This window comes from Haliotis cracherodii, unplaced genomic scaffold (genome assembly GCF_022045235.1).
Source record: "Haliotis cracherodii isolate W230 unplaced genomic scaffold, xgHalCrac1.p SCAF_7, whole genome shotgun sequence".
NCBI classification, from domain to species: domain Eukaryota; kingdom Metazoa; phylum Mollusca; class Gastropoda; order Lepetellida; family Haliotidae; genus Haliotis; species Haliotis cracherodii.
Window position 1 is genome coordinate 12,235,194 of NW_027266330.1, and position 144,179 is coordinate 12,379,372.

General features: G+C 40.9%; 3 protein-coding genes and 2 pseudogenes across 3 annotated transcripts; all 5 read left to right on the forward strand.

The window, feature by feature from the left end:
* Positions 1-36,764: 36,764 nt before the first annotated feature.
* LOC139447736 (centromere-associated protein E-like) lies at positions 36,765-111,884 on the forward strand (annotated as a pseudogene).
* On the forward strand, positions 48,776-51,638 carry LOC139447787 (uncharacterized). Its single transcript, XM_071229279.1, has 2 exons — positions 48,776-48,896; positions 50,941-51,638. The coding sequence occupies exons 1-2, from the start codon at positions 48,776-48,778 to the stop codon at positions 51,636-51,638; spliced, it is 819 nt and encodes a 272-aa protein (XP_071085380.1).
* On the forward strand, positions 71,039-72,659 carry LOC139447788 (uncharacterized; annotated as a pseudogene).
* An 8,289-nt stretch (positions 111,885-120,173) lies between the features above and the next one.
* On the forward strand, positions 120,174-132,652 carry LOC139448667 (ankyrin-3-like; the record flags this gene model as incomplete). Its single annotated transcript, XM_071230221.1, has 3 exons — positions 120,174-120,236; positions 129,203-129,588; positions 130,113-132,652. Coding segments are annotated over exons 2-3 (2,877 nt in total), but the record flags the coding sequence as incomplete, so codon positions are not given.
* Positions 132,653-132,657: 5 nt separating this feature from the next.
* Positions 132,658-139,013, forward strand: LOC139447687 (putative ankyrin repeat protein RF_0381). Its single transcript, XM_071229123.1, has 6 exons — positions 132,658-134,541; positions 135,099-135,409; positions 135,619-135,690; positions 136,061-136,132; positions 136,487-136,558; positions 137,613-139,013. Exons 1-6 carry the CDS (start codon positions 132,662-132,664, stop codon positions 138,230-138,232), a joined length of 3,027 nt encoding a protein of 1,008 aa, XP_071085224.1. The 5' UTR covers positions 132,658-132,661; the 3' UTR covers positions 138,233-139,013.
* The last annotated feature ends 5,166 nt before the right edge of the window (positions 139,014-144,179 follow it).

Genomic DNA, 144,179 nt, shown 5'->3' on the forward strand with positions numbered 1-144,179 from the left:
CCAAGGGAAAGTAATCACTATGGATACTGGTGAAGAAAGAAAATCAACTGATGTTTTATATTATGAAACTGCAAATATGCATTGGAGAACACGAATAATAAGATGCAGCGATAATCGTTTTACCCCGCTTCTACCACCGGGAATTTGTTTCACACGTTGTGCCCATGTGGGGAATGGAACCCAATCTTAGGTGCGGCGAGTGAACAATTGAACCACTTGGCCACCAACGAGCATATTTGAGTCTCGAAACAAATAGAATATCTCACTTCGGGCATACTGAATCGCCATCATTCTTGAAATCACTGGAGCTTGCTAAACTGTCATTTTTCTACACTTTAGTAATCGATCTTTCATTCTGTGAAGACAAGCCCTGCATGAAGACAGCAGACAGCCTGCTATTTCCTCTAATTTGTCGTTTTGTTTCAAAGCGTTGTTGCCGGATTGTTTCTCACATGAAGTAATGACAGGACATTTTTTGCATACAAATTACTTGTCAACATGTTGTTCCAGATGTATGATCTAGGTACACTCCGCACCGTACCGTACACCTTCTTGTGATGGTTCTAGAATCTTGGGATTCCTGGTAAGTATATAGGACCAAAGCAACACATGCTTGTCATAAGAGGCGACTAAATGAATCGTCTGGCCAGGCACGGTTGCTTGACTGATTGAAAGTCACCCGTATCCGAATTGCATGGATCGGTGTTAATAATATCAATCACTGGATTGTCTGCTTCAGAAAACACAACAAACAGAACAAACGATTTTGAGGTGCCAGTGACATGCTTTTAATGGGTACTGAAGGTAGACACCGTTAAACTGACGATTGCTGCAACTTCAAAAATAGTCATAATTTGTTGGTTTTGAACCCACAAGTTCGCGTGTAAAGTGCAGGAAATAAGTGCAGAAATAAGTCCTGGTGGGAGTAACGTCCCCTTGATATGCCCTTGACATTAATTATCATTAAGCTTTGAGTATATGAAATAACGGTTATTAGGGTTTTTCTACCTCTTTAAATCCATTATTTTAATACAATAGGCGTAAATTATCATCAAATTATTTTCATTTCATAAAGATTTGTGAAATTAGTTTTGGGACTTTTTAATATCTTTTAAATAGATCAATAATTCATTTTAAGGTACCAATAAATGAATTACTGATGTATTAAATTTTATTTTTTGAGTATAAAAATAAAGTTGGATTATCATAGGCTGAGAAAGAAAATGATATAGGGGAGTTTCATGGAGGACTTTTTTCAGGGGGTGTTTTTCCATTTACCACTGTTATAAACAGGACACATTAGTAGAGACAAGGCCCTTACCCAGATATAGGGAAGTTTGGTGGAGGACCTTTTTCAGGGGGTGTTTTTTCCATTTACCACTGTTATAAACAGGACACATTAGTAGAGACAAGGCCCTTACCCAGATATAGGGAAGTTTGGTGGAGGACCTTTTTCAGGGGGTGTTTTTCCATTTACCACTGTTATAAACAGGACACATTAGTAGAGACAAGGCCCTTACCCAGATATAGGGAAGTTTGGTGGAGGACCTTTTTCAGGGGGTGTTTTTCCATTTACCACTGTTATAAGTAGGACCTATTAGTAGAGACAAGGCCCTTAACCAGATTCTCGAGAGGTGAATACGATTGTATGATGATATTGTACCACGTAATGCATTTGTTGAGTATATGTATCATGTATCATGTATCATGTTTAAAACTCGTAGGATAAGGCAGGAATAACGTTGCAAAAATTCGTTACAAAAATTCAATCTTTAAACACGTTTTGTAAATATTGTGAACAAGGTCTAGTCCGTATGGGTATTTGTGTTCGTTTACAGAACCAGAAACCAACATGGCCATAAAGTGGACATTAAACTACGTTCAATGGTATTATCACTTTATGGATGTGGATTATTGTTACTTGACATGACGAAAACAAACTTCTGTAAAGTAAGATAACGAATGCAATATTAAATAATGAACTGTTTTCTGAGTTCAGCATACAACGGACGCACCAGAAGACATGATATTAACTTTCAACAGTGTTTGAATCACAGAACAGACAAACTCTATATTCCCTTGAGGTACCCATATATCTTCCCGTCTCGATGAAGAGTTCGTGCGAGCTACTTCTGAATCTTGCAAGTGCTATTCTAAATGTTTAGTGTTACATTAAATAAATATTGCTCTCTACAGAAAATGTTTTTAAAGAGGGAATAACTTGATAGTTTATTGGATAATGATCGAGAACAATGCCAAGTTTGAAGGTACATATCTTTCAAGGTCTGAGTAAAAGCACCTATGAAATGATCTGGTATACCCGTGTCCTGTTTTAGGGGAGTGACCGTAGTCTGTACTCAAAGCTCAAGTGACAATTTGAGCCTTCTATCCTGGCTGATTGTGTGCCAACCGCACTGACGGCGTGAACCAGCCATGGGTCTGGATTGTCCAGTGTCGAACGTTTACAGGACGCTTAGCATTGCTGGCTACGGCATGAAGAACATTTAATCACTCACTCAGCAACATTTGCATGAAACGTTCGTTAACCACATCCATTTGAGACAAGAAACAATAGTACCATCCGTGTCTGTGTGCGTGCGTGCGTGCGTGCGAGCGTGCGTGCGTAGTAAAACGTTCTTAATAATACTCGTCTGGGACGTGAGATGTTCGTTGTGACGAGGTGTCACTTTACACGTAGTCAGCAGTGCTATTTCCCCTCTATATTCCAGAAGTTATTTGACAGTTTACTAAACCAGTTGGCGGGCACGGGTGGCCGAGTCGTCTAAGGCGCCGCGATTCGATGTGCAGAGTTGCGTCCACGCCAGAAGCCTATGATTGTGGGTTCGAATCCTGGTTCGCCCCGTTTATGTCTCTAGGTTTGTCAGCAACATACCCGTGCTCGTGGGATTCACCGAAGTGTTAAACGTCTGAAACCTGCATCACTTCGGGCTTTCCTCCCACATTAAGCTGACACGCCCTGATTTAACTGGAATACTGTTAAAAGCGGCGTTAAATCCAACTCGCGCACTCACTCACTCACTACTAAACCAGTTATCCAGTTATCTAATCCTTAAGTCGTCCGAACGGCGAGGCATAAATTATTTCCGAAACAGTAGTCATTCATTTAGTTACGTGCGGTAGGAATAGACCCCCACAAACAGTACAGGTTAAACGCTGTAGGCGACCCAGCCCGCCCTGTTTTTATTCATTTACTGTTCCACGTTCTAAAGACGGCAGGTTAATATCTAGTCGTAGACAATTGGTTACCTGTTGATTGGCGGTGTCTTTGAAGATTTCTACCTGTCTTAATGAGTCATAACGAGGTGTAGCCAGGTGTCCTTGTTGTATCTTACAGCCTACCGCGCAGCAGGGCGTTCTATGACGCCAACAGCAACCCTATCATCATAGCGGTGAGACCGTAAGTCGCGTCAGAAATTCCTTCCCGTTCTGCTTGTCTGTAGTGAAAGTCAGTAAGTCTCGACGAATACATATACAACCCTCAATGTATTGCGAAGAAGATTGTATGCATTAACTCTTAAAGAAAACCACCGTTTTATTTGGGTTACATTTCGGCTTGATTCAGAAGTAATTTGATTCAAGCCTGTATGTATCACGTAGACGTTTATATGTTAACACCCAAGCGAACGCATTACTTCTAACGTAAACTTGATCATATTTTTATATCAGAATGCTTTGAGGCAATAGCAATACGTTCCATTTGCTCACAGGTAAACATAAGTGTTATATATCGGATCTAGGATCAATCAAATAATATTTCTCAATCGGTTAATTCGTTCTCTATATGTTTATCAATTAATACGAATCATTGAAAAAACTAAAATTGAAAATTTACAATTTAAGTTTCAGCTTCTAAATAGATCGTATACAGACGTGTGCCACCTCCATAAAACCCACGAGCACAGGCATGGAGCTGACAAACATTGAAACATAATCAGGGTGAACCGGGTTTCGAACCCACGATCATAGGTTTCTGGCACGTACCTGGTACGTATAATGGTCTTATACCAATATTACAATATCCAGGAGGAATAACAAGGGAGGGATCCACAGTTGAAGCACTGGTGCTAGAGAAAAACTAGATGTGTGTTGGTATGTATTTCCGAAGCATTTTATGTTGTTTAACATTAACATCATTTGAAGCATTAACCACAGTATTGACCTAAAACTTACATATCACACAGTATTGATCTGGAGCTTACATATCACACAGTATTGATCTGGAGGTTACATATCACACTGTATTGATCTGGAACTTACATATTACACAGTATTGACCTAAAACTTACATACCATACAGTATTGACCTAAAACTTACATATCACACAGTATTGATCTGGAGGTTACATATCACACAGTATTGATCTGGAGCTTACATATCACACAGCATTGACTTAAAACTTATATATCACACAGTATTGATCTGGAGCTTACATATCACACAGTAATGATCTGGAGCTTACATATCACACATTATTGACCTAAAACTTACATATCACACAGTATTGATCTGGAACTTACATATCACACAGTATTGATCTGGAGCTTACATATCACACAGTATTGATCTGGAACTTACATATCACACAGTATTGATCTGGAGCTTACATATCACACAGTATTGATCTGGAACTTACATATCACACAGTATTGATCTGGAACTTACATATCACACAGTATTGATCTGGAACTTACATATCACACAGTATTGATCTGGAGCTTACATATCACACAGTATTGATCTGGAGGTTACATATCACACAGTGGCGTCACGAGGATTTCGTGACTATAAAGTATATTTACTACGTTGTAAAGAAAATTGTATTTGTTTGTGTGTGTGAGTGTGTGTACATGTGTGTGTGAGATGGTGTGAATGTGAGTGTGTTCTTGTGTGTGTGTGTGGGGGGGGGGCGGGGGGGGGGGGGGGGGGCGAGTGTGCGTGTGAGTGTGTGTATGTATGCAAGTGTGTGCGTGATTATTTGTGCGCGCGTGAGTGTGTGGGAGTCCGTGTGGGTGTGAGTGTGCGTGCGTGTGGGTGTGAGTGTGTGTGAATGAGAGCGTGTGTGTGAGTGTTTGCTGCCGTGTGGGTGTGAACGCGCGTGTGTTTGTGCGCACGTGAGTGTGTGGGTGTGCGCGTGTGTGGGTGTGTTTTTGAATGTGTGTGAATTTGCGTGTGAGTGAGTGAGTGAGTGCGCGTTTGTGTGGTTCATGATACTTAGTCTTCACATGTAGAATATAATACCCTATATTTTTGCTCCTTTCCTTCTGTTGACGTACAGTAATACTGTAAAGTTTATATTACGTTACGTATATATTTGAAATTCACACCCAAAAATGAATTGTGTGCACCAACCCTTCAAACCAGATTGGATTAAGTATTACCACTATTTATGGCATGTTTTGAACTCACATGAACTTACTTGAACTCAAATAGCTTTTGGCACATCTTTGAGTCACAATCAGAACGACGGTTCAATAGACAGGGAGTAGACAGAAAGTAGACAGACAGTAGACATGGAAAAGTCCGGGGTGGGCGGGGAATAGTTTATTGAAAGGAAATTAAAATATAAAGTCGCGCCATCTCTTAAATTATTCAGAAACACACCAAACAATGTTCGTCTCCCAAAATATGCATCCATGAATATACTTTGGGGGTTCCCGGGTGCAAGATCGGAATGCACCAGGTTGGATCAGACCAGTTTGTATATAAACTACAGCCTGGAGGAGACTGACGGGTTAGTTGATCGATTGTGCGTTGTTTAACGCTGCACTCAGCTATATTCCAGTATATGACAGCGGCTTGTAAAATAATCGAGTCTGGCCCAGACAATCCAGTGATTGACACCATGAGCATCGATGTATGCAATTTGGATACGATGACATGCATCAACCAGGTTGGAGAACTTGAACACCCTATTCTGTGAGTCGTCTCTCACGACAAGCATGGGTTGCTGATGGCCAAGTCTCATCCGGATTTCACGGGGGGATTAAGTACCAAACGGTTTTAGGCCTGGGTGGGATATGGACCAGTTGATACCAGGACGCTGGCTTCTCATTCACGTATGATAACATGGTTTACCTGAAATAAATCAGTTATAGGCTTGCCCTGTGTTGTAGAGAATTTGGAGGGTATGCACATTTTAGATTTCTTGGGGGCAATTTCTCATAACCTCTAGTTTTAAACTGTGAAGTCAAGTATCATTGACAAAGTATCAATTGTTATCAGATTAAATTGTGAAATATAAAATGTAAAAACGTTTACACAAAGGCTATGTTTGTTGCCCTCGGCCTGTCGACTACCGGCATTAGACCGCTGACACGCTCCTAGTGTCTCAGAGGGTAACATACTGGACTATCTGACCACAACACTAACACCCCCCTAGTGTCTCCGAGGGTAACATACTGGACTATCTGACCACAACACTAACACCCTCCTAGTGTCTCCGAGGGTAACATACTGGACTATGTTACCACAACACTAACACCCTCCTAGTGTCTCCGAGAGTAACATACTGGACCATCTGACCACAACACTAACACCCTCCTAGTGTCTCCGAGGGTGACATACTGGACTATCTGACAACAACACTAACACCCTCCTAGTGTCTCCGAGGGTAACATACTGGACTATCTGACCACAACACTAACACCCTCCTAGTGTCTCCGAGGGTAACATACTGGACTATCTGACCACAACACTAACACCCTCCTAGTGTCTCCGAGGGTAACACACTGGACCATCTGACCGCAACACTAACTCCCCCTAGTGTCTCCGAGGGTAACAAACTGGACTATGTTACCACAACACTAACTCCTCCTAGTGTCTCCGAGGGTAACATACTGGACTATCTGACCACAACACTTACACCCTACTAGTGTCTCAGAGGGTAACATACTGGACTATCTTACCACAACACTAACACCCTCCTAGTGTCTCCGAGGGTAACATACTGGACTGTCTGACCACAACACTAACACCCTCCTAGTGTCTCCGAGGGTAACATACTGGACTATCTGACCACAACACTAACACCCTCCTAGTGTCTCCGAGGGTAACATACTGGACTGTCTGACCACAACACTAACACCCTCCTAGTGTCTCCGAGGGTAACATACTGGACTATCTGACTACAACACTAACACCCTCCTAGTGTCTCCGAGGGTAACATACTGGACTATCTGACCACAACACTAACACCCTCCTAGTGTCTCCGAGGGTAACATACTGGACTGTCTGACCACAACACTAACACCCTCCTAGTGTCTCCGAGGGTAACATACTGGACTATCTGACCACAACACTAACACCCTCCTAGTGTCTCCGAGGGTAACATACTGGACTATCTGACCACAACACTAACTCCCCCTAGTGTCTCCGAGGGTAACATACTGGACTATCTGACCACAACACTAACACCCTCCTAGTGTCTCCGAGGGTAACATACTGGACCATCTGACCACAACACTAACACCCTCCTAGTGTCTCCGAGGGTAACATACTGGACTATCTGACCACAACACTAACACCCTCCTAGTGTCTCCGAGGGTAACACACTGGACCATCTGACCACAACACTAACTCCCCCTAGTGTCTCCGAGGGTGACATACTGGACTATCTGACCACAACACTAACTCCCCCTAGTGTCTCCGAGGGTAACATACTGGACCATCTGTCCACAACACTAACACCCTCCTAGTGTCTCAGTGGGTAACATTCCCTCCGCGACCAAATGCCCGACCTATTGAAAGTTGTCCCTGCTTGACTTAATTACAAAAGTCGCAACTGATCAATTTACAACAAACTTTCCCAACCAAAGTCAACACGGCTAAAGCCTCGCTGCGCCTTCAAACTGACACTGGTTATCTCTGATCTAGTTGTCGCTGTTTGACGTGGAAATGTCGTTGCGAGGTAGTCGGCGACAGCATAGTGACCCATGCCGTACACGAATTGCCAACTTCATTCAAACTAATGAGTATCCAGCAAACGCCCCTCCTTCAGCGAACGGAGCTAGTCGAGCGTGGACGAAACAGGGCCCGTGTCGTCTGCCCGTTGAGACAGTCCTGCCTGTATATCGCACGTCATCAGGTAAACTGGCATTAAAAACGAAATGACTGTAATATGAAAGTATCAAAGGGAGGTAATTGTAGGCGAAGTTGAATCATCCTAATTTCCTCAAGCTGTGAGTGGATTTGTCAGACGTGGGGAGACAACTGACCAATCACGGCTCGACTTTCTCGCCGACTTCATTAACGTGGGGCAGTCGTCAGCTGTGACACGTCACCGACAGTAAATTATGACTCTCCGAAACCAACGCCACTCCAATGTCGGGCACAGCCCATTAAGGGTTTTTATCTGACAACCGTAGGTAAACGTGACAGGTTTTGTGTGAAGTCGGGAAGAGCGGCGTCCTTGCATCGTTATGCGATCACTGACGAGATTCGCTGGAGTTGGTCAATGGCGCGACTGTTTCTGGACCCAGCAAACAGTGCCTGTACATCGGGTGTAACGCAATCTGCCGATTGGTGCGATATGTACTACTCCGGCGACTACCGAGGGGCATTATCATGGCTGCCCAGACACTAGGGTTCCCGGATGACAATGAATTTACCTTCGATACAAAAGAGTCGGTTTCCGTTACAACGCGTGTCAAGGCTAAGTCTCGGATAGTCTCGTTGAGGCAGTTTCGAGACTCCAGTGTGGAGACATAACTCTCTACCTGAGAGACGCTGTGTCGGGGTATATGAAGTTATCATAATAAGTTTTATTGGGATCCACGTCCAAACTAGACTCTCGGTTATGCTCGTTGCCTCAAGGGACTATACGTCAAATTACGATGTTTGATGTTATGTATTAATTGTCTGGCTTATACAGCCTACTGTATGACCCTTCTTGGGTACTATAACTCAAACGAAATGAATGTAGTCGACCCGTACGTCTAAGCATAATAATAGAATCATCACCACTGCTTTTTTTCGGGACGTATTTACAAGTTTGATGTAATAAATAAGTGCAGTTAACCCTTATTAACTCGAACTCCTTTAACTCGATAATACGTTCGGGAGACCCATCATTTAAGTCTGGGGTGTGGACTGTGATTTTTGCTCGAAACAATATTTCTTCTGTCACTTCTACATCACACGCAATTTTTTCCAGTGAAAGGAGACGCTTAATTGTTTTTTCGTAACACATTCTTGTTCAGGACATTCGGCATGTCTAGCGAATAAAATATTTGTCCATTTGTTCCTGGAACATATGCTATTTTTTCAAAACCATCCCAGCCCAAAATGTAACGGTCGGTCCCTGAGACGATGAAAGTTTTAGTCTCAACAGAATCCTTATCGGCGCCATGGTCGAAACAGGAACTCCGCTTGTCTCGAACTCCGGATTACTCGATATGTGGGTACGGTCCCCGGAATTTCGGTTTAGAGAGGTTTGGAAATTGAATATGAGTGAATATTTTGACAGTGCTCAAACGCTTTAATATCTCGTTATGCCTGTTTTAAAAATAAATTTAAGACATTTGGATATACAGCGATGTGTGTGTGCGTGCTTTTACTTGTCTAGACCAATACCGGTTTCATAGTGCTAGCCCACAGAGATACCATGCCGCAGTCTGACACTGATACCCCACTCAGACAAAGTATACTGAGTCCGAGCCGACCACTACTTGTCTTATCACCGTAATACCTAGTGCCAGGCAGGGTAACAAAAAGTAACATATTCTAACGCGTTTTGGTATGACGTGGCCGGGGATCGAACCACCGAACGCCCACTCTCCGTGCAGACGCTCTATTCACTAGACCACTAAGGTATTTGATGCCAGTAGATTTATCTTCCCCCAATATATGTTCCTTTTCTTGTGTACTCACAATATATATGTGGGGGCACGGGTGGTCGAGTCGTCTAAGGCGCCGCGATTTGCTGTGCAGAGTTGCGTCCCTTGAGCACGCCAGAAACCTATGATTGTGGGTTCGAATCCCGGTTCACCCCGATTATGTTTCTAGGTTTGTCAGCACCATACCCGTGCTCGTGGGTCTCACCGAAGTGGTAAACGTCTTAGACCTGCATCACTTCGGGCTTTCCTCCCACATTAAGCTGACACGCCGTGATATAAATGGAATACTGTTAAAAGCGGCGTTAAACCCAATTCGCTCACTCAATGTATGTATTCATTCTGCACAAGAGTAATACGATAAAAGGTGAGTCCGGCCTTACGCGCTTTTAATAGTCCAGAAATGTCACGGCGTGGGCACCAGACATTGGCCTCAAAAAGATGCGTACGTTGCCACTGACTGACTCACTCTCTGACTTTGTGCCAAGCATATCCGTAATAAACAGTGAGTAATATAGATCGCCTATTACTTTGTTTCAGAAGGTGTTTCACGTGGTGGGTCGCTTTGAACTCGTTGAATATCTTAGAATTTGCTGAAATGTAAAAATTATACACCGTCAAAGTCAATAATGATGATGATGGTGATAATACCCACTGTTGAATATAGTACTGTTTTCAAAAACAAATAATTTAAGACATTTGCCCAAATATTTAAGTTATTTAAAACATGCCCTCAGTTGCATTCCTTTTCGCAGATCCCAAATCCTCATGTAACGGGTCAAAGGTAAATCCGTTTTCCACCTTTTTTAAATGTCATGTGTCGTCTCCAGTCCCACTTTTGGAGCCGACCAGAATTGTTGATAAGATCTGTAGATTGCATTGCCTGTCAACACAATTTAAAAATCATTGTTCGCTGTCAGTTGAAAGAAGCTAACAATTCCTATCAACTACTTAATCTTTCCATGCCACAAGTCTACAGCTATTCTGTAACTTAATCTATGTAATGGCCGTTTTTTCGTTGTCGTCACGTGGTCAGACCGCGAAGGGCGTTTCAGTGAAGACATTCTTTGTGGGTGTCATTTGATCGGTAAAATACAGAATCGGGATCTAGAAGTTTATCAGCACCCAAAATCAAATAAGAAGCTCAAAAAGATAACGTGATAGGCAAAGGATACATGGATGTTATTTTACGCCATTGAGCTGTATGAGGCTGACAATTCCCTTTTGGTACGCGGTACTCGGGAGTCTGTTAAGAGTGAGTGAGTGAGTTTGGCTTTACGCCGCTTTTAGCAATATACTGGAATAATGTTAAAAAAGCGGCGTTAAACCCAACTCACTCACTCCAGCCACAGTGATCACTAAATAATCGAGCAGGAACCAGGTAACCCAGTGATTGATAGCAAGAGCAACGCTCCGCGCCGAGAGAGTATGATGACGGTCAATCAGGTCATACATTGCAACCACCGAATCCTCATTAGTCGGATCTTACGACAAGCACAATTCCTACGGGAAGGAAAAATATACACACTATAATTATAATATTTTCATAATCTGACAAGGGATTAAAATTAGGAGACACCAGCAGAACATGCCTTACGCGCAAACTTAGTAACCATGACGACAGAACTAACTTGTGACATGTCACTGCACGCACCAGTCGCCTGTGACCTCGTTTTGCACGTGCAAATCATGCATTTCTCGAGCATTTCATGTTCCAACGTTCAAACAAGCCTGAGATTTGTTCACGAGAGCAGTAGATGCGATATTCGCATCTCACAATAATATAATTTCATGTATAGATGTATCATGTGTGATCTATTCTAAAGTTGGACAAAGAATATATGTGATGTTGTAATTATTCCTCGTCATGTTTATAAGAAAGAATCGCCTACAAAAAGATGATTTTTTCGGAAAACCTAACCTGATCAACACTTGTTTTATTTCGTGTGTATTTACACGTGACGATGAAACACTGACCCCGCCCCTGTTTCTGCTGATGGCATTTCATATTTCATCTGAAATTGGTTCGGACTGCGTGGAAATAAACAAGCACATTTGGCTTGTATAATATATAAGACCCACCCACGCCCACGGATAGTTTGTTTCACTTAACACACCACAAGAATAGATTCCGTGATGAAGCAACAACTTTATTTACGACACGTAATGCATTTTCACCGGCATGCAAATGACGAGACTTCTGGCTCTGTCTGGATCTTGGAAAAAAATTAACCTTTTTTCATTGACAATCATAAAATGGACATCGAAAAGCCATCGCCGGCTCAGTGGGGATTGCTGTGGATCCCAGAGATCCCCAAAAGTTAGTATTGGGTGGTTACAGAGCTTGACCTGCATGGTTTGGGGTTATCGTGACCCGATTGCGTGGGTCGTGGTTCATGCTGTCAATCACTAGTTTGCCTGTCTCGCATAAGATCATTCCAGCCGTGGGGTAAACACTCACTCACTTACTCGCTCTCTCACAAGTGACGTCATTCATTGGATGTAGCATCCCTCATCTCCCTGAATGTGTGTGTCATCGCAATCCGACGGCGGATTCGATGCTCACACTATCGATCACTTGTTATAGAGTGAATATTGTTTTACGCCGCTTTTTAGCACTATTCCAGTAAAGTCCCGGCGGAGGGAATGTGTAAATGAGCTTCAGTCATGTGGGGAATCGACACGTTAGGAGTGAACGCTTTAACCAGTAATCCACCAAACGTCTTTTCGTTTTACTTCGAGTCTGACCCTTGAAGATACGGGGTAGAATAGGTCTTCAGCAACCCATGCTTGCCCTAAAAGGCGACTATGCTTGTCGTAAAAAGCTACAAATGGGATCGAGTGGTCAGGCTCACTGACTTTGCTAATGCATGTCATCGTATGCGTGGATGATGACAATCACTGGATTGTCTGGTCCAGACTCGGTTATTTACAGACCGCCGCCATACAGCTGTAATATTGCTGAGTGCGGCGTTAAACAACAGACAAACAAACAAACAAAACTTCGTGTCTGTTTATCACGATCGGGCTTACGATGGCGACAGTGCTACTTCATCCCTGTTATTGTTGGTGCTGGGTTGAGGGACTTCCTTGGGAAATCTTCAAATATGCCTCTCCTACTCGACGATCTAGGTATGTATGAGATGGTTAGAACGGCTGCTGTGTGTATGGTGCTGGACGGGGTGAGGTGAAAAGGAGTTTGCATTTTAGCGACATACATAACACATGCCCCTGTTGAACATGGAAACCCTGCTCTGTGACTATACTGACCCGAGACGACCAGTCCTTGTTTTATGCCCTTAATGTCGAGTACCAGGCAGGGTAACAACAAGTATGACCTCACCGGGGCAACGAACCACCGACCATTTACCTTCCGGGCAGACGCTCTACCACTAGGCCACGAAGGCGAACCGTACAGTGATTGGGTGGTAATGTCGCGACCAAACTACGTCTGTGACTGAAGCTAGTGTCATCGCACCACACGGCGTTGAACGTTGCCCACACCATCAACTGTTTTCATATAAGCACCATCGCCTCATCGACCACCTTCTCATTTAAGGAGGGCATAGCAGCGACATTGAAGTTTGAATTCCCCGGTGAAATGGCTAGATTTTATGTCTGCTTCACTTACCCCAATTTGACTTAAAATTATCGTTTACATAATAAACTGTAGATTGCATTACCTAGCAACAGAATTTAAACATCATTGTTCGCCGTAAGAAGCTTACAATTCCTATCAACTACTTAATTTCTACAGTCTACAGCTATTCTCCAACATAATCTATGGCCGTTTGTTCGTTGTTGTCGCGTGGCAAGGTGGAGAATTGTGGACAAATGGGGTCGGGTGTGTGTTGGGAGATATTCTTGTGGCTACCTTTTTGAACGGATAAATAAATAATTCAATAGGAATCTCGAAGTTTATCTGGACCTAAATTCAAAGAACGCTCTCAAAAAGATACCTTGATACCAAAAACATATGTTGTTTTATGCTGCTTTCAGCTATATTCCAGCTACAACGACCACTAAATAATCGAGCCTGGCGACATTGTAGTATAGTAGCTACATTAGTCAGATGACAATATGTCTTCTGACATATACCGCATAAACTGCTGCGTTACAAGAAAAATGGCTAGATTTTATATCTGCTTCGTTTACCCAAATCTGACTTATAATTATTCGATGGGGCGGTGGGGTCGCCTGGTGGTTAAAGCGCTCACACGTCACGTCGAAGACCCGGTTCGATTTCCCACATGGGTACAATGTGTGAAGCCCATTTTTGCTGTCCCCCGCCGTGATATTGCTGTAATATTGCCAAAAGCGGTGTAAGACCATACCTAGTTACTCACTATAATTATTCTGCACCATCTTCCCGAGGCAAGAGAGTTTACTGAAAAGTCCAGTTTACACCCTTGCCGAACTTGGCTGGTATTATGGAGCTATTCATGTTGGCTGGACTGACGAGTCTATGCATAGTCCAATCAAAATCGCGCACCGAAATCGAAATCCGGTTCGTAAACTGTCGTGCATATTTCGGACGATTGCTGGTTTTTCAAACCATGTGCACCGCCAACTTGTGGTCAGCAGATATTTTCCAAATCTTTTCATGTTTTTAATCAAGGTGCTCACGTAATTTGATGCATTTCGCGATGTAAGATCCCCTTTATCACAATATAGATCTTGATTATCGATCAGATCGTCCTGACTGGGCGCCATCATTTTGTGTGAAGCAGACGCAAGTGATAGAGAGGTGGAATCTGATTGGTCCATAGTAGAGGCTTAGAAGGGACATAACTGGTAATAGCCACTGTTTGCGCTACGATCCAGCCCAGTTATTCCTGCCTAGTTCGGCAAGGGTGGAAACTGGACTTTAAAAGTCAGTTAACTCTCTTGCCTCGGGAAGATGATTCTGTACTTGCTAAACTGAATGTTCCATTGATGAATTTAGTAAACACCCCTCATGGAATGACATCCTGCTTACGTGTTTAGCAATAAACTGAGTATTGAACAGTTCCTTATAATGACTTAAATACAATAAATGTAACCGTTATGCAATTGAAGATAAATACCCTTTCCTGTTAGTTTATTTAGTTTACGGAAACCAGAAGATTGTCATCCTTTGTTGCTATTAGCAACAAATAATGTTAAGCCCATTAAAAAAATGGCTATATACTAGTATTTGTAAAGATATATGCCTGTACCATGCAATATAAATGCTTTATTGAGATTGTATAATATTTGTATCACCCGTCCATGTGGAAAATCTTTGTCTTGTTTATTGAACTCTTGGCCATTGATAACGGATTAACTTCTTCCTCTGTTTCTTCTTCTTTTTGTTCTTCTTCGATAAAGGCACTATGAAAACACTCAAGGTGTTGACGGCGAGGCTGCTTGACACGACTAATGCGTGGCGAAAGGGACAATTTGGAATATTTTAAGACCGCTTCGATTAATTTTGAACTCATGTGTATTAACGTTATTTGTCTGGCAGTTTAGATATTGTTTTTTTTTGTCCTGTGGTGTGGACACATGTAAAGTCAGTTCAAGAAGATTACAGATTCAACCAGCTGTGTTACAACATGGAGATATAACCTGGTTTTAGGCGGTGGGGTAGTCTGGTGGTTGAATCGTTCACTTGTTAATAATAATAATAATAATAATAATAATAGTAATGTGCACTTATATTGTGCTAGCCTCCATGTAGAGTTTATGATCAAAGCGCTTCATTCAAATGTCACCCTGGAAAGCTTTTTTGAACAAATGTGTTTTTAGTTTTGCTTTGAATGTCTGAAATGTTGGGGAAAGTCTAATCTCAAGTGGAAGATCATTCCATAACTTTGGGGCAGCCACACTGAAAGTCTTTAGTCCATAGCTGGAAAGTCTATACTGAGGAACAGATAGCAGGTGTTGATTTGCTGATCGAAGAGTTCTTGGTGGATTATGAAGTTGGAGCAGAGTGGAGAGATAAGCTGGAGCCTGGATGTTGACACTTGTAAGTCAACGACAGCATTTTGTACATGATCCTTGTCTCAACCGTAAGCCAGTGCAGATGCTTGCGTACAGGGGTGATGTGTGACGTACGTTATGTACCTGTTCCACTGAAGACACGGGTAGTATGTGTGAAGCTTACTCACTGACTCACTCACTCCATCACTCACTCACTCACTCACTCACTCACTCATCACACACTCACTCACTCACTCCATCACACACTCACTCACTCAATCGCTCACTCGCTCCATCACACACTCACTCACTCACTCACTCAATCGCTCACTCACTCCATCACACACTCACTCCATCACTCACTCACTCATCACACACTCACTCACTCACTCACTCCATCACACACTCACTCACTCACTCACTCAATCGCTCACTCACCATTCAGTCGCCTTGTACATCGAGCATCAGTTGCTTCGAACCTATTTTCTTATCTGGACTAACAATGAACCTCATGGTGTCATTAATACACTGATTGAATTAAACTAACATGTTGAACATTTTTTTCCCATATCCTAGCAATCATAAATAATATGCAAAGGACAACATTCGTATGTCATCCGTGAAGATCCGGGTTAGAATTGAAGAATGCTTGTCGGCGACTAACGGAATTGGGTGGTCAGGCTCGCTGACTTTGTTCATGCATGTCATCGTATCCCAGATGCGTAGATCGATTCTCATAATGTCAAACACTTGATTGTCTGGTCACGGCTCGACTAGTTACCGCCACCAAACAGCTGGAATACTGCAGAGTACGGCGTTAAACACCAAACATGGTATGTTTTTTTCTTATTCAGTTCACATGAATACACGAGTCTGGATAATGGTAAAGGTACCCTGTTCCACGTTACATGTTCAGAATGACGCCATACAAATCATGACAAGAATGAACGGTACTACTGGGTTAGCGAAGTCCTCTAGAATACACACACTGTGCAATGTGTTAACTGTTACGGTGGCTCGCAGATATCTTAACATGACCAGCTCTTGAAGGTACACACAGTCTGCTGTTGCGTGCTTGACAGCGATGTGTTTGATTCTACTCCTCAATACAACCCGCCATTAGACTGGGGTAGTGACGCTGTGTTAGCACCATCCGGATACTCTTGTGTTCTTCGATCTCACCCAGCTGAGGCACGTGTTGCCTCTTCCCCAATTACATACGGTGCAAGGTCATGTGGTGTCTTTTTTCTTTCTTTCTTTCTTTATTTAATGTTATCATCAACCAGACGTTTAGCGTCAGACTCAACGCTAAGGATGCTTGAAGAAGTGAGTGAGTGAGTGAGCGAGCGCTAGGTATGCTTGAGTGAGTGAGTGAGTGAGTGAGTGAGTGAGTGAGTGGGTGAGTGAGTGAGTGAGTGAACGCTAGGGATGCTTGAGTGAGTGAGTGAGAGTGAGTGAGTGCTAACTTCGAAGTCAGTTATGGTACATCTCCACTTTAACATAGACTTCGAACACGTGGTATCATCACATTTTTATAATGATTGATAAACACATGCTTTTTAATTCGTACAATAGACTGCTTTCTTATGATTATGGACATGTTTTTTAGATAGTATCGGGGCTACAATTGCGTTGTGAAACGCGCTCGAGGGATACCAGGGATCATTCGTGTTGTTGATCCGACGTGACACACGTTTTTAACTACATGTCAACCATGCAATCTTCATACTCGGCTACCCTTGCAGGAAATGTGTGATGTGCCCGGTGTCGATATCAGTGCTGGTTCACTATTAAAGTGTCGTCATATACACTGTCTTCCTCTCATACTGCAATAACAGACCTGTGAAGATCCGGTGTAGAATAGGTCTTCAGCAACCCATGCTTGTCATAAGAGGCGACTAACAGGGTTGGGTGGACAGGCTCCCTGACTTGGTTGATTCATGTCATCGTATCCCAGTTGCGTGGATCGACGCTCGTGATGTCAATCACTGGATTGTCTGGTCCAAACTCGATTGTTTACAGACCGCCGCCATAGCTAGAATATTACTGTGTGCGGCGTTAAACAACAAACATTATCATTATCCGTATATATCTATAAATCACCTTTCGGAACAAATTGTTTTAATGTGATATATTTCACAAATATTGTAAGATTAAAATGATAATGATATAAAATACTTGGTGTTTGTGATTGCTGTCCAAGTGAAGGTGAAAATATTTATTCCTTTTGAAAATATTGTAGCAACAATGTTAAATATAGACAATGTTAAATATAGACATTGAAATTCAACGTGTCACTCTGTATATTAATATATTTTAAGAAATATGGGGCGGTGGGGCAGCTCAGCTGTTAAAGCATTCGCTCGTCGCACCAAACACCCGGGTTTGATCACCCACATGGGTTCACTGTGTGGAGCCATGTCTGGTGTTCCCAGCCGTGTTATTGCTGGAATAACTCTAAGCGGTGTATAACCACCGCTTAAAGAAATAGACTCCAAGCATACAATTAAATCGTTATGAGCATATTCAGACTCGATTATCTATAGAAACATATTCTATATGGCGGTAAAGGCAAAATAGTGGGGAAAAAGTATGTGACCGAATCACTGAAAATTCGTAATGACACCAGGTTTTCGCGAAAATGGACGTCCTGCTCTACCAGTGGCACCCGGCACTTTTTACAAGAATTACATGTTCTTGTGTTTTTCCTAACGCCGCACCCAACAATACTCCTCCCATACGAATGCGGCCTGTAAACAATCGAGTCCTGCCCAGACAATCCAGTGATCAGTATCATGAACAATGGCCCACGCTATCGGGGTACGACGTCCACGTCCCCAAGCATGACCAACCTATCTAGTCAGGTGAATGTCAGTGTGTGGGGATGTGTGAACACTCCCTATAGAGGTCACAGTAGGAAACAGCGTCGCGCATCTTTCGACACTTAGCGTGTCATATTTGGTAAATTCCTCTGAACGTCTATCATAGGATATCTGGATTGTCTTGAGGGTTAGTCCTTGATTAAAAAGATTAGATGTCAATAATATGTGCATCTTCTCTTTAGTACCCAAACAACCGGGAAATGTAGACGTCATAAGCTGGAGCTGATCTATCATGACCTCGACATTATCGGGGAAATTAAGATGTCAAGACAAAGGCTAAAAAATCATATAATTGACAAAGCATTATTTCCCATTTCCGTAACACATGTATGTTTCTCAAAGCAATTTCTAGTAACGACGGTACCGTGTTAGCCAACCAGTCAAACCAGCCAACTTAAACTTTGCACTTCTTTGATTTTTTAAATGATTTTTTATTGTTTTGAGGTGCTACAACACATGTGTGACAACACAATAAGCAGTGTCCTAGCTAGTTTGCGTTTACTCCTTGTGTGTGTTTGTTTTTATTATGTTTATTATTTTTTAGTCTACCACCACATATGTAACACTTGTAAAAGTTCATTTTTTTCATATAATCGCCTCATAAGCGATGGGGTAGGCCAGTCTGATCGTCACGTCAAAGACCAGGGTTCGATACCCCACATGTGTACAATGTGTGTGCGAATTCCATTTCTGGAGTCCCCCACCGTGATATTGCTGGAATATTGCTAAAAGTGGCGTATTTACAATATTCACTCATGTGAATCACATTACCTATGTACATATACAAATATACATGTGACGTTGATGGTGATTTCTTGGGTGGTGAAACGTACAATGTAACACATGTGTAAGTGCTCTTTTCTCTGTTAACATAGTAAGCGTCTGTTTCTTAATTACACCTGTGTTTACGGCCGAAATAAGAATGATAATTCATAAATAAAAGTTTCAGAATCGTGTCCATGTTTACTGAGGAATTTTGACAAGAATTGTCATTTTGGTTATCAATAATGAAAAAGGTTACCGACTTTGAATTCCATTAACTACATTATTTAAACACATTCGGTGGGGGAATATGGAGTAGCCTGTATTAAAATTTTATTCTGTTTCATATTTTGTGAAACTTTGGGCCGGGTTTGATGACTTTTCCTTCATCAGCAGGATGAGGTAGGTTTCAGATGAATGTAAGTCACCATTATCATATACCAGATGGAATAAGTGTGAATTAGTCCTGGATTGTCCGTCAACAGTGGGTACGTTATGCGATGATACAGGGTCAGGCTACAGAAGTATTTGTATCGTTTACCTCCACCCCCATCCCACTTGATCCACCCTCCTCTGGTGTCACCCCTGCCCCCAACACACCACGATACTGGGAAACCCGCTCCAGGATGGGTGTGATGAGTGCACAAATTGGGTTCCCTACCCTGGAGATGGGTATAGTGGAGGAGAGCCAGGTGGACAGTGGGGGGTATGTTTGTGAACAGCGGCGCTCCTGGTGTGTCAGTGTAAGGAGCTGCACCACACACTTGATGAGTTTCTGTACCAGGGTGTGGCAGGAGGGGCGACAGGGAGGTTGTTCTAGCAAATGCTAATGTAGAGTTTCGTGAGGCTCTTCTCCCTGTGTTAGGTGTTGGGCGGCCAGATCTCTTCACAATAAACATGAAGTTGATCAGCGGGGAGGATATCGTCATGACTGACACAAAAAGATCACTCATTAATAAAGCCCTGGCCTAAGGAATGAACTGAACATGGCACTGTGTAAACTTGTAAATGTGACATATCTACCTAAACTGTCAAATACAACACAACAATAGTGAACTGGAGGTCGTAGAATTAACCTGTTTATGTGTTGTTTGTTGTGTACGACCATGTAACAAGGTTAGCTAAAGGTGTTGTTTTCCTACATAACTGGTTTCTGCTGTGTATTAGAAACATTTTACATCCACACATGAGTATTGTTATGATTATTAACATGTAGTACCTGATCAGTTTATGAACGTTTCACACATTTCTGGAAAATGTCACAACAAGCAACTGAGTAAAACGATTTTCAATCATGAATATATGGACATATTTCGCTTCCAATCTGTTAAATAACAATTTTAAATACCCACATGAATAGTGTTGATTTGAAATTGACAGATGTATCTAAATATATTCCACTTTTGATGTAAGTGATGAAAATGATTGAAGCGGACATATAATATATCAGTTTATACATGGTGGTCCTGGTGTACAGCTGGGTAGCTAAGTTCACAGAATTGTCTGTTTCTTTATGACAATGTGTCCTGCTGTTTGTGAGAAGAATTTTGAATCCCCATACAAGTGTTTTTTATAGTATTTACATTTGATCTGCACGAATAGTTTCAAACGTACATTCCTACAGTGCCCATACAATCCGAACACAGCTCTACTTTCAGTAACATAATTGGTTTTAACAACTTAGCTCTCGATGCACATTGATGTGAGTTCTTAAAAATGAAGGGTATCTAAGAATTGCCGTAGTGCAGCACTTGGTCTACATCCAACAATGAAGTTTGCAGAAATGCACAATACAAAACGTCACTCTTAGAATACCGCGCCATTTTAAACTCAATGCCATCATCCCGCATGTATTCAGCACACGGTGGTGCCAAGTCCCAAGTCGACTGGTCGAGTGTTGTGTATGTTGATAAATGTACGTATTTATTTACCGTTATTATTTCATCATGTCATGATATTCCAGTGATGTAAATAAAATGTATGTAGATGCGTAAATGTAATTATTACCTAGGAGGGCAAACATATCGAGGTTCATAAAAATCAAATGTGCCCTAGGGTCGTATGACGTCACGAGACAACAGTGTATTGTTTTTGCCATCCGGGCGGCATTGTTGATGTCAGTCAAATCTTATTGTGACTTGAGTGAGTGAGTGAGTGAGTGAGTGAATGAGTGAGTTGGGTTTAACACCGCTTTTAACTAACTGTATTCCAGTTTCATCGCAGCGTGTCAACTTAATGTGGGAGGAAAGCCTGAAGTGATGCAGGTCTCAGACGTTTACCACTTCGGTGAAACCCACGAGCATGGGTATGGTGCTGACAAACCTAGAAACATAATCGGGGCGAACCGGGATTCGAACCCACAATCATAGGTTTCCCGCGTGCCAAAGGGACGCAACTCTGCACAGCGAATCGCGGCGCCTTATCTCCCCTTTTCAATACGACCACGAATATCCCGAATCACTCCGAATCGGAAACATTCGAAATTCGTGATGATTCGGCCAATAATGCAAACTTTCGTGGCTAATTGGGTTGAAAAATATGGAGAATCCCGGGAACGGGTTAAGAAACATGTATGAATTACAAGTTTCATGTTGTTACGGAACATAAGAATTGATTAAGAATGGATTACGATACAGCCACGAAATTGCATTTCGGGGACTCTTCCACGAAAGATTTTGACAAACAACAACTTTCTCGGCGATTCGACGAACTCCCGCGAACTGTACGAATGTTTGGGAATCAAATAAGATTCATTTAAGAACTTCCAAGAAATGATTGAGATTTATTGGGGTGATTTGGGATATTCGTGGTCGTAGTAAAATGGGGCATTTGACGACTGGGCCACTCGTGCCACCTATTGTGACTTGAGGTTGGAATGACGTCACACTAGAAACGACGTCATAACTGAAGATTGTTGACGTCAGTGGTTCTGCTGCTGTTGCGACATCCTGCGATGTAGTCCCGTCTCTGTACGTGGACATCTTTGGTATTAAAGAGAACATTTCATTCATGTTCATGTCATGTTTACGACTCTCATGTTGTAAACAGTATGACATGAACTCATATACTATCCTCTATCTATGACACATGCTTCTGATTTTATTGCTTATTTCTTTACAAATATTGCACAATACAGCACAACATATTTGCATGTGTCCATGTGTCGAACCCTGGATAGGTTGAACTATTTCTCTGGTCAGTAAGGGTTCGAGACAATGGGGTTCAAATGTTGTGATTATACCAGGTGTTCGCGAAATGATGAGCGTATCCTGCAACACCGATGGCACCCGTCACAAATACATGCAAGTGCAAGTCAACTGTTCACCTGAAAACATGGGAACATGTGGGTATAAGTTAAAAAAGGGAATTCCACTGGACATTTGTTTTGTCACTGATTGTCATGCTTGGAAATATCCTCACATGTCTACCATGACTGAATCACTCTCCAGCACTAAAGTTCTAACATAATGTCATAAACAGGATTTGTATTGATTTGTATGCTATACCGGGTGAAAAAACCGAGACATTTACCATGAAACACTTTTAATCAGACTCTTTCCTAAGAAATTGCCTGGATAATCAAATATCCACATCAAGTTAGTACCCGATACGAATTCTATCTGCTTAACTGCATGATGATGTTCCTGAATCCTAACTTCAAGCACATTGGGATTGCAAGCTTGTTAAGAGTTTGGGGCAGTAGAATATTCCAAAATACTCTGTTTTACTTGGGTACAACTCTGATGTTCTTCTAAATCCCATCATATTGGCATGCAAAATATATATTGTATAAATTAATAAGAAAAACAAATTGCCATTTGAAATCTTTATGGAGAGTTTAATCAATATGTACTCTGAAAAGAAACCCGCAAAAGTGATTGCAGATGTATATCATATTTACATATATATATTACATAAATAATCAACAGATGGTAATCGATTGTTCTAAATTAGAACACATCATTGTCATTGACACATGGTCCACATGGAACAGTAGAGTTCAAGGTGAAGGTCATCTCAGCTCAATATCCTGTATGACCACCATAAGGGTCCCAAACAGACTAGCCCCATGGAAGCCATCAGATCCCGAATCGTGGCCTGGGGATTGCAGTGCTCTTCCTGCTGGTCAGTTGGCCACCAGCGGAAAAGAGGCTTAGTTTAGATTTTCGTTCCCACATTTTCCTGTATACCTTAAACCTTTTCTATTGCATAAAGGAGGTATCTGTACACAATTTTCATTGGGTAGTAAGCTTGCAAGTGTGTGCAGGAATTTTCAGGGGGTCAAAATTGCATAAATTGAAGGAAAAATGCATAATTTGACAAAATTGGCTGTATCAATTTTATTAAGTCATTTAACTATCCAAATTATGTCTTTGATTACAGGTAATATGTTCGGTTATCTGAATTTGGCACACATTTTGTTTCATTTTACTGTTATTTTAATTCTCAGGGGAAACATTGGTAATAATCATGTTTTTTTACTTCATTTTCAAATCTTGTGAGTAGGTAAAACACTAATTCCATTGAATTGTGACAATAAAACCACTACAACTGGGTATTAAAATCTGCCTTAACCATTGTGCTATCCTATACAAAAATGAAAATGAAAATATATTAGATAGGGGTTGAGATATTGTATACAATGTTACCCCACCCCCCAAAAACCAATTTTGACGAAAATTACTTATTGAGATATGGTGGTAGATGTTTTTGCTGTAGTTGATGAGTGGGATAATTGCAACAATGCTTAATAACACCAAAATAGTAAACTCATAAAGAAAAAAGATGTTTCAAGTTTTTCTGTGAGTATTTATGGTGGCCATCTTGAATTTCAAGATGGCCGCCATTTTGACCTGTTTTCAAAATCAAGATCTTATATAGTTCTTCAACATGGTCATGTAATATATCATATGAAAGCCTTTTACATTGCCTTTTCAATGATGTACATTATTCACTGACTTCTGTGGTAAATTGACACCCAACAATGAAAAAAGGAAATATTGAAATCTAATTTCTCTCGCAACTTTTCACTCAAAATTGTAGATATACTGCACTTTATCTCTTCAACATGGTCATGTAATATATCATACGAAAGCTTTTTCACATTGTCTTTTCAATGATGTACCTTATTCACTGACTTCTGTTGTTATCTTATCCCCGATTAATACAACAAATGATATATCGAAAGCTAATTTCTCTAGCAACACCAACCAACCTCCAAAGTCGTATTTTAATAAAATGGACATTGTTTCACTCAAAATTGTAGATATACTGCACTTTTGTCTGAGCATTTCACTAGTTTATACTTGGAGTGAAGAAACAAACATGAGAATACTTGTAGTATTTTGAAGTATTAAAATTAAAATGTGAAATAATGTCATCTCTAGTCACCGTCAGAGTCTGTCTCATCTGGAGAGGCAGGTAAGTTGTTTCTGTTTAGGCATGACATACCACAATTGCATCCAAGGGAACATCCCATGATGTTCTTGGCGCAGCTACACCTGGATGAGGTGCATCTGCCTGTTGACATTGACAGGTGAGCAATTCTAGACACAGTGCTGGCATTCGTTTCTGGGTCATTGGGATGGGTACTATGAAATCCTCAGTAGACGACCACCTTTACTCTTCTGGTGGGTGGAATGTCATCCTTTCCTTTTTGTGCAGAACACCTTGTGATGCACTGGTGCTGACATCTGAGTAGAGGTTGTGTGGTGGGAGTTCCTCTAGGTCTCAAACTCTTTTTTCTTTATGAGTTTACTATTTTGGTGTTTTTAAGCATTGTTGCAATTATCCCACTCATCCACTACAGCAAAAACATCTACCACCATATCTCAATAAGCAATTTTCGTCAAAATTGGTTTTTGGGGGGTGGGGTAACATTGTATACAATATCTCAACCCCTATCTAATATATTTTCATTTTCATTTTTGTATAGGATAGCACAATGGTTAAGGCAGATTTTAATACCCAGTTGTAGTGGTTTTATTGTCACAATTCAATGGAATTAGTGTTTTACCTACTCACAAGATTTGAAAATGAAGTAAAAAAAACATGATTATTACCAATGTTTCCCCTGAGAATTAAAATAACAGTAAAATGAAACAAAATGTGTGCCAAATTCAGATAACCGAACATATTACCTGTAATCAAAGACATAATTTGGATAGTTAAATGATTTAATAAAAATGTTACAGCCAATTTTGTCAAATTATGCATTTTTCCTTCAATTTATGCAATTTTGACCCCCTGAAAATTCCTGCACACACTTGCAAGCTTACTACCCAATGAAAATTGTGTACAGATACCTCCTTTATGCAATAGAAAAGGTTTAAGGTATACAGGAAAATGTGGGAACGAAAATCTTGTTTTTCACCCCTGGCCAACTGACTATGCAGTGCTTGTGCCAACTGTCAGAGGTTCTGTGGATGTTGCTGACGTGCTCGCAGTCGTTGACCCAGTGCATCACATACATGTTCAATTGGGTTTACATCTGGAGACCTGCAGCTGGAAGGCCATGGAGGCCAGGAGCTGGATGTTGTGCTTCCTCAAAAAGTCTTGCCGTATGAGGTCGGGCGTCTTCTTGTTTGAAAATGACGTTCGCTTTTTGCCTGATGGAAGGGACGTGTGGCCGAAGAATCTCATCCCTTGAGCTTGCACTGAGTCTGTTCTACCATTGTAGATGTCTGCAGGATAGAGTGAATGAGAGGGGCAGCAGAGACTGGGGTGAATGAGAGGGGCAGCAGAGGGTGGAGTAAATGAGAGGGACAGCACAGACTGGAGTGAATGAGAGGGGCAGCATACAGGAGTGAATGAGAGGGGCAGCACATACTGGAGTAAATGAGAGGGACAGCACATACTGGAGTGAATGAGAGGGGCAGCACAGACTGGAGTGAATGAGAGGGGCAGCACAGACTGGTGTGAATGAGAGGGACAGCACAGACTGGAGTGAATGAGAGGGGCAGCATACAGGAGTGAATGAGAGGGACAGCACATACTGGAGTGAATGAGAGGGACAGCACAGACTGGAGTGAATGAGAGGGGCAGCACAGACTGGTGTGAATGAGAGGGACAGCACAGACTGGAGTGAATGAGAGGGGCAGCACATACTGGAGTAAATGAGAGGGGCAGCACAGACTGGAGTGAATGAGAGGGGCAGCACAGACTGGAGTGAATGAGAGGGGCAGCACAGACTGGAGTAAATGAGGGGGGCAGCACAGACTGGAGTGAATGAGGGGGGCAGCACAGACTGGAGTAAATGAGAGGGGCAGCACATACTGGAGTGAATGAGAGGGGCAGCACAGACTGGAGTAAATGAGAGGGGCAGCATACAGGAGTGAATGAGAGGGGCAGCACAGACTGGAGTAAATGAGGGGGGCAGCACAGACTGGAGTGAATGAGGGGGGCAGCACAGACTGGAGTGAATGAGAGGGGCAGCATACAGGAGTGAATGAGAGGGACAGCACAGACTGGAGTGAATGAGAGGGGCAGCATACAGGAGTGAATGAGAGGGGCAGCATACAGGAGTGAATGAGGGGGGCAGCACAGACTGGAGTGAATGAGAGGGACAGCACAGGCTGGAGTGAATGAGAGGGGCAGCACAGACTGGAGTGAATGAGAGGGGCAGCACAGACTGGAGTGAATGAGAGGGGCAGCACAGACTGGAGTAAATGAGAGGGGCAGCATACAGGAGTGAATGAGAGGGGCAGCACAGACTGGAGTAAATGAGGGGGGCAGCACAGACTGGAGTGAATGAGGGGGGCAGCACAGACTGGAGTAAATGAGAGGGGCAGCATACAGGAGTGAATGAGAGGGGCAGCACATACTGGAGTAAATGAGAGGGACAGCACATACTGGAGTGAATGAGAGGGGCAGCACAGACTGGAGTGAATGAGAGGGGCAGCATACAGGAGTGAATGAGAGGGGCAGCACAGACTGGAGTGAATGAGGGGGGCAGCACAGACTGAAGTGAATGAGAGGGGCAGCACAGACTGGAGTAAATGAGAGGGGCAGCACATACTGGAGTGAATGAGAGGGGCAGCACAGACTGGAGTGAATGAGAGGGACAGCACATACTGGAGTGAATGAGAGGGGCAGCACAGACTGGAGTAAATGAGAGGGGCAGCATACAGGAGTGAATGAAAGGGGCAGCACAGACTGGAGTGAATGAGAGGGACAGCACATACTGGAGTGAATGAGAGGGGCAGCACAGACTGGAGTAAATGAGAGGGGCAGCACATACTGGAGTGAATGAGAGAGGCAGCACAGACTGGAGTAAATGAGAGGGGCAGCATACAGGAGTGAATGAGAGGGACAGCACAGACTGGAGTAAATGAGAGGGACAGCACAGACTGGAGTGAATGAGAGGGACAGCACAGGATGGAGTGAATGAGAGGGACAGAACAGGACGGAGTGAATGAGAGGGACAGCACAGACTGGAGTGAATGAGAGGGACAGCACAGGCTGGAGTAAATGAGAGGGACAGCACAGACTGGAGTGAATGAGAGGGGCAGCACAGACTGGAGTGAATGAGAGGGGCAGCAGAGGGTGGAGTGAATAAGAGGGACAGCACAGACTGGAGTGAATGAGAGGGGCAGCACAGACTGGAGTGAATGAGAGGGGCAGCACAGGCTGGAGTGAATGAGAGGGACAGCACAGACTGGAGTGAATGAGAGGGACAGAACAGACTGGAGTAAATGAGAGGGACAGCACAGACTGGAGTGAATGAGAGGGGCAGCATACAGGAGTGAATGAGAGGGACAGCACAGACTGGAGTAAATGAGAGGGACAGCACAGACTGGAGTGAATGAGAGGGACAGCACAGGATGGAGTGAATGAGAGGGACAGAACAGGACGGAGTGAATGAGAGGGACAGCACAGACTGGAGTGAATGAGAGGGACAGCACAGGCTGGAGTAAATGAGAGGGACAGCACAGACTGGAGTGAATGAGAGGGGCAGCACAGACTGGAGTGAATGAGAGGGGCAGCAGAGGGTGGAGTGAATAAGAGGGACAGCACAGACTGGAGTAAATGAGAGGGGCAGCACAGACTGGAGTGAATGAGAGGGGCAGCATACAGGAGTGAATGAGAGGGACAGCACAGACTGGAGTGAATGAGTGGGGCAGCACAGACTGGAGTAAATGAGAGGGACAGCACAGACCGGATCGAATGAGAGGGGCAGCACAGACTGGAGTGAATGAGAGGGACAGCACAGACTGGAGTGAATGAGAGGGACAGCACAGACTGGAGTAAATGAGAGGGACAGCACAGACTGGAGTGAATGAGAAGGACAGCACAGGCTGGAGTGAATGAGAGGGGCAGTACAGACTGGAGTGAATGAGAGGGACAGCACAGGCTGGAGTGAATGAGAGGGACAGCACAGACTGGAGTGAATGAGAAGGACAGCACAGGCTGGAGTGAATGAGAGGGGCAGCACAGACTGGAGTGAATGAGAGGGACAGCACAGACTGGAGTGAATGAGAAGGACAGCACAGGCTGGAGTAAATGAGAGGGGCAGTACAGACTGGAGTGAATGAGAGGGACAGCACAGGCTGGAGTGAATGAGAGGGACAGCACAGACTGGAGTGAATGAGAGGGACAGCACAGGCTGGAGTGAATGAGAGGGACAGCACAGACTGGAGTGAATGAGAAGGACAGCACAGGCTGGAGTGAATGAGAGGGGCAGCACAGACTGGAGTGAAAGAGAGGGGCAGCACAGACTGGACTGAAAGAGAGGGGCAGCACAGGCTGGAGTGAAAGAGAGGGACAGCACAGACTGGAGTGAATGAGAGGGACAGCACAGACTGGGGTGAATGAGAGGGGCAGCAGAGGGTGGAGTGAATGAGAGGGGCAGCAGAGGGTGGAGTGAATGAGAAGGACAGCACAGACTGGAGTAAATGAGAGGGGCAGCATACAGGAGTGAATGAGAGGGACAGCACAGACTGGAATAAATGAGAGGGACAGCACAGACTGGAGTGAATGAGAGGGACAGCACAGACTGGAGTAAATGAGAGGGACAGCACAGACTGGAGTGAATGAGAGGGACAGAACAGACTGGAGTAAATGAGAGGGACAGCACAGGCTGGAGTGAATGAGAGGGGCAGCACAGGCTGGAGTGAATGAGAGAGGCAGCACAGACTGGTGTGAATGAGAGGGACAGCACAGACTGGAGTGAATGAGTGGGGTAGCACAGACTGAAGTGAATGAGAGGGGCAGCACAGACTGGAGTGAATGAGAGGGACAGCACAGACTGGAGTGAATGAGAGGGGTAGCACAGACTGAAGTGAATGAGAGGGGCAGCACAGACTGGAGTGAATGAGAAGGACAGCACAGACTGGAGTGAATGAGAAGGACAGCACAGGCTGGAGTGAATGAGAGGGACAGCACAGACTGGAGTGAATGAGAGGGGCAGCACAGACTGGAGTGAATGAGAGGGGCAGCACAGACTGGAGTGAATGAGAAGGACAGCACAGACTGGAGTGAATGAGTGGGGCAGCACAGACTGGAGTGAATGAGAGGGACAGCACAGACTGAAGTGAATGAGAGGGACAGCACAGACTGGAGTGAATGAGTGGGGCAGCACAGACTGGAGTGAATGAGAGGGACAGCACAGGCTGGAGTGAATGAGAGGGACAGCACAGACTGGAGTGAATGAGAGGGGCAGCACAGACTGGAGTGAATGAGAGGGGCAGCACAGACTGGAGTGAATGAGAGGGGCAGCACAGACTGGAGTGAATGAGAAGGACAGCACAGGCTGGAGTGAATGAGAGGGGCAGCACAGACTGGAGTGAATGAGAGGGACAGCACAGACTGGAGTGAATGAGTGGGGCAGCACAGACTGGAGTGAATGAGAGGGACAGCACAGACTGGAGTGAATGAGAGGGGCAGTAGAGGGTGGAGTGAATGAGAGGGGCAGCACAGACTGGAGTGAATGAGAGGGGCAGCACAGACTGGAGTGAATGAGAGGGGCAGCACAGACTGGACTGAAAGAGAGGGACAGCACAGACTGGAGTGAATGAGAGGGGCAGCACAGACTGGACTGAAAGAGAGGGACAGCATAGGCTGGACTGAAAGAGAGGGACAGCACAGACTGGAGTGAATGAGAGGGGCAGCACAGACTGGAGTGAATGAGAGGGGCAGCACAGACTGGACTGAAAGAGAGGGGCAGCACAGACTGGAGTGAATGAGAGGGGCAGCACAGACTGGACTGAAAGAGAGGGGCAGCACAGACTGGACTGAAAGAGAGGGGCAGCACAGGCTGAAGTGAATGAGAGGGGCAGCACAGACTGGAGTGAATGAGAGGGGCAGCACAGACTGGACTGAAAGAGAGGGGCAGCACAGACTGGAGTGAATGAGAGGGGCAGCACAGACTGGACTGAAAGAGAGGGACAGCACAGGCTGAAGTGAATGAGAGGGGCAGCACAGACTGGAGTGAATGAGAGGGGCAGCACAGACTGGACTGAAAGAGAGGGGCAGGACAGACTGGAGTGAATGAGAGGGGCAGCACAGACTGGGTGTACAGTCACAACTAGTTTAGGAACAACTGCCATTGATTATTTCGCAAGGAATACAAGGGATAAAGCTGTTACTTTCAAACGTAAAATAAAATCGTGTTTTCGGGACGGATGAAGACAAAAAAAACCATTGCCCTTGCAAAACGTCTCTTATTTAAATTGACTTTGGTCATCATTTGTGATGACCTTTGCAATCATTATCAAAAATACGTAAAATAACTAAGATTAACTAAGGCCAAAAGTATTATGTTTTGGTCTTTTGGTTTGACTTTTACAAATAAAAAACATATTTTGACAAGCTCATCAGTATGGAGGTGAAAGTAGCTGTATCCAGGTATTAACATGACCTTTGTTAAGTGATTCACTCAACTTCAGGAGGGTGGTGGCTAAACTACACTTGATAAGATCAAAAGACACACAACCTGCACAGACAGTATGGGAATCGGGTCAGGGAAACCTGCTCTTAATTAAAATTCCGGAACATAAAAACAACTTGACACACAGAGGTGAAAATGACACCATTATGAAAGATGAATGTTAATTATGAATGAGTGTATTACAAGCCAATGTGATTGACATCATGAGCTTCGATCCACGCATTTGGGATACGATGACATGCCTCAACGAAATCATTGAACCTGACCGCCCGATCCGGTTAGTCGTCTCTTTCGACAAGCATGGTCGCTTCTTACTGCAAGCATGGGTTGCTGAAATCCTATTCTAACCCGGATCTTCACGGTGCGTATGGCAATTGAAGACAAACCGGTTTCAATAAGGGATGTAACTCTTACGTGTTATACAATCTATGTTTTGTCAACGCACCCGGCGCTACACCCTGTCAGTCACGTGTTTATATATACGGACCCTGTCATACCACTGTGCACATACCGATCTAGGTCAGCATGTCACGTCCTTATTGCTTCACAATGAGCAACACATTTAGACACACAACGTCACACCTGAGTTGCCATTTCGTAGTTCTGGATCATTTCCAACAGGTTAAGAGGAATGACTCAATGTGTTGATGTCTGTTTTCTCTATTAATGAAAAGTGTCCATGGGGTAGCCTTGCCGTTAAAGATTTGATTCACCAAATGATCAAATGTGTGAAGCCAATTTCAGATTTTCAAGACGTGATATTACTGGAATATTACAAAGTTGCGTAAATATCTACGCACCTACGCACACACGCACACATGCACCTACGCACCCACGCACAAACGCACTCCCGCACTAAACAAACAACCCCACACAGATCTAATACACGAACACACCTTTCCACCCGCCCGCAAATCACCCACTGATGATTATAATGAAGTCATTGAAAAACACAATATACACGTCAGTTGATACTACTACTACTACAAAGGGGGCGGTCACTCACTACTACTACTACAAAGACTCAGAGTCTGTTCCCTTTGTTGTTTTAACGCCGCACTCGGCAATATTCCAACTTCTTGACGGCGGTCTGTAAATAATCGAATCGGACCGCGAGCATCAACGCAATTGGGATACAATGACATGCAGGATGTTAACAATATACCAGAGAGACATGTGACGGACTTTCAGCAAAATGGCCAACGTTTAATTGAGTTTTTGATTGATTCTGTGTTTTTTGTATTTTAAATCGTAACGAGTTTAGAGTCGTTACATGTGACGTGAGGTGAAATGGAGTTTAACATCGAATTCAAGATTAAAGCACTTGTACAGTGACGTTCATAGGCCACTTTACTATGAGTCTGTTTGTTTGTCAGTTCGTGTCTGTTTGCACTAGTGCGGATTATACCAGCTTTATATTTATGAGATACATTACAACCTTGTAACATTGATACCCCACTCTGACATATATACTCCGAGCCGACCAGTCCTTGTTTTAAAATCCATCTGTGACGTCATTCTATTGTTTCAATGCTGCATTATGTTTTTAGGAATGGATAAATGTCAGTTATACATTATCTTGAACCATCATTTCAATTAATTTACACTTTGATTAGAAGGAACTATTTTATATATATTGTTACCTGTCGATTCCAATATTGAAACAATATGTTAACCCAGAAATATATACGTAAATACCTACTGTGAAACCAACAAACAACCAACAAATGGTATACAATTAACAATTGTATTACAACATGAACCAGGTTTACAAATCAACACGTCACACAATCGAGCGCTAGTGTAATATTCAATGACAGTGTATAATATGATGGCAGTGGCCAGTATCAAATACAAAAACATATTTGTGACAGCAAAAGTCAGTGAAAATACTAAATATTCACCAAGCGGCGATGGACAAGGCGGTGAATCAGGAATGATGAGCGATCCTCACATGAAACAATAAAATACACTGCCATATAACATTCTCCCTTTGGATAAAGAGTGTTCGAACTCGAGACCACGCATCAGCAATAACATTGACTTTGCCTTTGCTATGCTTGATGTATAATTAAAATTCTTGCAAAGAGGCTCCAGCACATTGGGCGTTTTATGAAGAACAGTCAGTGGATTGTGATCAGTGTACACTTGAATAGGAGTGAGTGAGTGAGTGAGTTGGGTTTAACGCCATTCTTAACAGTATTCCAGTTATATCGCGGCGTGTCAGCTTAATGCGGGAGGAAAGCCCGAAGTGATGCAGGTCTCAGACGTTTACCTTTTCGGTGAAATCCACGAACACTGGTATGGTGCCGACAAACCTAGAAACATAATCGCGGCAAACCGGGATTCGAACCAACAATCAAAGGTTTCTGGCGTGCGAATCGCACGGCGAATCGCGGCGCCTTAGACGACTGGGCCACCCATGCCCCACTTGAATAGAAAACATAGTTGTACCCTAGTACACTTCAAATTGTTGCGAAGCTAACAATAGAGCAAGAGTTTTTGAAGGGGACAGACTGGAGTGAATGAGAGGGACAGCACAGACTGGAGTGAATGAGAGGGGCAGCACAGACTGGAGTGAATGAGGGGGACAGCACCGACTAGAGTAAATGAGAGGGACAGCACAGGCTGGAGTGAAGGAGAGGGGCAGCACAGAATTCAACCATTTCTCTGATGTTTGTAAAATTTTCGTGAATAATAAAAAACAGGATGATCAAAGCCTGATGCATCTTCCCGCAACAGGACAGCTCCAGCAACAACGTCACTAGCTTCTACGGCTAATTTGAAAGTCTTTTTTTGAAAGTTTGGTGCTTTGAGAAAAAGGGAATTCATGAGAATGGCTTTAACATTCTAAAAAGCAGCCTGATAATTACTGTCCTAAACACAAACTTCATCTTTTTGCCAAGCAAATTAGTAAGGGGGGCTACCACATGTGAGACATTTTGACTGTACGGTAGTAACCAGCCATATCCAGAAAGTTCTTTTTTGCTTTGTGGAACTTGGAATTTTGAAATAGGTTCCACCTTTGCTTGTAGGGGTTGTACCTGACCTTGGCCTTTGACATGACCAAAGAATTGTACATGGATTCAAAGAGTCTCCTGAAGAAGGCACAGACCCTCTTCAGGTGTAAGTCCCAGTCCATGATTGATAACATCGTCAACGTAGGCTTCGACACCTTCGGCTGTTATGTCATTGCTGAGAAAGTTGGAAGGTGGCTGGAGCGTTCTTGAGCTCAAATGGCATAATTTTATATTGGTAAGGTCCATCCTGAGTGATGTTGTTTAACAGACACAGCGTCACGTACATCTACATCATGGCACACTAAATCTTGAGCCTTTTGCTCAGATGACAAATTACTTTAATTAGCATCCAAGTTAATACTTCAGCTTAGGGCTAGCAAAGTCAGCAATGCCATCGAACTTGACAAAGTCATAATTCTCATCAGTATCACAGTTTGATGCAATATGCACAGGAGAACCAGTGGCAACACACTAAGAAGGAACCTTGACATTTCGTTCTGATCATATTGACATGACAAAGCTGTGTATTTTCAGGACGTTCTGGTGTTTGTACAACATTGTCAGTATCACTGACTTTACTGTCAATAACATACGGACCATTGTACCTAGCACGTAATGGGTGTCCTTGAATTAGCAAAAACACTGAGACTTTATCGCCAGGACTAAAATTTCTCTCTTGTCATAATGTATTTTCATTTTGTCCTGGGATTCCTTCAAGTTATTCCTACCACAACTTCACAAGCGTCTGAAAGCCTAGCCCGAAATGATGAGACATACTCGAACAAACTCATTTCAGACCTATCATTAAGCCAATGCTCTTTTATGTATGGCCAAAGACAACGTCAAGAGGAACGGACTCCCTCACACCAACCAACAACAAATGAATGCTTTTACCGAATCCTCATATATGCAGTGCAACACAGCTACAAACACTTTCCAACAATAAAATACACTACCATATAACAATATTCTGAGGACATCTATTTGTCGACATCACATTCGGCCACACTATTAAGTATTTTCATGATCTGTGCACGTTACTCAAGTCTGAGCATGTTCCAAAGATCATTGGCTCTTATGTTACAGACATGACACGGCGAAACAGTTTATTCAACTGACTCGTGTTTATGTTGTAAATAAAATATTTCACTTTTACGCAATTCCTTATATTTGAGCCTCCGAACATTTATTGCAACCCTCGAAGATATTAAACATGCACATATAGATTAAGTGTATCATGTCGATGTTGACTTAATGCACGTATAAACAATCTCTGTTCTGGTAAATTGATTGGCTTGAAGGACATCATACTTGTGATCATAACTCGGACTACTTCACTTGCTAAGCGAGCAACTGGACTCGACAAAACCTACACAAACAAGTCAATTCTTTGTGAGCTGATGTCTGCTATTGACCAGAAGGTGAGCTCCCTTCATTTATATTTTGTTTTCTCAGGTTACAACGCTCCGATCTGTATACCACTCACGTGATGTGGCGTGTTGTTATTGCATTTTACCCAATCCTGTTACCTCAACATGTCTGGAGTGTTATCCACTAACAATGAGCGATGGGAGGACAGTGCAACGACTTATTTGGATGGTAGCATTCCCCACCAAATCTTAAATGTCAAGATTAACGAATCTTTGGTACAGAAATATTTCACTTCATAGACATTTACGCATTGGCAGCAATCTACTGAAATGTGGATTTTCAGGAATGACAGTGTGTGTACACTAACGAGTTTCACTATGTATCCATAAGCCCCCACACTGTATGTTTTATCAGCGAGTTATATTATATTAACATAAAGATAAGTATATCATGCAGAACACAAGCTCTCGTGATTGCGGTCTCTTCTACCACGAAACATGAAACACTTTTTCTCACTACCAACTTTTGGGGGAATTGCATTTGAACAATTCTCGTGGTGGTAGGTTCGAATCCCAGAATCGCTCCGATCATGATTCGTGACTTGTCAGCACATAGCCGAACTCGTGGGTTTCAATTTGTAGCATCTAAGATTTGCATCAATGCAGGCTTTCTTCCCATATTAGGCTGACACACCGTGATATAACTGAAAACACAGTTCAAAACAACAATACACTAAATACACTCACTCTATTCTCTGAAACTATGGATAATTTAATTGTATCAGTTGTGGTACCTAAAGTTTCTGGATAGAACATGCATGTTAGAAACATCACTTGTTAAGGAAATCCTAGTCTGTCAATGTCATGGCGACACAGTAATGTACTACGCAGCATAGCGACATTTTTTACCTACTACCTTTCTTATTCAATTGTAACTTGCAAATCACGTCACGGGTACACAAGCACATGAGACGGCATCTTCCTCGCACAGGGTTGCTTTGTTTGTTACCACATGACATGCATTTAGATTGTGTACAGTGAGGCCTGGCCCTCGTTCCCTTGAACATGTAGCGGACAGTTATATTCTAGCTGGATAGTTGAAGACCACAGTCACAAGTCCCTTTTGCCGTCTTCTGGGGTAAGGCATTTGGCTTAGGCTGACAAGAACTAAGTGAAACTATAGCAAACGAAGAGCTTTTATTAGATAGGCTTCGCTTGCGTAAATATATTTCATTTGTTTAACCGGTCATGTTATAGCCGTGTTAACAAATGATCTCAGAGAGTCCTCTCTGTGTATGGCTGTTGTATGAACTCTATGTTATTGTATTGTAGTGGGTCATTATAGTGTCATAGTCGGGCTTCACACTTTCTAACATATCCATACCTTGAGGCCGAGTATGACGTTGGTGACGCTACCTTACATATTCTCATACAGATTACATGTTTCGTTCACTGCATGGCCACACGCGACTATCAGCAGACATTAAGGTCGGCACGTTGCGTAATTTGTACAACTGAACACTATCGACATGTTCCAGATACAGAGTTGTTGAAAATGCCCACGTACACCTTCTGCCGTCTTCGGTGTATCAGATATATCTGTGGGTAACGTCTAATCGGTGACTATTCTACCCAAATTTTCTGTCTCGTTTTATATATTGTAATATCGTGTGAAACATCGTACCATATCATCATCGTGCGTCACACATTAAGTGCTAAATGTCCCCCTTTAAATAGCACTATAGAGAACACGAAGATCCGTCTTGATGGGTTCTTTCATTATGTCTGATTTGTGATCAAGTTGTTTTCTATTACGACTTCTTATTTATTTGACACATGCATACGTGATTGTAGTAGTTTGATAAACACTTGTATTGTGTGACATCATGGACTTAATTTCATTCCACAAACACATTTTAAAGCTACCGATATTAAGTATGTCATCAGACGCCATTCCTGTCACTGCATATCATGAATGTAGGGCCATAGCACAAACTCTAGCTTTGTCACGTGATACTGGCCTACTGATAACATTGTGTTGTAAGTCGGGTGAGATATTATTAACATTTTCAACATTGTATGTTTATGCCGTAGAGTTTCATGTGTTGAGTTTCCACTTCCACTGACGTTCAAATTTTGTTTCACTGTTGATCATGGCGAAGGCCATTTCGGACTGTCAATAGATGTGTCATATTCCATGTGTATTTTACGCCTCATATATTTGGATTCACAGCAATTATAATATTCATACGGCCCATTTTGTAGACATTTGAGTTTGAAGCATTGAATGTCATCATAGACAATAAGAAACAACTGTTTAAGATGTAAATTGAGTTCAGTGTTAGTGTTCGGGTAGATAAGGCGCATCTAGAAAGCTGTAGGTGGAAATGATTTCATGTTTCAAGATGGTTAAGGTAGGTTTGGGCGGAAACAAATTTGTTGTACGAAGTATTTTCATTATTACACAGCAAGGTAATGTTTTACTTACTCCTTCAGGGGGCGGTCGGGTAGCCTAGTGGTTAAAGCGTTCGTTGATCACGCCGAAGATCAGGGTTCGATTCCTGATATGGGTTCAATGTGTGAAGCCTATTTATGGTGTCCCCCGCCGTGATATTGCTGGAATATTGCTAAAAACGACGTAAAATCAAACTCACTCACTCACTTACTCTCTAATTTGAGACTTTGAAGTACGGAGAAGCTCATATCTATCAAATACTTAACTCAATGTGTGGCGCCCAATTTAATTGTTTATATCATTGCTAAACATATAAATTGTTTTATGTCAATTACACCAATAATTTGTAACCTGTTTTCTGGTGTTTAGTCTCTGGAATGTTGTGCACATCATCTTCTAACATCTTTAATACTGGTTGTTTGTGCTGACCTCTTTCAAACTATGACCCTGTCTTCAAACTGTATTTAGTACATACGATGATTATTGCTTTACATATCCTCTGGAAACCCATCACCAAGCCTATTGCAGCTGGCCACACGCCCTTTGCAGACTCATAACCGACATGAACGTCGTCCAATATATGACCATCAAGTTGGGAGCGCATGTTCGAAACTTCAGCAATGACTTCATGATAGAAAAATGTTTTATCGTGAAATGAACCATGCTTCGTTATTCATTTCTCTTTGCAGTTTATCGCGTAGCTATTTACATATTGATTTAAACTCAATAATGATCACCACGTGAAACAACAATCATACCTGGTATTTTCATTTTACAGATACCATCACGCACGCATTATATCTCAGGATGGATATTCCCCATAGTGTTATCCTGCAAAGGAATCACGTATATCTAAAGGAGAACCTTCAGGTCGACCCTGTGCTGGATGCCTTGTACCAGGAGCGTGTCTTCACACAGGGAGACTTTGATAGGTGCAGACTAGCTGCACCAGAGAGACAATGTGAACTGTTCCTTGAGATTTTGAAGAAAAAAGGGGTTGAAGGCTACAGGACACTCTGTGCTGTCCTCGATTCCACACAACAATTTATCAAGGAGAAACTTGATAACACCTCAACTGAAGAAGGTATTTCAACCTATCACACGCCTCTTGATTTATATTGAATTTAATATTACTTATCAAAATCTACAAAAATGTTGGCGTTTTAGTTCAGGTTGGTTCTAAGCACCATAGGCTGTGACATTGCAGCTCATCAGATGAAGTTAGAAGTAACTTTTTCACTTAATACACATGTAGTTTTCAATGTACACCAGATATCAATAATGTAGACTTATTAACAATGAATTATCCTAGATTGATCTGTGGAGAAATATGAATGTTTCCGCTCAGGTTTTGGCTTACTGAAGTCAGTGCAGCTACACTCCCATTCATGTGGACTAAGAAAAAAAGACAAATCATATAATATGTTCCTGATCGATACATGGTGTAGGTCTTGGACACACTGACAAGTAAATGATTTTAGGCGTTTTACCAAAGGTAAATATATCAAAGTACATGTTATAGTCCTGAGGCTAATAATATTTCGTATCCTGGCACAACATATTCCAATTTCCTTCTTCACTTCGATCATGTAACGCCTAATCTAAAACGTGCCTCCGTGTACACCCAGAGCCCTCGTTACCATTGCTTATTCTGTAATGGTTTATTCATTACGTCCCTTCTCATCAGACAAGTGATACAGATGTGCTATCTGTTGGGAATTATATCCTTTGACTTTGGGTTTATTATACAATCTACCTGAATAAAACGTCACAGATATCTTTCAAGAAAGCTATTACAATGACGTATGTTGACAACTTTCATTTTGGACCATGCATTTGTGCATTGTTGTTTACATGATCGTGACAAAAAAAAGATTTCCCGCGATTGATTGTCCAAACTGTCGAAAGTGGATGTCAATGTCACCAGAACTGTCTCCCACCAGCGTTTCTCCTCGTATTGGATCGCCATCTGTCGCGCCTAATGGTGTCACTATAAGGGTCCTCGTCGTCGCATACCTGGGATGCATCCTCCTGGCGACTGTCGCTAGTGATTGGAGCTCTACTGGGGATCAGTGCTTTGTCTGTGACTGGCGATCCACTGGCGATTGTCCTGAGCTTCGTATCTATTCGATGATTTTCACCCATCATTGAATACAACGTCTTGCCATCATCTTGCAAATAAATTACCCTGACATTGCTGATGCTCCCCATATGGATGGCGCCTTCACATTTAATGGCAACAATGGGTGCATCAGTGTCTGGTATGTCATCGTCAACAGAACAGTCCCCAAATGCGCCTCTCTTCGTCCTGGGATTGGTGATGTACCTTTCTACCCTTGTACAAGTGTCTTCTTGGGAACCGGCGCTCAGAGAATTACTATGCAGTCCACACCTTTCTGTGGGTGATCCAACGTTAAGGAAAGCAACACTATCCTTGAAATGAGCTCTACTGCGAATGGCTGTCAGAAACCCGTTTCCGTTTTCATCTTACTAACACGCAGAACTACACGTTATTTTAACCACTCATCACAGTTTTCCTCCACATTAGGGATGGGCAATTCCATCGGCGGCTACTCCACTTGGTAGATATTGACTGCTACAACTTCCAGGGCCATCCTGGTTTGTGACAGCAGTGCCTTCAGTTACACTTTCTCCAAGTACAGTCTTGTGATAACGTCTTAGCCCTGGGGATGTGATCACACGAAAACTATCACGACTTCTATGTGCTTGGTGTCTCCGTCCCTGACACCTAATTATGTATTCACATATTCCAGATGTGCCAGTGAGCATTCCACAGACGTTAGGTGCAAATTCAGAAAGTGGAGAACTTTAAACGGGTGTGACAATAACATTCTCGCCTCAGGCCAATTGTCTCATAAGTTTCTCTCTAGCCATGATCAACTGGGATTAGCCAGGTGACAGCCTGTGTGGTAACACTCCAGTGACTTGTTTGGCAGAACATTTCTACACGTTGCCGACCGGCGTGCCACTAGAGGCCTTGTTTCACCACATCTCAAGGCGACACCAGTCCACGCCAACATAATGACAACTTCATCCGAATTTCTTTTGGTGGATTGGTTAACAACTGAACACGTCCAACACTGATGTGGGCGCTACAAGATACTACCACCAGCTTCCAATGTTCGACTCTCCAATCTCAGATTCACTCTTCTGGGATCAAGATCCACTGGCCATGTTCTGGAACACAATGCACACCTGCATATTATCGACACCACCACTACTACTTAGAGTACTGCTGACGTTGACTAAAACTAGTGCCAACATCTTTCCATTGTGCCTTATTGGCTCAGGAGACTATGGTTCCAGAACTAGAAAGATCACAGGAAACCTGGGAACCACCCTGGGAAAGGCAACTCTGCAATGCTTGCATGTAGCAGACCCATTAATCCCCAGACCGTTGGCTCTGCACGTGTGGAACATCCATAACCATCAACCCATTCCTTGCAGTTCCTAGGTCCAGAAGAGTCATGCTTGTATTTGTGGAGTCAATGCCTTGAATGTAACTTAACTTAAATTTGACAATGACCAGTTGCCTCATATGGACCTAATGTGGGATTTTGTGGTCAAACACCATTGTTTTCCAGATATTCTTTGTGTCACATTGTGTCACAATAACTATTCAGAGGGATTGTTGGTCTCCGATTCTACGGGACTCACGTATTATAAGCCGCGCTGCTAGACACTGATGCATCAATTTACATGTGAGAGTTAAGGATATGGCAGGGGATATGGATTAGTGAGGATTACTCTCGCTGAGCATATTCTTATCCATATGCATTCCAGAGCTGGTTATCAATAAGGCAAGCTGCAGAAGCGGGTCCCAAGTGTTGCAATATGTTGTGAAGGGATAGAACATATGCTACATGAATTTGGTTATTCACGCTATTAGTATCCTTACATTGTCACAAGACGTCTCTCTCCCAGGCCTAGATACCAAGACACATGCTGACGAGAAGACAGTTGAGTATCAAGGGCGGGTAACCAAAGGCAACGTGTGTCCAGGTGCAGAAGTGGCCTGTTTTGCCTTCTATTTTATATGATCAAATGGAAATACATTGTGCCAGGATAAGTATTCTTATAACATGAATAGCAAACGTCGACAAGCAAGGAATTATTCCAATCAATATCAACTTTTAATTTTATTCCTTTTCGAAGATATGTGATAACAGTTTTATCAATCTTGTCACACCCTGTTTTCTACTGGCGCAATATTATATTTTCAGGTAGTTCAGATCTCGTCTATGTCAACAAGGAAAAGGTGGAAGCTCACCACAAAAAACAACTTGCTGAAAAAGATGGGCAAATAGCTGACATGCACTCTGTACGTTGTGGGGAGACAGCACAAGCTCGTCTATTTATTATGTTAAGAACTACCTTGTTTGGAGAAGAGATATATATTTAGATGTATATGATTTTAACAATGGTAGTGATTATTAAAAGTACATTTACACCAACGTTGAAGTTTTTATAAAAAAGGAGTGTAACATGTAAAAATTGACATCTACTGCTACATGTGTATGCAGTCGATATGAACTTCTCAAACGGTCGTTCGCGTTTGTTTTAAGGCAATGGAAAGACTTGAGGAACAAGTTAAACAAAAAGACACAGACTATGCTGAACTGGAAGAACAACTTATACAAGAAAGAGGGGATCTCACAATACAGATAGAAAAGAAGAATGAGGAAGTTGAAGCTCGTAATCTGAAATATCGCTTCTATCCACAATTTTGATTTTGCCTATGTTGCCAGTAAAAAATGTTTGGTATAACACTTTCTTAGTGAAGTACAGATTCTCGTACTTGTTTAAGGTTGAGTCCCATCTGGGATTCGCACCCATACAGCCAGAGTGAGGTATCTAATCGCCAGCACACAAAGACTGCGATCTAACCCACCGAGGCTTCAAAAAAAAGAGTCCGACAACTGGTAGTCTAGATCATGTACTTTGTGAACCCCCTGACAAGTGTAAATTGGCACGGCTCCCATTGCCGAAAGCTATGAACACACAATGCCATTTAGCAAGTGATCAAATGTTTTATTTGTGATAACTCTTTCTTAGTTAAGTACAGATTCCCGTACTTTTTTAGGTTGAGTCCCATCCGGGATTCGAACCCACACTGCCACTGCCGGATAGGACTCAACCTAAAAAAGTACGAGAATCTGTACCTAACTAAGAAAGAGTTATCCCAAATAAAACATTTGATCACTTGCTAAATGGCATTGTGTGTTCATATTTTGCCAGTGTTCACAGTGGTAATGGAACATCCTGGTTTCCAATGACCTGTCTATGATAAACAACTACATTGTATCATTTCTGGAAATAGACTTATTCCATATTTTCAATGGACCGTGCTATGCAGTGTCCGAGATGTTGACGCATAAAACTGTTATCTGAGGCTATCCATGCATTTTTCTCATTTCAGTGAAAACAAATTTGTCAAAGGCAAATGATGAGTTGCTGCAGATTCGAGCAAAATGTGAAACAGTGGAGAAGGTGAGATTGGATCAACTTAAATGTTGAAGGTGTTATTTTGCACAGCTTCTAAACTAAATGGAAATAAACTAACACGTAACATCTTCATAACAAGATACATGTCTGTGATGCAGTGATAACTGTCGTTTCAGAGACTCCAAGAGGAACAGGAGGCACATGATGCTTTATTGGGTGTTCCCAGGTCACAGTCCCCAGACAGGGTACATGTTAGAGAGGAAGTCCATCAAGCAGGTGCATTAAACAAAGTGACACTCCATCTTATATATGTAACTTATGAACATAAATACAATAACACGCTAAGAGCCTGATTATATATGTCTGATGAATCAGTTCCTTTAAGCTTTAAACTGATCGTGTCACTTGTTTTTCCTCAGATTCGACTGAGCGAATGTGTCAGTTTTCAACTAAGTCCTGTTGTGATGGGAGTCAGCTTTGCCTTCTTCCATGCCTTCATTCTGCCTGCAACCCATGCATTGATCACCAAGTCACCCAAGCCAAGCAGAATTGCATACAGTGTCCCTCCTGTGGCCGTGAGTTCCAGATGGCGCAGACAGCAGTGGACTATGTCGGACGCAATGAAGCTGCCTATACCACCAACGTTGATGGAGAGAAGAAATGTAACTACATCGAAGGAGATCATGATGTAAAGGCTGTGATGTACTGCCACGAATGCGACGACCTGCTCTGTTCCGACTGTCATAAACTGCACGACACACTAAAACGAAATCGAAACCATAAAGTGAGTGAGATCAAACAGACGGAGAATATCCCTATGAAGCTGTGGCTGAAGGAACCTTACTGCAGAGACCATCCTGACAATAAGTTGCAGCTGTATGACCACACATGTAAGCAGGCAATCTGCCTTGTGTGTGTACATGGAGCCCACAAGGATCACAAGAAGGAAGACTTGAATGATGCCTATGAGGAAGCAAAGGGTCAGCTGGAGGAGCAGGTGCAGAAGCAACGACTTAAACTGAAAGATGTCACAGTCAGAATGAAAACTGTCAACAGTCACCAAAACGAACTTGGAAATAAACAGAGAAAGCTGGAACAAGATGCCACTACAGTCTTCAAAAGTGTTGCTGTACGGTTCCTTCACCGGCAGAGACAACTCATGAAGGACATTCATGCGTGTCTTCAGGCCCCAAATGAAATGGTTAAAGAGAAACTGGACACTTTACATGACGTCCATACTTCAATAGTATCAACGATAGACTACACCCAGAGAACCCTTCAATCCACAAGACAGGAGGAGCTCATTACTCTCACTACAGAAGTACTACAGAAGAAATCTGATGAAAATCTGAAGAGGAAGCTTCCTGAAGATAACACACAAGACACGAGAATCGTTCTTTCCTTTCAAGCACAGAAAGCCCTAATGGAACTAATCGACACATTTGGTGGTCTTGCCTCCAGTCTCGACTTGGATCATATTCCAGATAAACAGCCTACTTTACAGGGTAAGAATGCCTCTTCAAACTTAAAATAAATTATCTGTTAAAAGCAGATTTCACTGTACATGTCAAAAATACAGAAAATATTTACCAGATTCCTTATATGAATGCTTTGCTTTGTGGTTACAATATCCTTTTATCACGATGCACTCTCCAATTCTACGAAGTTTCAAAGAAATTGTTTTTGATATACGTATCCTGTTCTTAGTATCTTGAAGTCTCTGAAACAAGCTGTGTGTTTCAAAACACTGAAAAGTGAGTTGCAAACAGAATCCTGTATCAGGAACGACATTCCTCGATCCTATAGAAGAGCATTTTCCTTGTTCCGATATGGAGTCGCCCCTATCCGTGTTGCAGCTGGTTGATATTGTAACCCACCAGCAAAGGGAACATGTTTTCCCAGTCGAAATGTAGTTACACATGTTAAATAGGGAATATCTGATTACAAAAATTTCAAATCATGGGATTTTTTTATTACAGAGCAGAGAAGTTGTGTTTTATTTTGTCATGCCCAACATTGTATAAACTTAGTGCCAAAACCGGAACACTGATAGTGGACTTTAGGAACAATATCCTATATCATAGCTAAGTGTTTTGGGTATATTTTAAGTTATCTTATCTTGCATGCCTCAATACCATTATTAATCGATTTAAAAGTATCTTGTTATTTCATGTACATTGGCCCAGTTTTATTGTAGTCGAATCTTATTATATTTGACTTGTATTATATCTGAGGTGAGACGAGAAAAATATTATTTGTCTGTCTCTCTGTCTATCTGTTTGCCTGTCCGTATGTACGATGGGTAAGAGCAAAACTGTTACCAATAAGGTAATCAATCTGTGTTTGTAATTGTCTCTTCAGATCTCCATAAACAGAATAAACAGCTGGCATTAAAAGAAGAAGAAACCAGCGTGGTAATGTATTGCTTTCGTAACAGAATGTTGTTTTTATTAACATGTTTTCTAAGAAAGGGTTTCAATGGCTCTTTACACTGAGTACATACATGACTCAAATTGTGAGTAAAACATATGTTAATCAACATGAAGCTGCACATCGTTCATAACACCCACATAGCTAAATGTTACATGCAGTCGATAAATAGATAATATATGTGGTATGATAGGATACATAGCTATTGTGTGAGCCAAGGTTATGTTCTGATCTCTATGGTGTCAGCGATGTTGTTTCAGGTACATGAAGGGCGGTGGCATCGGCTTGGGGAGATGATCCGTCGCATCACAGGTACAATATAACACCTGGATGTAGGTCAGGAAAAGCAGATTAAATACCAAATGAACTACACTAACCTTCATACTTTAATAGAGTATACCAATATATTCAGTGTATCAGTTTAAGACTCACTTTCTGTTTATATAAAAACAGTAAATAATAAGACTTTAGTTAGATTAATTATTGAAATCCAATACATTTATCTACCAACAGGTTCTGCTACAAGTGGAGATGGATCACAGGGACTCCAACCTGAACAGCTGACACCACAGGAACTCCGACCTCAACAGCTGACACCACAGGAAGCTTATGAAGTTGTCACACATGTACGTTAAATGACAAACAACCCCCACCCCCTCAAAATGTAAACTGCGAAGTATAGAAGAAAAGGAAATCATTCAAAATTGTCTAGCCAAGAAACGTATTTAGATTTATACATAGAACTTACATAATGTGTCAAGCTTATTAATAATATCTTTTCAGTTCATACTCGGAACATCCATCCTTTCTGAGTCGCCTACACGTGGTTTATTATTGAGAGGTATGTACTACACGATATGGGATTTAGTTATTTAGTCAAAACTATATCTCGAATGTCAGAGTTACTGTCAAGTTTTAAGATGTCACCAGTTTACTAGATTTCCAGGTAACGGATACATGACCCATAGCATTTATGTATAGCAAACAGTTCCACCTGTTTAGTGAGCGATACTGTATGCCACATACCACAACTAGTTACATCAGACGTCCTCGCTATTGTCAAATGATAACATGTAATGGTACGCCGAGGGCTCGGAAATGCATGACCTCTTTCGTTTGGATAATATTTATTATACATGTTACACTTTAAAATCTTTGCTTCTGGCATGTCAGAAAATACATAGTTATTAGGAAGTTTTATCTTGATGAGTTAATGAAGTTCACTGCACAATAAAAGGAAAAATGAGTAAACTAGCTTCACTTGTGTGCTTCCCATCTGATGTTGGGGCATGTGCTGCCCATGTCGACATTTGCTTGTGTACATTTGCACCCCTTAATCGTGCCATGATCCTGTGAACTTAGTATCTTGGATTCAAATCCTAGATTCGACCAGAACCTAGATTCATGGTTTTGGCTTCAAAGAACCATATGCGTGTTTTCTCTTTTCAATAACATTGTAAGACTCACTCGCACTTTACTATGCTGGTCATCTGTCAGAATAGTATTCAGAGACAAATGTGCCAAAATCATGTATTACAATGAAAACTATATTTTGCAGGGTACTCAGGTGCAATTCACATCATCAGCAAGAACAGAAGTGTCATATTCATCACCTGTAAGTATTTGTTTATCGTAGTTCATGTTCATTAGGCAATTGGGTTAAGCAATAGCTTGAAGCGTACAAAACCACTTAAAAAGTCAGCTGCTTACAATGTATATCCTGTATTACCATCGTGTGTCACCGGCGTTGATCGTAGTACGTGTTATCAATCACCGGTGTGCTGGATGCGACTTTATAATGACCAGACGTCCATGACGTAAATGGAACATGTAAATGTAAATAAAAAGGTTCATACTAAAGAGATCAAAACAAGTCACGTGTTGGACCCGTGTACATCCAGCAGTTGTAGTGAGGGATAAGGGATTAATCATGGCTGGGAACACGCTGAATGGGCTTCACACATTCGACCCTTGATGCGAGTCGAACCCGACGTGAGCAAGGTAACCCTTTAAACCCAAGGCTACTCCACTACCACTCCAGCAGTTGTACTTTCCAGTTTTGCAATCGTATGGGTGTTCTCATACATGTATGTTTTCTGTGGGAGGATCTTCCAGAACGGTAGAAAGCTGTAATGTAAAACAGCAGGTGAGCTGGGTGAAACACAAGAAAACATTGATAGGTAGCACAAATCAATGGTGTATGATGAAAAGACAATGTGCTCGAAACTCACAAATATTGTTTATATCGGCTGAGCGAAAATTGCAATCAGGTTCACCCACATTCTGTGTCAAGTGTCCATGCAGTTTCACTGTGTGAAGCCATGTCTGGTGTTCCCATCTGTGTTATTGCTGGAATAATTCTAAGTTGTGTAAAACCATATTCACTCACTCGCTTAAAGAAATTTGCTCAAAGCATACAATTAAAATCGTATATTCAGACTCGATTATCTACAGAAACATATTATATACGGCAGTAAAGGCAAGATAGTGATGAAAAAGTATGTGACCGAATTACTGAAAATTAATTGATGACAAGTTTCTGCGAAAATGGACCCCCTGCTCTACCAGTGGCACCCAGCAATTTTTACAAGAATGACGTGTTTTTGTGTTTTTCCGAACGCCGCACCCAACAATACTCCTCCCATACGAATGCGGCCTGTAAACAATCGCGTCCTGCCCAGACAATCCAGTGATCAGTATCATGAACAATGACCCATCAGGGTACGACGTCAACGTCCCCAAGCATGACCAACCTATCTAGTCAGGTGAATGTCAGTGTGTGGGGATGTTTGAACACTCCCTGTAGAGGTCATAGTAGGAAACAGCGTCGCGCATCTTTCGACACTTAGCGTGTCATATTTGGTAAATTCCTCTGAACGTCTATCATAGGATATCTGAATTGTCTTGAGGGTTAGTCCTTGATAAAAAAGATTAGATGTAAACGCAATGTGTCTTTCCACAAAATGTGAATAATCTGACATTCTCACTTCATTACCCAAACAACCGGGAAATGTAGACGTCATAAGCTGGAGCTGATTTATCATGACCTCGACATTATCGGGGAAATTTAGGATGTCAAAACAAAGGCTAAAAAATCATATAATCGACAAGGCATTACTTCCCATTTGTGCAGCAATTTCCAGTTACGACGGTGTTAGCCAACCAGCCAACTTGACCTTTGCACTTCTTTGATTTTTTTATTGATTTTTATTGTTTGAGGTGCTATCACATAGCCATGCTGTCCTAGCCAATTTGCGTTTACTCCTTGTGTGTGTTTGTTTTAATCATGTTTATTATCTACCACCACATATGTCACACTTGTAAAAGTTCAACTTTTTTATAGAAGCACCTCATATAGTAGTGAGGTAGGCCAGTTTGATCGTCACGTCAAAGATGAGGGTTCGATTCCCCACCATGTGTGCAATGTGTATGTGAATTACATTTCTGGAGTCCCTCACCGTGATATTGCTGGAATATTGCTAAAAGTGGCGTATTTAAAATATTCACTCATGTGAATCACATTTACTATGTACATACATTCGCTCGTCACGCTGAAGACCGGGTTCGATTCCCGACATGGGTACAATGTGTGAAACCCATGTCTGGTGTCCCCCGCCACGATATTGTTGGAATATTGCTAAAAGCGGCGTAAAACCATACTTACTCACTCACTCACTCAATCTACAAAAACAAATATACATGTAACTTTGATGGTGATTTCTTGGGTGGTGAAAGGTTGTTGATGTGAAACATGTGTAAGTGCCTTTTTCTCTGATAACATAGTAATCTTCTATTTCTTAATAACAGCTGTGTTTTTGGCCGAAATAAGAATGAGATTTCATAAATAAAAGGTAGAGAATCATGTCCATGTTTACTGAGGAATTTTGACAAGAATTGTCATTTTGGTTAATCAATAATCAAAAAGATTTACCGACTTTAAAATTCCATTTAATTATTTAAACACACATCGATTGGGGAATAGGGAGTAGCCCGTATTTAAATTTTAATCTGTTCCATATTTGTGAAACATCGGGCCTGGTTTGATGACTTCAACAGCAGGATAAGGTAGGTTTCAGATGAATGTAAGCCACCATTATCACATACCAGATGGGGGGCGGTCGGGTAGCCTAGTGGTTAAAGCGTTCGCTCGTCACGCCGAAGACCGGGGTTCAAATCCCGACATGGGTACAATGTGTAAAGCCCATTTCTGGTGTCCCCCGCCGTGATATTGCTGGAATATTGCTAAAAGTGGCGTAAAATCAAACTCACTCACTCACATACCGGATGGAATTAGTGTGAATTAGTCCGGGATTATCCGTCAACAATGGATACGTTATGCAATGTCATAATAATAATATAACTGTTTATACAAATCATTCACAAATTCTTATCCCTCTCAATACACTTGACAAACTCCCCGCCCAGCGAGTGTGCTTAAACTGCGTTCAGTGACTGAAGCGGACGTAGAAGTTACCACTGTGTCTGTTGAACACTCAAATGTAAAAATATCACGAAACAACACTTTTGTCTATCTCAGTCTTTACTATTACTAATTAGAGTTTAGAATCCCTATAATGCTAGTTTAATCGTGAAATAACTTTGAAACATTTACATAATTCGGCAGTTGGAGTCTATTAGTCACAGCAAGTTGGTCAAATGCAACATTGTAAAAAGGTATCTAAAAAGCATGTATTTGTTTCACAGCGTTATTATTTGAATTAAGAGTACAGTTATCATTAAATTCGTAGGAAGATGAAAATGGCAGCCGATCAATTATAGCGCTTTTTGGAATCATTGAAACAAAACTCATAAACAAAATGATTCATTGTAGTAAGTGTAATTGCTAAACTACAAATAACATCTATATTTCCAGGTCCTAAACTCCAACTCGACGCTGCTCGAGCCAACACATACCGATGCCATGTAACTACAGACGGTGAGCTGGTCAACTCGCGACCCGCCACACAGAATTCGAACAGGGACAGGGGCAGGCTACAGAAGTATTTGGGCACGTGTACCTCCACCCCCATCCCACTTGATCCACCCCCCTCTAGTGTCACCCCTTCCCCCAACACACCACGATACTGGGAAACCCGCTCCAGGGTGGGTGTGGTGAGTGCACATATTGGGTTCCCTACCCTGGAGATGGGTGTAGTGGAGGAGAGCCAGGTGGACAGTGGGGGGTATGTTTGTGAACAGCGGCGCTCCTGGTGTGTCAGCGTAAGGAGCTGCGCCACACACTTGGGGAGAATCTGTACCAGGGTGTGGCAGGAGAGGGGGGAGGGGGAGGGGGGGAAGTGTTACAGTAACACAATGTCTGACACACAAGGCACACAGGCCACCCTCGACTATGGAGTTGTACTGGATGTTGGGAGGGGTAGACTAGCCTTTATCGATCTGGACAGGGAGGTTGTTCTAGCAAAGGCCGATGTAGAGTTTCGTGAGGCTCTTCTCCCTGTGTTTGGTGTTGGGGTGCCAGATCTCTTCACAGTAAACATGAAGTTGATTAGCGGGGAGGAGATCGTCATGACTCACACAAAAATATCACTCATAAATAAAGCCCTAGCCTAAGGCATGAACTGAACATGGCACTGTGTAAACTTGTAAATATGACATATCTACTTAAACTGTCAAATACAATACAATAATAGTGAAAGAGGCGGACAAAGAAGTAACCTGTTCATGTGTTGTTTGTTGTGTACGACCATGTAACAAAGTTAGCTAAAGGTGTTGTTTTCCAACATTACTGGTTTTTGCTGTGTATCAGAAACATTTTACATCCATACATGAGTATTGTTATGATTATTAATATATAATACCTGATCAGTTTATGAACATTTCACACATTTCTGGGAAATGTCACAACAAGCAACTGAGTAAAACGATTTTCAATCATGAATATATGGACATATTTCGCTTCCAATCTGTAAAATAACAATTTTAAATACCCACATGAATAGTGTTGATTTGAAATTGACAGATATATCTAAATATATTCCACTTTTGATGTAAGTGATGAAAATGATTGAAGCGGACATATAATATATCCGTTTACATGGTGGTCCTGGTGTACCGCTTGGTAGTTAAGTTCACTGAATTGTCTGTTTCTTTATGACAATGTGTCCTGCTGTTTGTGAGAAGAATTTTGAATCCCCATAGAAGTGTTTTTTTTATAGTATTTTCATTTGATCTGCACGAATAGTTTCAAACGTACATTCCTACAGTGCCCATACAATCCGAACGCAGCTCTACTTTCGGTAACAGAATTGGTTTAAACAACTTGGCTATCCATGCACATTGATGTGAGTTCTTAAAAATGTTGGGTTTCTAAAAATTGTTGTAGTGCAGCACTTGGTCTACATCCAACAATGAGGTTTGCAGAAATGCACAAAACAAAATGTCACTCTTAGAATACCGCGCCATTTTAAACTTAGGTCAATGCCACCATCCCGCATGTATTCAGCACACAGTGGTGCCAAGTCGACTGGTCGAGTGTTCTGTATGTTGATAAATGTACGTATTTATTTACTGTTATTATTTCATCATGTCATGATATTCCAGTGATGTAAATAAAATGTATAAAGATGCGTAAATGTATTTATTACCTACGAGGGCAAACATATCGAGGTTCATAAAAAATCAAATGTGCCCTAGGGTTTTATAACGTAACAAGATAACAGTGTATTGTTTTTGTCATTCGGGCGGCATTGTTGATGTCATAAAATCTTGTTGTGACTTGAGTGAGTGAATGAGTGAGATGGGTTTAACACCGCTTTTAACAGTATTCCAGTTATATCGCGGCTTATCAGCTCAATGTGGGATGAAAGCCCGAAGTAATGCAGGTCTCAGACGTTTACCACTTCGGTGAAACCCACGAGCACGGGTATGGTTCTGACAAACCTAGAAACATAATTGAGGCGAACCGGGATTCGAACCCACAATCATAGGTTTCTGGCGAGCCCAAGGGACGCAACTCTGCACAGCGATTCGCGGCACCTTAGACGACTGGGCCACCCATGCCGCCTTGTCCTTAAGTAGACAATATAGTAATGTTTTACAATTCGTCAAAACAAAGTATAAAACTGATGTCTGGTGTGTAATCTTGCAGAAGCGGAAACCTAACTCTCTGTCTGGACTCCTAAGTGAGATTCGAAGAGGGTGCGATCGGGTAGCCTGGTGGTTAAAGCGTTCGCTCGTCACGCCGAAGACGCGGGTACGATTCCCGATATGGGTACAATGTGTGAAGCCCATTTCTGGTGTCCCCGCCGTGATATTGCTGGAATATTGCTTAAAGCGGCGTGTCAGCTCCATTTAAGATAAGCGGTTGAGTGAGTTAGTTTAACGGCGCTTCGACCAGTATTGCAGTTCCCTGGAAAACCGGAACTGCAACCCAAGGATCAAGGATATGGTGCTGACAAACCTGGAAACATAATCAGGGCGAATGTGGGATTTGAACCAATGACCGTTGGTTTCTGCAACATTTAAAGGTCGCAACTGTGATGCATGCGATAACGGGCCCCAAATGTCGGATGAAATCACAAATCATGCAAGTCATGGTTACTTGGATGAAAACCCACGAGGACAACATGGTGCAGATCGATGAAGGATCAAACACTGGGAAAATAGTGGACAAGCGGGTCCATGACACGGCCAAAGGATGCTACTCTGCATTGCAAATCGGGGTGCATTAGATCCCTATGCACTGTACATGTATTCTGCACCACAGAATTCACATACCACAATGTAACGAAATGTATATAGAAGGCCTCGTAAGTGTGTCACTTGTGCCTAATCCATTTGATTTTCCGCAATAAAATATGTTTAAATCAAATTAGGACCCTCATCAAACCGTACACCTCTTTATCGGGGAGTCGATAACGTCATGTGCTGTTGCACACGGGAAGCCCTTTGTGCTCTCTTATCCCATGCTGTTATCCCACTCACTCCCTACAATACCAACGTGCGCTTGGTTTTTAAGGCGACAGGAGGTGTCCTGTACACACCACACAGACCAGCCTCTTATTTTCAGGGATCGCCCTTTTATCATGTACATATCAAACGTCAACGCCAGAGAATAACCAGTCTCGATTATCCGGCGAAGCAGATACCATTTGGCTTAAAGTGAGTGAGTGAGTGAGTGAGTGAGTTGGGTTTAACGCCGTTTTTAACAGTATTCCAGTTATATTGCGGCGTGTCAGCTTAATGTGGGAGGAAAGCCCGAAGTGATGCAGGTCTCTGACGTTTACCACTTCGGGGAAACCCAAGAGCACGGGTATGGTGCTGACAAACCTAGAAACATAATCGGGGCGAACCGGGATTCGAACCCACAATCATAGTTTTCTGGCGTGCCCAAGGGACGCAACTCTGCACGCCGAAAGGCATATGAATGGGTCATTTATCAAACACGGAGACGGAAATATCCTCATCTTTTCTAATCTATTTTATGCGTGGTTTCCAAGGTGATTGTTGTATTAAGGGTATGCAGGTCGGAGTGACACGAAGTAGCAGTCGACACATTAAAGGAATGCGGAAGTGAAAACCTTCACAATCAGTCGATGCACCTCTGACAGGTTGTCCTCGTTGTGGGATTAATATTTGTTCGATGAACAATCTGCACGATGATATGTTTCCTTTTCCATTGTACTTCACATTGTACAAATGTAAAATCCTCCTCGACTGTGTGTGTGTATACTTGTATTTTCACTATTATATCTGAGATTTGCCTCACGTCAAAAATATTTATCCCCTTGCCATGAAAAATATAATCTGTGATGATATTATTTGTGTTTTTCAAGTAGGGCTGGGACGAGTCCAAATGTACTAGCCGGGTACCCGACCCCCTTTTACCCGATCCTACCCGGACACCCACTGTAGGTCTCAAGAGTTGGGTACAAAATGTCCGATCAGGATTGTTTTACCGTACCCCTTGTAAAAAGTATTTAAATACACCTATAAAACGATTTGGTCATGCATACACTAGGGTCGACTGAAGCTGTATCATTACTCAAAACGTATAAAAGTCAGGAGGAATGTGGCTATAGTCAGAAAGATATCCGAACATTTTTAACGACTTGTAGGTAACCATGGAGTTATAGTAGTGATCATTTTTCTCATTCAACAGTATATCACGTGACTAGCCACGGGTCCGGGTAGCCCTATTTTCAAGTGTTAAGTCATGCTTGATTTATTGCTGTGGTAATCACAGATCTACATGATTAAATAAATCAATATGAAGAAGTAAATCATTTATGAAAATGTAGTGATATAATGTTCATAGTAAATACAAACAACCACACTCGTTCTCTTTCTTTTTTGATAAAACTGAGTAATACATTTAATTTATATCCAGAGAAATGTTTCCGCTTGACAGGAATCAGTATAATTTGAGTCTTGTTGTAGATCATAAACAGTTATAAAATTCGTCTTGATGTTTAATTTGACGTCTAAACTCTTTACGAATTTTCATTAATTGCAAGGCATCTCGTTTTAGTCAAATATATATGAAACTGATCTATGGCACTCTCTATTAAGTCAGGACCGCCTCCGTGGTCTAGTGGTAGAGCGTCCGCCCGGAGAGCGGAAGGTCCGGGGTTCGATCCCCGGCTGCGTCATACCAAAAGACGTTAAAAGATGGTATTTGTTATTACCCTGTCTGGCGCTCGACATTAAGGGCCTAAAACCAGGACTGGTCGGCTCGGAGTCAGTATACTGTGTCTGAGTGGGGTATTCATGTTAAACTGCGGCATGGTATCTCAGTGGGCTAGCACTATAAATTGGCATCAGTCCGTACTAGTACAAGCAGCCACATACACACGTGCATGCACGTCGCTTTATAAGTGCAATAATCTTGGACGCGACGTTATACCCAATTTCACCTCACCTCACCTATTCAGTCAGCACGTGGATATTCCGGGTTAGAACTGTTGCTTGTTGTAAGAGATGGTAACCTGTTGACGGTTGTCATCCTATCCCGACTGTGTGGATCCTTACATATCACCAATCACTGGATTGTCGGCTCCAGACACGATTATTTCCAGGCTGTGGCCTTAACAAACAAGCAAGCAAAGTTTATTCTATTTCGAGAAGAAACCCGCAGGTTTTCATCGTCATTATTTGCTATGCGATGTCTACAAAATGGTTTACTTGATCTGGATTACAAATGAATTATGACAAGCGAATATATATATATCAAAACAGGTAATGTGAGGACAATTAATTGTTTTTCGTTTGTTGCTCATCGGGCCTTTCAAGAATTTTTATTGTATGAAATGATTTGTTGGCAATCTTTATATCATTCCCTCATCTGTAAGTGTATAGGATTTTCTCTAAATGTACTGATTTACCAAAGAGTCTAACGTTTCAACACAAAAGCAGATTGTTTAAATAAAATGACTTCAGGGTGATATTTCTGCTGAAGTACATATTACAAATAAAGTGCTGTTTGTGGAAAACATGTGAATATGCCAGCATTTCCTGCAGTAATACAATTTCTAAGCCTATTTGTGGGCAAATTTCCGTGAATGCATATTGGGACAAACATCGGATGAATTCATCTCTTCGGGAGATTTCCACTGATATAAAGTTTGTTCTTGTAGCTCGATCCCTTCTGTATGGGCAAGTTTGGGCTGGTGGACAAAATTGTCCTGCCCTACCTCAATTGTTACCTGATATTCACGCCGCGGGTTCCTGAAACTTCAGATTTCCCCGTAAAGAGTGGCTTAAAATGATGTCCGATGCAATTACCTATTTTGACTTGTACCATATATTCCTTGTTTTTTCAGGCTAACAATTCGCTTGCCTTTGCATGTGTTTGTGACAGATGCCACAAGTGGGGCAGGATTTGCTCACCTTTTCGCTAACACCTAGCATCATCACTATTCGATAGTGATTAATAAACATATACTCATCATATAGTCAGAATCGTACAATCGACTCTGCTTTATTGAAATTTGTTTTGTATTGGATATGGACAGGGTTTTGCCGTTTTATTTGTTTGTTATCACTTGACAAATATTTAGACCTTGTACTGTGAGGTGTGTCCCTTATCACCAGAACAGATATGTTATCCTGGCTTCATAGAGAGGTTGTATCTCAGCATTGCCTGTCATCTACTGGATGTATTATTAGGAATGTGACTGAGGGTGACTTTAATTGAGTGAAAGTATAACAAACGACGAACTTAGATCAGGTAGGACTCGCTTGATTAGGTTTATTTCAACTGACACGTGTTTATGTCGTAAATAAAATATTTCACTTTTACTCAATTTCTTATATTTGAGCCTGCGAACTTTTATTTCAACCCTCGAAGATATTAAACATGCACATGTAGATTAAGTGTATCATGTCGATGTTGACTTAATACACGTATAAACAATCTCTGTTCTGGTAATTTGAATGGCTTGAAGGACATCATTCTTGTGATCATAACTCGGACTACTTCACTTGCTAGGCGAGCAACTGGATTCGACAAAACCTACACAAACAAGTCAATTGTTTGTGAGCTGGTATGTCTGCTATTGACCAGAAGGTGTGCTCCCTTCATTTATTTTTGGTTTTCTCAGGTTACAACGCTCCGATATGTATACCACTCACGTGATGTGGCGTGTGTTTATTGCATTTCATTTCACCCAATCCTGTTACCTCAACATGTCTGGAGTGTTATTATGCACTAACAATGAGCTGGGGGGGGGGGGGGGGGGGGGGGGGGGGCAGTGCAACGACTTATTTGGACGGTAGCATTCCCCACTAAATCTTAAATGTCAAGATTAACGAATCTTTGGTACAGAAATATTTCATTTCATAGACATTTACGCATTGGCAGCAATCTACTGAAATGTGGATTTTCAGGAATGACAGTGTCTGTACACGAACGAGTTTCACTATGTAGCCATAAGCCACACACTGTATGTTTTATCAGAGAGTTATATAATATTAAGATAAAGATAATTATATCATGCAGAACACAAGCTCTCGTGGTTGCGATCTCTTATGCCACGAAACATGAAACACTTTTTCTCAATTGCATTTGAACAATTCTCGTGGTGGTAGGTTCGAATCCCAGAATCGCTCCGATCATGATTCGTGACTTGTCAGCACATAGCCCTACTCCTGGGTTTCAATTTGTAGCATCTAAGACCTGCATCAATGCAGGCTTTCTTCACATATTAAGCTGATACACCGTGATATAACTGAAAACACAGTTCAAAACAGCAATACACCAAATCCACTCAGTCTATTCTCTGAGGCTATGGATAAGTTAATTGTATCAGTTGTGGTACCTTAAGTTTCTGGATAGAACATGCATGTTAGAAACATCACTTGCTAAGGAAATCCTAGTCTGTCAATGTCAGTGCGACACAGTAATGTACCACTCAACATAGCGACAACTTTGACCTACTACATTTCTTATTCAATTGTAACTTGCAAATCACGTCACCGGTACACAAGCACATGAGACGACATCTTTATCACACAGGGTGGCTTTGTTTGTTACCACGTGACATGCATTAAGATTGTGTACAGTGAGGCGTGGCCCTCGTTCCCTTGAACAGGTAGTGGACAGTTATATTCTAGCTGAATAGAGATGTGTTGAAGACCTCAGCCACAAGTCCCTTTTGCCGTCTTCTGGGGTAAGACATTTGGCTTAGGCTGACAAGAATCAAAGTGAAACTATAGCAAACGAAGAGCTTTTATTAGATAGGCCTCGCTTGCGTAAATATATTTCATTTTCAGCCCGTGTTAACAAATGATCTCAGAGAGTCCTCTCTGTGTATGGCTGTTGTATGAACTCTATGTTATTGTATTGTAGTGGGTCATTATAGTGTCATAGTCGGGCTTCACACTTTCTAACAAATCCATACCTTGAGGCCGAGTATGACGTTGGCGACGCTACCTTACATATTCTCATACAGATTACATGTTTCGTTCACTGCATGGCCACACGCGACTATCAGCAGACATTAAGGTCGGCGCGTTGCGTAATTTGTACAACTGAACACTATCGACATGTTCCAGATACAGAGTTGTTGAAAATGCCCACGTGCACCTTCTGCCGTCTTCGGGTGTATCAGATATATCTGTGGGTAACGTCTAATCGGTGACTATTCTATCCATTTTCTGTCAAGGTTTAGATGTTGTAATACCGTGTGAAACATCTGAGATATTGTCATCGTGCGTCACACATTAAGTGCTAAATGGATAAACAAGAACATTGCACACAAATATGGTAAAAGGCGAGATTTTAATCACATTGAATGTCCCCCTTTAAGTAGCATTATAGAGAACACGAAGATCCGTCTTGATTGGTTCTTTCATTGTGTCTGATTTGTGATCAAGTTGTTTTCTATTACGACTTCTTATTTATTTGACACATACATACGTGATTGTAGTAGTTTGATAAACACTTGTATTGTGTGACATCATGGACTTAATTTCATTCCACAAACACATTTTAAAGCTTCCGATATTAAGTATGTCATCAGACGCCATTCCTGTCACTGCATGTCATGAATGTAGGGACATAGCACAAACTCTAGCTTGGTCACGTGATACTGGCCTACTGATAACATTGTGTTGTAAGTCGGGTGAGATATAACTAACATTTACAACATTGTATGTTTATGCCGTAGAGCTTCGTGCGTTGAGTCTCTACCTTCACTGACGTTCATATTTTGTTTCACTGTTGATCATGGCGGAGGCCATTTCTGACTGTCGATAGATGTCAATCTCCTGTGTCATATTCCATGTGTATTTTACGCCTGATATATTTGGATTCACAGCAAATATAATATTCATACGACCCATTTTGTAGACATTTGAGTTTGAAGCCTTGAATGTGTTCATAGACAATAAGAAACAACTGTTTAAGATGTAAATTAAGTTCAGTGTTAAGTGTTCGGGTAGATAAGGCACATAAAGAAAGCTGTAGGTGGAAATGATTTCATGTTTCAAGATGGTTAAGCGTAGGTTTGGGCGGTAACAAATTTGTTGTACGAAGTATTTTCATTATTACACAGCAAGGCAATGTTTTACTTACTCCTTCAGGGGGCGGTCGGGTAGCCTAGTGGTTAAAGTGTTCGCTGATCACACCGAAGATCCGGGTTCGATTCCCGACATGGGTACAATGTGTGAAGCCCATTTCTGGTGTCCACCGCCGTGATATTGCTGGAATATTGCTAAAAACGGCGTAAAATCAAACTCACTCACTCACTTACTCTCTAATTTGAGTCTTTGAAGTACGGAGAAGCTTATATTTATCAAATACTTCACTCAATGTGTGGCGCCCAATTTAATTGTATATATCATTGCTAAACATTTACATTGTTTTATTTCAATTACACCAATAATTTGTAATCTGTTTTCTGGTGTTTAGTCTCTGGAAGGTTGTACACATCATCTTCTAACATCTTTAATACTGGTTGTTTGTGATGACCTCTTTCAAACTATGACCCTGTCTTAAAACTGTATTTAGTACATACGATGATTGTTGCTTTACATATCCTCTGGAAACCCATTTCCAAGCCTATTGCAGCAGGCCACATGCCCTTTGAAGTTTTAATGCAGACACATAACCGACATTTTAAAAAAAATTAAAGACACGAGGGGCGCAGAGTGGTTATTCTTCCTGCAGTGTTTTATTGTACGGTATACAACGACCACGAGTCGTATATTTTGTATATGATATATGAAAATTATGTACAGCCTTTTTAAGGATGTTATTAAAATGTACATTTAAAACCATTTACCTTATTTATAATAAGAATAGAAAGCGACCTCGGAAATGTCGGAGAAGTCCATTTTGAGAACAGGTTTGTCAAGTTTGGTATTTCCGCATATTCTCACAATCCTAACGTCGACTATTCGTACATTTTCTCCTCATACCGATTGTCATATCTCCCCCGCTTTTGAATGCGACCGTTCGGCCACTGCGTTTATCTGCATACTCCAGATACATCTATGGGGAACAGCCCACACGACATTTCCCTTTCAGAACGTCGTCCAATATATGACGTCATCAAGTTGGGAGCGCATGTTCGAATCTTCAGCAATGACTTCATGATATAAAAATGTTTTATCGTGAAATGAACCACGCTTCGTTATTCATTTCTTATTGCAGTTTATCGCGTAGCTATTTACATATTGACTTAAACTCAATAAGGGTCACCACGTGAAACAACCATCATACCTGGTATTGTTTTCATTTTACAGATACCATCACGCACGCATTACATCTCAGGATGGATATTCCCCATAGTGCTATCCTGCAAAGGAATCACGTATATCTAAAGGAGAACCTTCAGGTCGACCCTGTGCTGGATGCCTTGTACCAGAACCGTGTCTTCACACAGGGAGACTATGACAAGTGTAGACTAGCTGCACCAGAGAGACAATGTGAACTGTTCCTTGAGATTTTGAAGAAAAAAGGGGTTGAAGGCTACAGGACACTCTGTGCTGTCCTCGATTCCACACAACCATTTATCAAGGAGAAACTTGATAAGACCTCAACTGAAGAAGGTATTTCAACCTTTCACACGCCTATGGATTAATATTGAATATAATATTACTAATCTAAATCTACAAAAATGTTGGCGTTTTAGTAAAGGTTGGTTCTAAGCACCATAGGCTGTGAAATTGCAGCTCATCAGCTGAAGTTAGAAAATATTTTTTTCACATAATACACATGTATTTTACAATGTGCATCAGACATTGATAATGTAGACTTATTAACAATGAATTATCCAAGATTGATCTGTGGAGAAATATATGCTGAATGTTTCCGCCCATAGTCTTGACTAACTGAAGTAAGCTTAGCTACACTCCCATTCACGTGGACTAAGAAAAATAGACAAATTATATAATATGGTGTAGGTCTTGATACACTGACAAGTAAATGTTTTTAGTCGTTTTTCCAAAGATAAATATACCAAATAATATTTCTTATCCTGGCACAACATATTTCAATTTTGTTCTTCACTTCGATCATATCGCCTAATCTAAAACGTGCCTCCGTGTACATCCAGAGCCCTCGTTACCATTGCTTATTCTGTAATGGGTTATTCATTACGTCCCTTCTCATCACACAAGTGATACAGGGGTGGTTTCTGTTGGGAATTATATCCTTTGACTTTGGGTTTATTATACATTTTTACCGGGGCGGTCGGGTAGCCTAGTGGGTAAAGCGTTCGCTCGTCACGCCGAAGACCCGGGTTCGATGCCCGACATGGGTACATTGTGTGAAGCCCATTTCTGATGTCCCCCGCCGTGATATTGCTAGATTATTGCTAAAAGCGGCGTAAAACCATACTCACTTACTCACTCACTCACATTCTACCTGAATGAAACGTCACAGATATCTTTCAAGAAAGCTATTCCAATAAAGTATATGGACAACTTTCATTTTGCAGCATGCATTTGCGTATTTTTGTTCACCTGGTCGTGACAAAACATTTTTCATGCGAAACATTTTTTGTCCATACATTGTTAACTTCTATCATCGTGTGATGTTTATATAGGTTATATATATATATATATATATATATATATATATATATATATATATATATATATATATATACATACATACATACATACATACATACATACATACATACATACATACATATATATATATATATATATATATATATATATATATATATATATATATATATATATATATAATGTTTTCCAGCATGGTTGATAGTGCAAGTATTAGTGACGAAGTGTGTTGCCTCCTATTTGCACAACCATTTGATTTTCGTGTTACCTTGGCAACTGCGGAAGTAATCTTCACGTTGATTGTCCAGACTGTAGAAAGTGGATGTCAATGTCACCAGAACTGTCTTCCACCAGCGTTTCTCCTCGTCTTAGATCGTCATCTGTCACGCCTAATGGCCTCTCTACAAGTATCCCCGGCGTCGCCTACATGGGATGCATCCTCCTTGGGACTGTGTTGCTTGGCTGGTGATTGGAGCTGGGGATCTACTGGGGATCAGTGCTTTGTCTGTGACTGGCGATCCACTGGCGATCCACTGGCGATCCACTGGCAATCGTCCTAAGCCAAGTATCTATTCGCTGATTTACAACGCCTTGTCATCCAGCATCTTGCTGATGCATCCCACCTTGATGGCGCCTTCACATTCAATGGCTACGATGAGTGCATCAGCGTCTGGTATTTCATCGTCACCAGAACAGTCCCCAAATGCGCCTCTCTTCGTCCTGGGGCTGGTGATGTACCTTTCTACCCTTGTCCAAGTGTCTGCATGGGAACCGGCGCTCAGAGAATTATTGTGCAGTCCACACCTTTCGGAGGGTGATCCAACGATAAGGAAATGTAACACCATCCTTGAAATGAGCTCTACTGCGAATGGCTATCAGAAAACCTGTTGCGGCAAGAAACACAGTATGATACTCTCACCAAAACTTTATTCACATTTTCGTTTTCACAACGTTGCAGCGTTATCGTTACCGTTATCAAATATATACCTTGATATATAAGTTTTCAACACAAACCTGAACCATTCAAAGTATACAAATATTCTAATTACAAATTGCATGATAATGAATACTTTAATCAAATGTTTCATTTGTACATAAAGACAATATAAAGGTAAGGAAACAAAAACTCACAATTGTGTTCTGCCATAAACGACTCATGACAACATGGAGGCCTTCTGTCCTACCAACAACATGCGCTTGTGATCATGTGATCACGTTGCTGAACGGCGTTTCACTAGAGGCCAGGTTTGGACACCTCTCGGGCATTACAAATGTCGTCGCAGACGTGATTTCAAGGCGACACCAGTCCACGCCAACATAATGACAACTTCATCCGAGGTTTTGTTTGGATTGGTTAACAGCTGGACACGCCCAACACTGATTTGGGCACTCCAAGATACGACAACCAGCTTCCAATGTTCGACTCTCTTATCTCAGATTCACTCATCTGGGATCATGATCCACTGGCCATACGCTGCAATACAATGCCACCTTCATTTTTTCGACACCAACACTACCACTTAGAGTACTGCTGACGTTGACTAAAACTAGTGCCAACGTCTTTCAATTGTGTCATATTGGTTTAGGAGACTATGGTTCCAGAACTAGAAAGATCACAGGAATCCTGGGCCCCGTTCCACAAAGTGATGTTAGCGCTAAGTTGATCGTAACTCCCATTCTTTAACACTGACTTACGACAGTCGTAGCGCTAAGATCGCTTTGTGGAACGGGTCCCTGGGAACCACCCTGGGAAAGGCAACTCTGCAATGCATGCATGAACTTAACTTATGTTTGACAATGACCAGAAGCCTCATATGGACCTAATGTGGGATTTTGTCATCAAACGCCATTGTTTTCCAGATATTCTTTGTATCACATTGTGTCACAATAACTATTCAGAGGGATTGTTGGTCTCCGATTCTATGGGACTCACGTATTATAAGCCGCGCTGCTCGACCATGAAGCATCGATTTACATGTTAGAGTTGAGGATGTGACAGGGGGCAGCATATTCTTATCCACACGTGTTCCAGAGATTGTTAGCAAAACGACAAGCTGCAGAACTAGGTTTCAAGCGTTGCAAAATGTTGTGTCAATATGTATGCGACATTAATTTGGTTATTTGGTTAGTATCCTTACATTGTCACAAGAAGTCTCTGTTCCAGGCCTAATTACCAAACCACATGCTGATGAGAATACAGTTGAGTATCAAGGACTCTGCTTGGTAACCAACGGCAACGTGTGTTCCAATGCAGAACTTGCATGCTTTGGCTTTTATTTTATATGATCAAATGGAAATATATTGTGCCAGGATAAGTATTCTTATAACATGAATAGCAAAAGTCGACAGGCAAGGAATTATTCCAAACAATATCAACTTTAAATTGTATTCTTTTCAGAAGATATGTGTTAACAGTCTTTTAAATCTAGTTTTCGCAATATTATATTTTCAGGTAATTCAGATCTCGTCTATGTCAACAAGGAAAAGCTGGAAGCTTACCACAAAAAACAACTTGCTGAAAAAGATGGGCAAATAGCTGACATGCACTCTGTACGTTGTGGAGAGACAGCACAAGCTCGTCTATTTATTATGTTAAGAACTACCTTGTTTTGAGAAGAGATATATATTTAGATGTATATGATTTTAACAATGGTAGTGATTATTAAAAGTGCATTTACACCAACGTTGAAGTTTAGATCAAAAAGGAGTTTTACATGTAAAAAATGACATAAACTGCTACATGTATAAGCAGTCGATATTTACTTCTTAAACGGTCATTCGCGTTTGTTTTTAGGCAATGGAAAGACTTGAGGAACAAGTTAAACAAAAAGACACAGACCATGCCGAACTTGAAGAACAACTGATACAAGAAAGAGGGGATCTCACAACACAGATAGAAAAGAAGAATGAGGAAGTTGAAGCTCGTAATGTGACATTAATAATATATAGTTAAATATCGCTTCTATCCACAATTTTGATTTTGCCTATTTTGCCAGTAACAAATGTTATATTTGGGATAACACTTTTGGAGTAAAGTACAGACTCTCGTACTTGTTTAGGTTGAGTCCCATTCGGGATTCGAACCCATACTGCCAGAGTGAGGCACCTAATCGCCATCACACAAAGTCCGCGATCATACCCACTCAGCTGTCGAGGCTTCGAAGAAATGGTCCGACAACTGGTAGCCTAGATCACGTACTTTTTGCACCCCTCCGACAAGCGTAAATTCGCACGGCTCCCATGGCTGAAATCAATGAACACACAATGACATTTAGAAAGTGGTCAAATGTAACAAATGTTATATATTTGGGGTAACACATTCTTAGAAAAGTACAGATTCTCATACTCTTTTAGGTTGAGTCCCATCCAGGATTCGAACCCACACTGTCACTGCCGGATAGGACTCAACTTAAAAAAATATGATAATCTGTACTTAACTAAGAAAGAGTTATACCAAATAAAACATTTGATCACTTGCTAAATGGCATTGAGTGTTCATATTTTGCCAGTGTTCACGGTGGTAATGGAACATCCTGGTTTCCAACGGCCTGTCTATGATAAACAACTACATTGTATCATTTCTGAAATATACTAATTCCATAGTTTCAATGGACAAATGCTATGCAGTGTCCGGAATGTTGACACATAAAACTGTTATATCCATGCATTTTTCTTGTTTCAGTAAAAACAAAATTGTCAAAGGCAAATGATGAATTGCTGCAGATTCGAGCAAAATGTGAAACATTTGAGAAGGTGAGAATGGGATCAACTTATATGTTTAAAGTGTTATTTTGCACAACTTCTAAACTAAATGGAAATAAATTAACACGTAATATCTTGATTACAAGATACATGTCTGTGATGCAGTGATAACTGTCGTTTCAGAGACTACAAGAGGAACAGGAGGCATATGATGCTTTATTGGGGGTTCCCAGGTCACAGTCCCCAGACAGGGTACATGTTAGAGAGGAAGTCCATCAAGCAGGTGCATTAAACAAAGTGACACTCCATCTTATATATGTAACTTATGAACAAAAATACAATCACACGGTAAGTAAAAGCCTGATTAAATATGTCTGATGAATCAGTTCCTTTAAGCATTGAACTGATCGTGTCATTTGTTTTTCCTCAGAATCGACTGAGCGAATGTGTCAGTTTACAACTAAGTCCTGCTGTGATGGGAGTCAGCTTTGCCTTCTTCCATGCCTTCATTCTGCATGCAAGCTATGCATTGATCACCAAGACACCCAAGCCAAGCAGAATTGCATACAGTGTCCCTCCTGTGGCTGTGAGTTCAACATGGAGCAGACAGCAGTGGATCATGTCAGACGCAACGAAGCTGCCTATACCGCTAACGTTGATGGAGAGAAGAAATGTAACTACATCGAAGGAGATCATGATGCAAAGGCTGTGATGTACTGTCACGAATGTGCTAGCCTGCTCTGTTCCGACTGTCATAAAATACACGAACCACTGAAACCGAATCAAAACCACAGCGTGATTGAGATCAACCAGGCGGAGAATATCCCCATGAAGCAGTGGATGAAAGAACCTAACTGCAGAGACCATCCTGAAAACAAGTCGCAGCTGTATGACCACACATGTAAGCAGGCAATGTGCCTTGTGTGTGTACATGGAGCCCACAAGGGTCACGAGAATGAAGACTTGAATCATGCCTATGTGGAAGCAAAGGGTCAGCTGCAGGAGCAGCTGCAGAAGCAACGACTTAAACTGAAAGATGTCACAGTCAGAATGAAAACTGTCAACAGTCACCAAAACGAACTGGGAAATAAACAGAGAAAGCTGGAACAAGATGCCACTACAGTCTTCAAAAGTGTTGCTGTACGGTTCCTTCACCGGCAGAGACAACTCATGAAGGACATTCATGCGAGTCTTCAGGCCCCAAATGAAATGGTTAAAGAGAAGCTGGACACTTTACATGACGTCCATACTTCAATAGTATCAACGATAGACTACACCCAGAGAACCCTTCAATCCACAAGACAGGAGGAGCTCATTACTCTCACCGGTGTACTACAGAAGAAATCTGATGAAAATCTGAAGAGGAAGCTTCCAGAAGATAACACACAAGACACGAGACTCCTTCTTTCCTTTCAAGGACAGAAAGCCCTTATGGAACTAATCGACACATTTGGTGGTCTTGCCTCCAGTCTTGACTTGGATCATATTCCAGATAAACAGCCTACTTTACAGGGTAAGAATGCTTCTTCAATATCGGAACACTGATCGTGGACTTTAGGAACAATATCCTATATCAAAGCTAATTGTTTTGGGTATACTTTAAGTTAACTTATCTTGCATGCCTTAATACCATTATTAATCGATTCAAAAGTATCTTGCTATTCCATGTACCTCGGCCCAGTTTTAATGTAGTCGAACATCCGTCCGTATGTACACCTGGCATTAAAAAAAGAAGAAACCAGTGCGGTAATGTATTGCTTTCGTAACAGAATTTTGTTTTTATTAACATGTTTTCTAAGAAAGGGTTTCAATGGCTCTTTACATTGAGTACATACATGGCTCAAATTGTGAGTAAAACATATGTTAATCAACACGGTTGGAATCAAGTTGCAAGTTGTTCCTAACACCCACATAGCTAAATGTTACATGCAGTCGATAAATAAATAATGTATGTGGTATGATATGATACCCAGCTATTGTGTGAGGCAAAGGTTATGTTCTGATCTCTATGGTGTCAGCGATGTTGTTTCAGGTACATGAAGGGCGGTGGCATCGGCTTGGGGAGATGATCCGTCGCATCACAGGTACAATATAACACCTGGATGTAGGTCAGGAAAAGCAGATTAAATACCAAATGAACTACACTAACCTTCATACTTTAATAGAGTATACCAATGTATTCAGTGCATTAATGTAAGACTCACTTTCTGTTTATATAAAAGCAGTAAATAATAAGACTTTAGTTAGATAAATTATTGAAATCCAATACATTTATCTACAAACAGGTTCTGCTACAAGTGGAGATGGATCACAGGGACTCCAACCTGAACAGCTGACATCCCAGGATCTCCGACATGAACAGCTGACATCACAGGATCTCCAACCTGAACGGCTGACACCACAGGATCTCCGACATGAACAGTTGACACCACAGGAAGTTCAGGAAGTTGTCACACGTGTACGTTAAATGACAAACAACCCCCACCCCCTCAAAATGTAAACTGCGAAGTATAGAAGAAAAGGAAATCATTCAAAATTGTCTAGCCAAGAAACGTATTTAGATTTATACATAGAACTTACATAATGTGTCAGGCTTATTAATAATATGTTTTCAGTTCATACTCGGAGCATCCATCATTTCTGAGTCACCTACACGTGGTTTATACTTGAGAGGTATGTACAACACGATATGGGATTTAGTTATTTAGTCAAAACTATATCTCGAATGTCAGAGTTACTGTCAAGTTGTAAGATGTCACCAGTTTACTAGATTTCCAGGTAAAGGATGCATGACCCATAGCAGTTATGTATAGCAAACAGTTCCACCTGTTTAGTCAGCGATACTGTACACCACATACGACAACTAGTTACATCAAACGTCCTCGCTATTTTCAAATGATAACATGTAATGGTACGGCGAGGGCTCGGAAATGTATGCCCTCCTTCGTTTGGATAATATTCATTATACATGTTACACTTTAAAATCGTTGCTTCTGGCATGTCAGAAAATACATAGTTATTAGGAAGTTTTATCTAGATCAGTTAATGTAGTTCACTGCACAATAAAAGGCAAAATGACACAGCAAAAAAAGTGTAGGTTTCCGTCTTCCGGAAACCTTCCGGAAACCTTCCGGATACCTTCCCATTTTGGATCCGGCCCGGATACCTTCCGGAAACCTTCCGGAAACCTTCCAAAAAAAATGTCAAAATTTGGGGGGTGCATTTTGTTCACTTAAGTGTGAAACACATAAAAAAATTAACTTGAAAATACCAAGCAATTTGAAGGTTGTTGAAGGCATCTGGAAGTTTTCCGGAAGGTTTCCGGAAGGTATCCGGAAGGTATCCGGATGCAAATTTTCTTCATGACTTGCTTCTGGTAAATAATGTTAGCCTGTGCATTACAGGTACCTGTTCTAATATTCTGTGTTATTTTAATGGTAAATATCCTCCTAAAACATTTTTGGAGAAGAAAATTGTTCAATTTCATATTTTGTCCTTTTCGGATGTTAATGGTATTTAATGAACAAACATCAGTTCTTGTATAATGATATCCTTAAATTTCATGTCCAGACTTCCAGTTTGTACTGAGAAAAAGAAAAAGCCATTGACAATGTGCTCACTGTGTGAAGCCATGTCTGGTATTCCCAGATGTGTTATTGCTGGAATACTTCTAAACTGTGTAAAACCATTTTCACTTACTCGCTTAAAGAAATAGGCTTCAAGCATACAATTCAAATCGTTATGAGAATATTCAGACTCGATTTTCTACAGAAACATATCATATACGGCAGTAAAGGCAAGATAGTGATGAAAAAGTATGTGACCGAATCACTGTAAATTAGTTGATGACACCAAGTGTCTGCAAAAATGGACCCCCTGTTCTACCAGTGGCACCCGGCAATTTTTACAAGAATTACGTGTTTTTGTATTTTTCCTAACGCCGCACCCAACAATACTCCTCCCATACGAATGCGGCCTGTAAACAATTGAGTCCTGCCCAGACAATCCAGTGATCAGTATCAGGAACAATGACCCACGCTATCGGGGTACGACGTCCACGTCTCCAAGCATGACCAACCTATCTAGTCAGGTGAATGTCAGTGTGTGGGGATGTGTCATAATAGGAAACAGCGTCGCGCATCTTTCGACAATTAGCGTGTCATATTTGGTAAATTCCTCTGAACGTCTATCATTGGATATCTGAATTGTCTTGACCAGGCCTGTGAGGGTTAGTCCTTGATAAAAAAAGATTAGATGTAATCGCAATGTGTCTTTCCACAAAATCTGACATTCTCACTTCAGTCCCCAAACAACCGGGAAATGTAAACGTCATAAGCCGTCATACCACCACATATGCATATGTAACACTTGTAAAAGTTCAGCTTTTTTATAGAAGCACCTCATATAGCGGTGAGGTAGGCCAGTTTGATTGTCACATCAAAGATGAGGGTTTCGATTCCCCACATATGTGCAATGTGTATGTGAATTACATTTCTGGAGTCCCCCACAGTGGTAGTGCTGGAATATTGCTAAAAGTGGTGTATTTACATATACATACATTCGCTCGTCACGCTGAAGACCGGGTTCGATTCCCGACATGGGTACAATGTGTGAAACCCATGTCTGGTGTCCCCCGCCATGATATTGTTGGAATATTGCTAAAAGCGGCGTAACACCATACTTACTCACTCACTCACTCAATGTACAAAAACAAATATACATGTAACTTTGATGGTGATTTTTTGGGTGGTGAAAGGTTGTTGATGTGAAACATGTGTAAGTGCCTCTGATAACATAGTAATCGTCTATTTCTTAATAACAGCTGTGTTTTTGGCCAAAATAAGAATGAGATTTCATAAATAAAAGGTAGAGAATCATGTCCATGTTTACTGAGGAATTTTGACAAGAATTGTCATTTTTGGTTAATCAATAATCAAAAAGGTTTACCGATCTTAAAATTCCATTTAATTATTTGAACACACATCGATTAGGGAAAAGGGAGTAGCCCGTATTTAAATTTTAATCTGTTCCATATTTGTGAAACTTTGGGCCGGGTTTGGTGACTTCATCAGCAGGATAAGGTAGGTTTCAGATGAATGTAAGTCACCATTATCACATACCAGATGGAAGTAGTGTGAATTAGTCCAGGATTGTCCGTCAACAATGGATACGTTATGCAATGTCATAATAATAATATAACTGTTTTTACAAATCATTCACAAATACTTATCCCAGTCAATACACTTGACGTGAAAATCTCCCCGCCCAGCGAGTGCGCTTAAACTGTGTTCAGTGACTGAAGCGGACGTAGAAGTTACCACTGTGTCTGTTGAACACCCAAATGTATAGATATCACGAAACAACACTTTTGTCTATCTCGGTCTTTACTATTATGTATAATCAGAGTTTAGAATCCCTATAATGATAGTTTAATCGTGAAATAACTTTGAAACATTTACATAATTCGGCAGTTGGGGTCTATTAGTCACAGCAAAGTAGGTCAAATGCAACTTTGTAAAAAGATATCTAAAAAGCGTGTATTTGTTTCACAGCGTTATCATTAAATTCGTAGGCAGATGAAAGTGGCAGCCGATAAATTATAGCGCTTTTTGGAATCATTGAAACAAAACTCATAAACAAAATGATTCATTGTAGTAACAAATAAAATCTATTTCCAGGTCCTAAACTCCAACTGGACGCTGCTCGAGCAAACACAGACCGGTGCCATGTAACGACAGACGGTGAGCTGGTCAACTCGCCGCCCGACACACGGTCACGTGACAGGCACAGGCTGCAGAAGTATTTGGGCACGTGTACCTCCCCCCCCCCATCCCACTAGATCCACCCCCCTCCAGTGTCACCCCTTCCCCCAACACACCCCGATACTGGGAAACCCACTCCAGGGTGGGTGTGGTGAGAGCATTTAGTTGGTTGCCTGTCCTGGAGATGGGTGTAGTGGAGGAGAGCCAGGTGGACAGTTTGTGGTATGCTTGTCAACAGCGCTGCTCCTGGTGTGTCAGTGTAAGGAGCTGCCCCACACACTTGGGGAGTATCTGTACCGGGGTGTGGCAGGAGGGGGAGGGGGGAAGTGTTACAGAAACACAATGTCTGCCACACCCGGCACACAGGCCACCCTCCACTATGGAGTTGTGCTGGATGTTGGGAGGGGTAGACTAGCCTTTATCGACCTGGAGAGGGAGGTTGTTTTGGCAAAAGCTAATGTAGAGTTTCGTGAGGCTCTTCTCCCTGTGTTTGGTATTAGTTCGCCAAATGCCTTCACAGTAAACATGAAGTTGATCAGCGGGGAGGAGATCGTCATGACTGACACAAAAAGATCACTCATCAATGAAGCCCTGGCCTAAGGAATGAACTGAACATGACACTGTGTAAACTTGTAAACTGTCAAATACAACACAACACTGGTGAAGAGGAGGACGTAGAAGTAGCCTGTTCATGTGTTGTTTGTTGTTTGTTTGTTGTGTACGACCATGTAACAAGGTTAGCTAAAGGTGTTGTTTTCCTACATGACTGGTTTCTGTTATGTATGAGAAACATTTTACATCCATACATGAGTATTGTTATTATTATTAATATATAGTACCTGATCAGTTTATGAACATTTCACACATTTCTGGGAAATGTTTCAAAACCTAACTCAGTAAAACGTTTTTCAATCATGAATACATAGACATATTTCGCTTCCATTCTGTAAAATAACAATTTTAAATACCCACATGAATAGTGTTGATTTGAAATTGACAGATACATTACATGGCGGTCCTGGTGCACCGCTGGGTAGTTAAGTTCACTGAATTGTCTGTTTCTTTATGACAATGTGTCCTGCTGTGAGTGAGTAGAATTTTGAATCCCCATACAAGTGTTTTTTATAGTATTTTCATTTGATCTGCACGAATAGTTTCAAAAGTACATTCCTACAGTACCCATACAATCCGAACACAGCTCTACTTTCAACAGAATTGGTTTTAACAACTTGGCTCTCGATACACATTGATATGAGTTCTTAAAAATGTAGGGTTTCTAAGATTGTTGTACTTGTGCAGCACTAGGTCTACATCCAACAATGAGGTTTGCAGAAATGCACAATACAAAATGTCACTCCTAGAATACCGCGCCATTTTGAAACTTAGGCCATGCTTGCTGCTGTCTCTGCCTTTTCCGCCTGTGTCGCTATGAAATAATTTGATATGCAGTAACTACATTCTAAACCCGTTGTCTCGAACTTCAAGGTGTCCATCCTCTAGTAAATGACCAGGTTTAACCAGGCGGATAAATTATGTCGATAATGCCACAATTCCTCTTTTGAGAACAACATGTATTCAGCACACGGTGGTGCCAAGTCGACTGGTCGAGTGTTCTGTATGTTGATAAATGTACGTATTTATTTACTATCATTATTTTATCATGTCATATTCCAGTGATGTAAATAAAATGTAAACAGATGCGTAAATGTATTTATTACCTACGAGGGCAAACCTATGGGGATTCATAAAAATCAAATGTGCCCTAGGGTCATATCATGTCACGAGATAACAGTGTATTGTTTTCGTCATCCGGATGGCATTGTTGACGTCATTCAAATCTTATTGTGACTTGAGTTAGTGAGTGAGTGAGATGGGTTTAACGCCGCTTTTAACAGTATTCCAGTTATATCACGGCGTGTCAGCTTAATGTGGGAGGAAAGACCGAAGTGATGCTGGTCTCAGACGTTTACCACTTCTGTAAAACCTACGAGCACGATAGGGATAGGGTACAAACCTAGAAACATAATCGGGGCGAACAGGGATTCGAACCTACAATCATAGGTTTCTGGCATGCCCAAGGGACGCATCTCTACACAGCAAATCGCGAGGCATTAGACGACTGGGCCACCCATGCCGCCTTGTCCTTAAGTAGACAATAAAGTAATGTTTTACAATTCGTCAAAACAAAGTATAAAACTGATGTCTGGTGTGTAATCTTGCATTCAGAAGCGGAAACCTAACTCTCTGTCTGGACATTCGAAGAGGGTGCGGTCGGGTAGCCTGGTGGTTAAAGCGTTCGCTCGTCACGCCGAAGACCCGGGTTCGATTCCAGACATGGGTACAATGTGTGAAGGCCATTTCTGGTGTCCCCCGCCGGGATATTGCTGGAATATTGCTAAAAGCGGCCTAAATCCATACTCTATCACTCACTCACTCATTCGAAGAGTGTTTGCGTGGGATCAGTCATTGTATTTAGTACTTGAGCAGCTGTTTTATCCATAAGTGAATCGATTTGGTATCACGATTATATTTAAGGTGCATAACGGCGTGTTAGCTCCATTTAAGATAAGCGGTTGAGTGAGTTAGTTTAACGCCGCTTCGACCAGTATTGCAGTTCCCTGGAAAACCGAAACTGCAACCCAAGGATCACGGATATGGTGCTGACAAGCCTGGAAACATAATCAGGGCGAATGTGGGATTTGAACCCATGACCGTTGGTTTCTGCAACATTTAATGGTCGCAACTGTGATGCGTGCGATAACGGGCCCCAAATGTAAGATGAAATCACAAATCATGCAAGTCATGGTTAATTGGATGAAAACCCACGAGGACAACATGGTGCAAGAGAAGCTGATATCATTTTCTCCTTTACCGCGTTGTCATATTCATCAAGGATCAAACACTGGGAAAATAGTGGACAAGCGGGTCCATGACACGGCTAAAGGATGCTACTCTGCACTGCAAATCGGGGTGCATTAGATCCCTATGCACTGTACATTTATTCTGCACCACAGAATTCACATACCACAATGTAACGAAATGTATATAGAAGGCCTCGTAAGTGTGTCACTTGTGCCTAATCCATTTCATTTTCCGCAATAAAATATGTTTAAATCAAATTTGGACCCTCATCAAACCGTACACCTCTTTATCGAGGAGTCGATAACGTCATGTGCTGTTGCACACTGGAAGCCCTTTGTGCTCTCTTATCCCATGCTGTTATCCCACACCCTTCCTACAATACCAACGTGCGCTTGGCTTTTAAGGCCACAGGAGGTGTCCTCTACACACCACACAGACCAGCCTCTTATTTTCAGGGATCGCCCTTTTATCAAGTACATATCAAACGTCAACGCCAGGAATAACCAGTCTCGATTACCCGGCGAAGCAGATACCATTTGGCTGAAATGGCAAAAGAGCGGCGAAAAGCATATGAGTGGGTCATTTATCAAACTCGCAGACGGAAATATCCTCATCTTTTCTAATCTATTTCATGCGTGGTTTCCAAGGTGATTGTTGTATAAAGGGTATACAGGTCGGAGTGACACGAAGTAGCAGTCGACACATTAAAGGAATGCGGAAGTGAAAACCTTCACAATCAGTCGATGCACCTCTGACAGGTTTTCCTCGTTGTGGGATTAATATTTGTTCGATGAACAACCTGCACGATGATATGTTTCCTTTTTCATTGTACTTCACTTTGTACAAATGTAATATCCTCCTCGACTGTGTGTGTATACTTGTATATACACTATTATAACTGAGATTTGCCTCCCGTCAAAAATATGTATCCCCATGCCATGAAAATATATAATCTGTGATGATATTATTTGTGTTTTTCGAGGCTGGGCTGGGACGAGTCCAAATGTACTAGCCGGGTACCCGACCCCCTTTTACCCGACCCTACCCGGATACCCACAGTAGGTCTCAAGAGTTGGGTACAAAATGTCCGATCAGGATTGTTTTACCGTACCCCTTGTAAAAAGTATTTAAATACACCTATAAAACGATTTGGTCATGCATACACTAGGGTCGACTGAAGCAGTATCATTACTCAAAACGTATAAAAGTCAGGAGGAACGTGGCTATAGTCAGAAAGATATCCGAACATTTTTAACGATTTGTAGGTAACCATGGAGTTACAGTAGTGATTTCTTTCCTTATTCAACACTATATCACGTGACTAGCCATGGGTCCGGGTAGCCCTATTTTCAAGTGTTAAGTCATGCTTGATTTATTGCTGTGGTAATTACAGATCTACATGATTAAATAAATCAATATGAAGAAGTAAATCATTCATGAAAATGATATAATAGTGATATAATGTTGATAGTAAATACAAACCACCACACTCGTTCTCGTTCTTATTTGATAAAACTGAGTAATACATTTCATTAATATCCAGAGAAATATTTCCGCTTGACAGGAATCAGTATATTTTGAGTCTTGTTGTAGATCATAAACAGTTATAAAATTCGTCTTGATGTTTAATTTGACGTCTAAACTCTTTACGAATTTTCATTAATTGCAAGGCATCTCGTTTTAGTCAAATATATATGAAACTGATCTATGGCACTCTCTCTTCAGTCAGGACCGCCTCCGTGGTCTAGTGGTAGAGCGTCCGCCCGGAGAGCGGAAGGTCCGGGGTTCGATCCCCGACCGCGTCATACCAAAAGACGTTAAAAGATGGTACTTGTTGTTACCCTGTCTGGCGCTCGACATTAAGGGGCTAAAACCAGGACTGGTCGGCTCGGAGTCAGTATACTGTGTCTGAGTGGGGTATTCATGTTAAACTGCGGCATGGTATCTTAGCGGGCTAGCACTATAAATCGGCATCAGTCCGGACTAGTACAAGCAGCCACATACACACGCACATGTTCGTCGCTTTATAAGTGCAATAATCTTGGACGCGACGTTAAACCCAATTTCACCTCACCTCACCTATTCAGTCAGCACGTGGATATTCCGGGTTAGAACTGTTGCTTGTTGTAAGAGATGGTAACGTGTTGACCGTTGTCATCCTATCCCGACTGTGTGGATCCTTACATATCACCAATCACTGGATTGTTGGCTCCAGACACGATTATTTCCAAGCTGTGGCCTTAAACAACAAAAACCAGCAAGCAAAGTTTATTCTATTTCGAGAAGAAATCCGCAGGTTTTCATCGTCATTATTTGCTATGCGATGTCTACAAAATGGTTTACTTGATCTGGATTACAAATGAATTATGACAAGCAAATATTCATATATCAAAACAGGCAATGTGAGGACAATTAATTGTTTTTCGTTTGCTGCTCATCGGGCCTCTCAAGATTTTTTGTGTATGAAATGATTTGTTGGCAATCTTTATATCATGCCCTCATCTGTCATCTTCCCAAGGCAAGAGAGTTAACTGACTTTAAATGTCCAGTTTCCACCCTTGCCGAACTAGGCTGGAATTCCTTGGCTCGATCGTAGCGCCACCAGTGACTATTACGAGTTATGTCCTTTCTATGCCTCTCCTATTGACCAATCAGATTCAGTCTCTCGTATCACTTGTATTTGCTTCAAAAGAAAACGGTGGCGCCCAGTCAAGACGATCTGATTGATAATCAAGATCTATATTGTGATGAAACGAGTCTTACATCGCGAAGTGCATCAAATCACGTGAGCACCTTGATTAAAAGCATGAAAAGATTTAGAAAATATCTGTTGACAACGAGTTAGCGATGCACATCCTTTGCAAATCCTGCAGTCGACCGAAATTTGCATGACACTTTACGAACCGGATTTCGATTTCAGTGCGCGATTTTGATTGGACTATGCATAGACTCGTTAGTCCAGCCAAAATGTAACTCCATAATACAGCCTAGTTCGGCAAGGGTGGAAACTGGACTATAGCTATAACTATAGTCAGTTAACTCGCTTGCCTCGGGAAGATGCTCATCTGTAAGTGTATAGGATTTTCTCTAAATGTACTGATTTACGAAAGAGTCTAACGTTTCAACACAAAAGCAGATTGTTTAAACAAAATGACTTCAGGGTGATATTTCTCCTGAAGTACATATTACAAATAAAGTGCTATTTGTGATACACATGTGAATACAGCAGCATTTTCTGCAGTAATGCAATTTCTAACCCCTTTTTGGCACATTTCCGTGAATGCACATTGGGACAAACATCGGATGAATTCATTTCTTCGGGAGCTTTCCACTGATATAAAGTTTGTAGCTCGATCCCTTCTGTATGGGCAAGTTCGGACTGGTGGACAAAATTGTCCTGCCCTACCTCAATTGTAACCTGATGTTCATGCCGCTGGTTCCTGAAACTTCAGATTTCCCTGTAAAGAGTGGCTTAAAATGATGTCCGATGCAATTACCTATTTTGACTTGTACCATATGTTCCATGGTTTTTTTCAGGCTAACAATTCGCTTGCCTTTGCATGTGTTTGTGACAGATGCCACAAGTGGGGCAGGATTTGCTCACCTTTTCGCGAACACCTAGCATCATCACTATTCGATAGTGATTAATAAACATATACGCATTATATAGTCGGAATCGTACAATCGACTCTGCTTTATTGAAATTTGTTTTGTATTGGATATGGGCAGGGTTTTGCCGTATTATTTGTTTGTTATCACATGACAAATATTTAGACCTTGTACTGTGATGTGTGTCCCTTATCACCAGAACAGATGTGTTATCCTGGCTTGATAGAGAGCTTGTATCTCAGCATTGCCTGTCATCTCCTGGATGTATTATAAAGAATGTGACTGAGGGTGACTTTAATTGACGAACTAAGATCAGGTAGGACTCGCTTGATTAGGTGTTTCTTGTGTTTATTCAACTGACCATGCTTACAGCAGGTGTTTACAATGAGCTCGGGTCGTCATATGGTTTGGCGTGTTCTCTCTGGGTATGAACCTTGTATGAACGGTACCATAGGGGTCTGAGGCATGAGATGGTTACTTCGACATTCCTTTCATTTGAGTATGGCATTTGGCGGATCTTGGGTTGAATTTCGTATAGCCATCTGTCTTTGGGCTATGGAGGCTTTGCTTTTGCTTTTAATATCTAGTTTACTGAAGGAACTAGGCTGCAGCTCCGCTTTGTCTGGAGCTAGCTTTGCCTGTGTGTCTGCTTTTTTATTTCCATGAATATCTATGTGGGATCCAACACAGCTCCACTTGTTGCCTTTGGTCCGATTGTTTGTACATTCGTGTCGAATATTATTGACTATGGTTTGTCTCGAGTCTGAGTTTCTGCCGCTGATGGGCACTTAGCGGATCTGATGTGATGACTGTCTTTGCTTCCGGTAGTTCCGGTATGAGTCTGAGTTCATGATGAATTGCCGCCAATTAAGCCGTGAATACTGACTGACTGACCATCAGGCAGGCGAACCGAATGTGCTTGGGTTTTGGAGCTATGGATATGGATCCCGTAACCAGCAGTGTTGTTGACAGGATTCCTGGATCCATCAGTGTATATATGGACCCAGCTGTCCTTGGTAGTTTGAATTTTAGTGATAAGAATTATGTGACTATAATGCAATTCTAAATGCATTACCGCTTTTGTTTGGAATAGGGAATAGCTCAGAAAAAAACGTCAGCCTTCTCATGATAATTCCAGGTTCTTTTGATAATGATAGAATTATCCCTTTAGTTTATCCAGATTCCCGATGGTTAATTCTGACTCGATCGCCAAATGACAAGCCGGGTCGGGCCAGCGGATAATACTACAAATAGATTGCAGAATATTGAACGAAACGTGCGTATCTAGGCAAATATATCTCAAGTGTCCACAAGTCTATAGTATTGCCCAAGGAATTGAGTTCGAATCAAAATATACAGTCAACAATATAATGATGTAATAACTATGACTACATACCGAAAGTCCTCGTAGAAGAGGCAGTTTTTCCTTTGATATGTGCCGACCTTAGCATGAGATGTGATGTCCTGGCCAGGAAGTATCAGTGTTTTGACCAATTTCCTGTCATTAAAAAAGAAATGTCTATAATAACAGTTTTTCACCTTACAACTACAGTGTCTGCACACTCACAATTCAAGCATGTATTTAAAGATAATCACTAAAGAGTTACACATGCTTCACCAAATGCGTTGATTGATCCAGATCAATATTATGCCTTATGCTATATGATGTCACAATAAATACGTGCATTAAAGTACAGCCTCTTATATTTTCAAAACACTCAACATCTTATAATCAGAAATACGTTTGTACGGGATTGACCCAGCCGAGCATAACACCCTAAAACATCGCAGATGTATAAGGATTGCTAGATTGATAGAATAGTGCATAATGTACCAATCACAATCAATAGTACATTAAATTAACGACAACTGTGCTATCAACATCAACTGAACAGTATGTCTGTGGCAATTTATTAGAATCTATCTTTTATTGGAAATACATCCATTACTTTTAGTTTTAGAAATTAATATATCAGTACACATAATGAGGAAAATTACTTTTTTATCCGCATAATGAAAACAATTCTTTAAAAAATATCAATGATATTGCAATAGGAGTATGCATACTACTGCCTTCCCTCCAGACTGTCCTTCACAGAAATTGCCCACGGACCAATAAATTATTTAATACAGACCTCAAATGGAACTCCCTGAATTTCAAGTGAGCATATTGTTATGTTAATTAACGGTTATTTGGGCCGTTTGTGATGTGGACCTCACACTAATATGACTACGGTCATTATATAAAAAGGAAAGAGTTTACATCCTCAAGTTAATTGCTGTATTCGAATGAACAAAGGCAGATAGACTGTGTCTCTAAATTTAAAAAAGAAGTAAAAGACGCCTTTATTTTAGGGACCGGTCATTTGTTATATGGAGGGGTGGGTCAGAGGTTTTTAATGAATTATTTTCCTGAAAATAATTACCCTCCCCTAATGCTTGTCATGAATATTTTTTATATGACCCTCCAAACATCCTTGGACATTGTTTTCAGAATCCTTCCCATATATGTATATTATTTCTTCATGACCCTCACCTGGTTCCCATATCAAAAGATGTAGGTCAATAGTGCAGTACAAGATAGACATAATTTTATGGATAACAACTTCTTTAATACTGTGAAAAGTGACGTTTCGGTATAGATCCTTATACCGTTGTCAAGAAAAGCCACGTTTCAGTATAGATCCTTATACGGTTGTCAAGCTTGACAACGGTATAAGGATCTATACCGAAACGTCGCTTTTCACAGTATTAAAGAAGTTGTTGTCCATAAAATTGTGTCTATCTTGTCATCCGTCAACTTCTAAGTAATGCCTATCAAACAATTTAATAGTGCAGTAGGCTTTTGAAAGATCCAGAACTAAGCTTGTAAGAAAGGTTAACCTTTTTTATGACACCTTAATGACATGTTAAACTGAACAAAACAGAATTATTAAATCATAACACCTGAAACATTTTGTTCCTTCAAATGTTAAGTCACAACTGTCGGTCGCTTTATAAGCAAGAACATACTGAAGGATAAACATGATCACAGGATTGATTCAGGTACAACTTTCTGAAAGCCCTATTATATACTGTTTGCGCCAATGATATACAATCGACTATCACGCCCAATGCATTTTCTCTTCTTATTTAATTGTCCTCCACATACTTCAAGGAGCGGTTTGTCAAATGTGTTAACTGTAATATAATGGACTGTAAAAATTACAGTCAGGCAATTACAGTATAAAGCTATACCCTTGCAGCGTTGAAATGTAGGCAATGTGAACGTGATGTATTTGTCTACAGTTAGTGATTTGGGCGTGATTTGTTTTCCTTGTCGATAACAAGTTGAACACTGCTAAGTTTGAGGACAATTTGCTAGGAAAAATGGAATTCAACACACATCGTACATTTTCATGCTTAAACAAATCTATCAGTTTTATGCTTCAACATTTTCCTCAGTCTGATACTGTTCAAATGGTAATGTCATTATGATAAAATGTACAAAGCTATCATAGTCGCGTCTATTTATCTCCAATAAGATACGAGTTAGAACCCGGTTCAATGCCACAATACTGAGGTGAGGTGAAATCGGGTTTAACGGATCGTCCAAGATTATTGCTACGTGCATGTACGTGTGTGTGTGTGTGTTTGTGTGGCTGCTTGTACTACTGCGGACTGATGCCGATTTATAGTGCTAGCCCACTGAGATACCATGCCGCAGTTTAACATGAATACCCCACTCAGACACAGTATACTGACTCCGAGCCGACCAGTCCTTGTTTTAGCCCCTTAATGCCGAGCTCCAGACAGGGTAACAACAACTACCATCTTTTAACGTCTTTTGGTATGACGCGGCCGGGGATCGAACCCCGGACCTTCAGCTCTCGGGGTGGACGCTCTACCATTAGACCACGGCCACAATACTTTGAGTTGTTGGGTATTTTTGATTGTTTTTATGACAACAGTTGTGACTTTGTGAAGAATGCTTAAGTTTGCTTGTTTGTTGGTTTGTTGTTTAAAGCTGCACTCAGCAATATTACAGCTATATGACGGCGGTCTGTAAATAATCGAGTCTGGAACAGACAATCCAGTGATTGATATCATGAGCATCGATCCACGCAATTGGGATATGACGACATGCATCAACCAAGTCAGCGAGCCTGACCACCCGATCCCGTTAGTCGCCCTTTACGACAAGCATAGTCGCCTTTTATGGCAAGCTTGGGTTGCTGAAGACCTATTCTACCCCGGGTCTTCACGAGTCTTCATGCTTAAGTGCATGGATTATTTTTTCCATCATTAAGAAAACAGTAATGCGGTTCATTACCACAGGAGCTAGAACTGGGACGATTCCGACGCCCACTACTGGAACGTAAATGCCGTTATTGTGAGTGAGTGAGTGAGTGAGTGAGTATGGTTGTACACCGCTTTTAGCAATATTCCAGCAATATCATGGCAGGGGACAGCAGAAATGGGCACCCAACACTGACCCATGTCGGGAATCGAACCCAGGTCTTCGGTGTGACGAGCGAACGTTTTAACCACCAGGCTACCCGACCTTCATTCTACCGAAGATGAATGTCATTACATAATACAAATACGGCCAGCAGGGTCTACTTCCAATAACATTAAATACATACAGTGTAATTACAGCTACAGTGGCTAGATATTTTGCATACATGATAACAGCGCAATAAGCATAAATTCTGAAGTTACCACTAAGTAATCATTATACAATACGTTGAACCATGGATGCCAATCTTTACGGTAGCGGCCAAAGCTTTTTATAACTTGTCACACTGCATCAGACATATGCTCTGATAAAATAAGGCCCAGTTCCATTATGTTGAGTTAACTATATTTGCTTGATCCCATGGGTGAGGCCGGATATTCGAATATAACGAACACGTTGTCAGGAATTGTAACATAAAAGTAGGTATGTTCTCTGATCTAATTGGTTAAAAAGTGTTGTCGAATGATCATAACATCACTGAATTGTTTTGGTCTCATCATGGATACATTCCTCAATAACTTGTATAACTTTAATGGAGGAACAGATGGAAAATTTCCCTGATTTCCAAATCGGAAATTTCAATGAAATATGGAGAAAAAGGGACGACGATACATTTTTTCGATAATTCAAGACACTGAAGGTAAAGGAAGTTTACCTTTTTCCATTAATTACACAATGACCGTCACAACTGATGTAATTTTCTTGGGCTTGACCAAAGGGGAAACTAACAAAATCAGTTTCTAACAGTCAAAAACATTTATTGCAACTCTATAATAGTTACGACTTTCATACACCGACCTTATTTTATCATTATTACTACTCACCACAAAGAATGCATAAACACCTAACATTGCTACGCAGATTTGCTCAACATCAGCGAGAGTTACCTCCCTTACACCATTGCCATGATAGCAATGTAAAGCATGATTACTGTGTCATCACCAAAATTGGCATAAATATAACGAGATTGACAAAAGAATTAACGTAAATTATATAGTTCGTTTTTTAATTTTTTAGATATGTTATGCCGAATGGATTACGGAAATTTCATTTGAACACGACGCCGTAATAATAACAAAATTACTCCCACTTACTGTCACATTTGGACCATGAACAAGGCAATCCTTTCACTTCCAAAATGGCTTGGTTTCCGAGGAGCTTCCTGCTTCTCAAATGAATGAGAGACTTGGGTTCTTTTATGCCGAAGTCAGAAACGCTGAGGGAAATCTTTACTATGCTTGTCGTTAGAGGCGGCTAACGGGATCGGGTGGTCAGGCTCGCTGACTTGGTTGATGCATGTCATCGATCCCAAATGAGTGGATCGATGCCCATGATGTCAATCACTGGATTGTCTGGTCCAGACTCGAGTATTTACAAACATCGAGTTTTGTTGGGTTGCGTGCTGCCAAACACAGGTACACCGTACAAGGGGACCGCCATTTGAGCGCAGCATAAACATTATATAAGACAGGGAATTTCACACTTCAAGACCCGTGAAGATTCCGGGATAGAATAGGTCTTCAGCAACCCATGCTTGCCGTAAAAGATGACTATGCTTGTCGTAAGAGGCGACTAACGGGATCGGGTGGTCAGGCTCGCTGACTTGGTTGATGCATGTCATCAATCTCAATAGCGTGGATCGATGCTCATGATATCACTCACTGGATTGTCTGGTCCAGACTAGATTATTTACAGACCGCCGTCATATAGCTGGGACATTGCTGAGTGCAGGGTTAAACAACAAACAAACAAACCAACCAATCACACTTCAAACAATGTTTATCTCTCCATGATAAAAAATACTGAAGCGCGATGGCTATGACCAGTGAACACATCATGCTGCTATCCCCGAGAATGATTTAAAACAATTCGTGAAAGTTTTGATATTGAAACTCCTTCCGACCTGCTTCACAAAGTGTGGTTCGACTTAACACTCGGTTAACTTTTCGCCCGTTGTGGTTAGGAATACCAAAGAGAATTAGCTTCATCTTCCTTTCTGTATCCACAGATGAAAAGGGGTTCTTGTTTATTGAAATCACACACTCCGAAGTAACTAAAAGTCACAGGGGCGGCCTCAAAGACTCAAATGGGCCCAACAAACGCATTTATGCAACATCGGACCAATTCTGTCCTGTACTTTCATTTAAAAAAAATGTCTCTCCTCAATCCAAACAATGGTGCTTTTTACCAGGCTCCCAAGAGACGAGTCCACGTCGACGACACCGAATGGTACACCACGAGGCCAGTTGGTGTAAATGTCATTGGCAACATGATGAAAGAAATTTCTACCAACGCTGGTCTCAAAGTGTATACAAACCATTATCTTCGGGCAACTGCCGTCACTTTGCTGTCAAACGCAGGTATTGAAAATCGCGAGATTTGCAAAATTACCGGCCACAAAACAGATGAATCGTTGAAGTCGTATTCCATTGACTCGAGCTCGGCTCAAAAACGACATTATTCGAACATTATTCAGGGACAGCAGCAGCTCGCTAACGAACGTAATTTGGTGCCTGTCCAAGATACAAATATCCTGCCACTGTCCACTGCTCCCGTCAATAACTTCCAGGTTAATTCTTCTGCTAATTCCCAAAGTCTCTTTCACATATGCAACTCCACTGTAACAGTAAACAACTTTCTCCATTCCAGATAAGCTGCATGTCTAAAATCTCGCACATGTTTGACGTCTCTTGTCACCACCTCAGTTTCAGGCGAGTTGACACTATCTTATATAGGGGCCAAACAGTATGTACGTATTTTCTAACTTTGATTATTTGTATTTTATAGATACGCATAACTACAAATTACAAGTAAGATGAGGAACTGTGATTAAGAATTGAATTTGTGATATTTCCTGTAGTTTGTTTATTTTCTGAGAAATGGGCTTGAACATGTGACCACCCCTTTCGTAAAATGAACCATCATTATTGGAGTACCTCGAAACCATTGATCGGTTTCGCGGCACCCCATATCATGCATCTTTTTTAAGATGAGCACGAGGAGACGTATTGCAAACGACAGTTTTGTTGTGTTTCTATGATTGACCAATAAGATTCAACCTCTCGTATCACTTGCATTTGCTTCAAACAAAACGGTGGCGCCCAGTCAAGACGATCTGATTGATAATCAAGATCTATATTGTGATGAAACGAGTCTTACATCGCGAAGTGCATCAAATCACGTGAGCACTTTGATTAAAAGCATGAAAAGATTCAGAAAATATCTGTTGGCAGCGATTTAGCAGTGCACATGCATGGCAAATCCTGCAGTCGACCGAAATTTGAAGGACACTTTACGAACCGGATTTCGATTTCAGTGCGCGATTTTGATTGGACTATGCATAGACTCGTCAGTCCAGCCAAAATGTAACTCCATAATACCAGACTTGTTCGGCAAGAGTGGAAACTGGACTTTTATAGTCAGTTAACTCGCTTGCCTCGGGAAGATGATCATCTGTAAGTGTATAGGATTTTCTGTAAATGTACTGAATTACCAAAGAGTCTAACGTTTCAACACAAAAACAGATTGTTTTAACAAAATGACTTCAGGGTGATATTTCTGCTGAAGTACATATTACAAATAAAGTGCTATTTGTGATACACATGTGAATACAGCAGCATTTTCTGCAGTAATGCAATTTCTAACCCCTTTTTGGCACATTTCCGTGAATGCACATTGGGACAAACAACGGATAAATTCATCTCTTCGGGAGCTTTCCACTGATATAAAGTTTGTAGCTCGATCCCTTCTGTATGGGCAAGTTCGGACTGGTGGACAAAATTGTCCTGCCCTACCTCAATTGTAACCTGATGTTCACGCCGCGGGTTCCTGAAACTTCAGATTTCCCTGTAAAGAGTGGCTTAAGATGATGTCCAATGCAATTACCTATTTTGACTTGTACCATATGTTCCATGGTTTTTTTCAGGCTAACAATTCGCTTGCCTTTGCATGTGTTTGTGACAGATGCCACAAGTGGGGCAGGATTTGCTCACCTTTTCGCGAACACCAAGTGTCATCACTATTCGATAGTGATTAATAAACATATACGCATTATATAGTCGGAATCGTACAATCGACTCTGCTTTATTGAAATTTGTTTTGTATTGGATATGGGCAGGGTTTTATTGAAATTTGTTTTGTATTGGATATGGGCAGGGTTTTGCCGTATTATTTGGTTGTTATCACATGACAAATATTGAGACCTTGTACTGTGATGTGTGTCCCTTATCACCAGAACAGATGTGTTATCCTGGCTTGATAGAGAGCTTGTATCTCAGCATTGCCTGTCATCTCCTGGATGTATTATAAAGAATGTGACTGAGGGTGACTTTAATTGACGAACTAAGATCAGGTAGGACTCGCTTGATTAGGTTTATTTCTTGTGTTTATCAACTGACCATGCTTACAGCAGGTGTTTACAATGAGCTCGGGTCGTCATATGGTTTGGCGTGTTCTCTCTGGGTATGAACCTTGTATGAACGGTACCATAGGGGTCTGAGGCATGAGATGGTTACTTCGACTTTCCTTTCATTTGAGTATGGCATTTGGCGGATCTTGGGTTGAATTTCGTATAGCCATCTGTCTTTGGGTTATGGAGGCTTTGCTTTTGCTTTTAATATCTAGTTTACTGAAGGAACTAGGCTGCAGCTCCGCTTTGTCTGGAGCTAGCTTCGCCTGTGTTTCTGCTTTTTTATTTCCATGAATATCTATGTGAGCTCCACTTGTTGCCCTTGGTCCCATTGTTTGTACATTCGTGTCGAATATTATTGACTATGGTTTGTCTCGAGTCTGAGTTTCTGCCGCTGATGGGCACTTAGCGGATCTGATGTGATGAATGTCTTTGCTTCCGGTAGTTCCGGTATGAGTCTGAGTGCATGATGAATTGCCGCCAATTAAGCCGTGAATACTGACTGACTGAACATCAGGCAGGCGAACCGAATGTGCTTGGGGTTTGGAGCTATGGATATGGATCCCGTAACCAGCAGTGTTGTTGACAGGATTCTTGGATCCATCAGTGTATATATGAACCCAGCTGTCCTTGGTAGTTTGAATTTTAGTGGTAAGAATAATGTGACTATAATGCAATTCTAAATGCATTATCGCTTTTGTTTGGAATAGGGAATAGCTCAGAAAAAAACGCCAGCCTTCTCATGATAATTCCAGGTTCTTTTGATAATGATAGAATTATCCCTTGAGTTTATCCAGATTCCCGATGGTTAATTCTGACTCGATCGCCAAATGACAAGGGCGACGCCATGTTTGTTTATAAACACTGAAATTAGTCCCTACTTGACCTTTGATATTTGCATCTCTATCCGCATCTGACCCCAACGGATATCGTTTTTATCCGTTGGCTTTATCCTGCCGAGAAACCTACCCATTATATGATAAAATATTTTATATGGCTATCAATCGGTAATTTATTTTATATACTTCATTTACATTAATACATTTATGCTGTATATACTGTGATATATTTTAAGTCTCTGGTAACCCTTCACGGATGGCTCGCTTTTACGTACTGTTATATGTATCTATGTCAATATATTTGTGAGGTGAGACTCAAATGAACAAAATCTGTCTGTCTGTTTGGAAGCGATATCAAAAGCGCCGCCCATCGGACACAGACAGTGTCGTCCATTTCGCGTGAACTACCACCTCACTTCCCAACCCTGCCAGTAAGAGTTATGTAAATGGTACACAAAAAACTTTGATGTGGTGTCAGTGTGGAAGAAGTTTGAAATAGGTCCGTCACCGTCCACAGAAATCATCTGTGTATAACAGCATTCTAAAAGGGAATGCCTCAAAGTCGTGCCGGGTCGGGCCAGCGGATAATACTACATATGGATTGCAGAATATTGAACGAAACGTGCTTATCTAGGCAAATAGATCTCAAGTGTCCACAAGTCTATAGTATTGAAGAAGGAATCAAAATATACAGTCAACAATATAATGAAGTAATAACAAGACTACATACCGAAAGTCCTCGTAGAAGAGCCAGTGTTTTTCTTTGATATGTGCATGTGAGACGGTTTCTCGCCGACCTTAGCAAATGAGACGTGATGTCCTGGCAAGCAAGTATCAGTTGGCTGGTTGGTTTGTTGTTTAACGCCGCACTCAGCAATATTCCAGCTATATGACGGCGGTCTGTAAAGAATCGAGTCTGGAACAGACAATCCAGTGATTGATATCATGAGCATCGATCCACGCAATTGGGATCGATGGCATGCATCAACCAAGTCAGCGAGGCTGACCACCCGATCCCGTTAGTCGCCCTTTACGACAAGCATAGTCACCAGCAAGTATCAGTGTTTTGACTGATTTCCTTTCATTAAAAAAGAAATACGCACTCTTAGAAATGTCTATCATAACAGTTTTTCACCTTAAAACTACAGTGTCTTCACACTCAAAATTCAAGCATGTATTTAAAGATAATCACTAAAGAGTTACACATGCTTCACCAAATGCGTTGATTGATCCAGATCAATGTTATGCCTTATGCTATATGATGTCACAAAAAGTACATTAAAGTACAGCCTCTTATATTTTCAAAACACCCAACATCTTATAATCAGAATACGTTTGTACGGGATTGACCCAGCCAAGCATAACACGCTAATAACATCACAGATATATAAGGATTGCTAGATTGCTAGAATAGAGTATAATGTTCCAATCTCATTCCATAGTACATTAAATTAACGACAACTGTGCTATCAACATCAACTGAACAGTATGTCTGTGGCAATTTATTAGAATCTATCTTTGATTGGAAATACATCCATTACTTTTAGTTTTAGAAATTAATATATCAGTACACATAATGAGAAAAATTACTTTTTTATCCGCATAATGAAAACAATTCTTTAAAAAATATCAATGATATTGCAATAGGAGTATGCATACTACTGCCTTCCCTCCAGACTGTCCTTCACAGAAATTGCCCACGGACCAATAAATTATTTAATACAGACCTCAAATGGAACTCCCTGAATTTCAAGTGATCATATTGTTATGTTAATAAACGGTTATTTGGGCCGTTTGTGATGTGGACCTCACACTAATATGACTACGGTCATTATATAAAAAGGAAAGAGTTTACATCCTCAGGTTAATTGCTGTATTCGAATGAACAAAGGCAGATAGACTGTGTCCCTAAATTTAAAAAGAAGTAAAAGACGCCTTTATTATAGGGACCGGTCATTTGTTATATGGAGGGGTGGGTCAGAGGTTTTTAATGAATTATTTTCCTGAAAATAATTACCCTCCCCTAATGCTTGTCATGAATATTTTTTATATGACCCTCCAAACATTCTTGGACATTGTTTTCAGAATCCTTCCCATATATGTATATTATTTCTTCATGACCCTCACCTGGTTCCCATATCAAAAGATGTAGGTCAATAGTGCAGTACAAGATAGACACAATTTTATGGATAACAACTTCTTTAATACTGTGAAAAGTGACGTTTCGGTATAGATCCTTATACCGTTGTCAAGAAAAGCGACGTTTCGGTATAGATCCTTATACCGTTGTCAAGAAAAGCGACGTTTCGGTATACATCCTTATACCGTTGTCAAGAAAAGCGACGTTTCGGTATACATCCTTATACCGTTGTCAAGCTTGACAACGGTATAAGGATCTATACCGAAACGTCGCTTTTCACAGTATTAAAGAAGTTGTTATCCATAAAAATGTGTCTATCTTGTCATCCGTCAACTTCTAAGTAATGCCTATCAAACAATTTAATAGTGCAGTAGGCTTTTGAAAGATCCAGAACTAAGCTTGTAAGAAAGGTTAACCTTTTTTATGACACCTTAATGACATGTTAAACTGAACAAAACAGAATTATTAAATCATAACACCTGAAACATTTTGTTCCATCAAATGTTAAGTCACAACTGTCGGTCGCTTTATAAGCAAGAACATACTGAAGGATAAACATGATCACAGTATTGACTCAGGTAAACTTTCTGAAAGCCCTATTATATACTGTTTGCGCCAATGATATACAATAGACTATCACGCCAAATGCATTTTCTCTTCTTATTTAATTGTCCTCCACATACTTCAAGGAGCGGTTTGTCAAATGTGTTAACTGTAATATAATGGACTGTAAAAATTACAGTCAGGCAATTACAGTATAAAGCTATACCCTTGCAGCGTTGAAATGTAGGCAATGTGAACGTGATGTATTTGTCTACAGTTAGTGATTTGGGTGTGATTTGTTTTCCTTGTCGATAACAAGTTGAACACTGCTAAGTTTGAGGACAATTTGCTAGGAAAAATGGAATTCAACACACATCGTACATTTTCATGCTTAAACAAATCTATCAGTTTTATGCTTCAACATTTTCCTCAGTCTGATACTGTTCAAATGGTAATGTCATTATGATAAAATGTACAAAGCTATCATAGTCGCGTCTATTTATCTCCAATAAGATACGAGTTAGAACCCGGTTCAATGCCACAATACTGAGGTGAGGTGAAATTGGGTTTAACGGATCGTCCAAGATTATTGCTACGTGCATGTACGTGTGTGTGTGTGTTTGTGTGGCTGCTTGTACTACTCCGGACTGATGCCGATTTATAGTGCTAGCCCACTGAGATACCATGCCGCAGTTTAACATGAATACCCCACTCAGACACAGTATACTGACTCCGAGCCGACCAGTCCTTGTTTTAGCCCCTTAATGCCGAGCTCCAGACAGGGTAACAACAACTACCATCTTTTAACGTCTTTTGGTATGACGCGGCCGGGGATCGAACCCCGGACCTTCCACTCTCGGGGTGGACGCTCTACCATTAGACCACGGCCACAATACTTTGAGTTGTTGGGTATTTTGATTGTTTTTATGACAACAGTTGTGACTTTGTGAAGAATGCTTAAGTTTGCTTTTTTGTTGGTTTGTTGTTTAAAGCTGCACTCAGCAATATTACAGCTATATGACGGCGGTCTGTAAATAATCGAGTCTGGAACAGACAATCCAGTGATTGATATCATGAGCATCGATCCACGCAATTGGGATATGACGACATGCATCAACCAAGTCAGCGAGCCTGACCACCCGATCCCGTTAGTCGCCCTTTACGACAAGCATAGTCGCCTTTTATGGCAAGCTTGGGTTGCTGAAGACCTATTCTACCCCGGGTCTTCACGAGTCGCATGCTTAAGTGCATGGATTACTTTTTCCATCATTAAGAAAACAGTAATGCGGTTCATTACCACAGGAGCTAGAACTGGGACGATTCCGACGCCCACTACTGGAACGTAAATGCCGTTATTGTGAGTGAGTGAGTGAGTGAGTGAGTATGGTTGTACACCGCTTTTAGCAATATTCCAGCAATATCATGGCAGGGGACAGCAGAAATGGGCACCCAACACTGACCCATGTCGAGAATCGAACCCAGGTCTTCGGTGTGACGAGCGAACGTTTTAACCACCAGGCTACCCGACCTTCATTCTACCGAAGATGAATGTCATTACATAATACAAATACGGCTAGCGGGGTCTACTTCCAATAACATTAAATACATACAGTGTAATAACAGCTACAGTGGCTAGATATTTTGCATACATGATAACAGCGAGATAAGCATAAATTCTGAAGTTACCACTAAGTAATCATTATACAATACGTTGAACCATGGATGCCAATCTTTACGGTAGCGGCCAAAGCTTTTTATAACTTGTCACACTGCATCAGACATATGCTCTGATAAAATAAGGCCCAGTTCTATTATGTTGAGTTAACTATATTTGCTTGATCCCATGGGTGAGGCCCGATATTCGAATATAACGAACACGTTGTCAGGAATTGTAACATAAAAGTAGGTATGTTCTCTGATCTAATTGATTAAAAAGTGTTGTCGAATGATCATAACATCACTGAATTGTTTTGGTCTCATCATGGATACATTCCTCAATAACTTGTATAACTTTAATGGAGGAACAGATGGAAAATTTCCCTGATTTCCAAATCGGAAATTTCAATGAAATATGGAGAAAAAGGGACGACGATACATTTTTTTCGATAATTCAAGACACTGAAGGTAAAGGAAGTTTACCTTTTTCCATTAATTACACAATGACCGTCACAACTGATGTAATTTTCTTGGGCTTGACCAAAGGGGAAACTAACAAAATCAGTTTCTAACAGTCAAAAACATTTATTGCAACTCTATAATAGTTACGACTTTCATACACCGACCTTATTTTATCATTATTACTACTCACCACAAAGAATGCATAAACACCTAACATTGCTACGCAGATTTGCTCAACATCAGCGAGAGTTACCTCCCTTACACCATTGCCATGATAGCAATGTAAAGCATGATTACTGTGTCATCACCAAAATTGGCATAAATATAACGAGATTGACAAAAGAATTAACGTAAATTATATAGTTCGTTTTTTAATTTTTTAGATATGTTATGCCGAATGGATTACGGAAATTAAATTTGAACACGACGCCGTAATAATAACAAAATTACTCCCACTTACTGTCACATTTGGACCATGAACAAGGCAATCCTTTCACTTCCAAAATGGCTTGGTTTCCGAGGAGCTTCCTGCTTCTCAAATGAATGAGAGACTTGGGTTCTTTTATGCCGAAGTCAGAAACGCTGAGGGAAATCTTTACTATGCTTGTCGTTAGAGGCGGCTAACGGGATCGGGTGGTCAGGCTCGCTGACTTGGTTGATGCATGTCATCGATCCCAAATGAGTGGATCGATGCCCATGATGTCAATCACTGGATTGTCTGGTCCAGACTCGAGTATTTACAAACATCGAGTTTTGTTGGGTTGCGTGCTGCCAAACACAGGTACACCGTACAAGGGGACCGCCATTTGAGCGCAGCATAAACATTATATAAGACAGGGAATTTCACACTTCAAGACCCGTGAAGATTCCGGGATAGAATAGGTCTTCAGCAACCCATGCTTGCCGTAAAAGATGACTATGCTTGTCGTAAGAGGCGACTAACGGGATCGGGTGGTCAGGCTCGCTGACTTGGTTGATGCATGTCATCAATCTCAATAGCGTGGATCGATGCTCATGATATCACTCACTGGATTGTCTGGTCCAGACTAGATTATTTACAGACCGCCGTCATATAGCTGGGACATTGCTGAGTGCAGGGTTAAACAACAAACAAACAAACCAACCAATCACACTTCAAACAATGTTTATCTCTCCATGATAAAAAATACTGAAGCGCGATGGCTATGACCAGTGAACACATCATGCTGCTATCCCCGAGAATGATTTAAAACAATTCGTGAAAGTTTTGATATTGAAACTCCTTCCGACCTGCTTCACAAAGTGTGGTTCGACTTAACACTCGGTTAACTTTTCGCCCGTTGTGGTAAGGAATACCAAAGAGAATTAGCTTCATCTTCCTTCCATGTATCCACAGATGAAAAGGGGTTCTTGTTTATTGAAATCACACACTCCGAAGTAACTAATAAGTCACAGGGGCGGCCTCAAAGACTCAAATGGGCCCAACAAACGCATTTATGCAACATCGGACCAATTCTGTCCTGTACTTTCATTCAAAAAAAAGGTCTCTCCTCAATCCAAACAATGGTGCTTTTTACCAGGCTCCCAAGAGACGAGTCCACGCCGACGACACCGAATGGTACACCACGAGGCCAGTTGGTGTAAATGTCATTGGCAACATGATGAAAGAAATTTCTACCAACGCTGGTCTCAAAGTGTATACAAACCATTATCTTCGGGCAACTGCCGTCACTTTGCTGTCAAACGCAGGTATTGAAAATCGCGAGATTTGCAAAATTACCGGCCACAAAACCGATGAATCGTTGAAGTCGTATTCCATTGACTCGAGCTCGGCTCAAAAACGACATTATTCGAACATTATTCAGGGACAGCAGCAGCTCGCTAACGAACGTAATTTGGTGCCTGTCCAAGATACAAATATCCTGCCACTGTCCACTGCTCCCGTCAATAACTTCCAGGTTAATTCTTCTGCTAATTCCCAAAGTCTCTTTCACATATGCAACTCCACTGTAACAGTAAACAACTTTCTCCATTCCAGATAAGCTGCATGTCTAAAATCTCGCACATGTTTGACGTCTCTTGTCACCACCTCAGTTTCAGGCGAGTTGACACTATCTTATATAGGGGCCAAACAGTATGTACGTATTTTCTAACTTTGATTATTTGTATTTTATAGATACGCATAACTACAAATTACAAGTAAGATGAGGAACTGTGATTAAGAATTGAATTTGTGATATTTCCTGTAGTTTGTTTATTTTCTGAGAAATGGGCTTGAACATGTGACCACCCCTTTCGTAAAATGAACCATCATTATTGGAGTACCTCGAAACCATTGATCGGTTTCGCGGCACCCCATATCATGCATCTTTTTTAAGATGAGCACGAGGAGACGTATTGCAAACGACAGTTTTGTTGTGTTTCTATGATTGACCAATAAGATTCAACCTCTCGTATCACTTGCATTTGCTTCAAACAAAACGGTGGCGCCCAGTCAAGACGATCTGATTGATAATCAAGATCTATATTGTGATGAAACGAGTCTTACATCGCGAAGTGCATCAAATCACGTGAGCACTTTGATTAAAAGCATGAAAAGATTCAGAAAATATCTGTTGGCAGCGATTTAGCAGTGCACATGCATGGCAAATCCTGCAGTCGACCGAAATTTGAAGGACACTTTACGAACCGGATTTCGATTTCAGTGCGCGATTTTGATTGGACTATGCATAGACTCGTCAGTCCAGCCAAAATGTAACTCCATAATACCAGACTTGTTCGGCAAGAGTGGAAACTGGACTTTTATAGTCAGTTAACTCGCTTGCCTCGGGAAGATGATCATCTGTAAGTGTATAGGATTTTCTGTAAATGTACTGAATTACCAAAGAGTCTAACGTTTCAACACAAAAACAGATTGTTTTAACAAAATGACTTCAGGGTGATATTTCTGCTGAAGTACATATTACAAATAAAGTGCTATTTGTGATACACATGTGAATACAGCAGCATTTTCTGCAGTAATGCAATTTCTAACCCCTTTTTGGCACATTTCCGTGAATGCACATTGGGACAAACAACGGATAAATTCATCTCTTCGGGAGCTTTCCACTGATATAAAGTTTGTAGCTCGATCCCTTCTGTATGGGCAAGTTCGGACTGGTGGACAAAATTGTCCTGCCCTACCTCAATTGTAACCTGATGTTCACGCCGCGGGTTCCTGAAACTTCAGATTTCCCTGTAAAGAGTGGCTTAAGATGATGTCCAATGCAATTACCTATTTTGACTTGTACCATATGTTCCATGGTTTTTTTCAGGCTAACAATTCGCTTGCCTTTGCATGTGTTTGTGACAGATGCCACAAGTGGGGCAGGATTTGCTCACCTTTTCGCGAACACCAAGTGTCATCACTATTCGATAGTGATTAATAAACATATACGCATTATATAGTCGGAATCGTACAATCGACTCTGCTTTATTGAAATTTGTTTTGTATTGGATATGGGCAGGGTTTTATTGAAATTTGTTTTGTATTGGATATGGGCAGGGTTTTGCCGTATTATTTGGTTGTTATCACATGACAAATATTGAGACCTTGTACTGTGATGTGTGTCCCTTATCACCAGAACAGATGTGTTATCCTGGCTTGATAGAGAGCTTGTATCTCAGCATTGCCTGTCATCTCCTGGATGTATTATAAAGAATGTGACTGAGGGTGACTTTAATTGACGAACTAAGATCAGGTAGGACTCGCTTGATTAGGTTTATTTCTTGTGTTTATCAACTGACCATGCTTACAGCAGGTGTTTACAATGAGCTCGGGTCGTCATATGGTTTGGCGTGTTCTCTCTGGGTATGAACCTTGTATGAACGGTACCATTGGGGTCTGAGGCATGAGATGGTTACTTCGACTTTCCTTTCATTTGAGTATGGCATTTGGCGGATCTTGGGTTGAATTTCGTATAGCCATCTGTCTTTGGGTTATGGAGGCTTTGCTTTTGCTTTTAATATCTAGTTTACTGAAGGAACTAGGCTGCAGCTCCGCTTTGTCTGGAGCTAGCTTCGCCTGTGTTTCTGCTTTTTTATTTCCATGAATATCTATGTGAGCTCCACTTGTTGCCCTTGGTCCCATTGTTTGTACATTCGTGTCGAATATTATTGACTATGGTTTGTCTCGAGTCTGAGTTTCTGCCGCTGATGGGCACTTAGCGGATCTGATGTGATGAATGTCTTTGCTTCCGGTAGTTCCGGTATGAGTCTGAGTGCATGATGAATTGCCGCCAATTAAGCCGTGAATACTGACTGACTGACCATCAGGCAGGCGAACCGAATGTGCTTGGGGTTTGGAGCTATGGATATGGATCCCGTAACCAGCAGTGTTGTTGACAGGATTCTTGGATCCATCAGTGTATATATGAACCCAGCTGTCCTTGGTAGTTTGAATTTTAGTGGTAAGAATAATGTGACTATAATGCAATTCTAAATGCATTATCGCTTTTGTTTGGAATAGGGAATAGCTCAGAAAAAAACGCCAGCCTTCTCATGATAATTCCAGGTTCTTTTGATAATGATAGAATTATCCCTTGAGTTTATCCAGATTCCCGATGGTTAATTCTGACTCGATCGCCAAATGACAAGGGCGACGCCATGTTTGTTTATAAACACTGAAATTAGTCCCTACTTGACCTTTGATATTTGCATCTCTATCCGCATCTGACCCCAACGGATATCGTTTTTATCCGTTGGCTTTATCCTGCCGAGAAACCTACCCATTATATGATAAAATATTTTATATGGCTATTAATCGGTAATTTATTTTATATACTTCATTTACATTAATACATTTATGCTGCATATACTGTGATATATTTTAAGTCTCTGGTAACCCTTCACGGATGGCTCACTTGTACGTACTGTTACTTGTATCTATGTAAATAGATTTGTGAGGTGAGACTCAAATGAACAAAATCTGTCTGTTTGGAAGCGATATCAAAAGCGCCGCCCATCGGACACAGACAGTGTCGTCCATTTCGCGTGAACTACCACCTCACTTCCCAACCCTGCCAGTAAGAGTTATGTAAATGGTACACAAAAAACTTTGATGTGGTGTCAGTGTGGAAGAAGTTTGAAATAGGTCCGTCACCGTCCACAGAAATCATCTGTGTATAACAGCATTCTAAAAGGGAATGCCTCAAAGTCGGCCTGGGTCGGGCCAGCGGATAATACTACAAGTGGATTGCAGAATATTGAACGAAACTTGCGTATCTAGGCAAATAGATCTCAAGTGTCCACAAGTCTATAGTATTGCCCAAGGAATTGAGTTCGAATCAAAATATACAGTCAACAATATAATGATGTAATAACTATGACTACATACCGAAAGTCCTCGTAGAAGAGGCAGTTTTTCCTTTGATATGTGCATGTGAGACGGTTTCTCGCCGACCTTAGCATGAGATGTGATGTCCTGGCCAGGAAGTATCAGTGTTTTGACCAATTTCCTGTCATTAAAAAAGAAATGTCTATAATAACAGTTTTTCACCTTAAAACTACAGTGTCTGCACACTCACAATTCAAGCATGTATTTAAAGATAATCACTAAAGAGTTACACATGCTTCACCAAATGCGTTGATTGATCCAGATCAATGTTATGCCTTATGCTATATGATGTCACAAAAAGTACGTGCATTAAAGTACAGCCTCTTATATTTTCAAAACACCCAACATCTTATAATCAGATATACGTTTGTACGGGATTGACCCAGCCGAGCATAACAACCTAAAACATCACAGATATATAAGGATTGCTAGATTGATAGAATAGTGCATAATGTACCAATCACAATCAATAGTACATTAAATTAACGACAACTGTGCTATCAACATCAACTGAACAGTATGTCTGTGGCAATTTATTAGAATCTATCTTTTATTGGAAATACATCCATTACTTTTAGTTTTAGAAATTAATATATCAGTACACATAATGAGGAAAATTACTTTTTTATCTGCACAATGAAAACAATTCTTTAAAAAATATCAATGATATTGCAATAGGAGTATGCATACTACTGCCTTCCCTCCAGACTGTCCTTCACAGAAATTGCCCACGGACCAATAAATTATTTAATACAGACCTCAAATGGAACTCCCTGAATTTCAAGTGAGCATATTGTTATGTTAATTAACGGTTATTTGGGCCGTTTGTGATGTGGACCTCACACTAATATGACTAGGATCATTATATAAAAAGGAAAGAGTTTACATCCTCAGGTTAATTGCTGTATTCGAATGAACAAAGGCAGATAGACTGTGTCTCTAAATTTAAAAAAGAAATAAAAGACGCCTTTATTTTAGGGACCGGTCATTTGTTATATGGAGGGGTGGGTCAGAGGTTTTTAATGAATTATTTTCCTGAAAATAATTACCCTCCCCTAATGCTTGTCATGAATATTTTTTATATGACCCTCCAAACATCCATGGACATTGTTTTCAGAATCCTTCCAATATCTGTATATTATTTCTTCATGACCCTCACCTGGTTCCCATATCAAAAGATGTAGGTCAATAGTACAGTACAAGATAGACATAATTTTATGGATAACAACTTCTTTAATACTGTGAAAAGTGACGTTTCGGTATAGATCCTTATACCGTTGTCAAGAAAAGCGACGTTTCGGTATAGATCCTTATACGGTTGTCAAGCTTGACAACGGTATAAGGATCTATACCGAAACGTCGCTTTTCACAGTATTAAAGAAGTTGTTATCCATAAAATTGTGTCTATCTTGTCATCCGTCAACTTCTAAGTAATGCCTATCAAACAATTTAATAGTGCAGTAGGCTTTTGAAAGATCCAGAACTAAGCTTGTAAGAAAGGTTAACCTTTTTTATGACACCTTAATGACATGTTAAACTGAACAAAACAGAATTATTAAATCATAACACCTGAAACATTTTGTTCCTTCAAATGTTAAGTCACAACTGTAGGTCGCTTTATAAGCAAGAACATACTGAAGGATAAACATTATTTAAACAGTATTGACTCAGGTAAACTTTCTGAAAGCCCTATTATATACTGTTTGCGCCAATGATATACAATAGACTATCAGGCCCAATGCATTTTCTCTTCTTATTTAATTGTCCTCCACATACTTCAAGGAGCGGTTTGTCAAATGTGTTCACTGTAATATAATGGACTGTAAAAATTACAGTCAGGCCATTACAGTATAAAGCTATACCCTTGCAGCGTTGAAATGTAGGCAATGTGAACGTGATGTATTCGTCTACAGTTAGTGATTTGGGTGTGATTTGTTTTCCTTGTCGATAACAAGTTGAACACTGCTAAGTTTGAGGACAATTTGCTAGGAAAAATGGAATTCAACACACATCGTACATTTTCATGCTTAAACAAATCTATCAGTTTTATGCTTCAACATTTTCCTCAGTCTGATACTGTTCAAATGGTAATGTCATTATGATAAAATGTACAAAGCTATCATAGTCGCGTCTATTTTCATCCAATAAGATACGAGTTAGAACCCGGTTCAATGCCACAATACTGAGGTGAGGTGAAATTGGGTTTAACGGATGTCCAAGATTATTGCTACGTGCATGTACGTGTGTGTGTGTTTGTGTGGCTGCTTGTACTACTCCGGACTGATGCCGATTCATAGTGCTAGCCCACTGAGATACCATGCCGCAGTTTTCCGAGCCGTCCAGTCCTTGTTTTAGACCAGACAGGGTAACAACAAGTACTATATTTTAACGTCTTTTGGTATGACGCGGCCGGGGATCGAACCCCGGACCTTCCGCTCTCGGGGTGGACGCTCTACCACTAGACCACGGCTACAATACTTTGAGTTGTTGGTTATTTTTGATTGTTTTTATGACAACAGTTGTGACTTTGTGAAGCATGCTTAAGATTGCTTGTTTGTTGGTTTGTTGTTTAAAGCTGCACTCAGCAATATTACAGCTATATGACGGCGGTCTGTAAATAATCGAGTCTGGAACAGACAATCCAGTGATTGATATTATGAGCATCGATCCACGCAATTGGGATATGACGACGTGCATCAACCAAGTCAGCGAGCCTGACCACCCGATCCCGTTAGTCGCCCTTTACGACAAGCATAGTCGCCTTTTATGGCAAGCTTGGGTTTGCTGAAGACCTATTCTACCCCGTGTCTTCACGAGTCGCATGCTTAAGTGCATGGAATACTTTTTCCATCATTAAGAAAACAGTAATGCGATCATTACCACAGGAGATAGAACTGGGACGATTCCGACGCCCACTACTGGAACGTAAATGCCGTTATTGTGAGTGAGTGAGTGAGTGAGTGAGTATGGTTGTACACCGCTTTTAGCAATATTCCAGCAATATCATGGCAGGGGACACCAGAAATGGGCACCCAACACTGACCCATGTCGGGAATCGAACCCAGGTCTTCGGTGTGACGAGCGAACGTTTTAACCACCAGGCTACCCGACCTTCATTCTACCGTAGATGAATGTCATTACATAATACAAATACGGCTAGCGGGGTCTACTTCCAATAACATTAAACACATACAGTGTAATTACAGCTACAGTGGCTAGATATTTTGCATACATGATAACAGCGAGATAAGCATAAATTCTGAAGTTACCACTAAGTAATCATTATACAATACGTTGAACCATGGATGCCAATCTCTACGGTAGCGGCCAAAGCTGTTTATAACTTGTCACACTGCATCAGACATATGCTCTGATAAAATAAGGCCCAGTTCTATTATGTTGAGTTAACTATAATTTCTTGATCCCATGGGTGAGGCCGGATATTCGAATATAACGAACACGTTGTCAGGAATTGTAACATAAAAGTAGGTATGTTCTCTGATCTAATTGGTTAAAAAGTGTTGTCGAATGATCATAACATCACTGAATTGTTTTGGTCTCATCATGGATACATTCCTCAATAACGTGTATAACTTTAATGGAGGAACAGATGGAAAATTTCCCTGATTTCCAAATCGGAAATTTCAATGAAATATGGAGAAAAAGGGACGACGATACATTTTTTTTCGATAATTCAAGACACTGCAGGTAAAGGAAGTTTACCTTTTTCCATTAATTACACAATGACCGTCACAATTGATGTACTTTTCTTGGGCTTGACCAAAGGGGGAACTAACAAAATCAGTTTCTAACAGTCAAAAACATTTATTGCAACTCTATAATAGTTACGACTTTCATACACCGACCCTTTTTTATCATTATTACTACTCACCACAAAGAATGCATAAACACTAACATTGCTACGCAGATTTGCTCAACATCAGCGAGAGTTACCTCCCTTACACCATTGCCATGATAGCAATGTAAAGCGTGACCACTGTGTCATCGCCAAAATTGGCATAAATATAACGAGATTGACAAAAGAATTAACGTAAATTATATAGTTCGTTTTTTTAATTTTTTAGATATGTTATGCCGAATGGATTACGGAAATTTCATTTGAACACGACGCCGTAATAATAACAAAATTACTCCCACTTACTGTCACATTTGGACCATGAACAAGGCAATCCTTTCACTTCCAAAATGGCTTGGTTTCCGAGGAGCTTCCTGCTTCTCAAATGAATGAGAGACTTGGGTTCTTTTATGCCGAAGTCAGAAACGCTGAGGGAAATCTTTACTATGCTTGTCGTTAGAGGCGGCTAACGGGATCGGGTGGTCAGGCTCGCTGACTTGGTTGATGCATGTCATCGATCCCAAATGAGTGGATCGATGCCCATGATGTCAATCACTGGATTGTCTGGTCCAGACTCGAGTATTTACAAACATCGAGTTTTGTTGGGTTGCGTGCTGCCAAACACAGGTACACCGTACCAGGGGACCGCCATTTGAGCGCAGCATAAACATTATCCAAGACAGGGAATTTCACACTACAAGACCCGTGAAGATTCCGGGATAGAATAGGTCTTCAGCAACCCATGCTTGCCGTAAAAGGTGACTATGCTTGTCGTAAGAGGCGACTAACGGGATCGGGTGATCAGGCTCGCTGACTTGGATGATGCATGTCATCGATCCCAATTGCGTGGATCGATGCTCATGATATCAATCACTGGATTGTATGGTTCAGACTCGATTATTTACAGACCGCCGTCATATAGCTGGAATATTGCTGAGTGCGGCGTTAAAAAACAAACCAACCAAGCATAAAGTGTGGTTCGACTTTACACTCGGTTAACGTTTCGCCCGTCGTGGTAAAGAAAACCAAAGAGAATTAGCTTCATCTTCCTTTCTGTATCCACAGATGGAAAGGGGTTCTTGTTCATTGAAATGACACACTCCGAAGTAACTAAAAATCAAAGGGGGAATTCAAAGACTCAAATGGGCCCGACAAACGCATGCATGTATGCAACATCGGACCAATTCTTTCCTGTACTTTCCTTACAAAAGCACATTTCTCTCCTGAAATCCCAACAATGGTGCTTTTTACCAAGCTCCAAAGAGACGAGTTCACGTCGACGAAACCGAATGGTACACCACGAGGCCAGTTGGTGTAAATGTCATTGGCAACATGATGAAAGAAAGTTCTACCAACGCTGTCCTCAAAGTGTATACAAACCATTGTCTTCGAGCAACTGCCGTCACTTTGCTGTCAAACGCAGGTATTGAAAATCGCTAGGTTTGCAAAATAACAGGCCAAAACCGATGAATCGTTGAAGTCGTAATCCATTGACTCGAGCTCGGCTCAGAAACGACATTATTCGAACATTCTTCAGGGACAGCAGCAGCTCGCTAACAAACGTAATTTGGTACCTGCCCAAGATACAAATATCCTGCCACTGTCCACTGCTCCCATGAATAACTTCCAAGTTAATTCTTCTGCTAATTGCCATGGTCTCTTTCACATATGCAATTCCACTGTAACAGTAAACAACTGTCTCCATCCCAGCTATGCTGCATGCCTTAAAACTCGCACACGTTTGACGTCTCTTGTCACCACCTCAGTTTCAGGCAAGTTGACACTATCTTGGATAGGGACGAAAAAGTATGTTCGTATTTTCTAATTTTGATTATTTGTATCTGATACATACGCATAACTACAAATTATAAGTGAAATAAGCAACTGTGAGAAAGAATTGAATTTGTGATGTTTTCGTTTGTTGTGTTTTTCTGAGAAATGGGCTTGATCATGTTATTGGAGTACCTTGAAACCAGTGATCGGTTTCGCGACACCCCATATCATGCATCTTGTCGAATGTAAGCACGAGTGTACCAAAGCCCATAAGGACCATATTGGTATTTTGTTTTTTCTCTTTTAAAAGTCGTAATTACGAGAAAACAGTCGTAATTACGACTTTTAAAAACGCGTAATTACGAGAAAAAAAGTCGTAGGGACGACTTTTCAAAAATCGTAATAACCAGAATAAAGTAGTAATTACGAGAAAATAGTCGTAATAACAACTTTTCAAAACTCGTAATTACGAGAAAAATAGTTTATAATAAGATTGTATTTAATGTTTTGTCATTATATCACGGTGATTTTCATCATCATTGTATAAGTCGTAATTACGACTTTATTCTCGTAATTATGAGTTTTGAAAAGTCGTACTTACGACTTTTATTAGAGAAAAAAACGAAATACCCTAATGGGCTTTCGTACGAGGAGACGCTAACAACAGGTTTTTTTGCGTCATGCGCTCAGTAAATTAGTTCCTCCTAATTTTTTATTTTAATTAACGTTCACGTTACGATGATGATAAATATTTCGTTTTGCAAGATATTCGTGGTGTTATGCTGAATGGATGTACGGAAATCTTTCATTTGAACACTCCGCCTTACAAATGTACTTTATATTTATAACCTGATGTTGGATAGTGGGGTACAAAGTTGAAAAATCAAATGGTCTGAAAGAATTGAAGCTGGTTCAGTCAAGCATCACTACAGGCTTTCCTCATTAAGCTGACACGCCATGATATTACTGAACAATTCATCAAAATAACATTAAACCCAGTCCCCTCACCATTGTACCCGAACATTATAGGTCAGTCATTGATATTAGTATTGAGAGAATCCACGTTGGCCATTACGCTGGAGTAACTACCGATGCAGAAAAAAAACACTGGCATTACTAGTATACTATTGCACAATCGATCATACAAAATGTTAGCATGTTGTCAAGGTGAGCAGGACATTACATAGCGAAAAGGCTGACCGATGTTGCATGTATTTAGACTGTTGCGCTGTGAGGAGTGTCCCTCATTCTCTTGAACAGGAAGTTGATATGGTTTTTTTCTGGCTGATGTGTAGAAGGTCAGACCGACAAGAACTTTTTGCTATTTTCTGGATCTATAGCAAAGGACGAACTTAGATCAGCTCGGGCCATACATGGAGAGATTAAGGTCGACCCATTGAGTAATACAATATACGGACACTTTTGATATGGGGTTGTGATCCATATATAGAGTTGTAGAAATTATTTTTTTCAATATATTTCATTGTTTTTTAAACTGGTCATGCTATAGCAAATGTTAACAACATGCCAAGGTCGTCACAAGGTTTGGAGTATTTTTTCCCAATATCGATATTGTATGAACTATGTGTTTTTGTACTGTAGTGGAATATGATAACATTATGTTCGGGCTTCACATATATACTTACTCACAGATCCATACCTTGAAAAAAAATATAACACGTAAATAAAAGTGACAAAACCCTTTCCATAATCATAATAAAACTCTGATAAAACCCTGGCTATATCATAAGAATGTATTCAGGAATAATGTAGGGATGATACATAGTGATGGTGTTGGTGCAAATTCGAGCGTATCTTCCTGGTTGATAGTGTGTTATTGAAATGAACCATTGAGCTGCAGCATTGTGTTTTTAAGCCATGAATGTGTTCAGAGACCATATGTTATAACTACTTATATTGTATATTGAGTTCAGTGCTTGTGTTCTTGTAGATATAAGGTGTAAAGAATGGACCATGGCGATATGATTGCAGGTTTCATTTGAGGGGGTGAAGCGTTGGTTTTCTCCAAAAAAAATTTATTGCAGTATTCCACAAAGCAAGGACATGCCAGCCTTACTCGTTAGGATATTGATTTTAGTTGGGCCAATAAACCTTCAGCTATTTTCTTCTCCTATGACTTCTGTAATACTGGTCGTTTGTGCTGACATCCTTTAAAATATTATTTGTCTTCTGATTAGTACAAGAGAATGATTATTGGTTGACATTTCCTCTCAAAACCCATTGATAGGCCTATTTCAGCTTTGCCATTTGATCTGTGAAATTTCAATGCAGTCACATTACCGACATCATTTTGACTGAAATTTATTAATGATACCAATGCGAAACATGCGAATATACATATTATTGGTTATATGTTATTTCCCTTGAAATGACCAGCTTTGTTGCACGAGACTCAGTTATTGTCCGGGATAGAAACCTCGCATTTTGCACTTTGCACATGTAAACCATGCTGTCAATGGTTACATATCCTGGTTACTGGAATACAAAGTTAACTGATCGGGTACTAGGAAAAGATATGCCTCCAAAAGTGTCCATGACAGAAAATGAAATCAGGTACTAGGAAAAGATATGCCTCCAAAAATGTCCATGACAGAAAATGAAATATAGTAGGGATTTAAGCTGGCCAACCACGGAATGTAGTTGCCAAACAATTTGGTAAATCCAAAAGTGTGATATCCCGACTGATTGGACGATATCAGCAAACGGAGGGGGGTTAAGATTGGGGTGAACGGGGGAAGGCCTAAAAAGACTACTTTCAAGTCGGACCAATATGTTCGCATCATTGTGTTGAGAAACTCATTCATTTCTGCACCAGAACTGAGGGTCAAATTTAGGACTGCCACAGGAATCCAACTTTCAAAGTCCACGATATAAAACGGGTTGAAAAGCTCGGACCCGAATCATAACGTCCTTTCTGAGGAATGGGTCTGACTGTGCCTCAGACAACAGAGGTTACAGCCGTTTGGAGATTGTCTACAGCAGCAGTGGAGATGTTTTCTGATGAATCGAGGTTCCCTTTTACAGATGATAGGCAACGTGTTTGAAGACCACATGGGGATAGGTACTACTCGGCAGCGTGATAGCTACGGTGTTGGCATCACTTAAGACAACAGGACCTATGTCATTATAGTGCAAGTTGACCAGTCAACGTTATGTGGACCAAATCATCAAGTGGTCATACGTACCATTTGCCCAGTGATTTGGTCAGAACTTGGAGGATTACAAAGAGCTTGCGTTGCAGTCAACTGTCTGTTTTCACAGTGTAATGTTTTTACATATCTTTCGGAATAAATTTCCCCTTTAATATTGTTCCGAGTATATGTGTTCATCCGTGACACACTGATGTGCATTTAAATCCAATATATATTTTTTCTATTTACAGAAAGAATCCTATTTGTGGACACTACATAACAAGAAACTCTAACATCGCCATGGCAGAGAAGAAGACTAAACTGGATAATGATGGAAAAGGGCAATACATAAATTGTACCATAAAAAACATTTCATTTTCTAACACTGCAGGAATTGTCTACGGTGGAATGGGTAATGTCAGCACGGGGAATGAAAACCCAAACACGACACCCTCACAAGCTAGCAAGAGTACCAGTCATAGACAACTATACATTCACAGTGAAAAAGACAACACCGAAAATAGAGATGCTGCAGAAAAGAACTTCCCTTTAACAGAAGAAACGTCGCCTTGCAGGGGAGAAGACCATAGCAGAAAAGAATCAGGTGATAACGCCAGTGAAATGATAAACTGTTGCAAACTATAATTTTATATAGCAAAAGATGAATAACTAGACAGACCAAACAAAACAGTAAAGCATTTAATGAGTGAACTACTGCAGTTTGTAATTTTGCACTCAAAATGATGTCATGATGACAAAATATGGTGTTAGACTTTGTCATTCAAAAGACTTCTTTTATGTTGATATTGCTGTAAAGTTCTGAGAAATTTGGCGCATTAATCAGCTCAAGATAACAAATCGTCGATAACATGGCGTAAACTGATACAGAATTTCAGTGGCAACTTTGATAATTTGTATAACTTGCTTAACATATGATATCATTCAACTTGTGTACACAAGCGGGAAAGATCAGTGTTGATGACTGTAGCTCTGTAGCAATGTTTCTGTGTAGATTCTAACACCCTTATCAACAAGGAATCGTCTGTTCTTTACAGAACGGTCCACAAGTATAAATACCATTCTAAATGTTTATACTAAGGAATACAATTGATTACAGAAACAAAGGATACCCTACAAGACAAACCCATTGAAAAAATAACCCTCCACCAAGCCTGCGATATGGTCTGCTTGGACGAAGTTACAATGTTTTTTTTCAAAGACAAGAACGGGGCGACACCTGTAATGTTGGCAGCAAGAGCTGGACATGGAGAGCTCGTTGATTTCCTGGTGAAGGAAGGGGCTGATATGACTTTAGCGAAAATGACGGTGACAACATCCTACACCAGGCTTGTAGAGGAGGAGATGTGGAGACAGTAAAGATAGTCCTTGCTCAAGACAAACTAAACATTAACAGAAGAAGCAAGAATGGGGATACACCAGTCATGATGGCAGCAAGGGTAGGATATAGGGAACTCGTTGACTTCCTGGTAAACACAGGGGCTGATATGTCTTTAGGGAATAAATGAGGGGAAAACATCCTTCACCAGGCTTGTAAAGGAGGAGATATGGAGACAGTAAAGTAAGTCCTTGCACAAAATAAACTGGACATTAACAGACGAAGCACGAACCAGTCATGAGGGCAAAATAATGATGTAAAAGCCACAAATACTTATGCTGTACTCGTCCTTTCCCATTCTTTTGGTGTTGTTGATTGGACGAAACAAGAAATTCAGGGTATTGACACATATATTTATCTGATGATCCAATTGTCAAGCATGTCAAGACTCATGATGAAAACAAGGCATCCCACAGTTTTCTAAGACGAGCCAAGGATGTGGGACATAATCTCAATGTCGGTGTTGATATTGTTGATGGTTCTGTACTGCTGGACGATACAGAAATGGGTGTCAACCAAGCGAAGTGCCATATCAAGTCGGCCAAGACTCGGTTTTTAAAGGAGAGGCTATCTGAACGACCACTGCAACGAGTTTTATGTGCAGTGTGTTGGGAACAAACAGCAATCCTGCAGAGTCCTTCGCTTGGATGAAGTCGGCTGGCCTGAAAAGTGAAACAGAAGGCTTTCTGTTTGCTGCTCAGGACCAGTCACTTCCCACTCGAAACCGTTAATGTGGGATTTTGCATCAAAATGTAAATATGAAATGCAATGAATTTAATGAGACTGTCAAACACATTGTCAGTGGTTGCCCCGCTTCGGCACAAACACAGTATCTTAAGCGACATGATAGTGTTGCTCGATCATTTTATTACCGTCTTCACCATGCTTGATAACCTTCCTCTTTGCTAAGCAAAAAGTTTAAAAGATTTAGTGACAAACAGAAAAGCAAAGGGCTTAAAGAATCTTCTGATAGAAATGTCCCGATCTCGCGTCCCTCTGGAAGTGCCAGAAACCTGTTATGGTCGGTTTCGTCCCGGGATATAACTAAAATATAAATACAGTTCACAGCGGTGTTGAGCCAAACTCACTCACTTATTCAGAGCCATGCCGGTCCCTCAGGCTGTATATTCGGGTACATTTCCAGTATAAGCTTGCCCAGCATGTGGATGATAAGCCGCAATGAAATAAAAATTGGAGTTTGATTGATTATTTTGAAAATATGGCAGACGGGAGGCATTTTATTTTTTTCTTATTGAACTATTTAAGGCGTCTGTGTACAATTGCTTCGAAGGGTGCGATTCAGATGCATCATGCGTGTTCAGTAGGGCTATGTGTGTGGAGTATTTCATCAAGTAAAGAAAGAAGGAACACACATATTAGCGATATTTCTATTTCTGGGAACCTGAAGGCAATAGAAAAATGTAAGGCGGTATGTTTTGTAGTTAGGCGGGAGTGTGTGAAAATCTATTAATAATATGACCTAAAGTAGCGACTATGGTTTCATGGAAAAACATCGGACAATTTCATTTTAGACGAATGTTACAAATTGGTCATTGATAATTTCGTTTGAATGAATATGCTTGCCGTGTATAATATTACCTCATAGAGAAACTCACTGGCCTGTGGTTATTTCTATAACTGACGGTATAGCCGCAAATAGCTCCAATACTGCAGTCACTCACTGACGGTTTGGTTTGGTTTGGTTTCCAGCTTCCTGACACTTTGACGTTTTCACTAACATTAGACATTCATGTGCAGCATTTCTTTTGTTAAATTATGTTGAGAATGTTGAGGGATTTAATTTAAAGTACATAGGAAACTGTCAAAATGGGAACGGAATCAATTCTACATAGGACTCTGTGAATGTAAATGACACAGCTCAAGTCATTGTTTGCTGAATGCTATTTGGAAAATGAAGAGCATGAAAGAAGCATGACCACATGACTACTTACGTGCGCATGCGCCTTGACCTGAAGATATCACGCATGCACACTGACAGCGTCTAAAACGCGAGTATGCGAGATCGCGAGAAAATGAAATGTTGCATTCTTGCATTCTCGTGATTTCGTGTTTTTGTGGCCTAATGTAACAAGTCGAAATTGTGAGATTGCGAGATTTTGCATCATGTCCAAATGACGAATTCTCGCATCGTCGACTTTTGACAAAAAGTACTATGTACAAAAAACACATGAATGCCAGTTTGCGATCTCGCATTCTCGTGATTTGGGCATATTTAGCTCGTTTTCCATATGAAACAGACCTTTTGTCTGTCTCATTCTTTAGATTTTGATAGTTTTGCCGTGAAATAACCTTTAACAAATACTTAGGTAGATCAATTGCAAGTTTGTAAAAAAGTATCTAAAGTAGCGTTTATTTGTTTATCAGTGCGTACAAAAATGAAAACAGACAATTTGAGTATCCATCAAAATTATATCACAACGTTATTGTCTATATTTAGGGCAGAACTATCAATGAGTGAGTCCATTGACGGACGAACATGGCAGCCGATCATTTATAGCGCTCTTTTTGAATCACTGAAACAAAAGTCATAAATACAATTATCCATTGTAGTAAGTACAATTGCTAAACTACAATTAACATCTATATTTCCAGGTCCTGAACTCCAACTGGACGCTGCTCGAGCCAACTCAGGCTGGTGCCATGTAACGACAGACGGTCAGCTGGTCAACTCGCCGCGCGCCACGCGACACACGGACAGGGGCAGGTTTCAGATGTATGAGGGCACGTGTAGCTCCACTCCCATCCCCCTGCCCCCACCCCGCTCTAATGTCATCCCTGCCCCTCACATACGACGGTACTGGGAGACTCACTCTAGGGTGGGTGTGAAGTGGGGAGTGTATGAGTCGCCTGTCCTGGAGATGGGTGTAGTGGAGGAGAGCCAGGTGGACAGTGGGAGGTATGTTTGTCTGCAGCGCCGCTCCTGGGGTGTCAGTGTAGGGACCTGTAGCACACACTGGGGGGGCTTCTGTACCAGGGTGTGGCTGGAGGGTGACGGGGGGAAGTGTTACAGAAACACACTATCTTACACACCCGGGACACAGGCCACCCTCCACTATGGAGTTGTGCTGGATGTTGGGAGGGGGAGACTAGCCTTCATAGACCTGGACAGGAAGGTTGTTTTAGCAAAAGATGATGTTGAGTTTCAGGAGGCTCTTCTCCCCTTGTTTGGTGTTGGGCGGCCAGATCTAATCACAGTAAAGATGAAGTTGATCAGCGGGGAGGAGATCGTCATGACTGACACAAAAAGATCACTCATCAATGAAGCCCTGGCATAAGAAAAAAACTGAACATGACACTGTGTAAACTTGTAAATGTGACATATCTACTTAAACTATCAAATACAATACAATAATAGTGAAAGAGGAGGTCGTAGAATTAACCTGTTCATGTGTTGTTTGTTGTGTACGACCATGTAACAAGGTTAGCTAAGTGTGTTGTTTTTCTACATGATTGGTTCTGGTTGGTTAGAAACATTCTACATCCACACATGAGAATTGTTATGATTATTAATATACAGAACCTGATCAGTTCATAATACATTTCACACATTTCTGGGAAATGTCACAGCAAGCAACTGAGTAAAATGTTTTTTTCAGTCATGAATATGTTGACATATTTCGCTTCCATTCTGTGAAATAACAATTTTAAATATCCACATGATAGGTTAGAAATGAAATTATTGCAGTTGTATCTAAATGTATTCCACATTCGATGTGGGTGATGAAAATGATTGAAGCGGACATATAATGTATCTGCTTACATATTTGTACTTCTGTACAGGAATGTAATTAAGTTCACTGAATAGTCTGTTTCTTTATGACAATGTGTCCTGTTGTGTGTGAGAAGAATTTTGAATCCCCATAGAAGTTATTTTTTTTCAATTTATCTGCACAAATAGTTTCAAAAGTACATTCCTACAGTGCTCATACAATCCGAACGACTTTCAGTAACAGAATTGGTTTTAACACCTTGGCTCTCAATGCACATTGATACGAGATCTTAAAACTGTAAGTTGTTGTGAGAAATGCTGTAGTGCAGCAATGGGTCTACATTGCTAACAATGAGGTTAGTAGATGCACAAAATATAATGTCACTTTGAAGATTGGGACATGCTGCCTGCATCACTATGAAATGATTTGATATGCAGTAACTACAGTCTGAACATGTCTTGAACTCGGATGTGTGGCATCATGTAGTAAATGACCAGGTTTAACCAGGCGGATAAACTATGTCGACAATGCCACAATTCCTCTTTTGAGAACAACAAGTATTCAGCACACAGTGTTGGCAAGTCGACTGGTCGAGTGTTCTGTATGTTGATAAATGTACGTATTTGTTTACTGTTATTATTTTACAATGTCATATTCCAGTGATGTAAATATAATGAATATTAGAAGCATAAAAGTAGTTATGACACATGTTTATTTTTTGCATAATATGCATAATACAGTACATATTTGTATACTTTATTATATTCAGATGTTACTATGTTTCGAACCCTGGAAAGGTCCAACTATTTCTCGAATTGAGACCATGAGCTGTAGTGATGATACCGATGGCACCCGTCACAAATACATGCAAGGTCAAGTCAACTGTCCACCTGAAATACAAGGGAACAATGCTTTTCTGCTAAGTAGGGATCAATGATTCTGGCACAAAGAGGTTGTTCTTTATCGTCCATGAGGGTGAAGTCCGGTCCAATTGCACCTGCATACGGTCACACGTACACATCCGGAATATCATCCATGTAGCGCACAAATGTCATCATGCCCCGCTGTAGGACATGGATGTCGGTTCTCCCATGACCAGAACCTAGCCTTACGGACACGATTATGCATTGTCTGAGTAGAAACGTTAGCGCCACCGGTGTTCCGCCGGTCATCTCTGAGTGTGGTGGCAGTCACAGAGTGATGACGTCTTTCTGCAATCAGGAGAAGTATCTATTCCATGCCCTGCTGATCACACTTTGTCCGACACCAAAGACGTTTGCAACGTGCCCCAGTTTCAAGCATGCATCTGCCTAATTCTTCAGTCGTCAAACGATGTAGTCAACATTTGAGCTGACATGCGTGAATTCAGTTGTTGTAATCCTCAGAAGCAAATGTTGTTGTGCTCTCTATTAATGATGTGCAACTATTCTGTCACGATACATCCAAACACAGGTTTTCAAGCACCTCCGGCCCGTGGTTGCATGCCTCTGTCCGTTCATCGTGAAACTGAGTACCTTTAGGTGTTACTATATTATTCTTCACCTGGATATTTCAATCTATATCTGTTGGTTGATTTTTGATATAATCAAAACTTGATCCTCAGCAAACTTTGAGTGGTATATAAAATGACAGGTTAAATAGTTTACTATCCTTCTGTTCCACATAGTAGTAAGATGTAGGTTGAGCTGCTGCTGGTTAATTAGACAGACTGGTCCTCTCGTGCAAAAGTTGATACACATTTATCCATGCCGAGTTTTAGGATTAGGTAATGGGTTGATTGTGATTTGCAGAATTTCATATTTTCGGGACATTCGACAGCGAATCAGACTAAAAAATGTGTTCGTGGTGTTCAGGAAAATTGCGACGTGCAAGCACGTGTATGTGTATGTGAGACTGCTTTTAGTAGTTCGGAATAACGCCGATTATATGGTGCAAGCACACTGAGATAGCATGCCTCAGTTTCAACATGAATACCCCAATCATACACAGTATACCGACTCTGTGCCGACCAGTCCTTTTTTAGCCCCTTTATGCCGAGCCCCTTCATATTAACGTCTTTTGGTATAACGTGACCGGCATTCGAACCCAAGACCATCTGTTCCCCTAGCAGAGGCTCTACCACTCGACCGCAGAGGCACTCGAAAGCATTCCGAATATCTTATACGATAACAATCAACCCATCATTTATTGACAACTTATAGCGAGACAACACAGATAATCAATCACATTGTCTACTCTGCTCAACATGTTCCTGTCAGTGTGGGACACCAAGGATCGATTCGGCTTTTTAATCTCCGCAGGATGAAGTCATGTGTCTGTTGTTTATGAAAAGGTTAGGTTGAGCCAGTGAGTTGGCTTTAATGCTGCTTTCAACACTATTTCAGTTACATCACAGCTGTGCCGACAAACTGAGGATCATAACCAGGACAAACCAGATCCGAACCAGCGACCATCCAATCCTGGCACAGCCAAGGGAGACAACTCTTCACAACGAGTGGCAGCTCTGTCCTGAAGGTTTAATACTGAAAAGTAATCTTGCAGTTCTTTCGGTTAATCTCATTCAGGGTAAACAGAGGGTGCCAAACCCATTTCATAAGCCAAATGCCGATTCATCTTTGGTGGTATTCCGGATGCTGCAGTGCAGTGCAGTTCCCTGGATGCCATGAAATGTTAATCGGGCACACGGCTTCAAATATTTCAATTTCTAATATACTTGTACCATTTGTGCACACTGATATGACCTTAGAGTTCTTAAATTCGATGCCAAGACAAATTAATGATACACTTGATGCCTAAAGGGGGGAATTGGCACTCTATAAACAGAACACTAAAACTGATTATTGTCACATAAAAATATAATCTTACGATTATTGTCCCCATGGTAACACAAAAGTTCACATTATATCTTATTTGATAAATTAAACATACTTGATAAAGAAAAATAGTTGTACAAATGCTAGAACACTCCTCTGGGAATGTCGGAACAATAACACTCATATTGCAACAATTTGTAACCAAGTGTTGTACAATGTCCTGTACTTCCACAAACATACTGAGATGTATCACAACCACATTCACCAAGTGATCTCAACATTGAGGTTCAGTTCAGCATACAAGTGCAAACAAAAACTAAAATCGTGCAGGACATATGTCCACAATAAATAAGTTATTACATTTCCCTCAACAATGTGAGATATGTCTTTTTCTTTCCATTTCCAGTGGGGTCCATCTGCATCCAAGTAAAACCAGGGTTTTTTCTAGGATTCCAAACTCAGTGCCCTTGGTCTGCAAATTGGAGAGGGGGGTGATATTGTTGAAAAATGGGATTTTTAAAGTTATTATTTTCTAAAATCCAGAGGTATTTAAAAATTGCATGGAATTTAATAATATGAAACTGAGCATAAAATACTGTTTATTGCACCTGTCACCAGTTGAGTACAAGTCACCGCTACAAGCCATAACAGTAATAACTAATGCCGACACACTGTAACATTTACATTTGAGAGATATTTGATAAAATGGCCACAAAATTCAAAATAAGTTGTTGTGTGTATTTTTAAGCATGAGCTAATCAAACACAACAATGTCGTCGTACGGGTTTGAATCTCATTAAATGTGTTTCGAGAATGACTTGAGTACAAAAACCACATCTTGTCATTGCGACCTAGAATTTATTCATTTATTCATATATTAATATGATGTGGGAAATTTGTAATTCCAATTTGTGACATTTTACTGACATCTGCTGCTGACATGGGCCAGATATCGGGGCCACTGCGCTGGTCTAGATAAATCCCTGAAAACACCATTACAATTAGGGACATGTTACTGACATCTGCTGCAGACATCGTGCCAAATATCAGGGCCACTGGGCTGGTCTAGATACATCCCTGAAAACACCATTACAATTAGGGACATTTTACTGACATCTGCTGCAGACATCGTGCCAAATATCGGGGCCACTGCGCTGGTCTAGATACATCCCTGAAAACACCATTACAATTAGGGACATTTTACTGACATCTGCTGCAGACATCGTGCCAAATATCGGGGCCACTGCGCTGGTCTAGATACATCCCTGAAAACACCGTTACAATTAGGGACATTTTACTGACATCTGCTGCAGACATCGTGCCAAATATCGGGGCCACTGCGCTGGTCTAGATACTAGTACATCCCCGAAAACACCATTACATCTTAGATCCTATAAGAACCGAGATGGTTTTCTGAGTATACTTGTAAAGACCACGATATGGTGAATAAGAATATGTGCCTTTACTGTGCATTGTATAAATTCCAGAAGACTGTCCAACAGCACACCTGTATGTTGATGGTGTCTGACTAAACCTCACCTGGTCAATACGTTTTGGGAGAACCTTTAAACAAATAATAATCACTGCTTATTGATGTGGAAAAGAGGTAACATGTGGAAACATTTCCTACTTTCACAAAACTATTGCACCAAAGCTTATATTTGCAGTAATGGACCAATAAAGAAGTTCAAAAAGTAACCAATAAACAAAAATAATTATTGGCATAACCGGCATCATAATAACAAATACTTGAACAGATGCAAAATATACGAATGAGCAAAATATAAAATGAGCATCTGTTCTTTTTGCCACACCTGAGATAGGTCATATATATTGTAGGTCATTTTGTGAACCTTGATGTAACATGTACTACTGTCTCTGGTATACATCATAAAGAGGTGTTTGATCTGCCATTACCAAAGTCAAACACCATTGTGCTGAATGACTGACAGGTAAAATGCATGCTTGTATCATCAAATGAATGATCGGAAATACGCAAGTTTGATTGCTCAATCGCAGGTGTCAAATCGCTGAAATAGCTGATTTGACGGACGCATCCCTGCAGAAGCTACTATCTGTTAATCAAGGTGCTCGCGTGATTTGGTGTACTTTGCGATGTAAGACCCGTTTTATCAAAATATAGATCTTGATTATCGATCGGATCGTCTTGACTGGGCGCCGCCATTTTGTTTGAAACAAATGCAAGTCATGGAATCGGATTGGTCTATAGGAGAGGCTTAGAGGGGACATAACTCGTAATAACCAGTGGTGTCCCTACGATCGAGCCCAGGAATTCCAACCTAGTTCGGCAAGGGTGGAAACTGGACTTTTAAAGTCAGTTAACTCTCTTGCCTCGGGAAGATGCTCAGTGATTGTCGATAGCCATTTTCTTAGTATCAATGTCACAGTTTCATTGTCTGTCATATATGCGATTGAATTAAACAAACCAAGTTTGGGCATAAAAAGCCCCATACTGTTTAAAGTGTTTTATCGGTGTTTCCTTTATTCAGATTTCAAAACCAATTAAAACATTGGTGTCATGCCGGTTCATTAAATATCTCTCTCACATCAAAGAGTTCGCGTTGAAAGTTTTTTTATGGTAGAATTGAGATAAACATACCATGCCTTCACTGTGGTTACCTGTAGATGTAACAACGCCAAACTTAACGTTTGTAAACTCACGTTGCACCTTTGTTTTCAAAATATAATTCTGCAGGTAACGTGGCACCATATTTACAACTCATCATGTTTATCTGCTAAGTCGTAAAAAAACAAGCGAAACCCACAAGCAGAGGTATACATTGTTGTGGATATTGTATGACGATACTCCCAATTTGTGTGCCATGGAAGCTTCATCTCATTAAGCAGGTTGTATCGTATTGGAGTAAAATATCTGATTTTGATGGGATTAAACATATGCCTGGGATGCATCATGATGTCACAGACATATCCTTTAAACAAAACAATGTATACGCATTACAGCATAGTTGATGAAGGAAGGGTTATTTTTAAAATATTATTTTTCTAAAAAACAACCTCAAAACATGAATTAGATTCAAACAACATAAACATCGTTATTCACAGACTAGAACAATAGTAGAATTACACTAAAGAATACAGGTCTTGAACTAAGAAAAAGGCCCCTATTTGGCCCACCGCAAGTGGCAGATTTTTTGGAACAAAAGTAAATTAGTATTTTCATGTTACTGCCAAGTAGACTTCCTATCACAATGGACTTGTTTCCAAGACGACTGGGAACTCCTGTCATCTTGATATTATTATTATATTATGAATTTATATAAACAAAATTCTCTTGTAGCACCGTTTCTGGGTCTTTCTGAGAAATGAACTCAACTTGAACTTGAACATTATATTTCTGTAAACAAAGTAGTTCTATTTAAAGTCGAACAGCTGTTTTATCTGTACGACTTCAAAGCGGATAGGCAAAACATATTCCTTTAAGTCATCGCGTGTGGTCATGGCTTTAAGTGGCCAAACGTTCACGGGTTATGTTAGTTTCATAGACATGTGCAAAGATGTAATGAAAGCATCTTTTTCAAACTTAGTGTATTGTGTTTAGCATCTCTATCTATTGACGACAAGAAATAGTCAGCTGTGGTTGGCATTACTGTAACAAGGAAGGTGTATGGAATACTAGAATGGATATTGTCGCGTTGTCGCATGGTCGCCCTTCCCAAAACAAGCAAAAATCGCAAAACTAACCGAAGTGCGACAATGCGACATTTTTCAAAGTCTAAATGTGTCGCGTTACCGCGCTTTGGTAAAATAAAAAAGATTATTGAAAGCGACAATGCGACAAATGAAAAACATAGAAACGTAATCGGGGAGAATTGGGATTCGAACCTACAATCATAGGTTTCTGGCGTGCCAAAGGGACGTAACTCTGCACAGCGAATCGCGGCGCCTTAGACGACTGGGCCATCCGTGCACCATATGTGCACATGAAAATGAACGTTTCTTTCCATATTCTCGCAGTGTTCTCGTATTTTCGTTATGTGGATTATGGGCATACAAAAGAACTGGGGTGTTATTCATGTAGGTCGAATCGTTTCAAGTGTAACTGAAAAGAAATAATGTCAGATAGCAGAGGTATTCAAACCTGAAACCCATATCTTTGGATGGTTTGATTTTCAGTCAAGTCGGGTCCTCCCAGAGAACACATCGAAGTTCTTGAGGATTTCCACTCCTCACTGTATTTGCTCTTACAGTTAGGTTTATTATAGGCATACGTAACCATTGAAACGTTACGCATATAGGTGGAGGGGCGGACGAGTAGCCTAGTGGTTAAAGCGTTCGCTCGTCACGCCGAAGACCCGGGTTCAATTCCCGACATGGGTACAATGTGTGAAGCCCATTTCTGGTGTCCCCCGCCGTGATATTGCTGGAATATTACTAAAAGCGGCGTAAAACCAAACTCACTCACTCACTCATATAGGTTGAATCATTTGAAGTGTAACTGAAAAGAAATTAATGGCAGATAAAAATTGCATTTCAAACCTGAAACCGCTACCCTTTGAAACGCAGAAAGTATTCCGAGCTGGGGGGTTTTCAGTCAAGTTAGGTCCTCCCAGAGAACACATCGAAGTTCTTGAGGATTTTCACTCCTCACTGTTGCATATTTACAACTTACACGTACTAATACCATTCAAACGATTTATAATAGCGAAACCATGCACTGTGTGATTTGGAACACTCTCTGTTTACATGTGCTGTGACAACGCCAGAATGTCAAACATCGTAGTTATATATCTCACGTGACCAGAAACCTGAATATAACGTATACTGCCTGTCGTGTTGTGCCTGACACATTATGGACCACAACAAACTATGCAGGCTGCTAAATATACAGGACGTCTTTTGCACAATTGAATAACAGAGCGTATGCCATTATAACAATTTATAAAGCAAATACTTACTTCTTTCATCGTGGTTTACAAGCTCCACCTTACAAGTCTTGAATAATTGAATAAGGTTACAAATATGCTGAATGGATTTGTGAGTTGGCTTTAGTTGAGGAGTTGACGCATTCCGCAGAAGGAGGTGACTCCGTTCCTCCATGTCAGCCCGGAGGCTTGCATGGATCTCCTTCAGCCCACGTAAGTTATTTGAAGCTTTAACACGTATAATAAATGCACACTAGACAAAGAACTGTTTATACGTTTGTGTGCCGCTTGATGACATATAGCGATAGGTAAAGAGGAGCATGTCTCACGGGACAGTCTGCAGTCCAAAACTACCTATTCCAAACATTACGATCTACAGAATCTAACAGTAAATAAGTAGGTTATCTTTCTAACAGTATGCACTGTTTGAAGTGATTAGAGTAAATGTAAACGTCATACTCAACGGTGTAAGTAATATGGACCAAACAAACCAGATGTTCGGGGTGCGGACCGGTCAGACACTGCTGTGATCAGATCCGTACATGGCTACTACAAGTTTACTGGGTAACATCCCTGTACATATTTAGTTTACTCGACATAATGTCTCAGTACCTTATGTACGCTACAACACTTGTTTTGAACGCTGGAAAGCCAGGTTGGTTGATAAAGTCTCTGACGGCATGTCACATTTGACCATTCCCAAAATACACTTCAATCGGACCACTGCTTGCTTACTGACTTGTTACGCCAAGGAGAGTGATGTGTTGATTTATGTCACAGCAAGCGATTCAGGACAACCATGGTCCGAATGAACATTATATTCCAAAAGCTAATTACGAAGTGGGGGTGAAAATGGGGTTTAACGTCGCGTCCTTTAACGTCGCGTCCAAGATAATTGCACTTGTATATGTGTGTGTGCGTGTGTGCGTGTGTGCGTGCGTGCGTGCGTGCGTGCTTGCGTGCATGTGTGTGTGTGTGTGTGTCTAGACTTACGTTGGGTGCTCCGGTTGTGCCATCAATGTTCCCATTCGAAGCGTATTTTGTGACATTGCTTCCGAAGGTGTTTGTTCGTTAATGAACATACACGACTGCACGACCAGATCATTCAAAGTGAACAGTTCCGATAAACATCATTCGAAAACTCCGTAGAAGTGTGACTGACTTCTGTTTTGTGGGCTAAAACATCACAAATGCGAACAATACCATTCTTAAAACGATGTGAGTAGATCACAGTTGTCTTTTCTTATTCCGGTGGTGACCTTGCCCTTCGTTCAAAGCTGTCTCTGACATGTAAGCAGATTTGAGTTTGTTGAATTTCACGTCTTCAGTATGGGGTCGTGCAGTTAACATGAACGTATTTGACGTGTATTCTGATTTCCCTCTTCCAAAATGATAGAGACAGGATATAAATTCAGCTGATAGATCAAGGAAACCGAACCATTTTGATTGCACAGGCGGGACCCCGTCGGTGTGAAGGACTGAGTGTTGGTCGGAGATTGAAAGCGCGGAGTTTTAAGTTTTCTAACAGTTGTCCTGCGTACTAACATCAATGCGCTTAAATAATCATAAGCTGAAGAAATTCTTTAGAAAAAAATGTTTGGCGTTGGTGCTGTCATGTTTGCACACACAAAGCAGGAACATGTTGTTAATGCGTATATGAATTGAACTGTCAACAATGCCAATGTTGGGGCATATATCAGTATTCATGCGCTTCAAATTTGCAACCGGTTTCAGTTTGGTCTGTTAACGAAAGAAAGTTATATATTTAAATTTTACATATTTAATACATTCTAAATAAAATACCACACTCATTTTCTATACCATTTTTACGAAACTCGTGAACTTCTATGGAATCTGACCTCTCTTTCGCTCAGTCAGATACCAGCGAAATGCGCATAAACTTCTTTTAGTTGTGAAACTACTCCTTCGCACTTGGTAGCTATACACACGATATTGCTTTCATTAATTCCGATAATGCTTCTTTTCATTCAAATTCGTAGGAGGTGGGGGTTGATTTGAATCATATGTCCGATGTAATGGTATATCGGCCAATGAGGAAGTCACCATGGCGGAAGGTTAGAAGCGTGCACTACTTCGAATCACTCATGTCAGGCAGAGACTACTTCGAAGCACTCATGTCAGGCAGAGTATATTATAATGTCAATATATAGCATGTCAATACTATATTATTCATCCGAGGGCGAGGTAACTAAATTTGTTTTTGCTTTCCATCGTAAGTGTATTGAAAGTATTGGAAACCGTAAACACAAGCACAAGTTGCAAATCATGTGGATATCTATTAATAGATTGTCAACAGTTACATAGCCCGAGTTTTCTGTCTGGTGCTCTAAGTAAAACAAAAATAACATGAAAGACATGGAGTTAGTGGGTCTATTTAATGAATAAACATAAAATAATAGTTGATATAATCAAAGCAGTACACTATTTTCCCTCACTGCTACATTGGTTTTTATTATATAATAAATGAATCATAACATGTATTTTACTTGGGCATCTGGAACAAGTGGTCGGGCATGTCACCAGGTATAAATCTAGACCTGCTCAGGGGCTGATATTCAGCCCCAAATCTGCAGCAGAATAAAAAAAATCTCCCTCTTCAATAGTTTTAAAATAGCTATGACATCCTCAAATAATGAAGAACGTAAGGACATTTTAAGTTATTAGTTTTTATCCCAATCTGATTGCCAAGGACACTTAGTTTGGAATTCTAAATTTAGATAAAAATCCCTGGTCACACTTCCAGCACCTGTAATTGCCATGGTTATGGCAAATCAGTCGGATCCATATTCAAGAAAAGGGAAACCTGTGATGGCACAATTTTCTAAAGACAGGGTCTGCAGTACTTCCCATCAATTAACCTGCATTGTTAAAAAACAAAACAAATTAAAATTCATATATGTATCATCTTTCATTCAACAGAATTTTCATGAATCCAAGAATTATTACTGTTAACAACTTAACATGAATGAATGAATGAATGAATGAATGAATGAATGAATGAATGAAAGTCTTTAGTTATTCACAGTTATATATAAAATGTATTAAGAATTATATAATTTATTCTGTATCAGAATTGATAAGGCACTATGGATAATGCCTGATCATGGTGTGACAAAGAGATACTGTCTTTGTTTTTTACAAAAAAAAATTGTATATTGGAATAAGTTTCATGCATTATGGTACTGGTAATCACTTTCAACACAATCTTTTTAAAAAATTACATTATTTAAAAAGAAATAATATTGTGTACTATAGAAAGAGCCTACAAGTTTTACACCAGGTGGATGTTGTATCATCCAACATTTAGTGTTTGTTAGTCCTGCAATTAAATCATATTGGTCTGACTTTCATACGGCATCAATTCAATAACTGGTTGGAATAATTATTATATTACTTGATTAGATTATAATTTATATCATTTCTTGACCATGTTACTCTGAGTTCAGAAGAAATCTTCCTGTAAATTAATTAAAATGACTTGTCGTTTTTAACAGTTATATTGTTTCACTGAAATGTCTATCAGTAAGCTTCCACTACCAGTGAATAACTTATGTTGCAAACAATTCTAAACCAACAATTTTTTTATATTAACTAAGATGGGTTTTTTATTTCACTTCCTTCTCACGAAATTGTCCTCTTCTTTCTAACATTGGGGGAATGATTCCATTTCACAAGAATAGGATCAAGTAATTCATTACTGCATGGGTCCTGTCCCTTCATAGAAATGCTGAAATAGTCAAAGCATGATTTAATGGGAACTTATATGAGTTAAATTGAAAGATTTTGTGGAACGAAAACCATTGACAATGATTATATTTATATGTTTAAAGAATTATTACTGCTAAAGTATTTTGCAATATTATGCGCCAGTAATTTGCAATATTAATAGATAGGCTTATTGTGTTCTATGTGATTTTGAAACTAAAATCATATCTAAAAATCTGTAGCAAAATAAATATTATAAAAGAGGGAGGTATACAATTTCCACCAGATTGTACTTCAATGTAAATAAAGGCAGATTTCGTTGTGCACTAACCGAAATCAGATTACTGTCATATTTGTTTACAGTGTGTCATGGCCGTTGTCCCGGTATAAACTCTCCCCCGTACAAATTCTCCCCCTAGAGATTTTATACCGGTACAGATTCTCCCCCGGAGAATCTGTTCTGAAATAAAATCTCCCCCGGGCGGATATATTTCGCGCCCTCCTCAGTTAAAGTCTCCCCCCTGGTTATTCGGTTTGTTACAATGTCTTTAAGTACTATATTCTTTAAATAGTTATCTTTAATGTAAGGAGGGTTACTTTAAAAAATAGATTATGAAATATGGTCACAATGAATTGATATTTCAGAATATTTTATTTGGTAACTGTACCTTCCATCCTAAAATAATTATAAGACATAATCATACCAAACAAAGGATGGGAGACAAGAGTCTCTACAGAGTTTGTTGTTTCTAATACAGTTGTTGTCTGTATAAAAAATTTTTAATATACCAGTTTGAGTCTACATGTGAACACAATCGATGGTTGAAATGTTTGTCTAAGAACAAAACATGAACTAATTCTCAAGAACTCTGATGTATAAAGTTACCTTCATCTTTGATTGACTGATGTATTTTCAATCTTTATTCAGCACTGAAGAGGCCACAGGCCTATAGTACGAAGCATTACGATTATGAATAATCAGCATTGATTTTGACTCCATAAACTGTTATAAAGTATTCATAAAGTATCAGGGGTCATTTCAACTTGCAAAATGATTGACATAGCCCTTTATAGAGCGAGGATTGGGCTGTTTTCCCACCCGATTGACTGATATTACAACATTCACATGGTTTAGAACGGTACAATGAATGGTTAAGCATGCAAATGACACTAATACGCGATATTTCATAAGAACATGTCATATCTCCGTTGAAACATAAAACCAATATTTATGAGTCTACATATTGATATAAGACTTTATGACTGTATCCAATTCCAACATTTTAGATATAAACTTTCGCACAGTTCGGTTCAAAATTCTTCAACCTTTAATACATCACAGGATTTGTAGCTAGACGACGGAAATCCAGTCTTGACTGTGTGTTTTCTTTGATGAGAATGTTTCTCACCAACCACAGCGTGTAGGAGTGTGATGTCCTGGGCAGGAAATGACAGAGTTTTCACTACTCGTCTTTCATTAATTAACGTGTTGGGCATCCCTAATTAACCTTTACTAATTCATGTTAAACCAACACAGGATGTTTTCTGGAAATGGACAATCGCGAATGTCATAGGGCTGACACGACACGTGTTAATAACTGTCCTAGAACTTCTTAAGTTACTAAACATTCTTTATACCTAACGACTAATATTATATCTACCTACATACCACTTTATTGTCTCAATATTGTAGTTAAAGAAAATACAGTGCTCAAAGTGAAGCCCTTTTCACTCCACATTCTCAACATCGTCTCTATCAGAAGTGTTTGGCAACTATTGAACCGCATGGCAAGTATTTATAAAACGACCGGGGGAGGAAATATTCTGGGGGCAGACTTTATTTCGTAGGGTGGGGGAGAGTTTATTTCGAGAGGGGCGGAACTGGACCGGTATATATTCGCCGGGGGGAGATTTTATTCTGGGGGCGAATATATTTCGTGACACCGTCTCGCGTGTCACATTTCAGCAATATGACCTGCTAACTCAATGCCCGATGTTGCCAAAATACATAATTCAAAAATGATTTTGTAGTTACAAGCATTATCCTTGTTTATAACATGCGTAAAATCATAAATTGCTACGTGTTGTCATTTACTCGTATTGAATATTCATATGTGCAAAAGTGCGGCAAATTCTTACCTTCGAGCAGACGTGGGTCCGGTGGAAGATGGTGGCGACGTTTAACTGATGGTGAGGCCTACTGCGCATCTAGATCAGCCTCAAACATTTTTCTCCCGACCCTGTGGGTTTGTGTAAAGGCATACATCTAATCCCCACGATACGGAATGCATATCGCGAGTGACAATAGCACAAACCGCAGCTACGTCGCTTCTCGGGTATCGTTTGACCCCGGAAGTAAGTCAGACAAATCCGCAAAGCGCGCCCGGCCTTCTGATTGGATCAAACTCACGCATGCGCTAGTTTTGATTGACAGACTGGATCTGTCTATTTACACTTGTCAGAGGGGTACACAAAGTACGTTATCTAGACTACCAGTTGTCAGACTTTCATTTTTGGGGAAGCCTCGGTGGCTGAGTTGGTTAGATCGCTGATATTTTCTGTGCTGGCGATTAGGTGTGGGTTCGAATCCCGGACGGGACTCAACTGGGTATTCTGGGGTGTTAGCTGCCTTTGCCCATTTCGCAGTTGATACAGTCAATGATTTATTGTTCTCTCAGCCGCTGTTTTGGTTGGGGAACGAAGCGACCTCAGCCAGCGATTGGTGCGATTGCTAGCCGCTGAAAGTTAGCGCCCCGTTGTAAGACGAATCGCTTTCAAGCGAATTGACTGTTTGCAACGCCCCCAATAATTTTCACCTCAAAGAAGTTACCAAGGATGACCAACAATGTTTACTTCCGTATGACATCAATACCGGTGACCGACTTTTACAAAATGGCATGTTGACTGACAACAGTACACGGGATTTTCAGAGGAAGAATTTCGTTGATTGAGGAATCATTTATATACTGAACAACAAAAGTTCCTGTGACATTGAATAAGATTTAATGCAAAGTTATGTTTTTTACCAAATCTGAAACAATTTCGGTTAAAAGACTCCTGTAAGTGTTCAAATGGTTGAATTTTGGTAGATTAAATTAACAACTGAGATTGTTAGTGGCTGTTTCCTCGAAGGGGGTTAAAGTACAGTTAAATTATTGTCCCCCTGAGAGGATACATAAGTTCCACTTTTTTCAAAGTCAATTTCTAAGTATCACATTTTAATCGTGGAATATTTGTTAGTTTTAACTGGTTCTTAATATTGGTTACAATTGACAGCGACTGAAGTATTGTAAGTCCCCACGGTCCCTAGTGTGGTGGCCTAACTTTGGTTGCTGTCAATCTATAACCTGTTTTTATATTGTGTTGAATTATAGTTTATTCTTTTATATGCTCTCGAACTAGTTTTACCTTTGGCGACAGGTATTTAACTTCTATGAATTTCTATGTAATCAAATGTCTCATCACGATATGGCTGTAATATTGCCAATGTGACGTTAAATCTTAACTCACTCACTCACACTCACTCACACTTTTGGTTTGGGAAAACCCATGCCCAATGCAAGACATCGAAACAGGAAGTCCTATGCCTCCAGCTTAAACACCTTACGTGAGAACATTACGGACGTCCGTACCCGAAGATAGGTTCACCGAGGTAGTCAGGGGGAGGTTCGTCGAACATGGTTGATTGGTCACGGTCAAGAATTGTTTTTAGAAGCTCTAAACCCTTGAGCTCGTTTTCCACCAGTGATCAAAGAAGAAAGAGAAATGCGAGATACATCTCCACTTAAACATGAGCTTCATCACGGCCTGGTCAGGTTCCTGTTTCACATTGGGCCACACTATTACACAAGTTATATGCACTTCTTGTGTAATGACCTTGGCCCTCGGTAAATCCTTATTGAGTTATCACAAACTTATGACGTTCTTGAGTGTATTACATTGAGAGTGAGTGTAACTTTCAACATTAATGACATGTCTTTCAAAACCATTCCAAATGGCTATTAACCAAATATGATGTCCTTTGGTGGAATTCCATTTGATTGTCTATATGGGTCCCGCATAATTTCGAATCGCTGTTCCGCCTCAAAGATGACATCTATCATTGCCATACATAAAACCCTTGTTGAGTTCTAGCTTTGACCTCAATGATGACATTGACATACGACTGTTCAATGTGTCAAAAGCATTTCAATGACACGAACAAAGAAGCAGAACTACCTTACAAGTGACGATTCTAGTGGACTGCAAACCTTTACCAATTATATGTCCTACACTATGGATGATATGTATCATAATCATACTACAGCCGATACGTCTTGAGTTGTGACAAACATAATACGTGAGTGCATTTGACTCCTAATATCAGTAACAAATATATTAAGAAAAGCCAAAAGGTGATCTAGCTTCTAGATCACATAAACGAGAAACAATATTTAAGGGAACACCTGTCATTTCAGCTATATGATGAAAAATGACCAGCTTTGTTGCACGAGACTCAGTTATTATCGGTGATAGAAAACTCACATTTTGCACTTTGCACATGTAAACCATGCTGTCCATGGTTTCATATCCTGGTTACTGGAATGCCAAATTAATTGATCGGGTACTAGGAAAAGATATGCCTCCAAAAGTGTCCATGACAGAAAATGAAATATGCACGCAGTAGGGACGATTCAAGCTGGCCAATCACAGAATGTAGTTGCCAGACAATTTGGTAAATCCAAAAGTGTGATATCCCGACTGATTGGACGATATCACCAAACGGAGGGGGTTAAGATTAGGGTAAACGGGGGAAGGCATAAAAAGACTACTTTCAAGTCGGACCGATATGTTTGCATCATTGAGTTGAGGAACACATTCATTTCTGCACCAGAACTGAGGGTCAAATTTAGGGCTGCCACAGGAATCCAACTTTCAAAGTCCATGATATAAAACGCGTTGAAAAGCTCGGACCCGAATCATAACGTCCTTTCTGAGGAATGGGTCTGACTGTGCCTCAGACAAACAGAGGTTACAGCCGTTTGGAGATCGTCTACAGCAGCAGTGGAGATGTTTTCTGATGAATCGAGGTTCCACTTTACAGATGATAGGCAACGTGTTTGAAGACCGCATGGAGATAGTCACTACTCGGCAGCATGATAGCTACGGTGTTGGCATCACTTAAGACAACTATATCATTATAGTGCAAGTTGACCAGTCAACGTTATGTGGACCAAATCATCAAGTGGTCATACGTACCATTTGCCCAGTGAGTTGGTCAGAACTTGGAGGATGACAAAGAGCTTGCGTTGCAGTCAACTGTCTGTTTTCCAGTTTACATTCAATTTCACAGCGTAATGTTTTTACATATCATTTCGGAATAAATGTTCCCTTTAATATTGTTCCTAGTATATGTGTTCATTCGTGACACACTGATGTGCATTTAAATCCAATATGTTTTTTTCTATTTACAGAAAGAATCCTATTTGTGGACACTACATAACATGAAACTCTAACATCGCCATGGCAGAGAAGAAGACTAACCTGGATAATGATGGAAAAGGGCAATCCATAATATATATCACAAACCACATAAATGTTGGTGACAATGCAAATGTTAACACTGCAGGAATTGCCCACGGTGGAATGGGACACCGTGCAGGAGTTGTTAATGATGGCATGGGGAATGAAAACACAAACACGACACCCTCACAAGCTAGCAAGGATACCAGTCATATAAGACAATACATTCACAGTGAAAAAGACAACCCCGAAAATAGAGATGCTGCAGAAAAGAACTTCCCTATCACAGAAGAAACGTCGTCTCGCAGGGGAGAATACCATAGCAGAAAAGAATCAGGTGATAACGCCAGTGAAATGATAAACTGTTGCAAACTGTAATTTTAAATAGCAAAAGATGAATAACTAGAAAGACCAAACAAAAAAGTAATGCATTTAATGAGTGATCTACTGCAGTTTGTAATTTAGCACTCAAAATGATTTCATGATGACAAAATATGGTGTTAGACTTTGTCATTCAAAATACTTCTTTTTTGTTGATATTCCTGTAAAGTTCTAAGATATTTGGTGCATTTATCAGCTCAAGAATTTGTACAGATAACAAATCGTCGAGAACATGCCACAAACTGAAACAGAATTTCAGTGACAACTTTGAGAATTTGTATAACTTGCTTAACATATGATATCAGTCAGCTTGTGTACACAAGCGGGAAAGATTAGCATTGGTGCATGTTGTTCTGTAGCAATATTTCTGTGTAGATTCTAACGCCCTTATCAACAAGGAATCGTCTGTTCTTTACAGAACGGTCCACAAGTATAAATACCGTTCTAAATGTTTATTCTAAGCAATAAATTTGATTACAGAAACAAAGGATACCCTACAAGACAAACCCATTGAAAATATAACCCTACACCAAGCCTGCGATAAGGGCTGCTTGAATGAAGTTACACAAATTGTATCGAAGGTTAGGGAGGATATCAACACTAAAGACAAGAACGGGGTGACACCTGTAATGTTGGCAGCAAGAGCTGGACATGGAGAACTCGTTGATTTCCTGGTGAAGAAAGGGGCTGATATGACTTTAGTGAATAATGACGGTGATAACATTCTACACCAAGCTTGTAGGGGAGGAGATGTGGAAACAGTAGAGATTGTCCTTGCACAAAACAAACTAGACATCAACAGAAGAAACAAGAATGGGGAAACACCAGTCATGATGGCAGCAAGAGCTGGACATGGAGAACTCGTTGATTTCCTGGTGAAGAAAGGGGCTGATATGTCTATAGTGAATAATGACGGTGATAACATCCTGCACCAGGCTTGTAAAGGAGGAGATATGGAGACAGTAAAGAAAGTCCTTGCCCAAAATAAACTGGACATTAACAGACGAAGCAAGAATAGGGAAACACCAGTCATGATGGCAGCAAGCGCTGGACATGGAGAACTCGTTGACTTCCTGGTAAACACAGGGGCTGATATGTCTTTAGTGAATACTGGCGGTGACAACATCCTTCATCAGGCTTGTAGAGTAGGAGATGAGGAAACAGTAAGGAGAGTCATTGCACAAAGCAAACTAGACATTAACAGTAGAAGCAAGAACAGTGAAACACCAGTCATGATTGCAGCAAAGGCTGGATATGTAAAACTCGTTGTCTTCCTGATGAAGAAAAGGGCTGATATGTCTTTAGCTAATAAATGCGGTGAAAACATTCTACACCAAGCTTGTAGAGGAGGAGATATAGAGACAGTAAGGGAAGTCCTTGCACAAGACAAACTAGACATTAACAGTAGTAGCAAGAATGGGGAAACACCAGTCATGATGGCAGCAAGGGCTGGATATGTAGAACTCGTTGACTTCCTGGTGAAGAAAGGGGCTGATATGTCTTTAGTCAATAGTGGCGGTGACAACATCCTACACCAGGCTTGTAGAGGAGGAGATATCGAGACAGTAAAGACAGTCCTTGCACAAGACAAACTGGACATTAACAGTAGAAGTAAGAATGGGGAAACGCCAGTCATGATGGCAGCAAGGGCTGGATATGTAGAACTCGTTGACTTGCTGGTGAAGAAAGGGGGTGATATGTCTTTAGTGAATAATAGTGGTGACAACATACTACACCAAGCTTGTAGAGGAGGGGATGAGGGGACAGTAAAGAGAGTCCTTGCACAAGACAAAGTAGATATTAACAGTAGAGACAAGAGGGGGTGGACACCAGTCGTGGTGGCAGCATTGGCCAGACATGGAGAACTCGTAGACTTCCTGGTGAAGAAAGGGGCTGATATGTCTTCAGTCAATAATAGTGGTGACAACATCCTACACCAAGCTTGTAGTGGAGGAGACGTGGAGATAGTAAAGAGAATACTTGCACTGGAGAAAGTAGACATAAACAGCAGAGATCAGAACGGGGAGACACCAGTCATGATGGCAGCGAGGGATGGACATGTACAACTCGTTGAAGTCCTGGTGAAAAAAGGGGCTGATATGTCTTTAGTGAATAATGGCGGTGACAACATCCTACACCAAGCTTGTAAAGGAGGGGATATCGAGACAGTAAAGGAAGTCCTTGCACAAGACAAACTAGACATTAATAGTAGAGGCAAGACTGGGCAAACACCAGTTATGAAAGCAGCAAGGGCTGGATATGGAGGGCTGGTGAAGAAAGGGGCTGATATGACTTTAGTGAATAATGACGGTGACGACATCCTACACCAATCTTGTAGAGGAGGAGATGTGGAGACAGTGAAGATAGTCCTTGCACAAAACAAACTGCGCATTAACAGTAGAGCCAAGAACGGGTGGACACCAGTCATGATGGCAGCAAGGGCTGGACATAGAGAACTCGTTGACTTCCTGGTGAAAAAAGGGGCTGATATGTCTTTAGTGAATAATGGCAGTGACAACATTCTACACCAGGCTTGCCGAGGAGGAGATATAGAGACAGTAAAGGGGGTCCTTGCACACAAACAACTGGGCATTAACATTAGAGGAAAAAACGGGGAAACACCAGTCATGATGGCAGCAATGGCTGGACATGGAGAACTCGTTGCCTTCCTGGTGAAGAAAGGGGCTGATATGTCTGTAGTGAATATTTGCAGTGACAACATCCTACACCAAGCCTGTAGAGGGGGAGATATAGAGACAGTAAGGAGAGTCCTTGCACAAAACAAAGTAGACATTAACAGCAGAGGCAAGAACAGGGAAACACCAGTCATGATGGCAGCAAAGGCTGGACATGGAGAACTCGTTGACTTCCTGGTGAAGAAAGGGGCTGATATGTCTTTAGTCAATAATGTCGGTGACAACATCCTACACCAAGCCTGTAAAGGAGGCGATGTAGAGAAAGTACAGAGAGTCCTTGAACAAGGCAAAGTAGACATTAACAGTAGAGACAAAAACGGAGAGACACCCGTCATGGTAGCAGCAAGATTTGCACACTTAGAACTCGTTGACTTCCTGGTAAAGAAAGGGGGTGATATGTCTTTAGTGAATAAAGGCGGTGACAATATCCTACACCAAGCTTGTAGAGGAGGAGATGAGAAGACAGTAAAGAGAGTCCTTGAACAAGACAAACTAAACATTAACAGTAGAGGCAAGAACGGGGATACACCAGTCATGATTGCAGCAAGGGCAGGATATAGGGAACTCGTTGACTTCCTGGTGAAGAAAGGGGCTGATATGACTTTAGTGAATAATGACGGTGACAACATCCTACACCAAGCTTGTAGAGGAGGAGATATAGAAAAAGTAAGGGGATTCCTTGAACAAGACAAACTGGAAATTAACAGCAGAGGCAAGAACGGGGAGACACCAGTCATGATGGCAGCAAGGGCTGGATATGTAGAACTCGTTGACTTTTTGGTAAAGAAAGGAGCAGATATGTCTTTAGTGGACAGTGGCGGTGACAACATCCTACACCATGTTTGTAGAGGAGGAGATATAGAGATTGTAAAGAGCGTCCTTGCACAAGACAAACTGGACATTAACAGTAGAGGCAAGAATGGGGAGACACCAGTCATGGTGGTGGCAGCATGGGCCAGACTTGGGGAGCTACTTGACTTCCTGGTGAAGAAAGGGGCTGATATGTCTGTAGTGAATAATGACGGTGACAACATCCTACACCAAGCTTGTAGAGGAGGAGATATAGAGACAGTAAGGAGAGTCCTTGCACAAGACAAACTAGACATCAACAGTAGAGGAAAGAACGGGGATACACCAGCCATGGTGGCTGCATGGACCGGACATGGAGAACTCGTTGATTTCCTGGTAAAGAAAGGGGCTGATATGTCTTTAGTGAATTATGGCGGTGACAACATCCTACACCAATCTTGTAAAGGAGGAGATGTGGAGACAGTGAAGAGAGTCCTTGAACAAGACAAGCTAGGCATTAACAGTAGAAGCAAGAACGGGTCCACACCAGTCATGATGGCAGCAAAGGCTGGGCGTGAAGGGCTAGTCACCTTCCTGGTCAAGATAGGGGCTGATATGTCTTTAGTAAATAATGGCGGTGACAACATCCTACACCAAGCTTGTAGAGGAGGAGATATAGAGACAGTAAGGAGAGTCCTCGAAAAAGAGAATGTATTCATTAACAGTAGAGACAAGACAGGGCAAACATCAGTCATGATGGCAGCAATGGCTGGACATGGAGGGCTAGTTACCTTCCTGGTGAAAGAAGGTGCTGATATGTCTTTAGCGAATGAAGGCGGTGACAACATCCTACACCAAACTTGTAGAGGAGGAGATGTAGAGACGGTAAGGAGTGTCCTTGAACAAGACAAACTAGACATTAACTGCAGAGGCAAGAACGAGGAGACACCAGTCATGATGGCAGCAATGGCAGGACATGGAGAACTCGTTGACTTCCTGATGAAGAAAGGGGCTGATATGTCTTTAGTGAATAATGTCGGTGACAACATCCTACACCAAGCCTGTAGAGGGGGAGATATAGACACAGTAAGGAGAGTCCTTGCACAAGACAAGCTAGATATTAACAGTAAAGGATGGAGAGGGAAGACGCCCCTGATGGCTGCAGCCGAGTCGAATAGGAACAGACTATTGAACTTTCTTATCAGCAATGGGGCCAATTTGTCATTGGTTAATGAAAACGATGACAACATCCTTCATATCGCTTGTTACAATAAAGCCGAGAACTTGGTGGAACACATCCTTGCACCTGATATGGTGGACATCAATGCCAGGAACAAAGATGGAAAAACAGCAGCCATGATAGCTGAGGATAATGGGTTTAGTTCAGGATATAAGGTTCTTGTTGCCAGAGGATGTCAAGTCAAGTAAGTTACTTTGTTGTTTTTATATCCAGAGTCTTCATTATTTTCATTTAAAGTATTGAAATATTCACACCGAAGTTGGTAATGATTAACAAAATAACTCTATGGTAACAAAATATATTTTTATTACGACAAAATGGTATATATTTTCGAAGTGGTCAAGTTGAGTAAGTTGACACTTTGTTTATGAATATCCCCGTTTTTCGTTTGGAGCACAATGTATTCAAATATTGTCATTAGAAAGTGTCATACATTATGGACGCTATTAAAATTGTAGCATGTTAGCAATAAGTAACACTGTGGAAAGACGCACCTTTTCGTGAATACCTGGTATCTTCACTATTAAAGAGATTCATAAAATGATGCTTATAATACAGTAGAAATCCTACAATGGACTCTTTTTGTGCAGATATTTCACACGACAACCGTAAGGGTTTCATATCTTTTATTTACAAAAACACACAAAATTACATGAATTTCTGAAATATTTTTGGCATGAACTAGAGGAATGTTAATCCTAATGTAAACGTATTATCATTCAACCGAATGTGTTTTGACAGTGAAGTTACTGCAACTATCGAAAAAAGCCCAAACAAAGAACAGGATTGCAAAATAACTATCAGCGGAGATGACAATACGAATGCAGCCAGCGAAGTTGGCCAGCAGAACGCCGTCAGCGACGATCACAAAAAGAAAACTGTCAGAAAAAGGGTCAACAAGAAAATCATCAAACAAGATAGACACAAGAAAGCCACCACCCCATCTGAGGAGGCCCATGCCAACATGGGACATCTTGCAGCAGGAACAGTCGCACCGAAAAAGGAAAACCAGAGAATACAGGGACCCCCTCAACGTGGAAGAAAACGACGAGGTTTTTATCAAACACAATATTTCTATATTCTAAAAGGGCTATGAAATAAAATGTTTTACACGATGTATAAACATACATTATTTTTCATAACAAGTTAATGGAAAAGTTTATGGAGAGAAGATTCAATGTGCACCCATATACACAAGGTGTTTACAAACACAACAGATCCTACCCTGTTTTTATTTTTTGCGATGATATCTTCTTTTCAGTGCCTGGAAGAGTGAAGGTTGGGGCAGTGAAACGGACACAACAAAATGCCATCACGTCTCAGGCACTACCTGGTAGGACCGAGGAAACTTATAAAGCATAATACATTATAAAATGTTTTGCTGCATTTTCCCATTTCATAATACAGAGCATATAACCTGTATAAATATGAACAAAAGATATAGGCAATGCAAAATTATTTACCCAAGCAAAATCAAGATCTTTCAAGATAAAGAACTGTACCATGTTGTTCAATGGGTCTTTTTCATAAGTGTGTGAATCTGAGTATGACGAGTTCCCAACATTTTCAGACAATATTAAAAGTGTAAAAGTGTATCCAAGTTTTTCTATTTTTAATGTCAAAGTTACTATCACATTAAGCTATGTTAAATGAAAACATGGTGCTCAGTTAGAGGATACATAGGGGTTCTATCTTCTTTTTAGTGTCTGAAGATGTGAAGGATGTGTCAACGAAACGGACAGAAGAAAATACCATCAAGTCTCAGGCACTCCCTGGTAGGACCGGGGACACTTATAAAGCCTTATTAATTACATGAAATGTTTGCTGCATTTTCTCATTTCATAATTTTCTCACTATAATACAGCGCATATAACATGAATAAATATGAACATCAAAATCAAGATGTGGCTTCAAGATAAAGATGCAAGAACTGTATGGGGTTTTTCATAAGTGTGTGAATCTTAGCATGACGAGTTCCCGATTTTTCCAGACAATATTTAAAGTGTAACCACATGTTTACGACGCAAGTTTTTCTATTTTTAATGTCAAAGTAACTATCACATTAAGCTATGTAAAATGAAAACATGGTGCTCAGTTAGAGGATACATAGGGTTCTATCTTGTTTTCAGTGTCTCGAGATGTGAAGGATGGGTCAAAAGATCGGACACCAAGACGCACTAGGATGTATCGGTTTCTACCTCGTAAGAATTGGCACACGTATAATGTCTTATTCATCACATCAAACTTTCTGTTGCATTTATTCATGGTATAAGGGGGCGACCATTTGGTATTGTGGGAGAGGGGGGAGTGATTTTGCATTTAGACCAGATATTTTTTTCATTCAGGTGTAAAATCAGACATTATTTTAAATCAAATGACTATGACTATGACAATTTCTTCCTAACAATATGAAGCAAAATAATTGTTTTCCAGAATTTTCCTTGGGGGCAATTTATTTTTTCCGTAAAATCTCCCCCACAAGAAATTCAAATGGTCGGTCCTAACACATAACACAACTACTTGGTGAGCTTTTTTCATATACACTGTGCTTAGTGAAAACTTTTGAAATATATATAGCAAATGAGTGAGTAGACATAATCAATGATTTAGATTATAAAGGGAATTACCGACCGATAAACAGTATTCCTTCCCCTATGGAAAATGTCCGGATTATGTAGAGATTTTTCCCAATTCTATGGGGAATGTGCACTTGGTTCAGGACCAATACCACACGTCAAACTTTCACTCACTAGAAATGTTCTCGCCCAGCCAGCATTAACACCAAAAGTGACTTTTTCCTAAAAACACAATCATATCCTTAATCATTATGTTGATGAATGCAAACCAGGACCAAACAGATCATCTCGAGGGGTGACACGTAAACCTTAACAGACTTGTACGTAGCCATCTGAATACACTGAGATACTGCAGGTTGAGCAAGACAATACTGAGACCACAATCATCCTGCTTCATGGAAATAGTTCTATGTCACCCAAGATGAAGTATCGAAACCTAGAACATGACCTTGAGTGGGAGAAGAGACAACTTCTTGCCAACTAGAAACCAGTGACAATCACAAAGACTATTTAGTTAAAACTATGACTTTACTTTTGTCAGTGCACTACATTGCGTAGCACGTTAAGTAAGTCGGCAGGCAAAACGAGTAACTAATTATTTACATGTTTATTATAACGGTGGACAATCCACTTAACACTGATACTTATTGTTTGTACAGAGTAAACTGTTTCATTCCAGAAACACTTGGCGCTTTACACTTCAAAGCACGTTTAGTCACCGACCTGGAGTATGCCTGCAAGGTGGGGGATGTGTACGCAGCAAGGCACTTTCTGTCTCTTGGTCAGGACATCAACGAGAGGGGACATCGTCAGAGGACACCGGTGATGTGGGCAGCAGTTGAGGGACATAAAGAAGTGTTTGACTTACTTGTGAGCAAAGGAGCTAATCTCCGACAAAAAAGTGATGAAGGTAACAACATCCTTCATCTGGCCTGTACGGGAAATGTAGAGATAGTGAGGTATATCCTCTCCCAGAACATTGTGGACATCAACAGTAGAGGATCTGACGGGATGACACCAGTGTTGTGGGCAGCATTGAAGGGAAAAGCGAAAGTGGAAGTTGTGGGGTTTCTCGTGGACAAAGCGGATGTGTCACTTATAGATGATAAAGGTAACACTATTCTTCACCTGGCTGCTGATGCACGAGCTGAGGAGTTGATTGAGTACATCCTCTCACACGACATGGTGGACATCAACGCAAGGAACAACGCTGGGAGAACAGCAGCCATGACAGCGAGACGATATGGTGTTAATCCAGTTTATGAACTCCTTGTGTCCCGAGGATGTCACATGAAGTGACGTGTTCATCGTGAAAGGACTGATGGTATCAGATAACAAATAACATTACTATAACCACTTTGAAACCCACCAACTTGAATGATGAAATATCACAATATTGAAAATCCGTCATGATTTGGACTTTAAGACACTCCTGGAGGGTTGATATCTTAAGAGACGTCTTCAAAAGCACCAAAGAACCGCAAACATGTTATTTCTCGTGCAAGGTGTCACTACTTATGCGTGCAGACATGAGTAAAACATGAAGGCATTCAAAGATAACCCAAATTGTCCCTGTAGCCTATCTGTAGCACTGAGGACGTGATGCCAAGATTGAGCAACGGGAACCGGACATTGGTATGATTGATGTTGGCATGATTACGAGGGCCACAGCAGCAAGTTTTGGATGTCAGCAAAGTACGATTACAAAACTGTGCCAGCGATTTTAGCAGACGGAACGTACCAGAGACCGGCCATGCCCAGGGAAGACTGACAGATTGTGGAGGCTCATCTACGACATAGAACATAACCGGCTTCGAGAACAACATCTTCCGACTCGTCTTGAGATAGAGTTATCAGCGCCGATACTGTACACCGTCGACAACACACTGCCCTCCTTACATAGGCCCCATTCTGACCCCAGGACGCCGTCATGCCCGTCTACAACGGTTGCTGGGGCACTGACATTGGTTACGTCGGCGCTGGCATGGAGTTCTCTTCTCTGAGGAGTCCAGACGTCTACGTGTATGGCGTCGCCGTGGTGAACGTTATCACAATGATCATGTTGTACAGACCGGTCGAAGAGGTGGCGGACGCGTGATGATGTGAGGCGGTATCAGTATAATTCCTAGAACACAGCTCCAGGTGTTCATAGGTCGCGTGACTGCAGTTTACTACATGAACGTCATTCTGAGATATTACGTCGTCCTCCTGTTTCAAGAGATGCGTGCATTCCAACAGGACATCGCCAGAGAACACACAGCATTTAATTCAGTGTTATCAATAATTATTGTTATGCTATCATTTTGTTTGGGATTTTTTGTTTATGTTGCAAATGTTATCTTATGTCCGAATTTGGAAATCACATCCAACGAAGATGAGATGAAACATGTCCTGATAAACACAATAGTTTCACAAAGGATGTCATGTCATAAAGCTCCCCCGTTACCACAGCCACGTTTGGTCACAGCCACCGGAAGAGATGCGAGTCATGAGATTTTGTATCATCTTCGGAAACTTAACAGTAACTTTCATAAATGCATGATGTAATGTAATAGACAGAATCAGGCGAGTTTATTCACCATTCTACGAATTGACTTTCACTTTATTTATACATACATTATCCATTATTCAGTAACGTTCTCGGGTCGGTCGGGTAGCCTAGTGGTTAAAGCGTTCGCTCGTCACGCCGAAGACCCGGGTTCGATTCCCGACATGGGTACAATGTGTGAAGCCCATTTCTGGTGTCCCCCGCCGTGATATTGCTGGAATATTGCTAAAAGCGGCGTAAAACCATACTCACTCACTCACTCACTCAGTAACGTCCTCCTTGCTTATTTTGCATCAGCCTTCACAAAGGAAAGTATACATTAAAGAACATGAACATGTTTATACCAAACTCTTAATGTTCCAAAATATTCCAACTGAAAACTATCTGCTTGGCTTCCATCACATGCGGCAATGTTCTAATTCATTGTCATCAGGGCAACTGTTCGAAGCCGTGCTGTATCCGTTTTGAGCGACATGTTCCCCTTTCTGCGACTTTCCGTGCTGCAGACCAGCTCTCTATGTTTTCAGCTCATTATCAACATCGGGATAATATCAGATCAAAACCCTGAAGTTACTTACTCTTTGGTATTCTAGGTTTATAGACTACGTCGCAAGTCTGAGGTACGATAGGTATCGTAGGGCCCGTGAAGTTTCCAGGGTAGAATAGGTCTTCAGCAACCCATACTTGCCGTAAAAGGCGACTATGCTAGTCGTAAGAGGCGACTAACGGGATCGGGTGGTCAGGCTCGCTGACTTGGTTAATACATGTCATCAATCACAATTGCGTGGATCGATGCTCATGATGTCAATCACTGGATTGTCTGCTCCAGACTTGATTATTTACAGACCGCCCTCATATAGCTGGAATATTGCTGAGTGCGGCGTTAAACAACAAACAAACTGCGTCGCAAGCAGCCTACACTAGTCGCACGAGGCGATTATATGGGTGGCTATTCGTGCTCGGTGACTTGGTAGATTGCGTGTGATCGTACCCAGGCGGGTCGGGGCATTATTCATGATATCAACCACTGGTCTGTCTGATCCAGAATCGATTAGTTATAGGCCATATACCTTGACTATCACTGAGTGCCACGTCAGACAACAAACAAATTTCCCTGGTTAGAAAATGTCCCCAGGGAGTACAATGGGAATCGGATGGTCCAGTTCTGATTCCATTGGACTTTGCTCATGATATCAACCACTGGTCTGTCTTGCCACAGTCATATAGCTGGGTTATTGCTGACTATGACTTTCAGCAACATTAACTCACAAACACAAGTAGCCAAAAGAGGTTCTTGGAGCCATTTTGTAATGGAATTCTCGCATGGTGGCAATACCATTCACTGCAATAGTTGATAAAGGATGCTTCCTCTTCAACCCGATGCTGACGGCGGCCTTAAACACCATTCGCTCACTCACTATCTATAACGTAAATCTAAGCACAAAATTTTACCAGGTTAATGTATGCTTCCATCACAACAAAGTAGGCTGGTTACAGACCAACAACAAGCAGGACGTCTTTGGTGCAGCTGAATGATAGGTTATAGGGTATGTGCTGGCATTCCTTGCCATTTATAATGCAAGTATTACTTCTTTCATCGTGGTTTACAAGCGCTTTCTTACAAGAAGTTGAATAATTGAATAGGCTTAGAAGTAGACTGAATGGCTGTGTGAGTTATTAAGAGCTTTGGTTGTGGCGTACGTGCTCCATGTTAGCCCGTGGTCCGCCCGAGACTGTCGCCTTCAGCCAGCGTAAGTTATTCCGAGTTTTAACACATAGTATAAAGACAGATAAGATTAAGAACTGGTTTGGGTTCTGATTTGATCTGAAGAAAGGTGAGGTGAGGTGAAATGGGGTTTAACGTCGCGTCCAAGATTATTGCACTTATATAGGGACGTGAATGCACGTGTGTGTGCGTGTATGTGTGTGTGGCTGCTTGTACTAGTCCGGACTAATGCCGATTTATACCATGCCGCAGTTTAACATGAATACCCCACTCAGACACAGTATACTGACTCCGAGCCGACCAGTTCTTGTTTTTAGTCCCTTAATGCAGAGCGCCAGACAGGGTAACAATAAGTACGTCTTGTACTTTAACAAGACAGCTTTAATGTCTTTTGGTATGACGCGGCTGGGGATCGAACCCCGGACCTTCCTCTCTCCGGGCGGACGCTCTACCATTAGACCACGGAGGCGGTCGATCTGAAGAAAGTATAGGGTAAAGAGGAACTTGCCTCAAGGGACATTCTGCAGTCCAAATAACAGTATACACTGTCTGCAGTGATCTGAACCGCCTCCGTGGAGCGGCCTTATTGCAAATTATGTACATGTATGTCTGTCGTCGAGTTGGAGTAGAGCTGGTTTAGTTTCTGATAGAAGCATATTTCTAGTGTATGTGTATTTATACTTATATAAACCGATAGTGCGCGGATAGTTTGTCCGAAATAACAAGAAAGGTGTTTTCATTAAATGCAGAAACAGAAACAGTCCCTTCCAGGCCGTTTCCTGGATGTCCCAAGTCTTTCCCATCAGAAACATGTATCATGGCCAATAATATATATTTTGACTTTATCAAATCAGGTGACAGCTGTCATCGCCAATATATATTTCTCTTCATCTTTGATCGCCAAAGTTTGTCTAATTCAGAACTAAGGCAGTTAGTCCTAATGCCTCAAGCTTATAGTTCATATTTTAATGGCATCACTCCCTGTTTTGTGGAAAACATGCCAAATACGATAACTGTGAAACAAAATGCCCCATTTTTTTAACTTAATAACCAAGTTATAAGCACTTCCGCTTTATAAATATCACTTCCGGATTTAGGAAACACGTGACCCTTGCAGTACAACTTGGTATAGTTTATAGAGCGGAGATTCAACGTGCACCCATATACATGAGATGTCTACAAACACAACAGATCCTACCCTTTTTCACAACATTGTTGAAATCCCAATAATGATATCTTCTTTTGACAGTGTGGAAATGTGAAGAATGGGTCAAAAGAACGGACACAGCAAAGCACTAGATAGTCTCTGATAGAGATAGGCCTTCGTCGTCACATAAAACTTAGAAAGCCTACGTCGTCACATAAAACTTTCTTTTCATGATATAAGATAGAATCAGTAAGAGTAGTTTACAATTATCAGACACAAATATTTTTCACCACAAAGCAATAGGCAATATAAAATCACGTTGAATGTTTACTTTTTAAGAGTTTTACGGCTACCGAAACAAAATCATAAGTCTGGCATCATCATGCAAGAGTTCTACCATGTTGGTGAATATAGTGACGTTTCAGTCACGAACATAAATATGTTCAGGAAGAAGTTCGATATTTCCAGACAATTTTAAAAGAGTATATACATGTTTACAATAAAATCGACAAAACCTTTCCATAATCATCAGAAATGTCTGTTATTGTCCATTGTACGATTCCGAATATTTCATGAGCATGTATCAAATAGTGATGATACCAGGTGTACGCGAAAGGATGAGCGTATCCGTACAAACCGGTGGCACCCGTCACAAACACACGCAAAGGCAAGTCAATTGTTCACCTGAAAAGACACTGGAACTTATGGTACAAGTCAAAATAAGGAATTCCGTCGGACATCATTTTTGTCACTTATGCGTCAAATTTGGAAATGTACCACACATGTCTGCTATAAAACGTTTTGAAAGATTTACTGGGGCCTTGAATGTTGTAACCTTGATCCAGAGTCAAATGAAACTATTTTGAGTTCGATCCCCGGCCGCGTCATTACAAAAGACGTTAAAAGATGGTACTTGTAGTTACCCTGTCTGGCGCTCGGCATTAAATGAGTGAGTGAGTTGAGTTTAACGTCGCTTTTAACAATATTCCAGTTATATCGCGGCGTGTCAGATTAATGTGGGAGGAAAGCCCGAAGTGATGCAGGTCTTAGACGTTTACCACTTCGGTGAAACCCACGAGCTAGGGTATGGTGCTGACAAACCTAGAAACATAATCGGGGCGAACCGGGAATTGAACCCACAATCATAGGTTTCCTATGTGCCCAAGGGACAAAACTCTGTACAGCGAATCGCGGCGCCTTAGACGACTGGACCACCCGTGCCCCCCGCTCGGCATAAAGGAGCTAAAATAAGGACTGGTCGGCTCGGTGTCAGTATACTGTGTCTGAGTGGGGTATTTATGTTAAACTGCGGCATGGTATCTCAGTGAGCTAGCACTATAAATCGGCATCAGTCCGGACTAGTACAAGCAGCCACACACACACACACACACACACACACACACACACACACACACACACACACGCACGCACACACACACAAACACAAACACAAACACACACACACACAAACACAAACACACACACACACAAACACGTGCATGCACGTCGCTATATAAGTGCAATAATCTTGGACGCGACGTTAAACCCAGTTTCACCTCACCTCACCTCACCTCACCTCACCTCACCTCACCTCACCTGAAATCTTCGTAGGAAGCTCATGTTCGATTACACTCCAAAAGATGTGAAATGAAGACGAATTAGAAAGATACAAGTAAAAGATACGACACCGTATCCAGACAACTACTAGTATATAAACTAAAATAACCATAAAAAAACATGTAATTTGAACAATATTTACTATTTATTATACAGACTAATTAGTATTCTAAAATTAGATACCCGCTTCCCTGGGTAAATACATCCT

Bases quoted from the DNA above. Each gene is read 5' to 3' on its own strand.
- LOC139447787 (XM_071229279.1), top strand. From the start codon at position 48,776: ATGACCCATCAGGGTACGACGTCAACGTCCCCAAGCATGACCAACCTA. The intron at 48,897-50,940 runs GCGCATCTTTCG...CTATATTTCCAG, and splicing joins TCATAGTAGGAAACAGCGTC to GTCCTAAACTCCAACTCGAC.
- LOC139447687 (XM_071229123.1), top strand. From the start codon at position 132,662: ATGGTAGCAGCAAGATTTGCACACTTAGAACTCGTTGACTTCCTGGTA. The intron at 134,542-135,098 runs GTAAGTTACTTT...GTGTTTTGACAG, and splicing joins GCCAGAGGATGTCAAGTCAA to TGAAGTTACTGCAACTATCG. The intron at 136,133-136,486 runs GTAGGACCGGGG...TCTTGTTTTCAG, and splicing joins CAAGTCTCAGGCACTCCCTG to TGTCTCGAGATGTGAAGGAT.